The sequence below is a fragment of the Eutrema salsugineum genome, unplaced genomic scaffold (assembly GCF_000478725.1).
Source record: "Eutrema salsugineum unplaced genomic scaffold, Eutsalg1_0 scaffold_6, whole genome shotgun sequence".
Taxonomy (NCBI): domain Eukaryota; kingdom Viridiplantae; phylum Streptophyta; class Magnoliopsida; order Brassicales; family Brassicaceae; genus Eutrema; species Eutrema salsugineum.
Window position 1 is genome coordinate 7,372,232 of NW_006256547.1, and position 137,263 is coordinate 7,509,494.

Below are 137,263 nucleotides of genomic sequence, written 5' to 3' on the forward strand. Positions count from 1 at the left end.
CACTAGTTTCAAGCCTTCCGTGGTCCGTGGATGCTTCTTTTCCATAGAGTTTAGCGCTACTGTTAAGATATTTTACTTTTTAAAAGTTGAAATCTCGTTTCCCCTATCTTACGATCATTGTCTTGTTTTAAATTTCTGTTTTGGGCTTGTCTTAAAGTCATTATCTTGCCCCAAAAAAAAACTTGTTCAAACTAGTTTGCTAGATGATATCTAGCTAGTCTTTGGAATTTTCTCTCAATGCTGCTTTTCATAGGTTCTACTGAGCATTGCTATTTCGAAGCTGTATATGAAGGGAGTTGGATAAAGCTGGAAATGAAAGAAAGAAAAGGAAAAAAAAAAAAAGAAGAAGCAAGTGCTCGACTCATAATTTTATATATACATTAAAGTTATTGGATTAATGTACATAAAATAGTGGGGAAAAAAGAGCTACAAACTTGCTCTCAAGTGTCAAATGAAAGTGATAAATTTGGAAAATAAGGAACAGATAAGCCATAGAAACCAGAGTGATACAACTGGTAAACTGTGGTTGAGCCAGGATCTCGATCAAAGGCAACTAGGTTAGCAAGATAAGTAAGCGAGAGGATGACCTTATTCTTGTCCCTGGAAATGGCCAGAGGCGTGAGAGGCTGCGAGGTGATACCATTAAACCAAGTGGAAGTAGACCGCAAGTCAACGGAGAAGATCTTCTCCCACGTCCACGTGTTGCTGTTGTCTTCTTTAACCCTCCACCAAAAATCTTGCTTGCAATCTCTTTTCAGCTCAGAAATGCAGAGACGGCCATCGAGATTGCATAAGCCAATTTTGTCACCAGAGGCATCACGGGTGATAAAAGGTGGAGTTTCGGTGACCTGAAACATCTCTGTGTGAATGTCGAAAACGATGAGTTTGGTTTGTGTCGAAGGACCTCCTTGTTCATCTCCCGTGAGCCAGTAGAAAGATCCGTTTGCAAACGCTGGCCTCTGATTATACAAGACGTGATGATGATGATGATCAAGAAGAGGTCTAGTGCTCACGAACCTCCACTTCTTGTCCTCTAAATCCAAAACCTCGCATCCTACCTCCTTGTTAGTAGTAGCAGGATATCTATTATATAGCCACACTAACTTATATCTCCCCGTGACACTGTCTTTCCCAAATCCAAACCGAGTAAATGATACCACTGGAGCTGGAACAAGAACTGGATCTTGACCTTGAACTAGCTCCGCCTCCAGGTCTGGATGGTCCGCCTTTATGTCTGGATGGTCTGTACAAAGTCGTTGAATTTCCGCTAAGGGAAGTGCTTCGAAATTTGCAGTGACTGGATTTATAACCTCCACTGCTTTGGTCAAGGCGTAGATGCAGACGAGGCCATCGCAGCTCTCTGAAATCTCGAGAAACCCTTTACTCTTTTCGAATTCAACAAACAGGCGATCTTCCGGAGAAGTTGGCTTCGTCGACGTCTTTAGGGCCAATGTCGCTAAACGAAGGGAGCTGATTTGTGCGCGAGGGTTTACTACTTGACAGACCAAAAGGAGTTTAGGGTCTTTGGTGGTTTTCTGATGAGATGCGTATCTTTTCCCAAAGCCTCTTGACCTAATCAGACATCTCCAGTGTTTGGACAGAGTCTGGAATCTGATTAGCCTAATCACCGGAAGCCTCACCAGAATTTCTTCAACGACATCATTGTTGATCTCAATCTTCACAGACTCTCTTCTTCGTCATTGTTTTTTCAATTTGAACGCTATTGGTCTCCGATGAAACTTCACCGATGTCATGTCTTTTCCTTCCTACTTGATTCTTCTCTTGCTCAATTGAATCTGCAAAACCCAATTTATAAACTCTGTCTTTGCCTTTTTTCCTACAAGCTTCCAGGATTCAATTTTCCTTTTTTTTTTGTATATTGTTTTTTTTTTTCAAACTCAAAAGCGATTCCATTTCCTTTTTTTTTTTAATTATTTTTATAATTAAAAACAGTTTTCGCTTTCGAGGATTCAGGGATTAAGAGGATTTGGGAAAAAAGAACCGACATGTGCTCTTATCTTTTCTGCCACTGGTAAAACCAAAAAACACAGAACGGATTCGCAATGTATGTCATTGGATTGGTCGGCTCTACTCTTCTATTATCAACAACAAGGAAAGGGAGCTATTTGAAAAGGAAAAAAAGAAGCTAATCTTTAATTCAACTTACAAAAGAGCAGAAATCCACAAATAAAACTTGTGGGTTTACATCTTTTTGGTTTTGGTTTTGGCTTTTAGAGGTTATTCCTTAAAAAAAACTCTTAGAAAGACTCAAGCTAGTACTTTCTAGTTTACTTTTTAGTTTTCGAAACAAACCATCTTTCGTCTTAGCTTTAATTCAATCCTCACAAAGTCATAGAGTAACACTGGTCCTCTGGATTCCGAATCCTTTATATTACAACTACATCACTGTTCTATTGCAGTAGAAACTAGGAGTATATCCAGTGAGACTCAAATTTAGGCGCCGTTGCCGGGGACCAATTTGTTACCTTTGATTTTTGGTTTGAAATTCAGACTAAGGCTTTACTAATTTTTCTCTCTTGTTCTCTTGTTTGCGTGTGTTTCAGGTGTATGTCAAACATATCCACAAGGAGCAACTGCACCGATCTTGTTTCTTTGTCGAACACCGAGCTAGCAAGAGTCGAGCGAGAAAACAGACGTCAAAGGCCTATTCAAGCCAACATGGGCGATCAAGGCAACAATGACAACATGGCTGTCGAGCTACAACAGCTTCGACAGCAATTGGAGCAGCTGCAAAAGGCGCAGCAAGACAGGGAGCAGCCACAACCTGCTATTGGAGACAAGGACAGTCCGCATGCTTACTATCACAACAGGGCTGCGATTGCTCCTCCAACCATTCAGAGGCAAGACTTTGAGATCAAACCTCAACTGATCGCATTGGTGAAGCAGCACCTCTTTCATGGGCTTCCTGCTGAGATTCCGATGGACCATATCGAGAATTTTGAGGAGATTTGCAGCACGACTGGATCAAATGGGATACCAGCCGATTTCTTGAAGTGCAAGCTTTTTCCATTCTCACTTGCAGACAAAGCTTTGCGCTGGCTAAAGTCATTACCACCTGGGTCATTGACTACATGGGAAGAGTGCAGATCCGTATTTTTGGACCATTTCTACACTAAGGCTGAAGAACAAGATCTCATCGTTTAAACAGCAACCTGGTGAAGCTTTCTGCGAAGCTTGGGAGAGGTACAAGGAGTACCGAAGAGAGTGCCCTCACCATGGGTTCTCTGATGAGCAGATTCTGTCAACCTTTTATGATGGTGTCAACTGGGATTACAGGAATGCTTTGAATGCAGTTAGCAATGGCGATTTCATGACTAAGTCCAAAAAAGCTGCTTATGAGTTGATTGAGAACTTAGCTGCAAGCTCCAGCAACAAATCCCAAGAGTATGACAGGTCTAGCAAATCAGTTCATAGTGTGGAGTTGAGCAAAATCGATAAGCTTACAGCAAAGGTGAATCTGCTGTTGAGAGAGAACCAGAGATCTGTGCATTTTGCTGATGAGGTTGGTGATGCACCTCTTGCTCAAGAGTTTGTAGATGCAGAGAATAATGATCAGATGGAGGTAAATTTCGTAAATGGACAAGGGTATGTGCAGAATCGCAGTTTCAACAACTTCAGAAGCCACCCGAATTTATCCTATAGAAGCAACAATGTTGAGAACCCTCAGGATCAGGTCTATCCGCAGCAAGGAGTGCAGAATCAGTCAGGATTTTAGAAGAACTTCTCCAGCAACTTCCAAGGAAAGCAGTTCATCACCAATCAGAATCGATTTTAAGGTGGAAATCAGCAGAAGTTGCCTTTCACAAGTCTACAGCCTTCTTCGAGTTCCTCAAATAACTCGCAGGATGAGCTGAAAAACTTGATGCAACAGCTGCTGGTTAATCAGCAAAAGTCTTCCATGGAGATTAATGCCAAAGTGGACACCATGTACAATGATTTGAATGGCAAGTATGAGGCTGTGTGGACTCATGTGAAGAAGCTAGATGTTCAGGTAGCTCAGACTGCAGAAGCTGTGAAGAGATCACCTGGAACTCTCCCTGGAAAAGGTGAAAACCCCAGGAATGAGTTTGTGAATGCTATTGAGCTTAGAAGTGGGAAGACTCTACATGCTGCACCAACAAGCTCTGTCTCAGAAAAGAGGAAGAAAAAGGACGTGGAGCACCTGCTCCAAGAAGAGGAACCAGCTCATGACGTAAAAAAGACGAAGGAGCACTCTTCCTCCATCGGAGCACCTGCTCCAAAATCTGGAGCACCTGCTCCAGACGTAGATTTGACGATGGAGCACCCTGAGTCAACGAGGGAGCACCTGCTCCAGCCACCTGCTCCAGCAAACATTCCTGCAAGAGTTTACACGCCTAAGGTACCTTACCCAGTCCCACCAAAGAAGTCTCACAAGGACTTAGAGGATGCAAAGTGCAGGGAGATGCTGAAATATTTGACTGTAAAACTCCCTCTAGCTGATGATGTTCAGATGATACCAGCCCTTAAAAGATACATGAAGGGGTTAGTGTCTGGAAAAGCTGTTGAGGAAGAGAGTGTCATGATGGTTTCGAAGGAGTGCAGTGCTGTACTTCAGAACAAAGTGCTGAAGAAGAGAAGTGATCCAGGAAGGTTTGTTCTCTCAGTCAGGATTGGGAATGTACTGTTTGCAAGGTCTCTCTGCGATCTGGGTTCAAGTGTGAATCTGATGCCTTACTCTGTAGCCAAGCGATTGGGTTACACCAGATTCAAACCGACGAAAATCTCGCTGGTATTCGCTGATAGATCAACCAAATTCCCTGTTGGTATACTTGAGGATCTGCATGTTCAGATAGGTGATACACTCATTCCAGCAGATTTTGTGGTTCTGGAGCTTGATGAAGAACCCAAGGATCCTTTGATTTTGGGTCGATCCTTCTTATGCACAGCTGGTGCAATCATAGATGTGAAAGAAGGAGTGACAGATCTCCAGCTGGGAGATATGGTGGTGCGATTTGAGATGAATAAACTCTTCAAGAAACCAATGCTGGACGGACAGACATTTGTCATAGATGATGGTTCAGGCATTGCTGAAGAGGTTGCTGAAGAGGTTTTGGCCATCGATCCTCTCGAAGTTGCACTCACCAAAGCTGAAGGAGAACATGGGTATTTGAGTGAAGAATCCGATGGGTTTGCAAAAATGCTGAATGCAAGGAGAGCTCACCTGCAGAAAAAGCCGAGGATGCAAAGGCTGGTGGCGTACATGAGCTTAGAAGGCAAGGAGAGCTCACCTGCAGAAAAAGCCGACGGAGCACCTGCTCTGAATCCTGGAGCACCTGCTCCCGACGGCTTGATTGATGGACCTTGGAGCGAATTGAGAGCTCCGAAGCTTGAGCTCAAACCCCTTCCTGTGGGGCTCAGGTACGCGTTTCTAGGACCCAATTCGACATTCCCTGTGATAGTGAACTCTGAATTGAACAATGTAGAGATTGCCTTGCTTCTTTGTGAAATTAGAAAGTATAGGAAAGCTATAGGATATTCACTAGATGACATTCCAGGGATTTCTCCTGATCTTTGCATGCATATAATACATTTAGAAGATGAATCAATGACTTCTGTAGAACATCAGAGGAGGTTAAATCCGAATCTACAAGATGTTGTAAAGAAAGAGATAATGAAACTTCTAGAAGCTGGTGTGATCTATGCGATTTCAGATAGTAATTGGGTTAGTCTGGTTCATGTAGTTCCTAAGAAAGATGGCATCACTGTGATAAAAAATGATAGGAATGAATTGATACCAACTAGAACTGTTACTGGGCATCGAATGTGCATAGATTACAGGAAATTGAATGCTGCAACTCGCAAAGATCATTTTCCTTTACCATTTATCGATCAGATGCTTGAACGCTCGGCTAACCATCCTTATTACTGTTTCTTAGATGGTTATTCAGGTTTCTTTCAGATCCCAATCCACCCGGATGACCAGGAGAAGACGGCATTCACATGTCCTTATGGCACCTTTGCATATCGCAGAATGCCATTTGGCTTGTGTAATGCTCCAGCAACATTCCAACGCTGTATGATGTCGATTTTCACTGACCTGATTGAAGACATAATGGAAGTTTTCATGGACGATTTTTCTGTCTATGGAAGCTCCTTTTCTGTCTGTTTGTCTAATCTGTGCAGGGTCTTGCAGCGGTGTGAGAAGAAGCATCTGGTGCTTAACTGGGAGAAATGCCATTTCATGGTGAGAGATGGGATCGTGCTGGGACACAAAATCTCAGAGAAAGGGATCGAGGTGGACAGGGCAAAGATCGAGGTGATGATGAGTCTGCAGCCACCAACATCAGTCAAGGGGGTTCGCAGTTTTCTGGGCCATGGAGGTTTTTACAGACGCTTCATCAAAGATTTCTCGAAGATTGCCAGACCCCTGACGCAGCTGCTGTGCAAGGATGTGAAATTCGAGTTTGATGATGCATGTTTGGAGGCATTTCACAGGATAAAAGGAGCTTTGGTCAGCGCTCCTATTGTCCAGCCACCAGATTGGGAACTACCTTTTGAGGTCATGACCGATGCTAGTGATTATGCAGTGGGAGCAGTGCTGGGACAGAGGAAAGAAAAGAGGGTCCACGTCATCTATTATGCTAGCCGAACACTCGACGAGGCTCAGTGCAGATATGCCACAACTGAAAAGGAGCTTCTTGCAGTGGTTTATGCTTTTGAGAATTTCAGGTCCTACTTTGTTGGGTCGAAAGTTGTTGTTCACACAGACCATGCAGCTCTGAAATACCTGTTGACGAAGAAGGATGCCAAGCCAAGGCTCCTTCGATGGATCCTTTTGCTGCAGGAGTTTGATTTGGAGATTAAAGACAAAAAAGGGATTGATAATGGTGTTTCAGACCACTTGTCGAGGCTGAAGATAGATGATGACATTCCACTAAATGACAACCTTCCTGATGAACAAGTTTACGCCATAGATGTTTCTGGGTTCGACGAGCACCTGCTCCCCACCGGAGCACCTGCTCTGACGAGTTTTTGCAACCAAGTTGACATAGATCGGCGTTCTGGTTTCCCATGGTTTGGAGAGATTGCAAATTACCTTGCTGCAGAGCAGAAACCTGCAGGTTTTGTGGGAAACAAAAAGAAGAAGTTTCTGAAGGATGTGAGGCACTACTTTTGGGATGAGCCTTATTTATACAGGCATTGCTCTGATGGAATCTTCAGAAGATGTGTAGCTGATGAGGAGATACCAGGAATGTTGTTTCATTGCCATGGATCCTCTTATGCAGGCCACTTCGCCACTTTCAAGGCTGTGTCGAAAATTCTCCAGGCTGGGTATTGGTGGCCCACTATGTTTCGAGATGCGCAGAGATTCATATCCAGGTGTGACACATGTCAGAGACAAGGGAACATCAGCAGGAGGAATGAGATGCCTCAGAATTTCATCTTGGAAGTAGAGATTTTTGATGTGTGGGGTATAGACTTCATGGGACCTTTTCCATCATCTTATGGGAATGAGTATATTCTGGTGGCAGTTGACTATGTGTCAAAGTGGGTGGAAGCTTTGGCTAGTCCCACAAATGACGCAAAGGTGGTTTTAAAGATGTTCAAATCTGTCATTTTTCCCAGGTTTGGTGTGCCGCGAGTGGTGATTAGCGATGGAGGCTCTCACTTCATCAACAAAGTCTTTTAAAACTTGTTGAAGAAGAATGGTGTAAGGCATAAGGTGGCGACCCCATACCATCCTCAGACGAGTGGGCAAGTTGAGGTTTCCAACAGGGAAATCAAGAACATTCTGCAGAAGACTGTGAGCACCACAAGGAAGGATTGGGCAGTGAAGCTTGATGATGCTCTTTGGGCATACAGAACAGCTTACAAAACACCTTTGGGGACTAAACCATTCCACTTGGTGTATGGAAAAGCATGTTATCTTCTAGTGGAACTTGAGTACAAAGCTGCTTGGGCAGTGAAGCTGCTGAATTTCGATGCAAAGAGTGCTCAGGAGAGGAGAGTAATGCAGTTGCATGAGCTGGAGGAAATTAGGCACCTGACATATGAAAACTCGAAGATTTACAAAGAAAGGACAAAAGCTTTCCATGACAGGAGGATCCTCAACAGAAGCTTTGCACCAAACGATCAGGTATTGCTCTTCAACTCTAGATTGAAATTGTTTCCAGGGAAGCTGAGATCGAGATGGTCTGGACCATTCACCATCAAGGAGGTTCGACCATATGGAGCTGTAGTGTTGCTGGACACTAAAGGAGGCGAGTTTGTTGTGAATGGACAGAGGTTGAAACCATACCTTGCTGGTCCAAATATCGCAGAAGGTGAATCAGTCACCTTAAGCGATCCTCTTCAAGCCTAAAAATCTTTCCAAGTAAAGCTAATGACTTAAAACAAGCGCTTGGTGGGAGGCAACCCACCGGTAAGAGTCTCTAACTTTGTGTCTTTTATTCTTAGCTACTAACTTTGTTTTTAGATTATTTGTTTCAAAAAAAAAAAAAAAAAAAAAAAAAAAAAAAACTTAAAAAAAGTAAAGGAAGTTGTTCAACGTGGAAGAGAAGATGTGAGGAAGAAGAAGGAAGAGCACCCAACTGGAGCACCTGCTCCATCTGCTAGGTTGGTTGCTCAAAGCGTAAAAACTGACGAAAGAGCACCCCCTCTCCAGTCGGAGCACCTGCTCCACAGGGTGCTCACCACGTAAAAAGTGACGAAGGAGCAACCCAAGGGAAACCGGAGCACCTGCTCCGGCACCTGCTCCAGACGAACAAAAGACGAGGGAGCACCCAACTCTGTTCCGGAGCACCTGCTCCGCCAGGGTGCTCTACATGTGCGAACCAGATAAGTTTTCTGGACACTTCTCTAGCTTATTTATACACCAGGGACGGTGTGAAGTAAGTCTGGGGGAAGGTCGTGTCTCTTGTACTTCTTTCTTTTGCTTTCTTTCTTTTAGTTCTTTCTTTGAGTCAGTTTTTAGTTTGTTTCTTTGAGTCATTTCTTTTTATCGAGTCAGTTTGTTATATGAGTCAAAGTCAAAGCTTGTGGGAATTAGGACCAATTCTATGATGATTTCAGACCATTTGTGAATCTTGAACATCTTCTTTTAGTGATTATTACTGCAGAATCATCTAGATCGACTAATGGAAAATCCAAAGACAAGCAGTAGACTAGAGGAGCCCAAAATTCTTGACTAGTCCATTGAACCTGAGCTAATTTCTCAGCTCTTCATTTTTCCTCATCTATCAGGTTAGTGCTCATAGGGCTTGACTCCTCATTCTTACCTGACAAATAAAGACCTGTGTGTTTCTCTCATGTTCTAAGCATTGTTTCAGGCTGTTTCTAAAAAAAAAAATAAAAAAAATGATCAAAAGGCAGAAAAGATTGAAATGATTTTCTTTTAGAAGTAAAGGGTTAGGAAAATTTCCAAGGATCCCATTATTTTACTTCTAAAGTGGAATGATCACACAAGGGATGGAAGCGAGGGGTAGGAAAATTTCCTGTGACCCCATTATTCGCCTACACCTTTGATATATGATGTGGGGACAAACCGGGGATTCGGTGGCAATCACCATCAATACTCGCGTCTTTGAACCTTGTTATATGTGCCAAAAAAAAAAAAAAAAACGAAACAGTTTGAAAAGTGAATAAGTTCGGGGGAGAGTAAAGGTACTTTTGTGTAGTATGGTCAATTTGTTGAGGTATAAGTATGGGAACGAGTCTAGAAGGTCCTTAGCACTGGTTTTATCGATGAGACTCAGCGATGATGGGACATGGATGATGTTATGAAATTGAGGGACTAATCTGGAAAGCTGCAGCGTCTACGGAGAAGTACATGGAGGTTAGATTTTTGATTGATTTCGCAGCAGATTGTCACATGCCTTGGTCAGGTTTACGGTCTTTTGAGTTTTGCGAGTTCCCAGCTTTATCCAGTCATTCTTTTGGAGTTGAATTTGAGTTTGTTTGAGGACAAACAAGGATTCAAGTTCGGGGGAGTTGATGAGTGGAGATTTTGACTCATTCTAACTTGTGTTTACTGATTGTTTTAGGAGTTTTTGGAGTCTTTTCAGGAAGTTTCAGGTGACTTAGAGGCCTTATCAAAGGATTGGAGTGTTTAGGAGGCATTGGAGCAAAAAGAGATGAATTGGAGCAATAAGGAGCTATTTCACACGTTTTTGGAGAAATCATCCGCGGAGCACCTGCTCCCGGTTTGGACCCTTCGTGGAGCACCTGCTCCAGACGGGAGAAAAATAAGGAAAACATCTTTACCTAATCTCAAGCCGCGTGAAAGGAAAAAAAGGAGTCCAAGCCGCCTATCTTTTCTACTACGCTTTCTTTTTACAATTTCCTGAACCATAGAGTTTTTACTTGTAAGCTTTTGGGAGAAGAAATCTGCTACACTTTCAGAAGAATTCTGAACCCTATTATCTCTTCTGCGATTTTAATCTATGAATTTCTTTTCATCTGTTGCTGTGTTTCTTTTCTCCATGTCTGAGTAGATCTCTTAGCTAGATTAAAGCGTTCAAAGGATTTCATGAGTTAGAGGATTAGATGCAAATAGGGCTTGATATCTATTGTCTTCACCATTGTTAGACTTAATGCTTAGGTTGAATTGATCACTCAATCTGCGATTTTAGGTTAATCTATTCATCAAAAGTGTAATAGGTTGCTAGAATAAACATTGGTGAGCGATTTGTCCTTAGCCAACGACAGTTGAAGTTAAGGCAAATCGTGAACAGATCAAACCTGCTAGCTAATGCTTGTCTGCAATTTTCTAGGTTCAAACGACAGTTTAGGATTTAGGTTGTTAGACAAAGTTATCGAGATCACGACAGTGGATCGATAAGCTTTTCTGTTTGAGTTCGAGACTTGTGTTACACTTGTGCCCTGAATAGTCATCTAGTTCTTATCTCTGAAATTCCTGCGAATTGCTTTGGTCTAGTGCTTGTTTTAATTTGAATTTAAATCGTTGTTTGCCATTCTGTTTACTTTTTAGTTTTCGAAACAAACCATCTTTCGTCTTAGCTTTAATTCAATCCTCACAAAGTCATAGAGTAACACTGGTCCTCTGGATTCCGAATCCTTTATATTACAACTACATTACTGTTCTATTGCAGTAGAAACTAGGAGTATATCCAGTGAGAATCAGTAACTTTTAGGGGAAGGCTCATTACCAGAGATAAGTTGATTAGGTGGGGGCTGGATGTATCACCGGATTGTTTGTTATGTGCATCTGATCCTGAAAATTCTGATCATCTTCTCTTTGGTTGTGCCTTCTCTACTGAAATTTGGTCATCTCTCTTCTCCCACCCGAGTCTTTCAGCTCCAACATCTGTGCAAACCTTTGTTAATTTGGATAACAATCACACCATCAATGGGAAGGTCAAGGCGGTTTGTAGACTAGTTTTACAAGCGGTTACCAACAGAACGCGAGATTACATACGCAAGAGATGCGAACCTCAAACTCATTAATCAAGAAAATCCAGATCTTACTTCGAGCTAAACTTGCGGGATCGGACCATCAACCAAATCAAAGGATAAATGGACCACTCTCGGGAAATTCTGAATCATATTTATCTACTTGGTTTAGATTCTTCCAATTCTAGTTCCACCGAATGCTTTTCTTGTCTTAAAATGCTTCACACGAGTTTTAAATTATTATTACTGTTGTAAAATCGCTTTCCAGTCGGTTTGTATGTTGTAATGATGTCCCGTTGGGAAAATGAAATGGAAGCTAAGTTTTTTTTTTTTTTTAAGTAGTGACTAATTGCACATAAAAATCTTGGTTCAAATCAAGTATTCAAGAAGAAGACTCTCCAAAGCCAACGACCGAAACCATATATAATCCTGGATACAACTTCTTGCGTAACATGCACGTTTGCTTCCGTTATCGCTGTAGTTTTTTTAATTCTATACATTTTAATATATTATGGTAAAAAATATTAGAATATGTTTCATGGTTAAGTATCCTATATCAAAAGATTAAATTTTCATATTTTACTTACAATTCAATCTTATACATTATTTTCTTATATCAAATTTAATCCACGTAAATTGTAAGACATAATCAAACCAAACCGAATGTAGTACAACAAAACCAAATGATGGGTTGTTGTCGGCGAATGAAGTACTTAATCTTCATGACTGGATCCAAACAAACCTAAGAATCTGCATGAAGTGCTAAAAAAGTACAGAGAAATCCATAAATTTGTTAAGTCTCATAGTATATCTGCAATTTTCAACGTAAAAAAAAAAATGTTGTTTTAGAACATGTACTAGTAAAAATAAATTCAAAAACCAAAAGTTGTAGAGGAAGCAGTATCTTTTTATAAGAGTCAATAATAACTTTTGTACGAGAGATTATAAACCTACAAATGAAATACAACAATTACATGCATAAGTTAGTAGTAGCTAGCTGACGATATTCTCTATAGAATTAGTCGAATAAACCAACGTGACTTACACTTACTTATCATACGTTATATGGATTATATTATTCATATCCTTCTTCTTTCCTTCATCATTTAAATTGAAATGATTCTCTCGATCGTAGTCTTGTTACTCTATAAATATCCAAGAAATCAATGGTATGATTAACGAATAGGGAGTACCGACGCGGAGAGGAAGAAAAAAGTAGAGTAAAGAGTAGAAAAAATGAGCTGTGAGATAAAAATAAAAGGAAGAAGACATTGAAGAAACTAATGTTGACGTGTGGATTCCATGTGGTTTGTTTTGTGTACTGTTTTTCTCTATATCTGATCTGCCCCCAGACCACACACACATGTAGCCATGTAGGACAGTTTTCAAACCTGTTTATCCTTTCAATCGTATAGTTTCGGATGTTTAGATCTGTATATTTGTTTCAGATTTAGTATTCTAGATCGGAATAGTAATACTTAATGAAATATATCCAGTTAACTCCTTCTCTATAAAATAAGGGAAAATTCCATATTAATACATCAACTTATTTTCTATTACCATTTTAATACACCAATTTTTGATGTGCCCAGAACAATACATGAATTAATTTTTTTTTCCAGTTTAAACCACCAATTATTAACAATGTATCCATTTTTAAACACTATGTTAACAGCAATTAACGGCACTACAAACGACGTCTAACACTGTTAATGAAGTCGTTTAGTGGCTAACTATGGGTTAACTACACGTGCTAAAACCCCTTTTCTAATTAGTAGAAATTCCAAAATACAAACCCTAATATTTATTCTTCCTTCACGAGTCAGAAATATGTTTTTGCAGGGAGAAAACACTACAATAGAGATAAGAAAATAAATAAATCATGAAAAAGAGGCTGAATTGAATGTACGTTTTCTGAATAAATGATAAGATGCAACGACAAAGAGAAGAATGCAACGACAAAGAGAAGAGTTGTTTGTTTGATTTCTCTTGTTTCTCAATTTCAGTAGTTAATTAGATTTGTTGTTGTTGTTGATTTCAGTTTAGTTGTTTGTCAATGAAACGTAACAAGTTTTATTATTTTTATGGCATCCTGCTTATTTAGAATCGTAACAGATAATCACGAACCAAAACCATAAGATTCATGATTTCAAAATCAAAAAGTAGTAACTTGAGTTTAGAAACCAACATCCTTGCCAAGTATTTCAAACCCAAAAAGCAAAAAAAAAAAACAGCCATAAATTTTTCAATTTCAAACCAAACCGAGAAACTACTTACGACCACGAGAAGAGCATTTTTCTGGAGGATTCTTAGCTGTGTTTTGTCCCATAAGACCATGAGAAGAACTTTGTCCTACAACTCGTGCTCTGTCTCCCCAAACTTCGAATACTCTATTAGTGAATGGGCTTACGTACACTCCATGACCCCTGGGAACTGTCTCCTTGCGGGCTTGTACTTTTCCAGGAGGACGACCACGCCCACGCCCACGCCCACGTGAAGATGTGCTTGTTGATGTTTCAGGTGCTGTATATGAAGATGTCTGTGAAGAAGAAACTACAGGTATTGGGATTGAAGCTGGACATGACGACTGTGACTGAGTTTTCTTGCGTCTTTTTTGTGGATTTGAGAGGCTTTCTCCTTCAACCTGAAATGTGGAAGAATCAAACAAAAGAATATACAGCAATCATAACCAAATATTTTATGTTATATGGTGAGGAGTTAACTCACATGTGTTTTCCAAGGTCTACCACGTTTTCGTTTTGGGCCTTGAACCACATAAGATGCATTCTTACATGTTGCTCGATTATGTCTAACTTGTTTACAATTACGACATGTGATTGTTCTGCCTCCACGAGTCACTCTGTTGGGTTTGGAAGGTGATTCATGTGCTGCTTTTATCCTCTTTTTCTTAGGACGTCCTGGCATCTTCCTAAAACCAGGCACTCCAATGGGATCTTTTGCAGTTTTTTCCCAAAATATTTCTCCATTTACTGGCCTTATGTTATCTCTGTAATTTTCTATCCAAACTGAAGTCTTGTAACAATTTTCAATATGACTGCACATAGCCAAATAACTCAATAACCAAGAAATACTCGTTTCAAATTTCTGTACAAACTAATGAAAATTAGACTTACTTTTCTGGATCTTGATGGCAGTCGTTGATAACACGGATTGCGTGTGAACAAGGGATGCCTGTGAGGTCCCACGCCCTACAAACACAATGTTTCAACCGAAGACTGACCTCATAGCTGCAGCCGTACAAAACAACTTCAAACAAGTTATCAGAACTTGTTATGATCGTACAGTGCTTGCTGTCTTCTCGGTTTTCTTCCAAGATATCTCCTATCTTTTTCGGAAATGGTAGTATGCACAGTTTTGCCTTATTAAACCTGCGAGCAATCCGCCCCATAGTTTGTCTTCTAATTGTTTCCAGCATGTTAATCAAAGGCAACTCTCTAGCTTTTTTAATTGTCCTATTGAAGCTCTCTGATAAATTGTTACAAACATCAGCAGATCTAGCAGTTTCGGAGAAGAAAGCAAGGCACCAGGTTTCTGGTGTGGCTGCTAACAAAGCATCATGTGCTTCTCTGTCAAATGCACGCAGCTCGTCCATATGCAAATCATACTCTCCACGTGTTCGACTATAAGACACATTCCAGAAGAATGGTCTGTAGTCATCACTACCATAAGTCTTCTTCCAATTACCATAAACATGTCTTGCACAATTTCTATGCTCTGCGTTTGGGAGAACGTTTGCTAGAGCAATTTGTAAACCCTGAAAAAATACATGCCAATTGTAATTAACAAAACTGTTTTAAATCACTTAATGTAAAAATAAATAAAAATACCTTTTGTCTGTCAGAAATAAAGGAAAATCCATCTCCTAAACCCAAATTTAAGTCAACCTGCAACTTTTTAATAAACCACTCCCACGATTCTTTGTTCTCTCCTCTAACTACAGCCCATGCTATAGGATAAATCCTATTTTCTGCATCTCTGCCAACTGCTGCAAGTATCTCTCCTTTCAGTTCCCACTTCAAAAAAGCACCATCTAAACCAATCAGAGGGCGGCAATATGTTCTCCAGCTTCTCCTGAGGGGTTCAAAGCATACATAAAAGCTTTCAAATACCTGCTTGCCTTCCTTCTCGACAGTGACAATTTCTGTACTAATGTCCTTATTAGATCGCACCAATTCAGCTTCGTAATCCCATAATTTTGCAAATTGTTGTTTTTGTGTTTCTAACACCATATCTAAGGCAATCCTTCTGGCTTTTCTGCACTTGAATATTGAAACTGAGACATTGTACACGTACATCAACTCATCTTTGATATCTGTACTCCTTATGTCAGGTCTTCTTCTTGCCTCTTCTTTAAACAATCTTGCAATGGTACCTTGTTTCAACATCCTAGCTCTTCCCGTAGGCAAATGACAATGGATGTCTTCATATACTTTAACCATCCATTTTCGAATTGGTTTCTCAACAGAACAATAGATCCTCCACTTGCACTTTTCATGGGTGCACACAGCTGCTTGCTTAGTGGACTCCCATCTATTAAGCTTTACATCATATTGTGTCTTCAACACATACTTCAGCAATTGATCTCTGAATTCATCACCATTATTAAATGTTTGCATCAACCACAAATATGGAGGATTATCATAATCAGCACGACTTCGTTGTGGGTTTCCTTTTTTCTTTCTTCTAACTTTTTTTTCTTTGTGAAAATTTGCCCACTCTTCATCAGTATCGATCGGAGAATCAGGATACTCACCAGCTCCAAAAGATACTTCATCTTCACTTTCACTGTCAGATTCCACTTCATCATTTACCATAGTTTGTGTAGCTTCGACCTGTTCAGCTTGTTGGAACAAGTTTGTGAATCGAGGATCACTAGATCCTACATCTAGAATCTGATCTTCACCTTCAGATTGTTGCCCACCTTCATCTGCCTTCTCTTGTTCCTCTCTGTTTTCACTCTCATTATTTTCTTCATCCTCACTATCTTCGTCTCTGTTTTCATCATCACTCTGTTCGTCTCTGTTTTCACCATCCTCACTATCTTCCTCACTGCTTTCTGAACCATCTTCCCGATCTTCAACGTCAGCATCTCCATCAACATACACGTTAAAATCCACATCAGCCCTCTCACCATAAGAAATAAACAAATCAATCTCTCCAACTCCTTTAGTTTCTTCAAACAGCTTTCTAATCTCAGAATCTTTATCTTTGTAGATCGATCTTGACACAGAAATATCTTCAGTGGGTAGTTTGTACCAAACCTGCTCTACCTTACTCTCAATTCCTCTGTCTTTGATGAAGTCCTCAAAAATCGACCAAGTTAGAAGATCTGGATCAATGCTAATATCTCGGACAACAACTCCACCTGAATATGAGAACCTATTCTCTCTATATGACATTAAACCCCCAAAGGTAATGTGCATCTTCAAAACATCATCATGGTTACTGTATAATCAAAAGGGAGAAACTTTTAAAAAAGAAAATCAAAGGTTTGTAAACATAGAACATGACAACAAAAACCACACAACGACAACGAGATTATTATGTGGTGGTCCCTTATTATATTGTTTCTTTCAACATAAAAAATGAGAAAATTCAAGCCACGAAGATAAACTCTATCCCATATTAAAAAAAACAGACAGTTACGGTATATTGAATATAAATACAAATTAAGAGTTCTCATACCTCATTTTCTCGGAAACAAGTTCGTTCCTATCGATAAAAGGAGAGATTTTTTTTTTCACTAGAATTTGCAGACGTAGAGTTCGTAATCCATCGAGGATTAGTGTTTGTCGATGGGAGTTTAGAGTTCTTAATTTGGGGATTTTTAAGTTTGGTTGGGTTTTTCATTGGGTGGGTGTTACATGGGTCGGGTTGGGTCAATTGATCACATATGTAGTTAAATAATTAATCAAGGTTAATTTTAGACTGGAAATTAAACACCGTTTATACTACTCTTAACGTCTGTTACGTGTATATTGTAAATTAGGCATACGATTAATAGTTGATGGTTTAAACTGGGAAAAAAAAATAATTCATGTATTGTTCTGGGCACTTCAAAAATTGGTGTATTAAAATGGTAATAGAAAATAAGTTGATGTATTAATATGGAATTTCCCCATAAAATAATGAAACAATTTCTTTTATTAAGAGAAAACGATGAATTATTAATTTGGGATTAAGTGAAAAATTATTCCAGGTCGGAACCCACATCTTTATGTCGGAGGTAGTACTCACGAATCTCCATTTCTTATCCCATCTAAATCCAAAACCTCGCGAGTCGCATCTTACCTCCTTCTTAATTAGTAGCTTGATATTTATCCACACTAACTTAATACTCCCCGTGACCAAACCGAGTCCAAACCGAGTAAATGATACCACTGGAGCTGGAACATGACTTGGATCTTGATCTTGAACTATCTCCGCCTCCACTTGACAAGAATATTGCCCAACACAGCGTCTGATGCTTACAGGAACGCCTCTACAAAATGATTTAATTTGCATTTACGGTTGGTTTCTCTTCATCGGTTCAAGGTCTAATTACCTAAACATATATTCATGTGGTGATACAATGCTTATGCCTTGCATTAATTAATCTACGCAGGAACTATGGTCCCTGGTACAATTCCTGTTGCCTGATATATTTACTACAGAGAATGTTGACCTAAAGAAGCTGTTCTTTTTTAAAGAACAAACAAAAAGAAGATTTATTTTGTATTCTGACTTTTTTTTCTTTGCTACTTTCCATTTACTGCAAATACTCTTTTTCGATGTTTTCATATTTGTTTGGTGACGTTCATGGTTTAGCAAGAAAAATGGTGATATCAAATACAAAAAATGATATCATAATTAAATGTAAGAAACTTAACCGAAATCAAACGAATCTATGATTGTGGTCATATCAAAATTTCTTCTGTTTTAGTGTAAAGTGTCTTATAAATGCAAATTTATTATTTTTGTTTTTCTATTTTTTTATTAAGAGAATAGGATGGTGATGCAAACAGAGATATTTGAAGGTGCTGCCTGCTGGTGTATTGCCTTCTCCTACCAAAACTTGATTTCCTAATTGTTTTTTTTTTATATATAAAATGTGAAATTTATTTACTAAAAGCTGGAAAGGTTTTTACAAGACTGCCCGGCGAGCAAAACGTTACAAAAGGCCAAAAAAAGAGATAAAAACAACCTAACATAACAAGGGAAAGGAAGAATTTTTTTTTCTTTGTTCTTTGTCCTAATTGTTTGTTTTCTTTAATCAAAAATAATTCGAGAAATTAGCTTTTAGAATATTCAGATTAGGAATTGAGAAATGAAAATAACCGACATAACCAAATTCCCTCTCTTCTATAGAGCAGGGGGTATGAGTCGTCTTCCCAATTTTAGTTTTAAGGAAACAAAAACATATATCAATGCGAGCAAGTAATATGGATTTTATCCAAACAAAAGTAAAAAAGTCAAGAGTACAAAAAATAGCCAAAAAATGTCAATAACGTCTTCAGAAAAAACATTTAAAAAACTAAGCAGTTTCAATGTTTGAGGTAGACTTCAACCCTTATTCCACCCTGTAAAAATGCAAATATGTCTTGCCAAGAACAGATGACATGCGATGCAAGAATGATCAGATCTTTTTATTGATCGATAAATTGTACCTCTTGTTAATGTTTAGCATTTTTTTAAATGTAAATGATGACTTTTACCGAGTTTGACATTCAACAAAACGACATATTATGCATAACAGGCGCGCTATTGACAAAAACATTTTTTTTTTACTTTAGTAAAGCAAAAGATATCAAATTAAAAGAAAATAAACAATTACACACTTATAAGCCACCATCAAATTAGAAGAGCTTATAAGTGTCTCTCTCCAAGAAAGGGTATCTTGACATGCAAGATTTGATGGGCCTTTTCATTGCTTGTGAAATTGTACACACGTGAATTCTCTCCTAGATTTTAAGTATGTTTTGTAATTTCTTGTCTTCTGCGTTATTCTAATTCTCTATTTTTTTAAAATGAAATAAAGTATACTCTATTTAAAACTAATAATATTAAAACACAAGAAACAAACCTTGGTCCATCAATCAGCGAGTGAAATCTGATTTTTCAGTCAGATTGAGAACGATTCGAGAGAAGTAGATGCTGGAATGCAGCCCCACTCATTGATCTCGTACTTCATCACGCCCAAGATGATGTGACAATAGTCTCTCATGGCCATTCCATGTCTTGTAGAAAGAGGAGAACATTTGTTGAATAGAAGAAAAACCGTTTATTTCTGAATAAAATATTTAAGTTGTGTAGAATGAATATAATAATCGACCTAAGCAATATTTATAGAGAATATATCAATTTATCTATTTGTTTTGATTTAAAATTTTGATTGGGCTGAATTTTAGTGGATTTATTTAGGGCTCACTAGCCCAAAAATGTTTAAAAAATACCAAACACAAAAACACAAAAGTGTCACATGGTGAAAATGTCTCTAAATTCTGTTCTTAGGAGTGAATTGAACAATTGTTTCATAAACATGTTGATTTTAACAAATCAGTTCCTAAGAAAAAAAAAATATACAAAATAGCTGGGCTCACCGAAACAATTGGGCTTAGACTGTTTGTTGTACTTTTTTCCTTTGCATATTTTCTAACCAACAAAAAAAAACCAAGAATTCAAAAGATTCTCATCTTACAATCCGTCAAGTATTCAAGAAATCAAGATCAAATTTGACAAGTGCTTTCCAGAGTCGAGTTTCTCTGTGCCAACTTAACAACACAACAACAAACTCGATATGAATTGAAGATGCCAATTTTGGGATTTTTGAAGTTCAATGGTTTTGGATTACTAGTTCAAGATTCAGGTTTTGTAAAAGCCAATTGTAGGTTTTCTGGTTTTTCAAAATAGGTTTTCTGTAAGGTATACTAAATGTTGTCATTTAATTGATACGCTTTTTAACAAAACAAAAAGATGTAATATATTAATTTCAAACAAGCAGTGGCGGATCTAAAACTTAGTTTTATCATGAGGCACAAAATTAAATAATAATACATACTATATATGCTACATAAACATGAGCAGTATTAAAAAAAAATTAAGTAACTACACTAACATTGAAAATTTTATGGTGCACAACTACCCCTCCCAAACACTATTTACCTCCACCACTTCAAACAAGAATATATGTATATATATATATATATAGAAAATAAAATTATAAACATTTTAAAGTTTTAGAAAAAAGTCAGGACAACAAAACCTAATTAGTTAAATGAAGAGAAAACGAGGGTTTTGTCTTAAAGCCCACCGAAAAGATACGAATGAGAAAAATGTGGTCCCCACACCACACCCACATGTGGACACATTTCACCGTTTAATAGTGACACCCAAACCGTAACCATTCTTCTTCTGAATTGTAAACATAAAATTTTAAAAGATCTTTTCATTGATACAAATTACAAAATATGACAGAGGGGGGCCTTAACTACATGTACTTGTCAAGATCATGTATGGCGTATTAAAAAAAAAAAAAAAGAAGAACACAAAACAAAACACAGGGGAGAGAGAGAGAGAGTAGGGCTTTTGAGGTTTGTCTATATACTATACACACACATATACATATGTATTGGAATAGTACTGTCTTCTTCTTCATCATCATCTTTATCATCATCATTATCATCATGCATCATCTTCTTCTTGGTTCTTTCTTTAGCTCCGATTTAGAGCTTTTTGACTATTTTCCTTCTTCTTTTTGTTTGTTTTCTCTTGATCTCATGTATAAAAAAACAGCTAAGAATTCTTTCTTCTTAATTCTTTCAAAAGCTTACAAAAAAAGATAAAAATAAACCCTTAATTTGTTTTTCTTTGCTCCTTTCATGTCTTCTAGCGAATTGTTTTTATAAAAGAAATTCATGTCGTCAATCTCTGTGGATTCTTCTTGTTCTTATTTCCTCCCTTCCTTTTCTTCTGAAACTATAACTTGATTTCGTGCAGTATTTTAAAACTTTTTTATATGGATTATCTGTAGATTATTATTCTCTTCCACACAAAGAAGAAGGTCTAAAGATGTCGTCATCATCATCATATAACACAAGCGTTGTTCCTTCATCATCATCCTCTGCTCAGCCTTTCTTTATCACCGGCTCCGGCGCCGGAGATAACGACTTTGACAGGAAAGACACTTTTATGTCAATGATTCAACAACCTATCTCCTCAGCTCCACCAGCCAAGAAACGAAGAAACCAACCCGGAAACCCAAGCAAGTACCTCTTAAACATGTATTAATTATATGGTTTTCTATAAAACTCACTTAAGCCTTTGAGAGAAAGGAAAAAGAAAACCCTTTTAGGAAATGAACATATTAACAAGAACCCTAATCTTTTTTTTTTGGGCTACACTCGTATCAATATTTCATTAGTATCGACCGGCCATTGATCTACATGAGTATGAGATTTGGTTTTATTTCTACATACATCTTTATAACTGTTTGTATCATTGTCTGGGTTTAGTTCTCATAGATTAACATTTTGGATCTGATTGGTGCATGACTGAATTTAATTGACCAAACAGATCCTGATGCGGAAGTGGTGGCGTTATCTCCAAAAACACTAATGGCTACAAACAGATTCGTATGCGATGTCTGCAACAAAGGGTTTCAAAGAGAACAGAATCTACAGCTTCACCGTAGAGGACACAATCTCCCATGGAAGCTCAAACAGAAGTCAACCAAAGAAGTGAAGAGGAAAGTGTATCTTTGTCCGGAGCCTACGTGCGTTCACCATGACCCGTCACGTGCTCTCGGAGACCTCACCGGAATCAAGAAGCATTACTACCGTAAACACGGTGAAAAGAAGTGGAAATGCGATAAATGTTCTAAGCGTTACGCTGTTCAATCAGATTGGAAAGCTCACTCTAAGACATGTGGTACTAAAGAGTATCGATGTGACTGTGGTACCATCTTCTCTAGGTAACTAATCTCTATCCATTTCATTTAAATAATTTGTCCGTATATGATTGAAGTGATGAAACGTATAATATTTATGTGTGTAGTATCTACAGATATCCCCTCTTATCTAGGTAAAGTATAACAATGGACCATCCTTTCTTGTATTGTACTGAAAATCTATTCTAAGTAAAAAGCTGCATTCAACACTGCATGTAAAACTTGGCTTATTTACTAATTTACATGAAAAATACTAAATATATAATATCATCTGTGACTGAAATCTTATATATTTGGCAATGGAATTTGAACCTCGAGTACACCGCCATAAAAATGTATATAGTGACTATGTACATAGGATCTATCACTGTATCTGTTTGGTTGTTGATGAGTAGTGAATAGAGAAAGACAGTGAGAAAATTTAAAAGATGCTAAATTTGGTCACATGTATGAGTTGGATTTGTTTTTCCATTTTCCAGTTTTGTTTTCTTCTTCTTCACTTTGCAGGTTCCCCTTTTTATGAAACTCCTCTTCTTTTGTGGACCCCGTCTTATCTCTTTCTCTCTCTAGACATATACATACATTGATACACATATAGATTTGGTAAGAGGGCGTTACTAATTTCATTAAGTGTTCTGGTGAACACTTTAATGCTTGTCTAGGGTTTCTTTCTATATTTTTATGGTTTGAGTTAAATACGTTGTTGTAGAATGTGACTGACTTATATTAACATTCATGGGTTATGCATTAAATGAAGAAGGTCTTTCACTAAAGTAGCAATTGACTCAACCTCTACATTCTTCTATCATTCTCTCCTATAATTGGTAGCATAATAACTATAGCGCATTCATTAATAATAACTCACGTCAATATATGTAATTTAACGTTTTTTGAAAAAAGTTTAAAAAATTGGGCTTTTGTTTTGCAGACGTGATAGTTACATTACGCATAGGGCTTTCTGCGATGCATTGATACAAGAGACAGCTAGAAACCCTACCGTGAGCTTCACGTCAATGACAGCTGCTAGCAGCGGCTCTGGCTCTGGTGGATTATATGGGAGACTCGGTGGTAGTAGCGCTCTGTCGCACCACCATCCAAATTCCGGATTTACACCTCTTACGGGTTACAATTTAAACATTGCATCACCTGAAAATAGCAGAGACTTTGTTCCACAATCGTCAAACCCTAATTTCTTAATCCAATGTTCGTCGAGCCAAGGAATGTTGACTGCGCCGCACAACAATGATCAGAGTTTCATAAACCAACACGGTCTGATCCAGTTTGATCCAGTCGACAACATCAACCTCAAAAGTAGCAACACCAATAACAGCTTCTTCAACCTCGGATTTTTTCAAGAAAACACCAAGAACTCGGAGACGAGCCTGCCTTCTCTCTATAGCACCGACGTTCTTGTTCGTCATCGTGAAGAAAACATGAACGCGGGATCTAACGTGTCAGCCACGGCATTGCTTCAAAAAGCTACTCAAATGGGTTCAATGACAAGCAACGATCCTTCTGCTTTGTTTAGGGGGTTAGCTTCTTCGTCTAATTCGTCAAGTGTGGTTGTTAATGACTTTGGAGGAGGGCATATTATGGGCAACGATAATAACGGTAACCTTCAAGGTCTAATGAACTCACTAGCGGCCGTAAATGGCGGTGGCGTTGGAGGATCCGGTGGCAATATCTTCGATGTTCACTTTGGAGACAATGGAAATATGAGCGGCTCGGATAAGTTAACGCTGGATTTTCTTGGAGTTGGAGGAATGTTGAGAAATGTAAATCGCGGTGGTAGTGTTCGAGGCCGTGGTCGTGACGACGTTTCTTTGGATGGTGAAGTAAAGTTTCCGGAGCAAAACCATCCATTTGGAAGAAGTTGATAAAATCTTATTATTGTAGACCTTCTAATTAGGTGATAATTTTGCTATCTTCGTTTGTTGTTTCCTTGATCTACATTTATAATATCTTTAGTGAACTCTTAATTTAGGTTTGGATTTCATTGGAGTTTGTCTTTTGTTAAGGTTGTTATATAAGAAAGAATGTAAGTTTGCTACGTTGTTAATGTTGTACGGAATATATGGTTTCGACTTTCTAAAGTAGAAAGTGTGTTAAATAAAAAAAATGTTTTCAAATGTATAATGGCTTTGATGGCTGTAAAATTATTCCAAAATTTATCTGATTTGAAAATTAAATTATGTATTCAAAACTTTGAAAACTAATTTTTTATTTTCGAAGTTATCAAGATATTCTAAATAAATTAAAATATAATTTTTTTTTTGAATCAAATTACATTATTTTTGAACAATTGTCTTCATTTCACGTGATCAATTAAGAGAAGATAAGATAAATTTTAAATTAAAATTATAAATAAAAATCAAAATTTAGTAAAAATTGAAAATGGTAAACTGCAGAAAACAACTTGTGTTCACGTTACATAATACTTAATCAACTCGATTTACTATCTGATAGATAACATATTATAAGAAAATCAAGCTGAAAGATTTGTTACTATACTATAGAAATTTTATTTTAACTAAATTTAGGATTTGTTTTCGACCAAAAAGCTAATTTTAGGATTTAATTGGTTGTCACCTATCTTAAACATTTTTCAACCTTCCGTTTGAACGTTTCAACATATATACTGCTTTCTATGTACGATTACTTTTTTTACTGCATTCTCTTTTTCCATCGAATTTTTTAATAATTGCTTCGTGAAAACCTATTTTTACTAATTTAAGAATAAACATGAAAAAATAATATACCTGCATTTTTTTAAATCGATTTGAATATACAGCAGTCAGATTAAATCAGTACAACCGTTACCCATAACGTTTAAAAGCAAAAAAACTCGTAAGCCAGTTGTGTTTTATTAAGCTTATAATGCATGTATCAATTTAGTTTTTTTTTCATTTTTTATGAATGTTATTGATCAATATCTTTCAACTTCAAATAACATATAGGAAATAAAACACCCACCTGAAAATATACTTATTCATGCCTTGATAAAAAAACATATATATATATATATATTTACTAATGCCCTGCATCATATTATATAAATGCATACGTACGATGTATAGCTACTAATTTTTTTTATAAACTAGATTACATCCCACGTTGCACATGCAGATATATATGAGCATATTCGAAGATAATAAACTAATAATACGGCAATCGTATCGGATATATTCCAAATACAAAACATAGTCCAAACAGAAGCATCCAATATCTACGTATTATTCAATATCATGTCGTAATTGAATATATATATATATATATATATATATATATTAGATCTATAACTCTTTTCGAAGTATTTTATCCGTCCGTTTTGGTTGGTAATGACAACTCCCATAATTTTGCTAAATATTTTAATATTGATTTCGAGTGAAGCTATGTAAGCGAATGTCAAAGTAAAAAAACGCTTATATTGTATTTACTCTAGATTTCAAATTACTCTAAGTTACACTAAAGACTCATTAATCTGCAGGTAGAGTAATTCTTGTTAATTTTTACTCTAGTTACTGTTGAAAAAGAAACAGATTACACACCCTTTTACTCTAGATTTTACTCGAGTATATTTACTCTACTTTTTGTTCTCTTTCCTCATTTTCACCAATTTATTTTACTCTCATTCATACCAATAAGATTCTTACTTTTTTAAAACCAGACTGATCCAGTAGTTATATAGACAGGGTTCCTCCACAAGACAATTATATTATACAAATTTCAAGGAAAAATGCATTAGTATCTCATTAGATAGATGAAAAAAACATAAATCTTATTTTCTCATAATTCAATAGACGAAAAAAAGTTATTTGAATCTGTTAAAAAAATTTGAAAAATATCAGTCATAAAACAAAAATTAATAATGTGAATTTGTAGATTACACAAAAGAAACTTTTATGTACTCGAACTCTACCACTAAATCACCATTTAATGATTATATATGATAGCGTTTCTAAGAAAGAAAAGACCATACAATGATACAATCCTATATAATGCATAAAATATAATACAGTAATACAAGGCATCCCATATAATATATTTGGATAAGTTTCTCAACTTTTTCAAAGTTTTGAAGACTATGTTTCAAAATAAATTATTCTTCTTAAACCTATAGCTTTTTTAAAACATATTATTTTCAAAAATTATGTTTAAATTTATATGATAATAACACAGTCATTTTAAAATTTTATCATCGAATTTAGTTTTTATAACAGATATACTTTCGTTTTGAGATCATAGCTCATTCTTTATAGGCAGAACCAGTAATGAGGGCAAGCAAACCAAGCAGATGCTTGCAGCCTTCTATAGAATAAGTAAATATTCGGCCACCATCTAAGACAATATTTTATAGCTGATTTGGTTGTCTAAATAATCACTGAAGAGATGCATGGTTTGAAACTTTTTAATTTTTTTTTTAGTTTGTCAATTTTTAAGCCTAAATTTTTTTTGGCTTTGGTCTATATATTTTTCAAGGCCGGCTCTGATTATAGGACATCGCAAATAGAAAATATCACAATAATATTATCTATAAATAAATTTTTAAAAAAATATTTGGCGATCTCTGTTTGATTTGCGCTGTCCTGCCATAATAATAACTATATTGTTCTCTCATATTATAAATTAGTTCTCATATTTATATTATCCTACTAACAGTTAATTAGAAAAAAAATTTTTATTATATAAAATACATTTTCTATTTGCATAAAAATGCATCTGGACAAAAAACCCTACAAAAAAAATGTCGTGTAAATCTTTAAATGAAATTGAACATACAATATATAAATATATAATGCATATTAGTTTATATACTTCACCATTTTAAAATTCATGAAAGACTAATGAAAAACAATCTCACTATAAGACTATTGTAAAAAAAAATTGAGACAAATTGAGTACTAATCTTTTCCTAAAGGAAAAATATAATATTGATCTTGAAATACGTTTAAATTTCTTTAGAAAAGTATGATCCGTATGGAGTTACAACTAACAATCGTGAAAAACAAATACTAGCTTATGTTTCCAGGGAATTTGTTTATTACAAGTAAAGTAAATCGTTTACTTTTCATGTTTGTGAATCGGATAAATTTTATATGAAGGGATTTATTATTGAACTGAATAATATAACTAAAAGGAAAAAAAGGGATGTAAAAAGAAGGGGGGAAAAGCATGTGAATAGCAGAGTTGTCGTTCATGTGAAAGATAGGGAAAACAAAAAAAAAAATGGCCCGTGAGAGATTGTCGAGAAAAGTTTATGAATACTACAAAAATTCTTGAGATTTCTTCTGCTTATTCTTGGTCCACTTCATTATGGGAAAATCTTAAATTGGGCCATACATACACTAATTGATAACTTTTAACATCCATCAAAAATATGGAAAGATTATTTGGGACGATTTTTTCGATAGTCAATCAAACAATGATACGTGACTACCGCATCAATCCGCACAAAACGAGGCAAAAATGATAAGATCTTCCGAACACCATACTTAACCTTCCCAACCGACATAAATAGCTCGGCATATCTAGTGTCTTAGTTCTTGAGCAGAGATGGATGCAATAATTCATATCGTGTGGGGGTATATACTAATAGAAGCATTTAAAAAAAAAAGTCTAACATCGTAGATCTAACTTCCGAATTACAAGAATGTTATGTTCCAATATATATAGGCATGTTGCAGCAAGACAGGTATCGCGATCTACAAATATAAGAGTTACTCCCTCCCAATAATTTGAAAATGAGAGATCTTTTTCCTCTTTAGTGGCCAAAACGCTCCTCTCTAGTCTACCAAGATTCATCAAATATGTTGTTGCTCGAAAAAAATACGGACCACCATGAAGTTACAACCCTCTTAACAAATTCTAAAAATTCATCATGAACCAGAGTAATAAATGTTGTTGTTGAGTAATTTTTATCTATGGATGTTTACCAATTTTGAAGGTGAACTTAAAATTATGTGAAAACATAAACAAAAATTTATCAACCTTGGTTCAAAGTTTAACTGCTACCTGTTGAAGACACAAAAGTTTGTAATATGCTTGGTTTTTAATTTCCGATCATAACAAAAGTTTTTTAATAAAGTAGGGAACCAAAATGGCCAAAGTTTGTCCAAGTGTATTCAACTTTGGATGGGAAGGGATTAACTTGTATTTACTAAATAAGTGAGTTTTTTTCTATATGGATTGATTGACCATTATACTATGAAAATTTTAGGAATTATGAGAAAAATACTTTTGGAACAAAATAGAAGAAAAAAATGAGAGAAGAGCTGTCTGTTTTTGGTGAGACAACGATACCATCTCTCCGACTCGTTGCATGTCGATGGGCCTCTTACTTGCATCACTTGTATGTATGTCCTAAATGGCTACAATATATACATGATATTTTTATTGTTATTCTCTCCATATAAATTATTACGACACTGACATTATAATACTATTATTAATATCACTAATTGTTCCAACAATTATAGATGTTGTCAACAATAATGTATCTTACGTTCACACACACACACCGAAAAAATACACCAAAACAATCTAGAAATGAACTAGAGTTTCATAAAAATACCCCACTTCCCCTCTCCCCAAAAAATAACAAAAAGTTATATTACTATACTGACCTGATTGGATATGAACCGAAAGAAACCAAATGATTTTCAAATTGACCGAAGGAACTTAGATATGAACCGAGTGAGTTTCAAATTTTTTTTTTCATTTTTAGATATTTGGAGATAAACAATAAAACCCTAATTAAAAGAGAATAGAAAAAATCAAACAAAAACTTTAATTTTTGAAAACATTAATGATATATTTGATGAAATCATGAAAACATGTTTCCAAACCAAATTCGAAATCGTACCAAATCGATTTGCATTAGAATTCATTTTATTTCTGATAGTTTCACATTTTATCAAAATATTTCTTAATTTTGTAGATATTTGAAAAACCCAAAACAAAATTCAGAGTTAAACAAAAATCAAATATACGATATTTATTGAAAACATGTTTCCAACCAAAAATCGATTCGCACTGGAATAACTTTTTATTTTATGCTATTTTTTCACCGAATCAATAATGTACACTCGTGAATGTTGAAACAGAATTCTTGATTAAGGACCGTTAGATTTAAATATGATGGGGACAACCCTCTAGGATATGGTAGGAACATGTTACATACAAAACTATATATATATATATATATTATGTGCACATGTGACATGTATGTATACATGTATCGAGATATTTAGAAAGAGGATCACAAGACAAACACTCGTGACATTGCCAGCTAGTGAGGATGACAAATGAAAAGAAATTAAAGAATAAAAAGGCAAATAAAAGAAAATAAAAACAAAAAGACAAATAAACTTAGCAAAGGCTGCTTGTACTCTCCAACTCATTGACTGCCCCATGCAATGATAAGACGATAAATGTGTCAGCCAAAAAAAAAAATCAAAACTTTTTTCATCTACAAAATAAAATAGTCCACAAACAATTATTCACACCACCCAAATTCTTTATATAGCTAAACCCGTAGCATTGTGTATATAGAACGAAGACTTAAAAATTGACTCCACAAATAAATAAATTACTTATTTAGTCTAAAAGTAGCTATAAATTTCTTCATATATATATTCTTTCATGAGTAAAAAAAAAGAAGACAAAATAGAAATCAAATATTTAGAACTCAACAGATAAATAATATAAAATTCTCTGCATTCTGAAACCATAATATAAACTATAAACTCTAAAAGTATTTTTTTTTTGTTCAGGAGGGAATCCATTTATATAAACTATAAAGGCAAAATCTTTTACAAGGAGGGGGAAGAAAAAAGGAGCTGAGTTTAGATAAATTGCAACTAAAATTTTAATTACTTCAAATGGGGGTTTGGTGACGACATGCATACCTGAAAGATATAGCATGTACTATGATGAACTAAAAACCTTTTAAATTTTTCTCCTTAGAAACTTGCATGATGGATTCCATACGGTGGTGAACTTGCCGGACCACCATTAGGATTCACATTCATGCTGTTTCTATCGGCGGAATCCGACGAAGAGCCAACTCTTTCTCTACTGTTCCCATGCTGTTGTTGTTGTTGCTGTTGTTGTTGTTGCTGCTGTTGAAACCCTCCGCTTCCACTCATGCTTCTTACGATCTGTCCAACTCCAAGAAAGTCTCTAGTCATGCTCTGTTTATCAGTGTTTAATCCTTTGTTCACTCCTCCGTACGAACCAAACGGAGAATCTACTCCATTAACGTTGTCTCCCGTTGCACCGGGGTTAGAGAAAGAATTCATCAAATCATGAAGATTACTCTCGTTTTCTCCGTACATTCCACTCCCAAAGCTTCTTAGAATCGATGAGGCATTGTTATTGTTGTTGTTGTTGTTGTTGTTGCTTCCGTTGTTGCTGTTGTTGCTTGAGGTTGAACCCATTTGAGCAGCTTTCTGAAGAAGAGCAGTGGCTGACATGTGAGGTGTTGAATTGGGATTTTGCATTGATGAGCTAAAGAGTGAAGGCACCGCTCCTGAGCTGATTCTATCAGCCGAGCTCATCAGATTGTTAGGGAAGAGACCGGTGCTTCCATCTCCTCCTCCTCCTCCGCCTCCAACAGCATTTTCGCCATCAAATTGGTTGGAAATCATAAGATTACCCGAAGAAACAGCAGCAGCATTAGGGTTGCTTGTGGCAGAAGCAACTCCGTTGTTTCCAGAGAGGAAGCTGAGATTGAAGAGATTGGAGGAAGGAGAGTTATGGTTATCATGTGAGAACTGCATCAGACTCTGTTGAAAATTCATTGGTGATGGCTTGATGTTATTGTTCGCAGCCAAAAATCCTTGTTGATGTTGTTGTTGATGATGATGATGGTCTTGTTGATCATGAAAGCTAGGGTTTTGGTCTTGCATGAAGTAACCTGAAGCATTTGCAGCAATGAGATCAGAAGAAGAGCGTGCGGCGGCTCCTCCTCCTCCTCCGCCGCTTCCAAGCCGGAGAATGTCGCTGGATTGATGATCAAGATTCTGTGGGGCCCCCATGTGGGACAAACCAAGGATCATGCTTGAAGTGTTGTTGTTGGAGTTGTTGGTGTTTTGTCCGTACGGAAAGTGATGACTTGGCAAAGAAGTCAAAGAAGTTGGGTGTCTCGCACTCTCTTGAGCCAACGCGTCACAGAATGCTCTGTGTGTAATGAAACTGTCTCGCCTGTGACAGAAAAAAAAAATTATTTAATTCACAATGGAATCTATTGGATTGTCAGGTATATATGCATAAATTAAATGATGAAAAAAAGACATATTTTGGGAAAAGTGAAAGAAAAAATATTTACAAGTAAGAGAGAAAGAGAGAGACTCATCATGTCACGTAGCTACAAATAGATTCGCGTGTAATTATGGGATCTTGAAAAGTAGATACATGGCTAGAAAGTCACTCTAGTACTCTATTATCATCCTATTATTATTATTATTTCACCTATATGTAAATTTTAACGGCTTACACACTCACATGCATTGATGCATATCCAAATAATGCACGCATATTCATAAATAGGAGTACAATGTTGTGTCACACTTCAACTACGATGATGTAAATGTCTATATGATTATGCGTACGAACAAATTTACAAATCTATCTACACAGTAGACGCCATGTTTAATGAACATAACATTATTTAACTCCGGAAACATATTATGCATTAGATATGCTCGTCATTGCAAACTATAATTAACTGCATGTGTATGTATACGATAATGTGACTATATATAAAATTAAATGGGTATTCAAAATTGAAAAGGTAGGTGGAAAAGTTAAGTTTCACAATAATATATGGAGAGAATGATTGTCAAATGAATATCTGAATCTGTCTTAATTTCAAGATCCTGCAAGTTCAATAAATGCAACTGAGCATTTATTCAATGAAGGACTCATATATAAATGTTTAAGTAACTACTTATGTATTTATTTATACCACCACATTTGTATCTACTTCGTTCCATTTATAGAACTCTTCTAAATGCACGCACACACACAAACACAGCAATGCCATTTGCCAACCAAGACTAGAAAAAAAAAACTTCAATTTTGAAATATTTGCTGGTATATTATTTATCACTCCTATGCAATTTAAAGCCATTTTATGCAAAATGTATATAGTAATGAACCAAAATAGATATGCGGTGTTTGTGGTTATTAGTAAAATTTTACACATAAAAGAACAAACACTGTAACAGCAACCTCTCTAGATATTATATAGTTTAGCAGCACGTGAATTGGCCATAGTATAAGTATAATTTTAAATCTAAAAAAAAATCTTGAAAAAATATATTATTTTATTTTCATGACAGAAAATTGGGCGGTGTTTCCTAGGCAAAAAATATACTAGTAAAATAATAATAAAAGAAATAGAAGAAAAAAAAAATTGAAATTGGTCCTCTTTGATTTTGAGTTTCTGCTAGAAAGCATCTAATGAAATATGGCAGTTTCAGTGTCATATATAGATATAGTAGTTATATGCACACACATTCACGTGTGTTCATGTATCAATTTCGATTTTTTAATATTTTTTTAAAAAAATTAAAGTTGCATTTACTGCACGAAAGAAAGCGATAAGAGCATCGAAGACTTCGAGGCGAAACAGAAAGTGAACCCAAAAAAACCCTAATCCATGAAGAATGGCTCACGGACACATTCACATAAAATTCGCTTAGCTATTAGTATAATTTTAGTTTAAATAGTTTTAAGGATTTCGAGTATTTACCGAGAGAAGAGTGTACCACAGTCACAGCGATATTCTTTGGTACCACAAGTCTTGGAGTGAGCTTTCCAATCGGACTGAACAGCGTAACGCTTAGAACATTTCTCGCATTTCCACTTCTTTTCACCGTGTTTACGGTAATAATGTTTCTTGATTCCGGTGAGGTCTCCGAGAGCACGTGACGGGTCATGGTGGACGCACGTGGGCTCCGGACAAAGATACACTTTCCTTTTCACTTCTTTGGTCGATTTCTGTTTAAGCTTCCATGGAAGGTTGTGTCCTCTTCGGTGAAGTTGTAGATTCTGTTCTCTTTGAAACCCTTTGTTGCATACTTCACATATGAATCTGTTTGTTGCCATTAGTGTCTTTGGCGATAAAGCTATCACTTCTGCATCTGAATCTAATTCAGAGAAAACAAAAATTGAGGGTATAATTATTAATTAATTTAGAGATTTTTTTAATATTGCATGGTATATAATTGATTGAATTCTGAATATTGGAAAATCAAGAACTAGGGTTTTGCTAATTTGCTTCTTTCAAGATTTGGAAATTGAGTAAAGGGAGAAAAAGATGAGAAAGGGATCTCTCTTTTTCACCAATCAACGTTTTAAAAATTGATCACATGATTTTATTAGATTAAGATGATAAGATTTCAAGTAAGGGGTAATTAACTTACTTGGAGTTCTCGGTTGGTTTCTCTTCTTTTTCTGCGGTGGAACTTCAAGAGGTTGCTGAGGCTGCGGTGGTTGCTGGTGAGGAGGAGGAGGAGCGGTGGCGGAGGAATTAGGAGGAAGGAGGTGAGATTGATCATCTTGTCGAACTCCAAAGAAGGAAGCAGCCGAGGATGAAGAAGCAGCCATGGATTCTTCTGTGTTCTGTGTGATGGTGAGAGAGAGAGAAGAAGAAGAAGAAAAAAAAAAGAGAAATGAAATGAAACTAGAGAGAAGAAACTCTTAACATTAAATTCTTTTTTGACTTCCACTGATATCTTATCTCAATAAAGCCCTAAAAATGGGATATTCCAGATTTTAATTAATTGATATTTAATTTTTATAGAGAATTTTAAAAACATAGAAATTTATGTGAGGTAATAGAAGAGAGAAGATGAAAGCGACAAGTGAAAACGAGTGCTATACTAGTAAAAAAAAACAATTCTCACCCAATCCAATAGCCTAGAGTGTTAAAAGTTCATATTCGGTTTTTTAAAAAATGGTAAGATAATCAAATTACATAAATATAGCTTGGTTAATTTTAGTATAGTTTTTTATATGCATGACATTATATTTGATACATAGGATACTACAAAATCTAATACATTTTTTAATAAAAAACAAAATATTTTTTGGGTTGTCCACAAAAAAAATATTGTTTTGTTTGTTTTGGATTTAAATAAAACTATTTAAACAATTTTGGTGTCGACTGTAGATACTAACACCTATACAGAGCAATTGCTGATTTTTCTATTATTTTCTTCTGAATATGTAAATGAATTTTAGTAAAAAAGAAAGTATAGAACTACAGAGGTCGGTGGACCCAATCCATTTGCCACAAAACGACAGTGGATGGTGCGTGAGACAACCCTCAACAGCTCCTCTCTCTCGTTAACATATGTGAAAAATAAATTTAAAGAAATTTGTTTTTGGATCTAAAAAGGTTTATAAAACAGATTACTACAGAGTAACTATGATACTAAAATAATGAAGATATTTGACATTAACATAAAATATCAATACGAGATTGCCCCTTACAATAAAATTTATCATCGCATATCTAAACTTATATAATAATAGAAGGGGGGGAAATCTCTATAAAAATATTTCGCTTTTAATATCTGTTAAAAAATGAAAATGTTGGAATTGTGTGCGTACGTCAGATTAAACTAACTTTCAACATTCGACCATATATTATGTCGTAAACCAATTTATAAATTCTAGAATAGATCCACAAAGAGAGAATTTTGAATTTGAAACTGAGTTAGTTATTTAATCTATCTAACATACTATAGACATGCTTAAATATATCTACTTCTTAATTAGCGGTTATAAGAACTAATTGACTATTTTGTATATAATTAGAGAGAATTCACTAAGTTATAAAAAGTATGTTTAGTCTTTCGAAAAATATAAAACAAAATGAATATAATTAAATAAGAGACTACATTGATGCGATCTTTTTATATCTAAATTTAATAATTTTTTGGAAATACTTTTCAAAGGTTAATCCACAAAGCATCTAATATTTTTCTTATATTCTTAACAAAATACGATTATTTGTCACAATCGTCATCATCATCTCATATGGGTCTCTTTTTTGTTTTAAAAAGTTCCTATCAAATCATATTACATATATATAAATATATTATTACATATATATATATATATATATATATATATATATGAATGTATGTCTGTCTGGGTGTCATGGAAGGTTGAACGTGAAAAGAGATATTCCAAAGATAAAAAGGACAAAAGGAAGAATGATTGTATATATTTTTCATGTATGTGGTAAAGTAAAAACAAAATAGGATACTCCAATTTTTAACTAAATTTCGTCTCTTCCCATATTTAAGCAATTAATTAGATATAAAAGAAATCTATAAAAATTCCCCAAACGATAGCCCCTCCATCTTTTATTTATTCATTTATTTAAACTATCAAAAACACTAGATTAACAGAGAATTTCTATGAATTTTTTCTGTTTATGTCTATTAATCTAAAAATGAACATTTTTAAAAATATATAGTATTCTTCAATTTTAAAAATAAAGTAAATATTATTACTGAAATAACTATTATATTTTTAATATGTTTATATACAATATAACGAAGATTGACTACCATAAATCTTTAAGAAAAATATTTTTAAATACTGTCTATTCTTCAAAGAAGGAGATCAACAAAATCAACCCATTTCTATATGGGTCGCTAACGTGATCATGAGTTATATATCAAACTTGTTTTAAATATCACCATAATCCAAACATATGCTGTTTTTGTTTTATTTGCACAATCATTTGTGCTATGTTAAGAGTTTTCAGTAAAAGGAATAATAATTGCCATTCCCGATAACAATGACACTTGAACCGTAACCTTTCCTCTCACATACATATTCGAATAGCAATTCTTTCAAATCAACAGTAAGTATATATTAATATATTTAAACAAGACAAGATTTAAAGATAATGAACTTCACCTCTTTTAGCTCTTCGAGTCGGAGGTAAGATTTTGAAGCGTTCCTATCAGTTTTTTACCTCTAAGTATGAAGTAGAGGGCCATTTATACACATATTTATACACACACAGTAAGCATGTACATAAATGAGTGAGAGCAAATTTAAGGAGAGTTAATACACTTTTGCCAAAACATTAATTACGTTAATTATTGCTTTCAAAGTTTTTAAATCATTACCAAAACTGAAAATGGACTAAAGTTGTTAGAGTAATTACCAATGTATTAAAATTAATTTTAGAAAAACAACAACTATTGTTTCTATAAATATTTACCATTTTAACCTCTACAGATGAGGACATAAGAAAATATGAAATGACAAAACAAATCCTTGAATTTTGATTCCAATCAATTTTTTATTTTTAAATTTCACACTCAAGTTTGTTTTGTTGATAAAATTACCTTTTTGTCGCTGAAATATAAATTCTGATAACAAATTACCAATTCTAAGAAGATATAGCCAATGTAGTTAGCTTTCAAATGCAATAGTAATCAAATCAAACGAATATATATATATATATATATATATATCAAGTTGGATGTCCACTTTTTTTTTCCTAATCACCTTATACCATCAGTCCTAAATCTATTTATTGTCCCATTACTTTGATTCTAATGGCATATGAAATTTAACACCAATGTGTATTTTTTCCAAGAATAAGAGAATATTTGACATTTTCATCATAATTTATTTTCAGTGTCTATGAAATTTTTTCTTAAACAGTTAAACTTTCGAACAAAATTTTTTTTAAGAAATTAATTTGGAGTTCTATGTAAGCAAAAAAACATTAGGGGTGGTAAAATGATTTAGATCAAAGTTAAATAGTTTTTTAGAATTTTTCTAGAAAAACCAAAAAACATAGGTATTTATGTCAATGTATAATTTTTTTAAGTTTATACATAATTACTGTTAACAGTTGTTATGAACTATTAAAGATAATATATTGCCGCGTGTAAGTCATGGAGAGTCTATAAATCTTTCATACATTTATTTAAGAAAAGTTTTGTCTGCGTGTAAATCATGCCAAGTCTTTAAATCTTTCATATCTATCTCTGTAAATATTCATCCACGTGTAAGTCATGGTGAGTCTATATTTTTTTTTATATCCAGTCATAATGAATTTATAAATTTTTCATATCTATTTTGAGTTACAATAACGAACGTTACAATAATGAATTGAGATTTTTGGTAAACAAATTGACATTTATAATAAATTATGTTAAATTGTGAATTATTTTGGAGGAGTGGTTAATTAGACCAAGTAATACAGTAAAAATTCTCTAAATTAATAATGTTAGGACTTTCAAATTTTATTAATTTAACGAATTATTTATTTATAAAAATATTAATTTGGTTTGGGACCAAAATTTTATTAATTAATCGAGTTTATTAATTTATTAAATATTAAATTAATTGTAGAAAAATGATGGTACATGAAACTATACTTAAGATTAACTGTCTCTATTATTAAAAAAATACATTTTCAGTAGCTCATCTTAAATAACTCTATAATTAGTGTGTTTGATGTAAAACAATTTAATGATAAGTGATTTAATGAAAGATGATTTATAATATTGTTTAAGTCATGGTAACTCTATAAATCTTTCATACTATCTTGAATACATTTGGTCACGAACTTTATAATCTTCTAATTATTATTATTTGAGAAGGACACTTAAAAAAAAAACTTTTATGTCATGTGTTATTAACAACTTTGCCATGCTAATGTGTCAATCTAAGAGAGATTCTCAAAGATTTTTTGAAATTAGACTCAATTTACTAAATTAATTACATCATATATCATTAACATTAATTTAGTTAAAGATTAGTTTATATCAAATATATATTTAATACTCAAACATTTAATTTGTAAAGATATTCTCTCTCTTTCTATTTCGTATCAACATATTTATAAAAATTTAATACATAATATTACTTATGTTACTAAACATTATTTTTTTATCTCATTTTTTTAATCTTAATTTTGTTAAAAAATAATCATATTAATAATTTAATAATAATAAAATCTAAATTTTTTTGGTTCATATTATAATTTACATGGTTTTATATCAAAGCAAAGTATCTTAGTCTGATATTAGACCGGTTAGATAGAACATATTAATTTAATTTAGTATATTTAATGTGTACTTTTATTTATATAAAAATACTACTAAAATCAATTATAAATCAATAATTATCTAGTATTTATGAAATTGTATTATAAAATAAATATAACTTTGATCATTATTTATAATTATATAATCATCATATATAACTGTATTTATATATATTATATTTACATATTCGGATAAAAGAATTATGGTTAATATTTATCTTGCACATAGTGGAAGTAATCAACTAGTTAATAATAAATTGAGATTTTCACTCTACAAAATGACATTTACAGTAAAGTTTATTCCAGATTGTTAATTATTCTGGACGAGTGGTTAATCACACCAAAATAATGACAATAATTAAACTATATATATATAATACCCTGATACATAGAAATATATATTGGTCCACGAAAATATGCTTTAACTATCTCTATTACATAGAAATATATTGGTCCACATAAATTTTTTATAGACATAGGGATCTACAAATTGAGGTGATCATGGTGTTAAAAATTGATACAACGGTCAGATCTAGATGAGTGTAGATCGCCTCTGAGATCACACTTATCTTGTTCTTCAATGAGATATTGTCTTTTGTAAGTGGGGTGATATTTATGAAAAAAAAAAACAAAAAACTTAAGAGTAGTTTTGAGCATCTATATAAATCAAAGTACACACATCTTCCCGAGAATCCTTAAAGATCAATGACCTATTAAGAAGTGACTTTTAGTGTTTTGCGAAAGTGAATACAAGTATGGAAGAGAAAGCTTTTGTGGTGATTTGCAAAACAAATAAAAATCAAATTTTGTTCTTTTTGATGTAGCGAATCTGACAATCAAATGAAAATAAAAACCAGAGATCAATACAAATGGGCGTGGGGTTAAAAAATGAGGCTGGTTGAGACATCACAGTACTATACTTTAAGATAAGATTTTGAATTATATATATAATCTAAACCAATATTTCAAGTATAAGCAAGAGTCTCTTACACCAACAAGGTCTTAATAACCTGAAATTTTGAATCGTATTAATTACCATTGTTATGTGCATTATGGGTTACATAATTATAATTTTGTACATAAGTCTTGTTTCTTCTTTTGTAGTTGTTAAATGTACATACGTCTTGTTTCTTAGTCTACGTTGTTTGAATTAAAATAATCTCATATTCCGTAAAATAATAAAAATTGTGTCATGTGTACAAACGCCATATAGACATGAAGTTCGACCTAAGCCCGTTATAGCGGTAGTCCGATCAGTACCAACAAATTCGTATGACTTGCCGTGTTGTAAAAATGAATGATATATTTCACTGAGTACAAAAATACCAAAATACTTACAGCCATTTTGGAAAATAGAAGCAAATAAGCAACTAAACGAGATAAACCACGGGACTGTCCCGTGAAAAGGTAAAGAATGTCAACCCGATTCTTTCATTTTTATTCATCGTGCGAAAACTGAATAAATCTAGTGATTCAATGAAAACATAACTAGGCAAAGGCAAGGCAATAAACATTAAATAAACTTGAGCTTGAGAGTTTTATATCACGTTAGTGTTCATAGTTGCTCTTTTAAAACAGGGAGATAAAATTAAACATACAAGATTTTGGTCATGTTAACAGGAAAAAAAGTTTAACTGAAATGTAAGAAGAGAATGTTGTTGTTGTATTGATCGCACGAAACAAAATCTGTTATTCTGTTGCAAAAGCATTTATATAAATGTCTATGAGAAGTTGTTATTTCTATAGTTATATGTTTCATCCATGACAAACATGCAGGAAATATCTTACCAAAAAAGCTTGTTCACTTTCATTTATCAAAAAAGATTCTTCACTTCCAGATTAATAGGACGCTTCGATGATATTTGGATATTTAGTGGTGCTACATTAAAAACAAAAATGTGTATAACATTCCGATCGTCTTCATATCACGTGGAAATCTACTTTTTCGACTTATTATTATTGCTCTCCCTCTATCTGATTTACGTTTCACAATATGCTCTGTATGAAATTCATAAGATTTGTCAACTGATTTTGCAGCCCACAAATTAATTCATATAACTTACCATCACGTAAACGTGTATAGTAAACTATAACAATTTCCATAGATTGTTTATTTTAGAATTTCTTATTTTATAACTTTGTTTGCATGCACCACCACTGTACTTTGTCAAAATACAAGGTATTAGAATGTTCAGGTTTCTTTCTGCCAATTCATCATCACTTGCATGAAAAGATTTGACAGTCTGATCAATCAAAAAGAAAGAAAAAGATTTGACAGTAATTATACGTCCAACAAACGTCAATTAAATCTAGAGATCAGAATTTGAACTCGTAAATATCGAATGTGGCTAGAAAAGGTTGTTAGAAATTTGAAGTATTAAATCATTTATCTTCGCGTCAAATCTAGAGAAAAGGGACACAGTGAACAAGACATTATGTGCTCTTTAAGAACGATCGATCATTTTACAAAACTTGCCTTCCTTTTTACTTCCTCTTCGTGTAAAAAAATCTCAAAACAGTTTTCTATATACATTTGTAACACACACACACACACTTTACTCTCGGGAATCTCCTGGTGGCTCGCTCTCATCTTCATCCATGGAATCATATCGCCGAAGTGAAGCAAGACTGCAAAAAAAAAACAAATCATTAATTCCCTTAACAATCGCAAATTGCTAATAAAGATCGAAAAAAATGACAAAAGAAGATGGATTTAAATCAAAACCTGCAATTCTGCGGGACTTTCCAGGAGAAACCAGAGGATTGCTTAAGATGAAGTGGTAAAGCCATGAAGTCCCTCCAATCTTGAAGCATGATTCTAAGATCATGAAGCTTACTATCCATACCGAAACAGCAATTCGCGTGCATTGTACGAACAAGATTCAAATCCTTGCTCGGCTCACATAGACCACCGAAATACGCAGTGTTCAAGAACCTAATCTTAAGCCCGATTTGGGAAAGGAAAGGTTCAGTCTTGATGAAGTTAAGAACGTCCTGGTCGTGATATCCCGCGTATCTGATCCGTGAAGCGTACCAGTACTTGTAGAAGAGTACAGTTCGGTTATTGGATCTCACAAAGCTAAACCCTCCATTTGGTCTATTCTGTAGATCGTTCGACCTTCCTAAGTAATGGTCACAAGCGATTTGGAAATCGGCAGACCTGTAAAACCGCGGAAAAGGGTTCCTGAACCACATCACATCAGCATCCTGAAGAACACGTTAAGAAAATAGGATCACTCGAGAGAACCTAACAACATTCTTGCGTAATCATCAAGAAGCAGGAAGAAGTTCTTTTACCGTGAAAACGAAATTGTAACCCATTTCAAGAACAGACCGGAGGAAATCGATTCTTCTCCACATCATTTTCAAGTAAGAACGAGTCATGAAGTAAGCCTCGCCGGAGAAATCAACACCCTCTGTTTCAAGACTGAAACAATGCTTATGCAGTTCTCTGCAACGGGAATAGGCTTTAGCATCCAGAGCAATTATCACCAGGTGGTTTAAAAGCATGCTTGTTCCTTCACCGATTCCAAAACTCTCGAAGAAGAGATCGATAACAGATCCAGGAGCTGCCCAAGCTTCATTCAAAGTTGTTAATATGACTGTACCATCTCTCGTTGCAGCTCTACGCAGAACATCTTCTAGCTTAGGTTCTTCAATTTCCTGGTATGGACTATGACAAATCATTAGAATGTAGGACACAGTAAAGTCAAGAAAACCTTGTGAAATCTAGAAATTCGACTCAAATGCGACAACTATCACCAGAAAAATCTAGGTTTAGTTTCTAAATTTGGTGCCATTTCAATATGTTTCATAGCACGAATCATCGGAATCTTTCTACGCTCCTTGTATCATATATCATCGATTGTGATCAAAATTAGCCAAATGTTCATGAATCAACCAATCAAATCCCTAACCCTAAACCGAGAATCGCACTCTACATTCGTCGAATATCAAATTCATGAAAGAAAAAAAAAACACACCGACTGGTAACAATACGATAAAAGAAAACGAACCAGAGACTTGAAGGAATCGAGAGACGGGAAAATGCGAGAGATTATCGAAGAAGAAGAGCCAGGGACGACGTGGAGGGATTCAGCGGATCTGTAGAGGACGAAGCAGGAGATGGAAATGGCGACAAGGAAAACAACGACTCGGCGTAAAGGACCGGAGCACGGCGGCATGACGACGGAAGCTGCGGCGGAGACGGAGGAAAGATTACCGACGCGGGACGAAACGTTGAGCCTCGCCGTCTTGAACCTCGAGCCAACACGATTCGATAGATTCATCCACACCGACCATCGTCGGCACGGAGAAAGTAAAAAAAATGGTAAGTTTTCAAGATTTTTATTTCGAAAATATTAATTTTCTTTTTCACTATTTCACCAAGAAACGGTCACAATAATTCCGAAAATTAAATAATGACAATAATTCAGGAAATTAAATCCGTATAAATTATTTTTCTCTTCCGTGGGATTTCCATACTCAACGCTGCGTTTAAGGATTTATCCTCCAGATCAAAACGCCGCGTTTTTTAGGATTCATTAACTGTATTTTTTTTTAGGATGTAAGTTTTGGCTCTGTTTTCGGCTACGACTCATTCATTATTATTTTTTCTTTAAAACGTCTCAGTTTGATATTTATCTAAATTTATTTTCAAGATTTCCATAAACTTTCAATCTCGGATAACAAGAAATCCTACTTTCACATAAAAAAATATATGATATTTTAGTGCAACTAATCTAAGAAACAAATATTTTTATTTAATAATTTCAGCTGCCGATGAGAGAAATTGAAAGATTAAGGTTGAGATCAAGCTTTGGTTTGCATTCTTTGAAGACGAAAGGTGCAGAACAAGTGGAGACCGCTTCACTCGTTTCGCTCACTGACGATGCATTGCTTCTCCAGTGATGATTATTCAATGAAAGAGACAACGACAAATCTTCTTCTTCTTCGTGTTCTTGCCAAGTATTTTCCCAATTCTTCGTCTCCTTCACTGTTTTCTATTGACAGAAAAAAAAGACGAAAACCAAACCGTAAATGCCAATAATACGATGGGCTCATGAAAGTCTGAGCTCTAACGAGCTTAAGTCTCAAAGACAAATAGTAATTAAACCGGACTCTCGTTTTTATTTAACCCCAGTTTCAATCTAACCGGTTAAGACTCAAAAGGCAAACCTTTAATCAATGTCACTTTTTATGGTCTCATGAGCCCAAGTTCCAAAGACAAAGTAAATTAACCGGAAGTTTAAAATTGACCCTGGTTTCAATCAGACCAGTTAAATAATACTTGTGACGAAAATTCGTAAATGAAATAAACATACCTCGAGGAAATGATGCGATTGAAACGTCGTCGTTTCCTTCGTCTTCTCCATGTTCATGATGTGAAGAAAGTCATCATCATCATCATCACCAAACTCTGAAGTCTGCTCCTTTCTCCTTCCTCCTCTGCACCAAAGTAAATAATAAATAAAATTAAAAAAGGACAATTCAAATGCAGACAAAAAAGTATATATGATAGCTTTTCTGAAACAAAATTAAAAACATGTCAGAAATTATATAAAAAATAAAATAAATGAATTACCTAAGAGGAGAATGTGAAGAAAGAGGAAAAGAGTGAAACCCCAAAAGACAATCATTCCTTGTGTGTAAAGACAAGTTGTCATGAAGATAATCTTCTTCAGTGTCTTGTCTTCTTCTTATTGAAGATGAAGAGCTTTCCTCTGTCCCAAAAAAAAAAACAAAAGAATTTAAGTAATGACCATAATGAATATTCTCTTGATCTATAAAAATAGAGGTACCCATTTTCTTGTTTTAAAATATTTTATAGCAAAATATATGTATTTATGACAATTGTCTCATGAATCATGACACTAGACCAATAGTACATACTACAAACAGATACAGTAAAACAATTAAATTCCATCCATTATTATAGTTTTGATGTTAACAGTTCAAATTAAAAAATCAACGGTCCCATTCTTTCTAAAATCATCATTTCAGAATTTGTTTTTTTTTTACTGAAAATTTACACAAGAAAAAGAAAAACTCTCGCTACCTGGTTTACCCAAAGTGAGTTTAGAACCTCTATACATCTGTTATATGTGATCAAAAAAGCAAAAGAGAAAGGTGCTTTAATATTCAAGATATTATGGTTAAAAATATAAGGATAAGAAAGGAAAAAAGTAATTTTTGGTAAATTTATTACCTGGAGATGGCTCTTGACATGTGAAATGGTGAGTCCCTTCACATCCATCATCTTAAGAACAAGCTTTGGAGTGGCTCCTGTATCATCAAAAACACACACAAAAAACAAATTAAATTAATGATGACTATTCATGAAAAAAAATATGAGAAAATTATGACACTTCCTTCAAATTTTCAGAAAACAAAAAAATCCAAACTTTAAGATATAAGAATGAAACAAATAAGCAAAAGTGTGAAGCTTTATTCAAAAACTTGAGGAAGATGATTCTTTCGGATGATGGGGATAATAAAAGAGAATTTCAAACTTTTTTTAGAAATTTCCAAAATCCAAACTTATATAAATGAAGCAAAGTAGCGAAAGTGTGACGCTTGGTTTATAAACTTGACTAAGATCATTCGTTATGATGATGAATATCAGTAAGAAAATTTCAAACTTTTTTAGAAATATCCCGAAAAAAAAAATCCAAACTTTTAAGGAAGAAACGAAGTAGCAAAAGTGTTGGTTCATAAACTTGACTAGAATGATTTCATTGAAAAGAAATGATGAGAAAAGTTAACTCTTTTTGGAAATATCGAAAAAAAATCATAACTTTAAGACATATGGATAAAACAAAGAAACAAAATCCCAAAAGACTGAAGAGAAAAAGTATAAAACTTACGGTGTTGGCCACCGAGCATATCGACGGCGTTAACGAAACAACGGTGAAGATCCGGCGTCCATCTGAGCCGAGGAATCGGAGACCGTACGTATGGCCTAACTCCACCGCCTCCGTTACCATTATACCCAACGCCGTTAAAGTTTCCGTTACCATTTCTCCCACCACATTTACCCATTTCTTAAAATCAGTAACAAGAACCCTAGTAGGCTAGTAAGTAGAGAACCCTTTCGATTTTGAAATAACGAAACAAGATTTTATTTTTCCTTAAACCCAAGAAAGTTTGGCTTTTCTTCAGACGTAAAACCTTTTTCCTCTGTAAAGAAGAAAGAGAAACGAAAGAAGCCTCAAGGAGAGGATTTGTGGGTATGGGTTGGATTAAAAGAGCAAGTTATTTTTGTTTTCTGATTTGGTTTTGGCTCTTTCTAAAAGATGTCTGTCTCTTTTTTCATCTATTCTCTTTGTCTCTTTTTGGATGCACTCATACATATCTCTCCCTATACATATATCTGCAAAAAGCCAAAAATAATACCAATTAAAACTTTAGAAAAGGTTCACTCATTTTTGTTTGCCGGATATTCCATCGTAGCTGTGTTTAATTAGGATTTAATGTATATTGATTTTTTTATAGTAAGGTTTTAGAAATGTTTGATTAGGATAAATAGAAATGAGCTAAATATCAATTCGAGTTTCAGTTATAATCAGATATAATTGTTTCTTATAGTTTTGGGTTTTTTTTGGTTCAGTGTTCCAAAAATATATATTACCAAATTGTAGTAAATAATGAGGTTTCAACTTAAAAAATCTACACTGGAAAGAATTAAACCCATAGATAGACAAAGTTGTAATTCTTTTGTTTATGAATTGTTCATGACATAGGGACGATTTGACAATACGTAAATCACGTAAAGTCAATTTTTGGTCACTTATTTCGACAATTAGACTATTAAATAAGAAGGATAACGATATAAAAATAAGTAAATAACCAGCTGGAATGTTGTTACTTTATAAATTTGTTTATTCAAAAAATGAGGTCACATGTGATTTTGACCTACAAGGATATAATCTACAAATGGTAATCATACGAAAATCCATTTGACTTTTGTTACGTTACAGTCTAGAGTCTTGACCCCATTCATTATTACATCTGAAATATTTAAATAGTTTAATTTATAAAGAATCATTGCATATTTACATACCAGAAATCTATACACGGCTATATAAAAGTTGCATTAAAAAGCATAATCTATTTTAGATCCGATATTCATTCTTCTCACAAATGATTAAATAACATACTGTGTTAGAAATACCATATCTGTTGTAAAAAAAAAAAAAATACCATAGCTTTGTCATTTAATATAACCAAATAACTAATATTTTATGTTATTTACGTTATAGAGATTTGGGGTTTAACCCATATGAAGAAGTTTCCTCTACACATCTGACCTTACTTGCTCTTTTTCACCATAGGTTGTTTAGACCAAAAAATTAAAATAGCCAACTGCTAAGCTTTGACCATAGCATTATTATTGTTCCTAGTTTCTCTTTTCGTTTTCTTAGGGTTTCGTGTTTAACTTTCCGATTTCAATAAATCAGAAATTTACAATGGTCCTTCGTAATATCTTTTGGACCACCGTTTTGACTTCATTCCCCTATTTCCCTTATGTTTTCTTCCATTTCCCATTCATTTTTCTTCTCATTCTTTTTCTTTTTCTATTCCCTATTAAGTAACAACAATAACGCTTGGATTTAAAAATCTACTAATAATAGTGATGCTGTTTATATTATTATTTATTATTCCCAAATTATAAACGTACCCCCATACTCTGGTCTCTTGCATTTTGTTCTCTTCTTATTTTCATTGTTGCTTTGCGCACATCGAAATCGAAGACGAATCAAGATTCAAGACCATCATATCCCTCCCTATGTGTAGCCCACAATAATTACTGATCTATGTTAATGTTTTGCCTTATATATTATATATATATCCTTTTTAATTAATGGACCTTGGTTCAGTAGTCTCTTCAAGTCTAAAACCAGCTTTCGATAATATTTTATGCAGTGAGCCAGAAAATTTCTTCATTAGGAGTAAATAGAAGTATACATGACTTTATAAGTAAGAGCATTAAGATTAAACTTTATTAAATTACACCAGTTTTTTAAATTTTGCTGGGGCGAATGACCCCAACTCATAACATGTGCCTCCGCCACTGTAAATCATCTCTTCAAACAAATTTAAAAAGGGGTTTCATATTTTAATCTCTTAAACTCATATGCTAAATCAAATTATGTTTTACGCATACGATTTTCAAGTAGTATTACATATTATAGTTGATTTATGAGAACTAACACGTTGTATAAGGTATTGCAAAAGCCAGATGAATATTCAATTAAGTGAATAAAATTTCATAACAAATAAATTTAAACAAAGTCGTCGTCTTTGTTATATACACATAAATAAGACCTTACCCAACGAAAAAACATATATCTGACATAATCAAATATATAAATCTACACACAAAGTGAGGCCATTGACCTTTAATGTAGACTACTATGCTTTTCCCTTTCTTCTTATTCATGCACATTCTCTATATTATTATAAACACGTGGAATTCTGCATATATACCAAAATTCGCTTTAATGATTAAGGAGAATTTTAAACAATGTATGGTTGAAGAAAGTGTAATGGTTGATTAGACGGTAATTAAAATATAATACTCAACCACCAGCTTTTTCAAATACACACGAGTTACGTATATTATCTATATATTGACCAGAAACATATTGTAGACAGCGATCCAGGCTATATGATCATTGATAAAAATAATCAAACAGAGACATTCCAAAATGTTTTATTATCTTTTTTATCATGATTTTTTAATAATTTTTTGTATTACTGAATACAATATCTTATTACGATCGTTGATCCAAAATTTGACTAACATAACAATTCTCAGCCAAAAACACCACATCTAAATCATGAACGCTTGGTTAAAAGTGGTTGATTTGTAGCCTAATATTTCTATAAAACATTTAACATCTAAAAACTATACAGGATTTTTGAATTACATTTCATAAACTAAGATTTAAAAATTAAGTATCATATGGTTACCCAGCTTGCATTGCATTATTGCATAGACTTAGACTGTTGAACTAAATCTCTGAATTTTTTTTCATGCAAAATTTTAAACGTTCCTTCGCCTTGGAATATATAAAAATTTACTACAAACACACACACAATCAAGATACTGTGATATAACCTATTAATTTTGTATTGCAAATCGGCCATCATCTTTCGCAATGATGAAACTTGCTATTTTTAACACAAATCTGTTGATAGAAAAAAAAAACGTTTTAACCGAGAGTTCAAGTGGAAAAATTGTTAGTACAATATACTGCTCGGTGATAAATAAAAAAGGAACAAATGGAAGGAAAATGCAAATAATTAATACACATTAAATGAGTCTGTGGCAGTAGACAAATAGCTCCAAGAGAAATTGAATGTGTAATTGACTGTAGAGGTCCATGATTCATGGCTTTTACCGCAATCAAAACATTCAATAATTCTCTTTGTTTGTTTTTTTCTTATCATAAGGACTTTTTAGAAATATATATATGTAAGATAATGTAACCCAACTGGATTTTGGATTCCAAACTGATGAAATTATTATTTTCTTTTTCTGGTTATTTGGATGTGCAAATCTGAGCAAACTATACATAGATTAGACAACTGTTAATTTTTTTTCTTTCTATTGGGTCAATTTTCGCATCACCGATTGATTGAAATTCTATCATAGCACATGCAAGAACAAGGCAAATTCTAAGAAAATTAAAAAATAATATAAAAGGTGTAAACCATAAAACACCTAGAGAGAACGGAGAAGAATTAGCCTTTCACACTAATAGAATAACACAAGAACAAAAGTGAAAGAGAGTGGTTTAAAAGTGTGATTTGGGGATGGATGGGCCACAACTAATATATAATCACAAGGCAAAGAATATAATATACATGGAAAGATTTAGAGATGCATGGTTATGTGAAAAGGTTTAGAGTAGTGAGTGCATAATTATTGGATGTAGGACCAAACAACTCTTTGACTTTTCATCCTTAAGGATTGGAATTAGGTTTGATATGTTTTCTAGCGTAACCTCTTTTTTCATTTTTGAAACAAAAGTAAAAAAAAAACTCTTTTATTCTTATTCCATGTTTTCGGCCTTCTTATCATATCTTGGAGATAACTACAAAGTAGTTTACCCTTTTTTCATGCTTTCAAAACGTGTGTATGTACATATATTCGATATTCGTATATAAGCTGGCCTGTAAAATAAGTGAACATATTATGTGAATCATTAGGGTCTAATAAGGTGATATATGTGTATGTGGACGGAATAGGTTGAAATATTCATTCGGGCTGAATGATTTAACTAAATGAAATGTGGAATCTATTGAAATAATTTAAAACGGTGGAATGGATGGAATAAATCAAACATACGTAAGGAGCATTGGATAGAATCTAAGTATGCGTTTAAATTTTTGGTTGAAAATTGAAAACAACTGAGAATATGTCAAGACTCCGTTAACATGAACGTTTTTCAACCGCTACTATCGTTAACATATATAGATTTTTAGTAGTGGTTTGGTTAAAAAAAAATTACAACATAATCGGAAATTTGATGTTTGTACAACAAATTACGTTATATGGTTCTTACGTTTTAAATGATTAGATTCTGTAAAGTATAAACATATGTGCAATTTACAAGGGGAAAATTGTCATAAAAAGCATCAACTTTCAAATTATGGCCAATCAAAGCATGAACTTCATAGTTGCCATTATAAATCATCAATTTTACTTGACTTTTCTTTTAAATCTTGAACTTGTGTTGACCAAGCCATTTGAGGCATGTTGTTAAATGCACTAACAGTCACAGTAAACGGAGTCTTTCATCTGCTAATAACTATCTTTTAACCTTAAATGACGTTATTCACTGTTTGGTAAAAAATCCCTAATTCGATTTTACAATCTCTAAAGCTATTTCTCTCTCAATTTCACGAAATTGAAATCGATTTCACAAACCCTCTCTTAGTTTACTCGATTTCTTATTTCTCCCAACTCGATTTCTCTTCTAATTTGTCTTCTTTTCTGTGCCAGATGAATTCCAGGACTGAGAATTTTGCTTGCGAAGTCGTGAGTCGAGGGTTTACTTCGAATTATCATTGTGGATTAAATGTAACCATCTTTACATCTAAAACACAAGAGAATTCTGGAAGGCTTTTTATCAATCGAAATCGAAAGAAGATGAGAGAATCGAATTGGGGATATATCGATTTAGGGATTGTAAAGTCAATTTGGGATTTTTTTATCAAACAGCAAATGACGTCGTTTTAAAGTTGATGATTTAACGGATGAAAGACTCCGTTTACTGTGACTGTTAGTGCACTTAACGACATGCCTCAAATGGCTTGATCAACACAAGTTCAAGATTTAAAAGAAAAATCAATTAAAGTTGATGATTTAAAATGGCAACTACGAAGTTCATGCTTTGATTGGCCATAATTTAAAAGTTGATGCTTTTCATGACAATTTTCCCAATTTACAAGTGATTAGTTAAGCTTTTTTATTTATTTGAAAAGAGAATCATATGTCTAATTTTCTTTCTTTCTCAAAAATTAAATATAGAAAACCAACAAAGACATGAGTTTGGACCTTATTTATTGGGGAAAAACTTCAAAGTTAACAAGATGAAGAAGAAAAAAGTGAGAATCTTGAACATACACACATCTGAAAATGTAGCAACAAATTTTTTCATCACTAACAAGAAGAAAATACTGAAAAGCAGAGCCCCACCTTCTTCACAGTTCCAGAGAATCCCTGTCCAAATATTTCAGAGTATGAATTAGAACTTGGAAGAATGAAAATACAAAGAACCAGGTGAAACAAAATCATTGACATGTTGAAAATCTTAGACCAACATTTAAAGGGTCTGTCTATAGAGCAGAGAAATACCCATTGCTGTCAAATCATTGTGGGAAAGATAATGAACAATATAAAAAAGGAACACGATATGTAAGAGTACTCAAGGGCAAGTGAGAAGAAGGAGAGAGACATCAAGAGAATCTTTCTGTAGATGTTGTGACATATATATAGTCCACCAGATCAACAAGTGTATCTCTTGCAGAATATTTAAAGCAGAAGATGTTCAGACACAGAGTTAAGTCTGTAATAATTTCATAAAGCTTCAAAAGGATTTCTAAGTAACTGTACCAATTTGGTAGCCATGATATCTGAGACACAATTTTACAAGTTCATGAAACATATCAGGCATAAGACATGTAAGAGGTTCTCTAAGCATAGGAAAGTGAGAAACATAAATCATTGACAAAAGATACTAATAATCTAGCGAAATGAGTTGTGTATGTTGATCAGCATAACACTCTTGGTTTAGTACCCAAATATTTCAGTAATTAGTGCTACTGAGTACTTAAAAGACTTATTAATATTGTATGAAGAGGAAATAACATAACATTTTACAAAACTACTGAAAACAAAAATCCATATATGCTTATCCAAACTTCAGATATCATGGAGATGGTTTACAACAAGAATGAAAAGAAGTAAAAAATCCATATATTTCTCTAACAGGATTGGTTCACAACAAGAATGATAGTGATTGTGGTGTAATACACATTTTAGAAATCGAATTCAATAGTGATCAATGTTCACGAGAGAGGGAAGTGCTGAGAAGTGTAATATATTGGACAATCAGTAATACAGAGAAGGAAAATGGATCACAAAACCAAAACCAAGACAATGCATCAGAAATCTAAGTGGCAAACAATCTAATTTATTCGCAATGAAACCCTAAATCGAATTTGAAGAACACGAAGATCGTATCTGTTAAAAGCCAATTCAATCAAATCACCCAAAAAAACCGAAATAATACCCAGTTTCCGATTAATAAAAACCTTGAATCAAATCAATCGAACGCTATAGACTAACCGGAAAGCTGGAATCGGCCAATCGGAGATCGAATCAAGGGCTAAGCATTAGCGGTTTTAGGGATAAGAGGAACACCATTCCCTTGTACTTTATTCTGTTTAGCCTTGGCTTCTTCCTCACGGATCTTCTGCATCGCGAGCATTCTCTCCATGACGAGCTCGTATTCGCACTTCTCGTAGACGTGACGCTCGTCCTCGCACTTCCATGGAAGGAAAAACTCAGCCTGACGACATTTGTTGAGCGGAATTAGGAGATGAGCACACTGATCTCTGTAACCAAGCGGTACTTTAGCTGCAACCATCTCTTCCTGCGTTGCGATCATCTTTTTCGATGAACCTGGAACCTCCATTCTCCAAAACACAGTCGCGATCCCCAAACCTCAATACACTTTTTTTGTTTTCACTTCGCGTCTCCGATTTGCTTGACCCCGAAATGGTCAGATTCTTGGTTCCGGGTCATTTGCGCTTGTAAAAGACGGGCCTATTTGATTTTCAAAGCCCAAACTCAATGGCCTTTTTACTTATTAAGCCCAATATCATTCCTGCTTATTGTATAATTTAACGCTATCAATTAGAGTTCATGTGTTATTAACGTATTAGTTATTCTCCATGATTTAATCAAGAAAATAATTCTTTTGGGAAGTTTTCCAATTTGATACTCCGACCTGCTCTGTATATGGCAAATGCGACTTAAACTTAAGAAAGGAAAGAAAAAGTACATATAACTGTTCTTGTAATATTTGGACAATATCACAGTTACACATGAAAAGAAACAAACTTTGTATAGAATGAAAGGAGAGAGAGAACACATTCTTTACTAAGAAGCCTTCTTCTGCTTATACTTAGCCGCGGAGAAGAAGTAAACAGCCATGTTGACAAGGCTAAGACCAGCCAAAAGCCAGAAGAAGTAATCGAGATGACCTGAATTCAGATTATCCGAGATCCAACCTTGTTGACCATTCATGGTCGTGAAATAAGCCACGAGCGTGAGGATCAAAGAGCTCAAGTAATTCCCAAGAGCATTGGTCAAAAGAGCCAACGCACTGCACAAGCTTCTCATCGCATCCGGAGACTGATCGTAGAAGAACTCGAGCTGACCAATGAAATAAAACACTTCCGCTGCACCGAGAATGAAATACTGCGGGATTTGCCACAAGACAGATATCGGAACCGGTGCTCCTGACTCGACTAATCCAAGATCGTTGGCTACATGGAGTCGAATGATCTCGACAGTGGCTGCAGCCGCCATTGAGAGAACAGAGACGAAGAGACCGATTCCCATTCGTTGTATCTCGGTGAAACCTTTGTCTACTCCAGTGAAACGTCTAGCTAATGGAACGATGAACCTATCGTAGAGCGGAACCCATATGATGACACTAGCAGTGTCAAATGTCCCAAGCGCCGCTGGAGGAAGCTGGAAAGATCCGATTTTGCAGTTCATGGCTCGGCCTTGTTGAACAAACATTGTGGACATTTGTGCGTATACAGCTGAGAAAATGATACCGGAAGCCCATATTGGGAACATTCGGATCAGAATCTTGAGTTCTTCGACTTGCGTAACAGTGCATAGTCTCCACGAGTTGGAATAATCCCCGGATTTTGATTCTTCCTCTGAGATAACAGCCGCTTTGTCAAGATACCTGCGCCATGTCGAGAACCGTGTTAAACCAAGCAAAGCTTTATATATTCCAAGTAAGAAAATGATGCGGATTTTAAAGAGATTTTACTGGCAATCATTGGTATGTACGATCTTTCTACTTCCAGCAATAGCAGAGTTCTTGTCTTGGGTTTCATAAAGAAGTGTGGCGTCTTCAGGGACCTTGAGGCTCGATTTACGGAATGAAGCAACCACGACTTGAGAAATCCGAGTTATTGGGCTGCCTCCAGGTTTCTGAAACCTATAAAGCGGCGTGCCAAAGAAGAAACTTGCGATGGCGAGTCCCATGAACACGGTTGGTATACCAAACCCTAAACCCCACCCGCGGTTCTCTTGAATCCAGACTAGAAGACTAGATGACACAAGTGCACCGATATTGATGGAGAAGTAAAACCAGTTGAAGAAGGAAGCTTTTCTAACTCGTTCACCTGAGTCCGTGTCATCAAACTGATCTGCACCAAAGGATGAGACGCATGGTTTGATACCTCCAGTGCCCAAGGCGATCAGGTAAAGCCCGCTAAAGAACATCGCGTACTGAGCTGGCGTTGCTGATGGACAAAAGTCCCCAATGCATTCTGCTGGCTTCAATGCCGGAACTGAAGCTGAAAGCGTTAGCGCCGACATCCCCTAAACGAAAACAAAAACCAATCACTAAACAGAGCAAACAAATCCAAAACAATGAACTTTAAATCGATTGTATGGGAAGACCCAACAAGACATACTGTAAAACCATACAGCTACAATCAGTCTTATGGTAGTTATACTAGACAATAGCTAAAGTCTTGACACATTATGTCTTGGCTTATCACAAATTCAACTACAAAGTCATGAGTCCTGCGAAACCCGTTGTTGTAAAGAGAGGGATTTGTGATAGTGCTTACGATGAAATAAATCCCGGAGAAACAAGCGATGGTCCAGTATCGTCCCCAGTAAGCATCGGCTAAGACAGCTCCAATGAGAGGAGTGAGATAACAAGTCCCTTGCCATGTTGTGACGTTTGTAGCAGCGGAAACGTTTCCTTGGTGTAGTTTAGTGGTAAGGTAAGTGATTAGATTCCCAGCAATACCATAGTAAGCTAGCCTCTCGCAGCATTCATTGCCTACACATCAATTAAGATCATCAGTAACAAAAGTTGTATGCAATTGAAATCAAAAGGTAAAGCCAAATTCAAACAAAACAGTCTTTGTACCGAGAATGAATGGACAAGCTTTCCAGTTCCCAGTTTTCTCCTTTAATGGTGGGTTTCCATGAAGGTCCACGGAACCATCTTGTGCATACAATTTCGCTTCCTGGTTAAACAAAATCCAGAAACGTCTTCAGCCAAAGAGCAATGCAGTGAATGAAATTGAGTTTCGTTAATCAGAGATTCACAAACACATAGATAACTAACCAAGAACAATCTAGCAAAATTGAAGCAACTTGATAAGAGTATATATGCCCAGAACCCAGAATCATGTATAAATTGAAGTCATTAAACTATAATCAGTAAGTTTATGGGGAAAACAGATACAACGAAGGCGATCAACAACTCTGACGCAAACAGTTATTACCCAGAAAACCACTCAATAAACCCAGAAGAACATGCAAAAGATCAACTCAAGCTCAATCCAAGATTTTCGAATTCAGCAAAAAATTGGGAGAAATGAAAAGTGTAAGATACAAAATCAAAACTCGATAGCCCAAATTGATTAACGGAATTCGCGCCATGAAAAACCCTGCGAAATTGATCAAACCTGTGATATTAAACCTTCTTCGATGAGAGGTCTTTCTTCTTCAATGGAACCCATCGTTTTCGCTTCGAGCTAACCAATATAGATTCTTTTCGCTGAATCTTTACTTTTATTTATGAGAAGACGTGACGGATTATTATTTTACTTTTCCCGGCGAGATTTTTATTTTTAATTGGAAAATAATAAGCGAACTAATAAAGCAACAATCTGATCTTTTACGATTACGATTTCTCTATTATTTGTTGACGCAAGATAAAATTGTGGATCGACTTATCCATGTCTCAAGTTGTATCACTCTAACCAAGATAAAATAATTGTTTTTCTTTTAAACGGTTACAAACTAAAAAAAATCTATTAAAATAAATTGGCTAATTTATTGTTTTTACCAATTTTGGGTGCTCCTATATCAATGTATGTACTATCTACAACTCAAATACTTAATTTGATTTTTGTTACATGATGACCAAACAAAAAAAAAGGAAAGAATTTTATCACATAATATGTCCCAAATTTTATTTTAGATGGTCCATACTCAAAAGTGGTTATACACAAAAAAAATTAAGCATAAGTTAAATTAGTTTCTTATAAGGTTCATAAAAAATTAAGCATAAGTTAAGTTACGCACATGTCACGATAAGAGACGCGGACCCACGCTGGGATAGGGTGTCATATGACACAAGTTAAATTTATCAAGTATTGGTTTTGCTAAGAATATTCAAAAATTCTGTAGCTTATTTGGTTCATCAAACATTTGTTGACACTTTTTATCTAAGTTCGAAACTTGGAGACAACAATTTTTTTTTTTGCACCCTTGGATTTTTGGATTCCTTCACAAAAAATCTCATACTAATTGGAGTTGGATATTACTTATATATTAGACCATATTAGTCTAAATTTCTAATGTAGGACTTTGGATTGATTTCCAACAATTTTCCTCTCAAACCAAAGACCACATAACTCTTGATCTTCCACCTACATCGATAGGTAGTATTCATCTTGTACATCTTACTCGCAAAGTTATTTTAAGGGCTTTCTCCTTCCACAACGAATATGCAGCCCAATCCACTTCTTCTGGTATTTTTCTTAACTTGAACTCTGATACCATTTATTGGGTTTTTCCAAGGCCATGTCCAACTTCCTATTTGTATGATGTTATCCGCTTTGGGTTAAGTGGCAAAACCCACACAGAATTAATTTTAGGTTTTTTCCCAAAAAGCCTCATACTAATTGGAGTTGGACATTACTTATATATTAGAACATATTGGTCTAAACTTCAACTTTGGATTGATTTCCAACACTAAATATACTCTGTAGTAGAAACTTCCACAGTGATGATTGCCATACAGTTACTGTTATCACAGCTCTTCTTCTTAGCTGCCTATTTTCTTTGGATAGTTTTGGTGAATTAGAGAGCTTTCGGTGCTTTAATTGGGTTTCAAAGGTTGTTTCTGTTTCGACTCATGAATACAATTTTGCTGGACTTTAAGGCTACATGACTCAGCTAAAAAGATATTGCTAATGTGTTCCTTATATTAGAACAATAGGAAAATGGTTTCTTTTGTTAGTAGATAACATATATTAAATACAACTTCATATGTTCTGGCTCTACTAGCCATGACAATTGGTTCCTCATTCGGATAATTTGTATTTACTTACATATTTGTTTGAGTTTTAAGCGCTTACGTGGACTATCTGCTTCATGTGTTAGTTCTGTAAGAATGAATCAAAATATACAAGTTGGCCAAGGAAATCTAAAAGTTACTCTTTTCAGAAGGAGTGGAAATGACTTGACATCGATTGATCTGATGTTGGTTTTGGGATAACTTCTAAGCTTACTGTATAACAATCATTGGAAGCGATGGAACTGATTAGGATCTACACGGGTAGATCAAGAAGAGATTACAGTTTGAATTGAAAGTGACTGATAGATATTGGTTAGTCGGTTATTGTGAAAGTATCGTTAAGACTTAATAATGTACTCCAAGATCTCGCTAATTATTGCCGACCTTAAATGTTTTAGAAATTAGACATACGTAAGTTGTAAATATACATTAAAAGTAAGAATACATACTTTTTGTTTAACTCAATTGAAGAAAAAAAAATTTTCATTTCGTGGACGTGGTTGGGTAAAAAAGAGTGATGATAATAATGATATGGGCTAGCTTTTTAGAAACAAATAAGCCGGTTCAACAATAAGGTAAGAACTAAATTGTTTACAAATTTTTTTTTTTTTTTGGTAAACTAAATTGTTTACAAATTAATACTCCCTCTCCGAATGCGATTCCTGATGGTTCAGTTTTTTTTTTTTGTAGTGTAATTTTATAATTTTATCAGGAAACTAAAATGTCATCAATCGCAAATATTTTGAACCGCTATTCCTTACCTCTATTTTTTGTCCCTCTGATCGCACCTCAGTTTGATATGCCCCGATTGTCGAAAAAGCCCTCGTCACCATCCCCCGAATCTACCATGACCAAAATATTATCGTTGAATTCTCATTCGCAGATTGTTTTTAATCTGTTTTCAAATTTCTTCAAATATTGAAAGTAAAAACAAATGGACATCAGAAGAATAAAGATTGAAATTTTCCACGTACTCAGTATTCGTGTCGCGTGGGGACTTTTAATCCGATCTTTTTTACATTAAAAATAGAACAGTCATTTTCTAGAAACTTGTATGCTTACAAATTGAAATGACATAATTAAAAAATAATAATAAATAAACATTTGTTATCTTCCACTCTCTTGTCTAGTTGTCTACTGAGTAAAGGGAGAGTCGACCTTACAAGATCAAGAAAACTACACATTCGTCGGAAAAAATATTTCCTTCGTAAGAAAACAAAGAAACCTACTCTAATGATTCTAGAGCTTTTCCGTTCGCCGGAAATCTCAAGCTCAAGAGTTTGAACCTTTAAACCCTATCTCCTCCCGGCTCCCGTTTGTTCACTAACCTTACACCCTCCTCCTCTCCGCCGCCGCCTCCGTCGTCCTACGTATTTTCTCCGACGAAGCCAAGAGTTTTCTCCTCGTCCTCCACCATCACCACCGCGTCAGTGTTTTAACAGCGTTTCGGCCGTTCAACGGCTTCCTCCGCCGTCAAATTCGCCGACGTGATTTCTTTTTATGATCTCCGTTACCCGTGACGTCACCGAGTCGACGGTGGGATGTGGAGGTATTCGGCGACGTGCGTGGCGTGCAAATGGAGACAAACTCAGAAGGAACCGTTACCGTCCATTTCGACAATCTCCGTGACGCCAAAAGCGCGGTTCGAGAGTTTTGCGGTAGATACACGCAGCAAAAAGCCAGACTCGGAGGTAGTAGCGGCGTAAGCATAAACGTTTGGAGCCCACTATCTTCTTCATCGGCGCGTGTGTTTTGTTTCGACAGACCTATGTGGGCTCAGTTTGTTGTTCCGGCTACTATATCGCTGTTCCCGGCGGTTGTAAGTTGTATCCAAGGAACGTTGGACTTAAGAAAAAGTTCAGGTCATTTAGGCAACCGCAGCTACAGTTTCAACCGCCACCAATTGATTCTAGCTCCTCCTTTGAGAAAGTCTGCAACTACTCTCAATGAAGGATAAAAATAAGAATGTGAGCCCTAATGATGAAGTTGTCGTTGTTGAAGCTTCTATGCGTTCGTTGTGTATCATCAATGATTATTATGATAATAAGATCCGCGAACGGAATGGAAAACAAAGATCAAGAACGTGGCTAAGTGTGGGAAGAAAAGAGTGATGAAGAACATGCATGGAGCTAAGTCAGTTTCTTATCTGTGAAGAAACCATGGATTGATGCAAACTGCAGAGTGATAAGATATGATTTAGTCTGTCAAATATTTAGTTTCCTTTTGTACATATTCGGATCCCTAACTTCTCGTAATTGATTTGTACATCTTGTATTATATATTGAGAGCTGAATAGAAGTGATGGCTCAAGGGAAAATATTCTCACTTTCATGGTATCAGAGCCTTCTAGATCTGTACCTCTTCCCTTCTCTCTTGCTTTCGCTCAAACTCTTTTCTCTTTTCTGTCTCTTAATTTTCCATTTCTTAACTCTCTGTCTCAATGGCTGCTAATCCAGCCTCTCTTGAACATGCCTATGGTGTCACTAACATCAAGTCGCACATTTCCATCACTCTCGACATGGACGACCACAACTACGATGCTTGGAGGGACTTGTTCCTCACTCACTGCCTCACCTTCGACGTTCTCGGCCACCTTGACGGCACAAGTCTTCCCGCGGACGACAACGATGCACCATGGAAGAAAAGAGATGGTCTTGTCAAGCTTTGGATCTACGGCACTCTCTCAAAGGATCTTTTCCGGAGTGTGTTCAAAACTGGTGGATCCGCTAAAGACATCTGGGTCCGCATTGAAAACCTGTTCCGTGATAACAAAGAAGCCCGAGCAATCCAGTTGGACAATGATCTCCGCAACAAAGTGATTGGGGATCGATCTGTTCATGACTACTGCCAAGAACTCAAATCCATCTCAGATCTGCTTGAAAACGTTGATGCTCCTGTCTCGGAGAGAACGCTCGTCACCTACGTCTTGAATGGTCTCAACGCTAAATTTGACAACATCATCAATGTTATCAAACACCGTCAGCCCTTCCCGTCGTTCGACGAAGCCAGATCCATGCTGATGCTCGAGGAGAATCGCTTGAAGAAAGGTGTTTCACCACACCCCAACAACAACGACAATTCTTCTTCCAACACTGTCCTCGCTGTTTCAGGGCCCACTCCACCTCAGCAATCCGCTCCTCGCTCAGACACTCCACAACGATTTAACAATCGTGGCAACCGCAAAAGCAACAAGTTCCGTGGTCGCAACTCCTTTCAGCCACGAAACCCATTCCAGCAATGGACTTCACCTTTCTGGCCTGGATTTCTTCCACCGTGGCAACAACAACAGCTCCAAGCTTGGACTCAGATGCCACAACCAACACACAACAGTACTGGAATTTTGGGTCAAAGACCTTCCCATGCTACCCCTCATCAGGCACATCTTGCTGGGTTTGATCAGTATGCACCCACCGTTGATTTTGCTCAGGCTTTCAACACAATGACTCTCACAGATCCAACTGACAACCAGTGGTACATGGACACCGGTGCTACAGCGCATCTCACGGCCAACCCAGGTATTCTTAAGTCTTCTTTTAATTCTGGCATTGGAAAATCAGTCGTTGTTGGTAACGGGTCTCAAATTCCAATCACCTCTTCTGGTTCTCTCTCTATCGCTTCTAAAACTCGATCTCTGTCTCTTAAAAATATTCTTGTTACCCCTTCCATAATCAAAAATCTCATTTCTGTCCGTCAATTTACTAGAGATAACTCTTGTTCTATTGAATTTGACCCATTCGGTTTTACTGTGAAGGATCTTCAAACTCGGAGAATAATACTCCGCAGTGACAGTACCGGTGATCTCTATCCCGTTTTTCCTTCCACCAATAAAGCTTCTCCGCAACACTCAGCTTTCATCTCTGTTCCTTCCCATGTTTGGCATCAGCGTTTAGCTCATCCAAGCAATGACACTTTGAATTCTTTAATTTTACACTCTGTTTTTCCCTGTAATAAACACAGCATCTCGTCATGTAATGCTTGTGAACTTGGAAAACAAATAAAACTTCCTTTCTTTGCTTCAAATAAATCTGTTGATGCTCCTTTCGATTTAGTCCACTCTGATGTTTGGTCATCGCCAATTCCAAGTCTAAGTGGCATTCGATACTATGTGTTATTCCTAGATCACCACTCCCATTTTCTATGGGTTTATCCCCTTCGTCACAAAAGCGATGTGTTTTCCAAATATTTGCACTTTGCAAACTATGTTAAAACACAATTCCATAGAGACATAAAATCGTTCCAATGTGACAACGGTGGTGAATACAATAACACTCAGTTCCGCGATTTCTTCGCATCTCAAGGCACAACAGTTCGTTTTTCATGCCCTCATACATCCCAACAAAATGGGAAATCTGAACGTATGATTCGCACGTTAAACAATGCCATTCGATCTCTTCTCTTTCAAGCTAATCTTCCTCCTTCTTTCTGGGTTGAAGCTTTACATACAGCTGTTCACATTCTAAATATCTTACCGTCCTCTGCCATTGACAACAAAACTCCTTACGAAATTCTCTTTCACAAATCTCCATCTTATTCTCATCTTCGTGTATTTGGTTGTCTTTGTTACCCAAATATTAACCATAATCACCTCTCAAAACTCTCTCCTAGATCTGTTCCTTGTCTTTTTCTGGGTTATCCTCTTCAACACTCTGGCTATCGCTGTTTCGATCTCAAAACTAAAAAAATCATAATGTCTCGACATGTTTCATTTGATGAATCTATCTTTCCTTATCTCACAAATGAAACTCCTAAAAACACAAATTATGATTTCTTAGAAGATGATACAGCTCCATCTCCTCTCTTTCGACAAATCCTTCAATCCTCACCAATCTCTCATTCTCCTATAACACCTGCAACAAGTGACGTTGCTCCTCCACCCCCTGCAACTGTCCCTTCTGTAGCAGGCCCTGTTCCCAGTCACCCCATGACCACCCGATCTAGACATGGGATTCGAAAACCCAAACAAATTCTCTCCCTCCATACTCAAGCTCCATCACCTCTTCCCAAAAGTCACATTGACGCTCTTCAAGATCCAAATTGGAATCCCGCAGCGCATGAAGAGTACAATGCCTTAATTAAAACTAGAACTTGGAGTCTTGTGCCTCGACCTCGTGATACTAACATCATTCGTTCTATGTGGCTGTTTAAACATAAGTACAATGCAGATGGTTCTCTTGCCAGGTACAAAGCACGGCTTGTTGCTAATGGAAAATCACAGGAACCGGGAATTGACTTTGAGGAGACGTTCAGCCCCGTAGTGAAACCAGCGACAATCAGAACAGTCTTGAGTGTTGGTGTTGCTAGAGAGTGGCCAATTCACCAGTTAGACGTTAAGAATGCGTTTTTACACGGCTTCCTTGATGAGACGATATACATGTTCCAGCCTCCAGGTTTTGTGGATCCTTCTCGACCTGATCATGTCTGCAAACTCGAAAAATCCCTCTACGGTTTAAAACAGGCACCACGCGCGTGGAATGCTCGTTTTACCAGTTTTATTACCTCTAAAGGGTTCACTCCAAGCAAGTGTGACGCATCTCTATTCGTCTACAAGCACAACAACAATCTCGCCTATCTTCTGCTTTACGTTGACGATATCGTCCTCACCGCATCCTCGTCGACACTCCTCAACTCTTTAATCACCTCTCTTAAAGCTGAGTTTGAGATGACAGACATGGGGAGGCTTCAATACTTCCTTGGAATAGCAGCACAATTCAACGACACCGGATTATTCCTCACACAATCAAAATACGCAGAGGAGTTGCTAAAACGTGCAGGAATGGAGGACTGCAAACCCTGCAGTACACCCGCCGACCTTAGCTCCAAACTCAGTCAAACTGATGGTGATCCTATTCCAAATCCAACAGAGTACAGAAGTTTAGCAGGGGCACTACAATATCTTACTTTTACCAGGCCAGACATCACTTATGCAGTCCAACAAGTTTGCCTTTATATGCACGACCCAAGAGAATCTCACTTTAAAGCCTTGAAGCGCATTCTACGGTATATTCAGGGCACAAAACAACAAGGTCTCCAGATCTTAAAGAAACAGTCGATGAAGCTCACCGCATATTCCGACGCCGATTGGGCAGGATGCCCAGATACCCGACGTTCAACCTCAGGATATGCAATTTTCTTGGGCGACAATCTCATCTCATGGTCTTCAAAAAGACAGCCCACAGTCTCCAGATCAAGTGCAGAGGCCGAGTATAAAGCTGTAGCAAATGCAGTTGCAGAAACTTGCTGGCTACGAAACCTCCTTCTAGAGCTTCACAATCCTCTCACTCAAGCCTCGCTAGTGTACTGTGATAACATCAGTGCGGTGTATCTTTCCTCCAATCCGGTTCAACACCAACGAACAAAACATGTTGAAATTGATATCCACTTCGTTCGTGAAAGAATCACCATGGGTCAAGTGCGAGTCTTTCACATACCGTCAGTTCTCCAACTTGCAGATATATTCACCAAGAGTCTCCCATCCTCTCTGTTTCATGATTTCAAAACCAGTTTAGGCGTGTCATCTCCCACGCTGCAACTGAGGGAGGGTGATAAGATATGATTTAGTCTGTCAAATATTTAGTTTCCTTTTGTACATATTCGGATCCCTAACTTCTCGTAATTGATTTGTACATCTTGTATTATATATTGAGAGCTGAATAGAAGTGATGGCTCAAGGGAAAATATTCTCACTTTCACAGAGAATATCCGCGTACCCACTTTGATGATCAAGACAAGAACATACCAAACGAGCACACGTTTGGCTTTATCATCTAATTATAAAGTTTGGAGGCTTTTTTTCCTTTTCTTTACTAAAGACTAGGATGGTTAAATTAATACTAAATGAGCCTTTTAATCTTACAATAAAAAAAAACTAATATGATTTTAAAGCTCGAAGCTTTTTCAAACTCTAGGGTTGTTAAATATTTAGATCTTTCTAATTTTTGATTAAAATATTCACATGGATTCGCGTGCTAAGTTGCCGTCTATATATTGAAAGAGTTATAAACTTATAATTCTAGATAAAAGTCTATTTACGTGTATGTTCCATCAAGCGCTTTTTGATTATCTTCTTGTTTGATATTACATTAATTGACTAACATGTTCATATTTCAGATTCCTGTAGGTTTAATTTTTGTTATGAGATTCAATCTATGGGGCCGAAAAGTCGTTAATATATGCTATATCTGCAACATCTATGAAGAATCCCGAGATCATCATAAAACAATGAAGGGAATAAGGAAAAACAAATTAATTAGGGTTTTTGTTTGTTTTTTGCTGTTGAAAGCTTCTCAAAGAATGAAGAAGATGGAATTCTTAGTTGTTCTTTTTATACACGAGATCAAGAGGAAGCAACCAAGAAGAAGAAGAAACATAGTCAGAAAGAGAGCTGAAGAAAGAATCAAGAAGAAGAAGAAGATGATGCATGATTATGTAGATGATGAAGAAGAAAGAAGACACTAAATAAATAATAAAGAAAGATGTCAAGAACAAGTACAAAATACAAGGATTTGTTCATGTGTAAAAAAAAAAAAGTTATCACATTATATATTTATTCTCTTGTTTAAAGTTTTTTGGGGTTTTAGCATAGTTGTAAAATTTTGGCCATTTAATAAAATAAAGAAAAAGAAAGAGAAAAAGAAAGGCTGAATTTTGAAATTATAAAAAAAACCAACGGCTATCTAGTGGACTATATAAGTAACACGTCATACTATCAAATCATTCTCTCCACATTTTCTACAATTTGTTCTAAATTCTCATCAGATCTTGAAATTCGAGACATGAATTCCACCCAAGATAGATTGATGTTACTAGCAGTTCAAAGACATGGATATCGTTGGCGTAAGGTTTCGGCTTGCATGGCTCATTCCATAAGGCTTTCTCCTAAGAAGTGCAAACGCAGATTCTTTGATTTGACAAAGGATAAGGTAAGTTCCTATTTTTGAATTGATTTCTTTTACATGATTATATGATCACGATTGTAAGTTGATACGAGAGTAGGGTTACCTAGCTAGCGTAGGGTTATATTTTTCGCATGATGAATGATGATTGTTTGATTCTAGGGTTTCTTTCTTTTCTTTTATTTATTTTATAGAGTTGGATAGTCAAAGATGATGAGTTTCTAAAAGTTGCTGTGAATGAGTACGGAGAACACAAGATGTGGGGCCAAATTGGAAAAGATATGGTACGTAAACCTGACGTTTGCTTCGCACGTCATATTTTGCTATCGAGTTGAAGTTTTAAAGATTATTTTATTAATTTTTTTTGGGAGATATAAATAGTTTAGAGACACTTGTGTTATTCAGCTCCATTAGTGAATTCATATGAGATTCATATCCATACCGAGTCCGACTCAGTGAACTAAGAACTAGTGGCCGATCAAATCTCAGTCGTCCTTGATCGCTGTGATGTTCCTTTTAAGAGATGCCTCTCAGCCGTATCGGAGACGTTTTCGCGGCGAAGACTATTTCTTCCGCTGGTGTAAATGAATCAACCAAATCCCTTGCACGAGGCGCTTTGTCGTCGGAACTCCGAGATCACGGAGACGATTCTCCGGCACCACCGTCGATCTGCGTGGTGCAAATGGAGAGGGAGACTGCCTCACCTGATCGCCATCCTCCGCCGCATGAGAGATTTCTACATGGAGATCTCTTTTCATTTCGACGGGTTCAAATTCTGCAGCCGCAGAAGAAGAAATGAGTTTTGGAAAAAAAACAATTAAAACATTAAAAAAGAGAACCACTCACCTTCCTCCACGTGGCGTAAGAGACTGTCTCCTGCACCCCTTCAGTAAGAATCGATCCGCCGAATTTTTTGGATTTTAGATTTAATTTAAATCGATTTTGCATATGAAACTGTGCTATTTTTGGGTTAGGAGACCCTGATGGAGGTGGTCTAAGGATTGGTATCGCCATTTTTTTTTTACTTCGTCTTAGTTTATACACGTTTTTGTTTTGATTTCCCATCAAACAATTTATTGATTTTAGGGTTTCTTTCTTGAAATTTCTTCTTTTAGAACAACAATGCTGTGCCGAATGTGGTTGAAGAAGCGATCGCAGAACCAGTTGTTGCAAACCAAGAGGTATTATGATTACTTTTATATATATATATTTATTATTTTTGGTTTTCATCATTGGATTTCGTATATGAAAAATAGGTTGCGGAGGAGGAAGATAAAAAAAAATGCAACTGTTTTGGGAAGTGGATCTAAATTACCAAAGGTATTAAGGATACGAGCATATCCTTGATTGCTTACATTACGGTTCTAATTATGTCAAGTAGATATCACCATTTACTTATATTGTAATATCTTAGCAATAGCTCTCTGTATATATATTCAGCATTCTCCATTGTAATCGATATTAATCTATATATACATTCTTACTATTTCATATGGTATCAGAGCAGTAGATCAACACACACCAAAATTTTTCTTTCTTCTCTACCTCGTCTTTTCCTCTTAAATCCTTTTCACCATGGGTTCTCAATCTACAAACCCAGTTGTCACTGAAATCATTCAACCAAATAACCAGACCTTACTCACCATCAACATGTCAAATGTTTCCAAACTCACCTCCACAAATTACCTTATGTGGAGCCTCCAGATCCATGCCCTGCTCGATGGTTATGCCCTCGCTGGACACCTTGATGGATCTACCGCCGCACCAGCAGCCACCATCACCACCGGTTCTGTTCCCACGGTCAACCCTGAGTACACTCTGTGGAACCGTCAAGACCGCCTTATTTATAGCGCCCTTATTGGTGTTATCTCGGCTCCTCTGCAACCACTTGTCTCTCGTGCAACAACCTCTCAAGACATCTGGAGCACTTTAGCCTCCACGTACGCCAAACCGAGCCGTGGTCACAAGAAACAACTCTCTCTGCAACTGCGAAACTGGAAAAAGGAGAACAAGACCATCGATGTGTATCTTCAAGGCATCACGACTCGCTTAGATCAGTTGGCGATGCTGGGTAGGGTCACCGATCATGAAGACCAAATTGAGATGATTCTTGCTGGACTTCCCGACGAATACAAACCTATTGTCGATCAGATCGAAGGCAGAGATGTCGCACCATCCGTTACGGAGCTCCATGAGCGCCTGCTCAACCATGAGGCGAAGCTACTCTCTGAAAGTGCAATGCTTCAGCCCACACCACCAGTCACCGCCAACGTTGCACAACAACGCTACAACAACAACAATCCCACCAACTACCAGAATTAAAATAAGCAAAAAAACAACAGCAACAACACTCCAAATCAGTGGCATCAAAACCAACTGTCTCCGGCTCCCTTGGCAAAACAACAACAAGGTTCCTTCTAAAGGGCCACGTCCATATCTGGGTAGGTGCCAGATTTGTGGCGAACAAGGCCACAGTGCGAAACGATGCACTCATCTTCTCACCTTTCAATCACAGATGCAACAACAACAACAAACCATGCCATTCAATCCTTGGAATCCGAGAGCTAACTTGGCCATGGCCTCTCCATACACAGCTAATCAATGGTTGATGGACAGTGGTGCCATCCACCACATCACCTCTGATCTCAATAACCTGTCTCTCCACCAGCAATATCAAGGAAGTGACGACGTCATCATAGCTGATGGCTCCACCGTGCCAATAACTCACACTGGTTCAACTTTTCTCACCACTACAACTCGCTCTTTAGATTTGAATCGAGTTCTTTATGTGCCTGAGATACAAAAGAATCTAATTTCTGTATATCGTTTGTGCAATGCTAACGACGTCTCGGTGGAATTTTTCCCCAATTCCTTTCAGGTGAAGGAGCTGAGCACGGGGGTCCCATTAATCTGCGGTAAAACTAGAAATGAGTTATATGAGTGGCCGATACAAGCACCTAAAGCCTTTCATGTTCGTCCAAATACCAAGGCTACTCTCTCTGCGTGGCACTCTCGTTTGGGCCATCCCTCCTCATCTATTTTAAACACTGTTGTTTCCACCTTTGCTCTTCCTGTTTCCTCACAAAAACTATTGTCCTGCAGCGATTGCTTAATCAATAAAAGTCACAAACTTCCTTTCTCCAAATCAACTATTATTTCCAAAAGACCTCTTGAATACCTCTACTCTGATGTCTGGAGTTCACCCATTCTATCTTCAGACAATTTCAAATACTATCTCCTCATTATTGACCACTACACTCGCTATACCTGGCTATATCCTCTCAAACAGAAGTCCCATGTGAAAGATACCTTTATTGCCTTCAAAAATCTAGTTGAAAATCGGTTTCAAACTCGGATTGGGACGCTTTATACGGACAACGGTGGCGAATATATTGCTCTACGCACATATCTCTCAACTCATGGGATCTATCATCTTACATCACCACCACATACACCAGAACACAATGGGCTGTCTGAGAGGAAGCATCGCCATGTCATGGAGACAGGCCTCACTTTGCTATCCCGAGCATCCGTTCCCAAGAAATACTGGCCGTATGCGTTTGCTGTTGCCGTGTACTTAATCAATCGCCTGCCAACTCCAGTCCTATCTATGCAGTCGCCATATCAAATGCTGTTTGGAAGTACTCTCAACTATGACAAACTGAGGGTATTTGGCTGTGCTTGCTTTCCTTGGTTGAGACCATATAATCGGCACAAACTTGAAGATGAATCTTTACAATGTGTCTTCTTTGGGTATTCAACAACACAAAGTGCCTACTTGTGTTATCATATACCCTCTCGACGCCTCCATGTGTCTCGCCATGTTCAATTTGATGAGGATACCTTCCCATTCTCTCAGACGCGAACGAATGTGACAGCCACAGATTCAGTTGCAAATGCCGATGTTGTGTACTGGTCCACTCATGACTTGATCCCTACTAGAACTCCTGTTTTGCCGCAAGGGAACCCCAACTCAGCTCCTCACCAGACACCGTCGCCTCATACCGTGCCGCCGGCAACCTCTTTACCCACACAGGTATCGCACACTTCATCTCTGTCTCCGTCTGTTTCCTCCTCCTCTGGGCCCACTGCCCCAAACGAAAATGGGCTGCAACCCACAGCCCAGCTATCCCCAAATCCATCTAATATCCAAACACAAACACAAGATTCCCCACAAAATAACTCAGCAAACACGATCCCAATCCCAAAATCAAATACCATCTTCATGGTCTTCTGCAACATCTTCACCAGAAAACCAAGCTCCCCACCAAAATAATCATCCCATGAATACTCGATCCAAAACAGGGATCAGAAAACCCAACTCAAAATATCTTTTAGCCATTGATGTTGCTTCAGGTTTCGAGCCGCGCACTGCTTTACAGGCACTTCAAGATGAACAATGGAGGCAAGCGTGTATCTCTGAGATGAATGCACAAACCGGCAACCACAGCTGGGACATTGTCCCCAGACCACCACCTCATATCACTGTTGTCGGTTGCAGATGGATTTTCACGAAAAAGTATAATCCCGATGGTTCTGTAAGCAGGTACAAAGCCCGTCTTGTTGCCAAAGGCTACAATCAAAGACCCGGACTTGACTACGCCGAAACTTTTAGCCCCGTTGTCAAGTCAACAACAATCAGGGTTGTCCTTGGTGTTGCGATCGAATACGACTGGGTGGTTCGTCAGTTAGACGTGAATAACGCATTTCTGCAAGGAACCCTCCAAGATGAAGTTTACATGGAACAACCGCCAGGCTTTGTCGACAATGATCAACCACACCATGTATGTCGTCTTCGGAAAGTAATTTATGGCCTTAAACAGGCGCCCAGAGCATGGTACATTGAACTTAAAACCTTCTTACTTACAGCTGGTTTCACTAACTCTGTCTCGGACACATCTCTGTTTATTTTGAAGAATGGACGATCTCTTGTATACATGCTTATCTATGTTGAGGACATTCTAGTCACCGGGAATGATCACACACTCATTCAGCAAACTCTTGATGCTTTGGCAAGCAGATTTTCGGTCAAAGACCATGAAGACCTGCATTACTTCTTAGGAGTTGAGGCTAAACGCGGGTCAGCTGGCTTACACCTTTGTCAGCAGAAATACACCATCGACCTGTTGTCAAAAACAAAAATGCTCGAGTTCAAACCAGTTACTACTCCGATGGCCACTTCCCCAAAGCTGTCACTTCAATCGGGCACCAGACTATCAGATCCCACAGAGTATCGCGGCATTGTTGGAAGCTTGCAGTATCTGGCGTTTACGCGACCAGCAATATCTTTTGCGGTGAACAAATTGTCGCAGTTCATGCATGCTCCCACTTCTGAGCACTGGAATGCAGTCAAGAGGGTTCTTAGATATTTGGCAGGCACAATGGACTATGGGATCATACTTCGCAAAGGCAACATGGCCTCCCTTCATGCTTTCTCGGATGCTGACTGGGCTGGTGACAAAGATGATTTTGTTTCTACAAATGGTTATCTAGTATATCTTGGTCACAACCCAATTTCTTGGTCCTCGAAGAAACAAAAGAGTGTTGCAAGATCATCCACAGAAGCAGAGTACCGGTCAGTGGCCAATACATCTTCTGAAGTTAAATGGATTTGTTCTCTCTTAGATGAACTCGGCATACGTCTACCTACAGCACCTGTCATATATTGTGACAATGTAGGCGCTACATATCTCTGCGCAAACCCTGTTTTTCACTCAAGAATGAAACATGTGGCTTTGGATTATCACTTCATCAGACATCAGGTTCAGTCAGGATCTTTGCGAGTGGCTCATGTCTCCACAAAGGATCAGTTAGCGGATGTATTAACTAAGCCTCTCTCCAGAATACCGTTTACTACCTTCATTGGCAAGATTGGAGTCTCAAAATCCCCTCCATCTTGAGGGGGATATTAAGGATACGAGCATATCCTTGATTGCTTACATTACACTTCTAATTATGTCAAGTAGATATCACCATTTACTTCTATTGTAATACCTTAGCAATAGCTCTCTGTATGTATATTCAGCCTTCTCCATTGTAATCGATATTAATATATATACATTCTTACTATTTCATAAAAGGTACTTTGTAACTTAGTAAACTTTGTTAATGTAAAACTTTTTTTTTATTATGTTTAACAAAAATTACAATCTGGATATGCAGGGAATGATGAGGATGAAAGTCGATTTGAACGAATGACTTCTCGTGGAGACGTGGACTTTTTATTTTATTTTATTTTTGGGTGCTTTTTGGCTTTTAATGTCATCTTTTTGGCCTTTTCGAGTGTGTGATCTTTCTTGTTTTTGCTATTTTGGTACTTTAGTTTTGAGTCTTCTTTATTTTTGGATTTATTATTTGTTTTTCTGTTGGACGGAGAAAAAAAACCATATTACAAAATCGAAAACTCGCCGAAGAAAAAAGAAATAATAATAAAAAAAAAATTTCCTCCGAACACTAATTCGATTCAATAATGGAGAAATTGAGGATGAAGCCCTAGTGGATATCGAAGTCAGGAGATGGGTTTTTCTGGAAGAAGAAGCTAGAGTGTAAGGAGAGATTGAGACTAATGTAGAAATCTTCTTCTCTCTCTCTACCGCCAAACCAATCTCTCCCTCTGTCTCTCTCCCTAATCTTTCTCTCTCAATCAAATTAAAATTCGCGATTCTGATTTCTCAATCGAGAAAACAACTAAAACATGGATTTGGGTACTTGATTTTGATCCGTAAAGATTGAGTTTTTGAAAACTTGTTTCGTTAGCTTTATTGAGGGAGAGACAAAGAACAACATCGGACAGGAGAAAGATCAGTGTGTATAGAAGTATTGGGAATCGAACTTCAGTTTGGAGAAAAAGATGGAAGGAGGAGGAGAAGAAGTGAGCATCAAAGAGCTAGCTTCGAATCTCACTGCTTACAAAGAGCAGCTCGAACAGGTTCGAACGATTTCTTCTCTGTTTTTTTTTTTTTGTGTGGTTCAAATTCCCTCGGACTTTGGTGATGCTTGAGAAATTGGCAAAGAACAATTGTATTTCGCGATATGTATATTTGAGCACATAAGGGTTCTGTATGATTGTTCTCGAGTTAGTGTTCGTAAGGATGCTTATTTAGGGATTCGTTGATTGAAGAAGTGTAGTTAAGTGTCTTCTTCTTCTCCTCTTTTTATTTTTTATTAAATTTTGGGAATCAATCAGAATTGAGTTTCGAGTTCGGACGAAAAGGGTACATCATTTTGCTTTCATTCATGTATAAACTTGAAGATCTGTATAGATTCTTGGCTTTAATCAAACCCATACATCATTTTTCTTTCATTCATGAGTTTCTTGAAATCTGATTAGCCCTTTTTTTTTAATGAACTCAAAGGGACGGTTTAGTGTAGTGGATAAGATCATTTTGGGTAAATTCAATCTTTTTCCCATCATGAGTTGGCTACAAAGACATACATCTCTTTGCATTTATTGTCTTAGTAAGCACTTTGGTTCTTTTCTCTCACACCACTTCATATTTTCAACGAAACAATCAAGGTTTTTGTCTAGCTTGCTTTCATCTCAGACCCACATGGCCTTCAGGACCAAGATCTTTAGATACAGTGGAGTTATGTTTTAGTGTCATGTAACTCCAGCAGTGGAGTTTGGGTCAGCCAAAGGCAGTTGTTGGATTAAACATGAAAGTAGGAATATTAGCGAGGGATTCATCATTTGTATCTTGGTTATTGTGCAAGTGTGCTAATATGGGTCATGATGGCCAGCTTGCTTCTGTCTCCTGATTTCTCGCGTTTGATCCCTGAAGTTATACTTCTGAAAATCTTACTAAATATGTTTTGTATGAAATTGTTTGAAATCCCAATTCTCTGACACACTTGTTTTGCACCACATTGGTGACTGCATTGACAGAGGAACTACTTGCAACCGCAAAGCAAAATGAGATTTCACTATCAGATGGTGGAGTTAGTCTTCTGGATCACCCGATTTACTAGAGGGTGCTTGGGGGAAAATGGTATGTCTATTTCTGTCATCTTATCTCTTCTCCTTGTCATTTTTTCTGCTATGTCTTTGTTTTTTTTTTGGGTCCTATGAGGTCGTGTTTATGTAAGTCCCGCTTGTTTTCAGAAAATTGCAAAGCGTAAGAAGACACATGCGTTCAAGTCAAAAGCGAGGCAGGAGCAACTCGAGGTTGTACAGAACAAGAAACAGAATGCTTGGCAACAGTTTCAGACGACTAAAGCCAAAACAAAAAAGGTTTTAGTAAATATTGCAAATTTGATGGCTTTATTTTTACCCCTCGCTCTATGGTTTTGAGACAGGTTTTTGGATGTGTGTTTGTTTGAAGCAGGTAGGGTTCTTTACAGGAAGGAAGAAAGAGAGTATATTCAAATCACCAGAGGATCCATTTGGAAAAGTGGGTGTGACTGGAAGTGGTAAAGGTTTGACAGATTTCCAAAAGCGAGAGAAGCATCTTCATCTCAAGTCTGGTAATGGTGAAGGCACTGATGAATGAGAGATATTTCTAAGGATTTTTAAGGTACTAGCTTGAGTCTTTCTAAGAGTTTGTTTTAAGGAATAACCTCTAAAAGCCAAAACCAAAACCAAAAAGATGTAAACCCACAAGTTTTATTTGTGGATTTCTGCTCTTTTGTAAGTTGAATTAAAGATTAGCTTCTTTTTTTCCTTTTCAAATAGCTCCCTTTCCTTGTTGTTGATAATAGAAGAGTAGAGCCGACCAATCCAATGACATACATTGCGAATCCGTTCTGTGTTTTTTGGTTTTACCAGTGGCAGAAAAGATAAGAGCACATGTCGGTTCTTTTTTCCCAAATCCTCTTAATCCCTGAATCCTCGAAAGCGAAAACTGTTTTTAATTATAAAAATAATTAAAAAAAAAAAGGAAATGGAATCGCTTTTGAGTTTGAAAAAAAAAAACAATATACAAAAAAAAAAGGAAAATTGAATCCTGGAAGCTTGTAGGAAAAAAGGCAAAGACAGAGTTTATAAATTGGGTTTTGCAGATTCAATTGAGCAAGAGAAGAATCAAGTAGGAAGGAAAAGACATGACATCGGTGAAGTTTCATCGGAGACCAATAGCGTTCAAATTGAAAAAACAATGACGAAGAAGAGAGTCTGTGAAGATTGAGATCAACAATGATGTCGTTGAAGAAATTCTGGTGAGGCTTCCGGTGATTAGGCTAATCAGATTCCAGACTCTGTCCAAACACTGGAGATGTCTGATTAGGTCAAGAGGCTTTGGGAAAAGATACGCATCTCATCAGAAAACCACCAAAGACCCTAAACTCCTTTTGGTCTGTCAAGTAGTAAACCCTCGCGCACAAATCAGCTCCCTTCGTTTAGCGACATTGGCCCTAAAGACGTCGACGAAGCCAACTTCTCCGGAAGATCGCCTGTTTGTTGAATTCGAAAAGAGTAAAGGGTTTCTCGAGATTTCAGAGAGCTGCGATGGCCTCGTCTGCATCTACGCCTTGACCAAAGCAGTGGAGGTTATAAATCCAGTCACTGCAAATTTCGAAGCACTTCCCTTAGCGGAAATTCAACGACTTTGTACAGACCATCCAGACATAAAGGCGGACCATCCAGACCTGGAGGCGGAGCTAGTTCAAGGTCAAGATCCAGTTCTTGTTCCAGCTCCAGTGGTATCATTTACTCGGTTTGGATTTGGGAAAGACAGTGTCACGGGGAGATATAAGTTAGTGTGGCTATATAATAGATATCCTGCTACTACTAACAAGGAGGTAGGATGCGAGGTTTTGGATTTAGAGGACAAGAAGTGGAGGTTCGTGAGCACTAGACCTCTTCTTGATCATCATCATCATCACGTCTTGTATAATCAGAGGCCAGCGTTTGCAAACGGATCTTTCTACTGGCTCACGGGAGATGAACAAGGAGGTCCTTCGACACAAACCAAACTCATCGTTTTCGACATTCACACAGAGATGTTTCAGGTCACCGAAACTCCACCTTTTATCACCCGTGATGCCTCTGGTGACAAAATTGGCTTATGCAATCTCGATGGCCGTCTCTGCATTTCTGAGCTGAAAAGAGATTGCAAGCAAGATTTTTGGTGGAGGGTTAAAGAAGACAACAGCAACACGTGGACGTGGGAGAAGATCTTCTCCGTTGACTTGCGGTCTACTTCCACTTGGTTTAATGGTATCACCTCGCAGCCTCTCACGCCTCTGGCCATTTCCAGGGACAAGAATAAGGTCATCCTCTCGCTTACTTATCTTGCTAACCTCGTTGCCTTTGATCGAGATCCTGGCTCAACCACAGTTTACCAGTTGTATCACTCTGGTTTCTATGGCTTATCTGTTCCTTATTTTCCAAATTTATCACTTTCATTTGACACTTGAGAGCAAGTTTGTATATAGCTTCGAAATAGCAATGCTCAGTAGAATCTATACGATATATGAAAGTAGCATTGACAAGATTCCAAGGACTAGCTCATCTGATCATTTATTGAGTTAACTTATTATTCATCTTCTTCAAAGTCTTGGTTCTTATGTTTTAGGATTTATGTACTGATCTCATGTGCTCCATCATATGTGTGTGTTTTTCAACTGGTGTTTTTGTATTTAATTAGTTTTTTTTTTCTTCCAAACATTTTGTTCTGTTCAACTATAGTTGTGGCCAGATTGCAGGTTGAACAAGTTTAAGCCCGATGTGCTACATCTGTAGTCAAATAAGTGAAGATGGTAAATCAATGGAGAAGCAAGCAGAGTTCTGATAGAATAAGTGGGAAACATTTCCACCCTGAAAAACGCTAACTTGTCACCATATCTCGTCTCTACCTTTCTTGACCCCCCAAGTTCTATATCATAAAAAGCAAATTTTCTTCCAAACTCTCTCTCTTTAACGACTCAACTTCAAGGTCTTTGGTAGATGCAACGTTTTCAGTGCAAGGTCGCGGAAGAAGATGTATTCTTCCTCTTGACACTCGACTATATATATCAGTGTCGTAGTTTATCTTAAGATTTAGCTTCGGTCACTAATTTTGCTAACAGCTTAACATGGCCACAAAGATGCTGGTGTGTTGGGACATGGCCACAGCAGAGCTTAGTTTAGTTGCGTTTCCACACCAAATCTCTACAATTATTGTTTACTCTGAGATTATTAAAACTTAAAAATTAAATCAAAGTTTAGATATGCAATATAAATCAAAGTTCCCTCATAGGAACTATAGTATCAATCAAAATGATACATTTGTTATAGTTATCTTACGGTCATTGTTGTGTGTTTTAAAGCTCTGTTTTGGGTTTGTTCGAGAATATGCATAAGAAATCTTACGGCCCATTAGTATGAAATAAGTCTTCATCATGAAACTAATAATGGTTCTACAACTTCAGAAGTTTTAAATTATGCCCCAAATAATAATAATCTTGAAAGTTGAAACATTATTCGAACACACGGAAGTTTCCAACGCCAAAAACAAATGGCCATAACTTTCAACTGATAACACAAAGACCTGGAACTTTCAATTTATAACACAAAGGGCCACAATGTTTGGTACTTAAACAAAATCTTTTTGAAAGAACAATCAAGAAACCTCCAAGACATTGGTATCAGAAGAAGAAGAAGAAGAGATCAAACCTTCTTGTGAGTGTATTTCACAGAGAAAAAGACAAAAACCGGTATGTTAACACATCCAAGACATACCAAAAGCCAGAAGAAGTAGTCAAGATGGCCTTTGTTAATGTTGTCTGAAGGAATCCAACCACCATCATCTTTGCCACTCAAATACGCCACAACCGTAATAATCACCGAGCTCAAGTAGTTTCCAAGTGTAGTAGTGAGAAGAGCCCAAGCACTACACAAGCTTCTCATCGACTCCGGAGACTGCTCATAGAAAAACTGAATCCGACCAACGAAGAAGAAAACACCAGCAGTGCCCATAAGGAAGTACTGAGGAATCTGCAAGAAGATTGTCAATGGAACAGTGTCTCCACTTTCCACCAGATCAAGATCTCGAGCTAAACGTAACCGCATTGTCTCGACGATAGCTGCAACGGTCAAGCTCAAGACAGAGACGAGAAGTCCAATCCCCATTCGTTGTAGATCAGTGAATCCTTTTGGTAATCCTGTGAATCTTCTCACAAAGGGAACGATGAGCCTATCGTAGATTGGGACGGATATGAGGACACTTGCTGTGTCGAACATACCGAGAGTAGCGGGAGGGATTTCGAATGAGACAATGGTTCGTTTCATGGACCGTCCTTGTTGAACAAAAAGAGTGTAAATCTGTGAATGGAGGACTGAGAAGACGATGCCTGAAGCCCAAATGGGGAACAAACGTAACAGAATCTTGACTTCTTCGACTTGAGTCACTGTACAGAGCTTCCACGGGTCGTGAATAGTTCCGGATTTGGCGTCATCTTCTGAGATGATTGCTGCTTTGTCAAGACACCTGCACATTGATATGAAAACACAAATTTATTTAACCAATGAAGAACAGTCCAATGCTGCTTTCAAAATGAGAAATCAAGAGAGCAAAGATTTTCTTGTAACCGTCCGTGTGCTGAATCTTCCGCATTGCAGCTACTGAAGAGTTCTTATCCGTTGTTTCGAACAGAACTTTCTGGTCTTCTTCAAGGACCTTGAGATTCGATTTACGGTATGAGGCTACAAGAACTTGGCAAGCTCTAGTTATGGGACTGCCTCTTGGTCTCTGAAATCTATAAAGAGGAGTTCCAAAGAAGAAACTTAAAGTAGCAAGTCCCATGAACACAGTTGGTATCATAAACCCCAATTCCCAACCACAATTCTCTTGAACCCACACTAGCAAAGTAGATGAGACAAATGCACCAATGTTGATTGAGAAGTAGAACCAGTTAAAGAAAGAAGCTTTTCTGACTCGTTCACTTGGATCGGTTTGGTCAAACTGATCAGCACCAAAAGATGAGACACATGGTTTGATTCCTCCAGTGCCAAGAGCGATAAGGTAAAGCCCGGAAAACAAAACCACTTGCTGAGCCATTGTTGCTGGTGGACAGATGGAACCTATACATTCCGCTGGCTTCAGACCAGGAACTGAAGCTGAGAGTGTCAGTGCAACCATTCCCTTAAAAACAGATTCAAAGTTCAGAATATCAAGCAAAAGAACAGAACCTAAATAAAAACAGAAGCTTTGAAACCAAATTCACCAAACCATGGAGAGTCTATCAGTGATAGGCTATCAACTCTCAACCAATGCCCTCACTAACTACCCATAAACCAGCATACTTAACTATAATCTACTACAGTTAGTCCAATGGTACCTAAAGCATTAGCAGATGAACCTCTTCAAGTAGGCCTATGTGTCTTGGCTTATATTCACTTCAGTTCTTGTAAACTCATTATTGAAAGCAAAGTTTTTTTTCCGATGAAAATGCTTACGGTAAAATAAATTGCGGAGAAACAAGCAATTGTCCAATATCTTCCCCAATAAGCATCAGCTATTAGAGCTCCAATAAGAGGAGTGATATAACATGTTCCTTGCCAAGTCATGACGTGTCTAGCCGCAGAAACATTAGTCTCGTGTAACTCGTTTGTGAAGTAAGTGATTAGATTCTTGGCAATGCCATAATAAGCCAACCGTTCGCAGCATTCGTTGGCTTCACCAAAGCATACCGATGTTTTGGAAGTTAAAGACAGGACAAGAGGAATCATAAGTATTACAGTTGAAACAAATAAAGTGATTTTACCAAAAATAAATGGGCAAGCTTTCCAGTTTCCTGTCTTTTGCTTCAAAGGTGGGTTTCCATTAATGTCTATTGATCCATCTTCAGCATACAAATTCACTTCCTCCTAATAAAATAGTTCAGACATATTTATTCAGAGGCTTGCTTCACAAACTAATGTTAAAGCTTAATCAAACTTCCTTGTGTTCAAACAAAGATTTAGACCCTCAAAAGACTAAGAAGTAAGAACAATTGCAATTGAAGATATATTATCAATTCGAGCAAATTTCGAATGAAGAAAGCATATCTAATATCAGAAAGTGGTAACAGTTCAAGTGGAAATTAAAGAACCGGTCATAATTTAAAACATAAGACTCATGAGGTCGAACCTGTAAAAGAGATTCTTCAACTTCAAGGAGTGACCGTTCTTCATCAATGGAACCCATCTTTTTACTTTTCCCTGAACAATGAACATGAAAAAATCTTCACGCAAGCTCATTTAAGCCTATCGACGAAGAATCAATTAGAAAAAATATTTCCGCACTGAGACCAAGTTGTTGATGTGAGTGGACACTCTTTACCAGCCACCACAGAACAGAACCACATTCTTTAGTTTTTAAAACCAAACCAAATAAACCAAATTCGTTGCTATAAGCGAGTTGCACCAGTATGACTGGATCTGTTTGGGCTTAAATATTAATGGGTTTCTTAATTGTCCTTGTTGGGCCACTCTTAAACCTCCAAATCGCTGAATCTGAAAATATTTTGCAAATAAAATAAACTCGTGGTACGAAATTACGAATTACTTAAATTTTTGTTTGGAAGATTGTGTATTAATTACGCGAGAGTTCGTAAGAAAATAAATGGCCTTTTCAAAATTTCGTGGTGCACTTGCATTGCATGCCATTAATTAAGCAAAGTCAGATCAAATCTTGGAAAAGGTAAGAGTACCGGTAACCCGTAATTGTCGGTTTAAGCTTATTACATCCATTGGCGTCTCCTTTTGCCGGTTCCCTTTGACTGACGCGTTGAGAAATGAGAATGAGAGTGATTGATGATGGGTCAACTTTTTCTGTTTTTTTTTTTTTTTTGTTTGGTCTGCCAGCTATATTTAATAGTTAATTCTACATTAATCTACGTTAATTTTTAGAAATTAAATCAAAGTTTGAAATAAATCTTAATGACACAAGCTAATCTAGAAAACAATATTAATTAACCTAAGTCAACCTAATTAATGAGTAATGACACAAGATAGCTTTCAGTTTTCAACATAATTAATTAACCTAAGCCAGCCTAGTCTAAGCCAGTGGGAGGATTGATTAATCGCCTAACTTTGGTTGTTTGAGTCAGTCTTAGATGTAATGTTTTATTTGACCTTTTTATACTATTCTTTTCAGATATGTACACGAAAGTATAATATTGAATCTCATTCAAAGCCAATGGCCTATTTGTATTGGTACCATTTTTAATTTATTATATTGTCTAATTTGGTTCTCAGCTTATATACATACAGTCTAAATTGTATTGACAACAACAACAACAAAAAAGCTAGATTTATAGGGGTTTTTAAGGTAGATACTTCCATTCTATTAATTTTCGAAAGAATTATCATATAATATATTCCTATTTAATGGCGGATACAAAAATCTTTAAACTAAAAATATATAAATTCATGCGAGTATACAAACATCCCATATAAGAACGCTAACCCCCTAAAAATAAAAATAAACTGTAGAAAGAACAACATTTTCTCATTAATTAATAAAAGTAAATAGATCCCAAAATTAAGATTAGTTAGATATTGTGGTTTCTAAAAAAAAAAATTACGTGGGAAATGTTCAGAAAAAGCATCAAAATCATTCCAATTCAAAAAATTTCTAGCATGGCGTTGACTTTTAATGAAAAAGAGAAGAGAGAATTTAAAGACCGCTGGTTATATTTCAACTCGTTCAAAAGATAGTCAAATCAAAATCAATAATTGATCCTCTAGTGATTGATCATTTTTAAGCGTGTATAAACGAAGAATCTACTCTTTTTAAATAGTCTTTTCACATTGATAGTTAATTTTTGGACATGATAAGAGTTGTACTAATATATAATAATAAAGAAAATGTTTATATGTAAACGAATTCTACCTTGTTTAAACAAAGAAGAAAAAGAGAGAGAGAAAAGGGTAATAACTAGTGATGCCAAACACTGGAGAATTTTCTTTAAGATGTTAAATAATCACCATAACCAATTAATACAATGGTAGCAAATCCTTTATATAAACAATAAAATATTTATAGGGTGATGGTAGAAATCTCAAGATGGTAGAACAAAGTATTATTTGTTTTTATAGAAATTTCAATTCAGTGCTTTTTTGTTTTGTTTTGAAAATATTTAGTTTTTAAAAGTACACGTTTGGTCTTAATAGAATTTAGGTGGGAAAAAAAAGAATGATTCGTTAGTCTTAGTATTACAATAACAGCCATAAGGAAAAGTCATCGGTAGGAGAAAAGTTAAAACGAAGCCCATAAACAAAGACCAGCGATGCTTCCTTTCACGTAGCGAAGAGAACCTTTCTCTTCATTATAAATACCATTAGCTCATTTTCTTCTAATTCCACACATTTCTTCAACTACAAACAATAATTATTACATATTCTTCCCCTCTACGTTCCTTTCTGTTCAATTCAAACCCATAAATCAAAGCTCGAAGAATTCAAGTGAATCGAAAAAAAGATGGTTTTGTCTAAGACAGCTTCTGAATCCGATGTTTCAATCCATTCAACTTTTGCTTCTCGTTACGTCCGCAACTCTCTCCCACGGTAAGAAAAAATACAAAATTAACATTGAAGTATTAAATGTAACTAATAGTAACATTTCACCTCATGAGTTTTTAATTAATACTTTTAACATACTTAATTATAGATTCGAGATGCCTGAGAACTCGATACCAAAGGAAGCAGCGTACCAAATCATCAACGACGAGCTAATGCTCGATGGTAACCCAAGGCTAAACCTAGCCTCCTTTGTGACCACGTGGATGGAGCCAGAGTGTGACAAGCTCATGATGGAGTCCATCAACAAGAACTACGTCGACATGGACGAGTACCCTGTCACCACCGAGCTTCAGAACCGTTGCGTCAATATGATTGCGCGTCTCTTTAACGCGCCGCTCGGTGACGGCGAGGCTGCGGTTGGTGTCGGCACGGTGGGATCGTCGGAGGCTATTATGTTGGCCGGGTTGGCTTTTAAGAGACAGTGGCAGAATAAGCGTAAGGCCCAAGGGCTTCCTTATGATAAGCCCAATATCGTAACCGGAGCTAATGTTCAGGTAAACCAAACAAAAAACTAAACCGGTTTAACAGAAATCTAAATCGTAATTTGAAATAGTCAAAATAAAAATAGATTTATAAATTTAGTTTCATGTTTTCTCAATTTTTAGAGTTAAACTAAAAACTTGAAACGTTAGACCAAAGAATTGGAATGTTAACCCAAAAGATGGTAATTCCGGTTTATGTCTATGTTTTACTCAATTTCCGGTTTAATACAGGTTTGCTGGGAGAAATTCGCAAGGTATTTCGAGGTGGAGCTTAAGGAAGTGAAGCTAAGAGAAGGATATTATGTGATGGACCCTGAAATAGCGGTGGATATGGTAGACGAAAACACAATCTGTGTTGCAGCAATCCTCGGTTCGACGTTAACCGGTGAATTCGAAGACGTTAAGCTCCTCAACGACCTTCTAGTCGAGAAAAACAAGCAAACCGGGTAATTATAACTAGACACTACTAATTACTCGTTTTTACTTGGTTCGATCCCGGTTTAACGGTTTTGAAAACGCAATTTCGCAGATGGGATACGCCAATCCACGTGGACGCAGCGAGTGGTGGATTTATTGCACCGTTTTTGTATCCGGAGCTGGAGTGGGATTTCCGGCTACCGTTGGTTAAGAGCATAAATGTGAGTGGTCACAAATACGGTTTGGTTTACGCTGGAATCGGTTGGGTTGTGTGGAGAACCAAATCCGATTTGCCTGATGAACTTATCTTCCATATCAATTATCTTGGCGCCGATCAACCCACCTTCACTCTCAACTTCTCCAAAGGTAACATTGTATTACATTACCACTTCTATATTTTTTTAGAACCATATATTATATTGTATGCGCATATATTAATGATTTGTTAGTGCTTGTAAATATAAACCAGGTTCAAGTCAAGTCATTGCTCAGTACTACCAGCTAATTCGTCTTGGATTTGAGGTAATTAGTAATTCAACAATGACCAAATTACCATTTATAAAAACATTTTTTTTAAAAACGACTAATTTCATAACGTTTTTTTTATTTTTGTTTAGGGATATCGCAACGTGATGGATAATTGCCGCGAAAACATGATGGTGTTAAGAGAAGGACTAGAGAAAATGGGACGTTTCAACATCGTCTCAAAAGAAAACGGCGTTCCGTTAGTAGCGTTTTCTCTAAAAGACAGTAGCCGTCACAACGAGTTTGAAGTGGCGGAAACGCTTCGGCGTTTCGGATGGATCGTTCCGGCCTACACGATGCCTGCGGATGCGGAACACATTACAGTTCTTCGAGTCGTGATTCGAGAAGACTTCTCTCGAACCTTGGCCGAGAGGTTGGTGGCAGACTTTGAGAAGGTTCTTCACGAGCTAGACACGCTTCCGGCGAGGATTCACGCCAAGATAGCTAACGGAAAAGTTAACGGTGTTAAGAAGACGGAAGAGGAGACGACGAGGGATGTTACGGCGTATTGGAAGAAGTGTGTGGAGACGAAGAAGACCAACAAGAACAAGATTTGCTGATAAAATTTGCTACTGAATTATTAATATTTTATCCCTTTTTTTTTGTCAAAATATTTTATCCCTTATTAAGTTCCTTTTAAACCATTTTCTTTCATGCTGCTGGGATTATTTTTGGTTTCATTTTTTTAATAATGATTTGATGTTATGATTTGTAATTTTGGTGTATTTGAATAAAATAAAATAAAAAAATTATTTTTATTTCTATGGTGGTATAAAAACGAGATATGTTGTTTCCCTAAATTACTTCATTTTCTGATTAATAACACGAGAAAATGATATAACTACACTATTATATGATTCTGCAATTTTGTAGATACACAACTTCATAGAATCACGATATATTATCGATATCATCAAAGTTTTTAGAAATGGTAAAAAAATCCCTCAAAAGCTCTAAATTTTAAATGACAACAAAGTATAAAACATTTAGCAAAATCCTAGCTGCATCACTCTGTTTTTGCTCCATTTGTCTGAGATGATCTTGTGTTTCACTTTTGAAGTTTCTATGAATCAAGACTCTGGAAAAACTCTAATTCTTGAAGAAGTTTCGCAAGCTTAGTTCTGTTGTCTTCTCTTCGTACCCGCTAGCAATCATTCTCTTCTGCAGCTTATCTTTTTGTCTGATCAAAAGAAAAAAAAATAAGTAAAAGAGAATCAGTGTCTGAACAAGAACAAAGAACAATTAGGTTTCCAAGTGCTTAGTTATACAAATAGCAAACCTCAAATCAGTTATGTTGCCAAGAGCTAGTTATCTACTATCTATAATTTAGTTACTTAAGATTCTCTCATCTCAAGGGTTAAAACTTACTTTTGTATTTCAGCAATTTTTTTTTCTGATTTTTTTAACTTCCGCGTTTGTGTTAATGGCTTCTTCATCCACTTAAAAACCTTCAGTTTCTCGTTCACAGTCTAAAAAACAGATCCAGGAAGAGCTGCTTGTTCTACTCCTCCTTTTAACACAACCTATTTGTGCAAAGTTCCACAATATTTTGAGAAGAAAAATAACATAAAAGACAGAGAGAAACATAAGAAATCTCTAATGAAATATCACCTCCAAGGATGACAGATTTGCAAGAGTCCTGATCTCGAACTCATGCGATCGTATAATCTCTGCTGTTAACTCGTCTTCACACAGAGCACACGCATGTAAGCTGAGAAAGAAAGAAAGAAAAAGATCATAGAGGAATAAGGAAGAGAAAGACAAAAACTTAGTCGTATCCTCAAAATCACACACTGACCTTTCCTTTAGATGTTTCTCTAGCAACTCTGCTCTTCTTTGCTCTAAAAGACTTCACAGTCGCCAGAACAACGTCCATTCCGGTTTCGTCCTTTTCGTTTCTCCAGTTCTGCGATCATAAAGAGTATTAGAAACAGAATAAAAAGGATAACAGATCAAAAAAGGTGTATTTAGTAACAGAGACCTCTATGGGAGATGGATAGTCACAAATCATGATAGACGCTTTCCGTTCACAGTCATTAGACCAAGGCAAACGTTGCCAAAGCTCTTCGGTAACAAAAGGCATAAAAGGGTGAAGCAATCTCAAACCAGTCTCTAGACAAACCCAGAGAGCATGTTGTGCATGAGCCCTCTCTTGAGCAAATCCCGGTTTTGTGAAATAATTAAGGCTTGATTGCTTCGATGTACACATCACAGAATCGGTATTGCCATCAAGCATAAACCGCGTTGGATGCATCTGAGAACTCATGAGCATTCAAGGAATCAACCGTTTTTGATACTGCCTTGTTTAGCAAGGAAAGGATCCATTTGCAGATGAATGGCATGGTTTCAGGGCAAAGAGTTAGCAGAGGAGTATAACCATCGCCAAGCTTCATCATCACAAATCCGACAGCGTTCCAGAGCTTATTACATCATTGTCGGTAGCCAAAAACTCTGAGGATGTCCATATTTACTAAATCAGACTAGAAAAGAAACAAAAGTAAGAGCACATCATAAGATTTCATACATTGAAGGAGAAATGTGATATTTAGTTTAGTACCTGAGCTGTGTAAGATACAAGGGCAAACCGAAGAGCATCCGATCCACATTCAGGGATCCCATCTGGAAAATCCTTGGCGTGTCCTTCTTTGGCAGCCACAAGCTTCTTTGGATCCAAGTTACTCGAGTCTAACCTCTTGAAAAGACCCGCAAGAGTTTGGCCTTCAATAACTTCGAGCGGGTCAATGCCATTTCCAATAGACTTTGACACATTGCGTCCATGTGCATCACGTATCATAGCATGCAAATAAACCTATGGGCTATGGCAGAGACAATCATATGATGATATTTGTTAACAGTTGGTAAACTAGAAGAAGAAAATTCTAAAAATTGTTAATGACTTAAACACAACATATAAGGAACATTTTTTTTCTTGCTAAAACGTGTAAGGAATAAGATAATAATTGTAAAACGCATTCTAGTGAAGGTGAATAATGTCTGTATAGAGAATTGATTCAATTAATCAAAATTACCAAAGGCTGCCGTCAAAAAAATCAATCAAACATGGGCCAAAATATATATTCAAAGTATTAGCGGTATAGACGAATCCTTTTCGGCTAAATGCCCAACTTGACGGGCGGCAATCGTCACCGTTCGATTAACATCATAATTGATCTCAGACCATGCAAAGACACTAGAAAACGACAAAATTGTTAATTGCTATAATCTATATTTTAAAATACATTTAGCTAAAAAGTAGACTGTAATTCATATCATACCTTAGAAATATAGAAAGCAGCCAATCTCAATATTTTGCTAAGTATGAGAAAGAACGAAAAAAGTAATGCTTACTCTTCAATAAAATCATATTTACAAGTTTATCTTTGTGCATTTTGATTTTTGACAGACACTTTTTTATTTGATTAATTATTAGAGGCGACCAGTTAAAGATGTGGGTCCTCCGAATAATACCGGCGCAATCTTTCGTCTTTTCTATATGGGCCCCCACAAGCGTGCCTACATTTGGGCCCACTTAAAAAAATCGTACTCCGGGGACATGTCTAGAAAACTAATCGAGGAAAAGTAAATTAAAGAGAATAAAATACCATCAACAAAAAACAAAAAATTGAGGAAAAATACAAATGGACATGACGACGAAGAAAAAAAAAAAAATACATGGATATATTTCCGGAAAAAGATATAAGAAACATGTAGATGTTGTCGTAAGAAAACATACGGATTTAAATGTGACATTGTGACTATTCACTTGATCACACTAAAACACTCGCAATATATGACAATTCATTTGTATGGTTTGACATACACGACCATATTTTATTTTCAGACCAACCATACTTATACGACAGTGATTACATCGCTTCAACTATTGCAACCATTCCGAACAATTTCATAATCCTATCAAATCAAATCAGATCAAATAATTTCAAATAAAAATCATAAACTAAATAAATTGAAAATAAAGGTATGTAATAATGGAAGAAGGTAAACGTGAAAGGACGTGACATGACCCCACCATTGTGAAGAATGAAGGAAAAAAACCCAAAAAAGCATCCAAAAGAAGTACCGGTTGTTCACCAAATCAGAAGCAAAATAGAGAATGAGGACATAAACTGATGGATTTAAAAAAAACAAACAGAATTCTCCTATACGTCCATAAAACAAACAATTCTTATATACATGACTTTTTTGGTTGGAGTAGCTAGAGAAAAGAAAAAAAAAACGAAAGGAAGTAGATATTTCATGACTCATTGGTTGTGGTTTGAAACTTTGAAATGGAGGACAATGCTTAAATGAACTGTGAGATACACCACTTCTTAAAAATGTTACATTATTTTGTCTAAGCAATCCAATTACGAAAACAATGCTGTAAAATTTACATGTAAAATACATCACTTCTTAAATTCGTTTTAATATATGATGAACTGCTTTTAATGTTGTGAATGGAGGGAGTCTCATTTTATTTAATTCTGATCACCAGTATTTTATCATTGAACTAACCAATAACACATCATCGTCATCATAGTAAAACAGTGAACGTGCTTACTGTCTTGTACCTTTTTAAAATAATTTTTCAGTTGTCATAATGTAAAATGTGATCCTAGATCATAAATTTATAATGATGATCGAGAATCTGCAACAACCAAGTCTAACTCGCATAGATAGTCGATTCATTGAGTTGATGATGATTACGAATATATGCATATAATTATAATATCTGGTTGGTGTGGTTAAAAAAACTTATATCTAATGTAAAAGCATTTTAATCACGGAATCAACCATATCAATTACGTTTTAAAATGGCCGACAGTGTTTAGTATCCACAATTCCACATATGATGCTTTCTGATTCTAGTATATATTGACCGAGTCAAGTTATAAGATTATTTACTAAATTTGCTTAAAGCTGGACAGTAAGAAAAGAACATATAACAGCATGATGTGAAATCATAACCTATAGCCATTATTAGGTCCCCCATCTAACCAACTCTAACAAAAATTCAAACACTTGTATTTTTTTCTACATAGGAACATATCTAAAATTAATTCTGAAATAATTACATGTCGATACATTTTATTAAATTCACGGAACTAAATGACATAAATATTCAACAAACAAAATTTAGTGTAGTTATGAACCGCTAGAATGAAAGTTTAAGCTGCACAATTACGGAATAACGAAAGCCCATAATAATAATAATTAAAAATCATATTATTAATCACAAGATGCAAAACACAGCTTATCATACTATTTTTTTTTTTTTTGTTAAAAACTTATCATACTATTCGATCACATGATGAGTTACCAATCAAATCATAATTTTTATATATAGATTGAAGTTATAATTTGTACACATTCATATCACAAGGAGCAAAAGGCACTATCCAACAATTGTTCTTTTGCTTTATTTCTTTGCCGTTGACTGTTTCGAGTACAAATACTTCTTCATCTTCCAAAATTCTCCACTGCTTTTTAACTTTAGTTTTCTCAATTTTATTGTTTTATTTGAATTTACTTTCACTTTAGACACACAATCCACCAAGATAAATAGGCAGACATATAAGTTTTTGTTATACAGACAAAACACTCAGCAAATCATTCAAAAAACAAAGACACAAAAAATGAGTGAGCTTCTTTACTCTCTCCCCACTTGGGATCTCCATAACCTTGGATCACTCTTCAAGCCTGACTTCAATCTTGGTATGTGCATGTCCATACATATATATATGATATCATCAATCATTGGTCAAACTAAAAATGTTCTCGTTTCTCTTGGCTGTTGGTTGAGTATGGCTGGTTTTTGTGATGTTTGATTATTTTCAACTATGCCTTCTCCCATTTTGGCTTTGTTGCTGCTGCTTCTCTACCTTCCTTTTATATTTCTCTGTTTTCTGCCTGATGCTTAGGCTCCCTTTAATTACTTGGAAAACTATTTTGTTTATTTAAGCAAGCTCTTTAACCAAAAAAAAAGTTATAATATCTCTCCCTCATATATATATATATATATGTATATGTATGCAGACAAACAAATATACGCATGTGTAATGAAATATATCTTTGTATCGACGTGCATGTATTTATTTACAAGTTATTCAAGATTTCTTGAGAAAAATTGTTTTATGTATGATGCGTAAATTCTTGATTGTTAAATTATACAACGGAAATAAAAATATAAAAATGCAATGTCTGTTAATTGCAGATGCATGTGGATTCATGAATGGACCGCCGGAACAGATTTACCGGTCACCGGAGATGGATTTTTCAGACGTCTCCACAGGTTACCTCGAAGACGCTCTAATCGAGTCCTGTGAGAGAAGCAAAAGGAGACGTCTTTTGTTCGACGATCCGTCAAAATCTCTTAACGATAGCTGCTCGCAGGTTTGAGTTTGTTAATTTCATTAATCATATCTAAATAATTAATTAATTGAGTTATTTCCTCATGATAGATGCATTTTCTCTTCGATTATCATTTCCAAATGATTTGGTAACAACATAAATATATATATATATATATAATTGAAATACGTTGATCGTTGACAATGCAGAACGATTGGGGCCTGCATGAGAGTTATAGCTGTTTGAATAGTCAGTTTATCACTCCACATGTTTACACAGGTGAGACTTACTTTTATTCTAATTTTCAAATAATTTTAAAGACAGTATTATTCATTTTTAATTCAAATGGTACCAACGTGAAAAACAGAACGTTAACAAATAGTTACCATTAAAAAAATAAACTTTAATTTAACGGGATGATGTTTTGAAAAAATGGATGACTAATTAGTCCTAAAAATTGAAATAACAATACATTTTTCCTTTTATATTAGGCAAAAAATAAACAATATTCAAAACAAAATAGTTCCCTCGGGTCCAAGTGACATTTTTGTAAAGTTAGTTTGCTGGCTTTTTTAGTCAATACGTAAGTTTATTTTATTTGTTCCTTTACTAAAATTTAGTCTTATTTAAAATAACCTTCTAAAGAAAGTTTATTTGATCAATTATAATGTACAGATGAACGTAAGAGTGTGATAAGTAGCAATGATGAGCCGATATCGACCGTTTACGAGTCTCCTGACACTTCTGTTTCTTCTGACAAAATCTATGTCCGAGAAAAATCTCCAAACGAACCATCTTCGTCTAATTGTGGTAATAAGAACAAAAGACTAATCACGAGAGTGGTCTACCCATTTGGATTGGTGAAACCAGGTGCTCGAGAAGAAGATGTAACCCTAAATGACATAAATAAGAAGATTCTAATGCCTTCGGCTCGGCCTGTTCGACATCCGGTAGGAGACTTTGCCTCTCGACCGTGCATCTCGACCCATGGACCAGGCCTCTCCGGCAAAGCCGTGGTGGCTCTGACTAGGATCCAAACACAAGGGAGGGGTACAATTACTATAATCAGAACAAAGGGGTGAGTTATGTAGTGCTGGTAATTAGTTGGGGGTTGTTTTACATGTGTAATATAATTGAGGTTTATTAGAAAGCCAAAGTAATCATTGGCGATGAGAGAAACTTTCAACTTTTGTATATAAAGTTAGGGGAGGTAAATTTTGAAAAAATGTTGTACAATACCCGATGGATTATCCTAATGAGAATAATTATATTATATCCTCATAAATTTCTTGATATTGGATTTTAAGCTTTTTACTTTTTATCTTTATTTTTCAACAAGCAAGGCATTTTTTTATTTATCAAGAGAATATTCACAAGCTAAATAGATAAAGTGTGATGGGTAAACAAGAGTAAAGAAGAAAAATACAAGAATAAAGAAAACAAAGAACACATAAATAAAGCAGAAGGAAGAGAAGTAATTTTAAAATGTGAGCAAAATAAGAAGTGTGAAAGGTAAAAAGATAAAGAGAAGGAAATGTCTTAGATTGTTATTTTTTATAGTCAATTTGCTTATACAATCCTAGATTTTTATTTAAAGAAGTAATATTCTATCTGTGTTTCACTGTTTGTACAAAAAAGAATATTACAAGAGTTCAAAAGAGAATGCAAAAAAAACAAAAAAAAAACTCTAGACATATATTAATTGACAAAAAATCAGAATTCTAAAATCTAAGAAGGTTAGTTATTGAATGTTGAAATAAAATTTCATTTAGTACTTTCTAAAAAGAAATAAAAGTTCATTAGTGTTGACAAAAGATATAAAAAGTTCATTAGTCCTAAATAGAGTAATAGAATAGGCAACAGCAAGCTCCATCTCGTTCAGGCACATTGGCAATAATATCAGCTTAAAATCTCAGATGTACAATGACGTTATGCTTATGTCAAGAGTTACGTATGTCGACATGAGCTATACTGAGCTGTACGGCAGAAACAGAAGTGGTAAGTGGTCATATACAACCTTATTGTCTAATACATGTTGCTGATCGTCGTATTTGGTTAAAATCCGTGATATTTCTACTAGTGTAACAAGTTTGTATATAAATAGTTAAATACTAAAGCTGTTTTTATTAAAATTCGATTATCTTGAATGGAACGCAAAGCTAATTCCTATAGTAGTACATTGTACATATATGAAAAGCTAGTTAATTTTACTATTTGAAACGTTTATATTGGCTAAACATCATTAAAATCAAATAAAGATAATAATTGAATCATTGTCTTTCAACTCTAGGATATATTATTAAACAACTGGATTACTATGAGTTAGACGGTTAATTATAATTTTATTTTTAAATGCGAAAAACCAAGAGAGCTTTTGATCTTAATGGAGTTGGGGTCCAATTTTTTGTCTTTTTGACAAGCAACTTATTAAAGAAGAAAACTGACCCTAGCCAGAGGGGTGAAAACAAAAAGAAGAGAGGAGACAAAAAATGTCCAAGGTAAACATTGGTAAACCAATATAATAAGAATTTTGTTTTCAAATTGACGAATATTGTTTTGGTTAAAATAAATAAAATAACAAGTTACTCCCCAAAGTGTGATTGATAGAGATGAAAAAAAAAAGCTTGATCTGTCGAGTAAATTAACTCGGAAATATAAGAAGAGCATAAAGAAGATCGTTATTGGATTTGTTTTCACAACTTTGAAATGGTTCTCAAAATAGCTTTGTTGTTTTGCCTTTTATTCATTTGACATCGCACAAGAATTTAAGTAAAAGCTTAACATTCTCGTTTTGATTATGTTACAAACAAACTCGCTTGCTCACACATCGTTCCTGAAAACGATCGTACTCGGAGAATCGATCCTCACAATGATTCCTTCATCTTCATCATCGCTTGATTCTTCCGCCATCGTTTCTCGCCTCGAGCTGCTTTCTGCAGATGCAGCTAACGGAGGAAGCTGAGACACAAATTTCCGGCTTTCAACCTGCTTAGTGGTTGCCATTGAGCCTTCCGATTTTGCTGAAAAAAGACCTTGAGCTGAGGTTGATGGGAGTTTCTTGTACGATAAGTTATCTTGTGCCTTGTTATTGTTCAGCCCACCGAAACTTACACTCCTTTTGTACAGATTTTCCTGATTGCGAGAATATCCAAAAAGTGAAAAGCTTTGGGTGAGTCCACAAGTTCATCGATAACAATCTTTTTAAAGAATCTCAATTTTTGTACCGTGCTGCCGAAAATGCTAAGTTGCATCGCTCGTTCAGACAAGTTTAATGTCTTTCCATTCATCTCTTCTTCTTGCTCGGCTTTGTATATATTCTCAGGCCATCTCATGAGACCTCTGTGTTCTTTGCTAGCTGATCTCTTGAGCTGGTGGTCAGAGCTTGTGGCACGTGGTGATGCTAACGTCGATGGTTTTCGTTGTAGAGTCCTATGAGCTCCAAATGCACCGTGGTTGAAGATGATTACTCTTGCTCTTGTCTCCACACTGTATCGTGCTGCTTGTCGTGAGAAACTCACTCTCAGGATACCTGTGATTCAAAAAAAAAAAAAAAAATACACAGTTTTTTGGTTGATTCCAGTTTAATAGAAGGGTTTGATTCTTCTGTGTACTGTTCAAATTAATTACCCGAAGCTTCTGATGAATTACGGAAGCTTTGATTCTCGTTAGAATGCAATAATGCAGCAGGAGATGCTATAAGAAGCTCTTCTTGGATACCAACTGCTTTTATGAATCCTTCTAATAACAAACCGACGCTGTTGTGATCGATTTCAATTGATTCTCCAGATACATATGTTGTCTGTTTCGAGCTTTCAGCGGAAACAAGGGCCCTTAATTCATGCATTGGCACTTTTTCAAATGTTTGAGGACGCAATAGCTTTAGAAGCACCAATGCACTTTCCTATTAAAAAAACAAAACACGAAAGAAGTTAGATGCAATATACAATCAAGAAAAGATAGTTTTTTTCGAATAGAGACCTACCTTCCAAAGGAAATCTTCAATGGTGGAATCCGATTGTACATAAGATAGTATTCTCTCACTATTGATAAAAAAGCAAAGAACCACAGAATCTGTAATCACGTCGCACATATATGGCTTCCCAGTGAGGACTTCGTAGAGTCCCAGTGTACTACCATGAGAAAATGTTGGATGCAGCGAGTGATTGTTGCTTAAGCCTTTGCTTTTCCACTGCAGGTGTTGAAAATTACTATCATTATAAATTCTAGACCTCCAGAAATGAAGAAATATAATGGATCTTTAGATATTATGACTTTAAAAGTAAAACTAGATTTTGCGTTACCTTAACAATGCCATCGAAAATTAGCCAGACTCCAGTTGGTTTTGAACCTTCTTTATAAAGCGTCACACCACGCAGCTTCATTGTTTCTTTTTTCGAGTGTTTTAGAGGTTCACATATTGCAGACGGAAGGGCACCAGATAAAGGATGCGAGGTGATCAGGTCGCTTAATTTTGGAAGTTTTACTATTGGAGGGTTTCTCAAAAGCTTCTTCAAGCCAGTCTGCAGAGGGAGAGAAGGGTAACATTAGACAAAAGAGAGAAGACCATGTGTTGAAGGAATTGGATGTTTTAATTTGGTACCTGAACAGCATCATGAAGATGAGCGATTTCTTTTTCCTCCAGCAAGCCAATCTTCTCAAGGTTTTGAATGTAATCGAGTAAATGACTCAGCACTGAATAAGTTACTTGTTTTGTTTTCACAACACGGAGAACCTGCAAACCAAGTTGATCAAAGATTATGTGTGGTTCATCGCGAGAAAGATAAACCACCCAAAACAAGTGGCACGGCTCTCAACCTGAGGAAGTGAAGATCGGACTTTTTCCAAGAACTCTTTCGCCTCCTCTCCTTCGGTCTCACTTTCCTTGATTACAGTAGAACCGATATTACTCTCCCCTGTATAGAAAAGAAAGACAAGTAAGAGACAAAAGTGGGATTGGATGAAAGTATTTTTCTTACTAAGTTGAAGTACTTGCAGCAAAACTCTGATAGATCAACAATTTTTCCTTCTAGTCAATGTTTCCAAAGTGTGAACCAGAATCTGAGTTAAACATACCAAGAAAATCATACAATTGCTGCCGTGCAATTGTATGTGCGCGAAGAAATGCAGCGGAAATGTAGCAAGCAGATTCCAGTCTATCGACAGCAAAGTATATGACCAACTTCCCAGGGATAATCTTAGAATGAAGAAAGTTGTAGTAGCCCGGGAACTTAACATGCGATTTTAGACCTCTCCAGTCACATAAAGGCTCCGTCGAAATATGATCCAACGCCTCATCCACTGACCGCATCAAAATATTAGCAGTACTTTCAGATATTCTTCCTTCATCAAGCATCTCCCAGTAAGCTGCCTGAACACCTGATGCAAGCAAGAGGCTCGAACTAAGGGTCAATAGTCTGCCTAATAAGATAGCGTAATAGGTGGGAGAGGACATGATAATTACCATTTAAGAAACGTATACGTATGTCCTTTAAACTCGTATGGTCAAGATTTCCAGGCTTAGAGCCACTATGAGGATGAACTTGTTCCCCTTCTGAATCTTTTAAGCTCGAAATATAACTCTCAACTGTAGGCCAGTCAGCAGGTCCTAACTCTTCATCGTCTCCTAGATCTTCAAACGCTTGTAAGGCCTTATTCAGCATTTCATACTTTGTATAATCCAATATTCGTATCTGTCAACAAGAAAAGTGGAGAATTTTGAATAAATAATGGGGGTTGAGCATTTCGAGATAAGAAATGCAGAACTTTTTGGGCCAGTCTTGGGACTAGCTAGCTAGTAGCTATTACTGGCTGACGCATACACCTAACTATGCCCGCTCAAGGACTCAAACGCCAGGAAGACAGGGGCATAACCACAGTTTCCCTGGTCCCCAAATGAGAGTATTAATGAATTTGATTGCTAAAGTTGGAAATGAACTCTGTGAAAAGATCTTGACCTTTGAGGCTGGTAAACCGTCCATGCGAAGAAGGCGCAGAGCAAATTGGGTAGTGGATCCATTAACTATCAGAGTCAGGAACACGATTCCACCAGTGAAGAAAATAAACTGCAAAACAACTGAGAATATCAAGAGAGAGAAATGATCCTCTTCCATAATTTATTTAGGCTCTCAATAACACCTTGCAGACTATTTCCAGAACGTACCATTGTTCCTGTCTCGGTGCTGAGAAATGAATTTCCGCTTGATTGCTGAATCAAATGATCGAGAAGGTAAGTCAACACTGAATCAATGCAGCTGAATAAAGATGTGCATTAATTTAACGGAGAGAAGAACAAGATTGCCAATGCTCTTAAAAACTAACCTTCACGGATAAAGAAAGTGAGAGCGCCACTGCACCCCTCAAACCAGACCATACGAGTATAATGGCTTCTTTCCAATCCAAGCCATAGCCAACACGACATAAAAATGAATACAGAACTCCAACAACAACACAACGCGATAGTTGGATGTATAAGTATAGTAGAAAAAGATATCCCCATGAACTCCCTGTAAAAAGACATGGGTCATCGAGAATTCATAAAACCACAATATAGGAGAAAGGTAAGTTCAATGATTTTGTGTGCCATATGCGGGTAAAGTTCCAGAGAATAAAGACATATCCAGCACAGTATATTTCTAAAAGCTACGTAATAATCAATTGACTGGTGAAAGAACACATATTTCAGTCCCGGATTCTTGGCACATTATCAATTACTCAAACCAATAGTGCCAGTTTTTTTTTTTAACTTATTCACGCTAAGGAACAATTGACCCGTCGAGAACCAAGTACCATTTTAAACAGAGATATGTTCACGGTTATAGCAAGCTGTGATAACAGTTGGAAAAGTGCAATGATCTGGGAGTCAGCTTCAATAAACAACTGGCTGTAGAAAATTTAGACGGAAACTATGTTCATATATAATCTGAATAAAATCCACTTTTCGCTAGAAAAAAATATGCTGCTAACTTTTTCAAAATTTAATGGCACCTTGGTACGCAATCTTATCGCTGTCGAGAATGCCTTCAGCAATGACAACACCACTACAAAAAATACAATGAGAAGCAACTCAAATTAGTAGCACCGGTTAAAGAGTAGACTGCAGTAACAGAACCCATGAGCTTATTTCTTAGAGTGTTGGCATGGCCCAAGCATGAGATACGTCCATATGATTATAACCTTACCTGAGGATAAAAATCAAAGTATTTGCAATATATGCGACCATTTCCCTGCAGAAACCAGTGAAATCTGTCTTACAACTTTTTTATAGAGTTAAGCTATACAGAACAATTAATCCCACAAGTTTTAGAAATACCAGAAGTGATGCAAACTTCTTTGACTGTCCCCTTTAAATGCTGTTCTTGCAAATGCAGCATAAAACCTGTTACAGTTATTATATAACAAGTGGCTTCTTACATGATCACAAAAGAAAAAAAAATATCAGATAACCCGAACATACATGCCCAAAGTCATCACCGTCAAAACACCAGAAGCCCCAGCCCACTCTTGAGCCTGTCACGCAATAGCTAACTCATTTATTCTACAAAAATAAAATCTTGGCGCAAGATTTCAAGGTAAGGTCTACTGAAAGACGTACAGTGTAATATGCGAAGTAGCTCACTGCAATCGTAAGAGTAATCTCAATTACTGTGTCGTTGAATATGAACTTGAGCCAAAGAACCGAGGCAATGCCAAAAGCGATACCAATGCCAACACTAAACAGACAGAATCATACGTTGTGAGTTTATGATGCTCAGAACACAACAACTCGATATCATTAAAAGAAGAAAAGATCAGGACATACGCTCCAAGTGCGACTCTAATCAGAAATGTGATTATAGAAGACCAGCCAGAACTATGACCCATAACCATCTTTAAGAATAACTGGAAAACCACAATAGCCGTCCTGAAAATTTTTTAAAATCATGATGTGTGAGCATAAATGTCATAAATTACCAGACTATGACAGAAGATTAGCAAAGGTAGACATGATTACCCATCATTCATCAGGGATTCCCCTTCAATGACTGTGCTTAGCTTCTTACTAGCACCAAGCTCTTTAAGCAAAGCAACAACAGCAACAGGATCAGTAGCACTTAAAAGTCCCCCAAGCAACAACGACGTTTTCCAGTCCCAGTCATACGGAAACGTGAGCTGCAGATAGCATTATACATTGTAATATTCATTACCTTATCATAAATTTGTCAACGGCCACTTAATGCTAAGCTACCACAAACCTTAACAAGCGATGCCAGACAAAAGGTTGAAATGAGAACTCCAGGCCCAGCAAGTAGCACCATTTGTCCCAGACATCTCTAAGGGATCATGCCAATAACAATTCCATCACAAGAACCAACGCAATTAGCATCTACTTCTCTTCACCTGATAGGCTTAACTAGGAGCTAGAGCCAGAGGAGCTCGATTACAGAAACTATTGAAAAGCAAAAAACAAACCTTGATCTGGTGAACTTCCATCGAGAAGGCACTCTCGAAAAGAAGAGCCGGAAGAAAAACGGCCAAAAGAAGTTCAGGGTTGATTTCGTTCCCTGCACAGTAACATTGAGATCGTTGTTTCTATTGTTTCTAAAGCCAACAAAAGCTCACGAGTGGAAGAGAAGAGACAAACGAAATTAAGAACTTACATATACGAATTCCATGGCCGAGCTTCCCAAGGTTATGATGGGTTCCATATTCTGAAAATATTAAAAAAGAAACAACTGTCTTATGAATTGAGCACGATAAACAGTAAACTAATGTATAGTTCCCCTCATCAGTAATCAATGAAGTTTCCTTTTCTTCCAAGACAAATTTCAAACGATCAAAAAATTTCGTGAAAATTTAGAGAAGTGGGGTTTAAAAAACCAAAGGAATCATCGAAATCGAACCGAGAGATCCAAGAGCAATCCCGATAACGAGTAGAGCGACGGTGTAAGGAACCCTAGTCCCGCGAAGCAAATGCCTGGAAGCTATACCGAGCACCAGAGACATCCCGACGAAGAGAACGGCGTCAACGGGGCTAGATTCTCCTTCCGGCGAACCGGTCTCGTCCTCCAGAAGTCTATACGGCATCACCGCTTCGATTACAGTCGCCATTTTCTTCGAATATTGAAGATGATGATGATGATGATGATGATGACGATGAAGAAGAAGAAGAAGAAGAAGAAGAAGAAGAAGGAGAAGAAGAAGAAGAAGAAGCTCCTTGAGTCGATTCAGGCAGCTGGGAGGCAATAAATATGTATATAAATACACATTTATATATGTAACAAAATATCTATAATCATGTGTTCACTGGACCCAAATCGCTTATGATAATGATGATCATGTGATTAATCATGTTAAAGCACTGCCTATAATTTACTTAAATAAATATTTATTTGCTTTTCCGAATAACTCCAAAGACAAAACAACATTATCATCAAGACTTTCTGCGGTATATTATAGGCCGCTCAAAAATACTAGAAAGATAAATTACGGTCACTATTTTATACTGTATTTCAGTATTTGAATTACTATGGACTTTAATTACACGTAAATTTTATTTTTCTTAAATTATTTCGGGTCTTTAAATATAGAAAATAGTCTGTTTCATATAGACGACCAAAAAAGGTATGTATATATACATATATATATATTAGTCATTTTTGTTGGTTTATTAAAATTTGGGTGCAAAAGCACTCCTCACACATGTTGAGAGACGTTATAATACACGAATTATATCGAACCACCTCTTTATATATATATTTTAAAAAAATAATGATCTGATCAAAACAATATTTTTAGCCAAAAAATTATATTTTGTATCAGGAGTTAAAGTTTAGTTTGTATTATGTTTATAATTTCTATAGGAGTGGATGTGCTATTACCATGACGAAAAGGGGGTAAACACACGCAAATCGTTTTTTTATCAAGGGAGTCTATGTGTCTACATTTTCAATTTCAAATTTTCAAATTTCAACCTTTAAAATGTGTAACATTTCATACTATAATTTTTGTTCACTTTAACTGTAATATATGTTATCAGATCCACTTTAACTGTAATTTTTGTATATCAGTTACAAATTTCATTACTTGTACGGAGCGAAATTCGCCTTGTCTAGCATAAAAATTTGTGTGATAGATACCTGTAGGAAAATAAGTCAATGCAAATCTTATTTCAAACGATCGTGATGATATTTGTGACAAGAAATTGATTGGTAAGAAAAGGCCCTTTATTATTATTATTATTATTTTATTATATATAAAATTAATATATAAACCTAGTAAGTCAAATCCAAATCGAAGACTATAACAACTAAGTAAGTTGTTAAGTATCCATCAGGTGACATCTGTTAAACAATAAAAATATTTTCCGATGTCTAAGATAGGAGTTGTAAATTAGATTAAGTCAATGGATCCGATCTAGTAGGTCCAAAAGTATTATGCATCTATACTCGTCATCTTTTGGCACAGTTATACCAATAAAACATATAATACAACAGAAGATCACAAAAAAATACAGTTTTCCATGTTACTTGTTTGGATCGTTAAGAAAACTACAAAAATGTCACACACCGGAATTATCAGGGCACAATTTTGAATGTTTTAAGATAAGTATAGTATTACAAAAAAATATATATTGGCACGATTAGTTCTGTTTTATAGCTCCATAAATAATACCATAGGGCCTAGCTATACAAATAATTATTTTCATTATGATAATTAATTTCTGATAAAAAAGAAATTTAAACATAGCCGTACCGTATTCAAAGAAAATAATAGTCACGGTAAAAAGGATTTATGGGCATTGAAAAGGTCTTAATAAAAACGTGATCGTTTTCTAGACCTTTTATAAAAGTTTTAATCTCTGGGCCTCAAACTCATATTAAGTCGGATAAACCTGTTAGTTATCTTTTTTTTTTCAATCGAACGAACATATATTTCATATAACTTTAATCCAAAAAATATATATATAAACTGGAGAAATAACAAAGTAGATTACAGAGTATGAAACAACAATATGGAAGATAAAAAATGAAAAAAAAAATAGAAGTTAATAGGACCAAGTTTTGCTAATGCTAATGTTTGACCTACTTGATTAAAACAACCTTATAACTTGAGTGAAGTATCATCCTTTGTAACTTTCCTGCCCACAACTTTTATATCCTTAAATATATATTTTCCACTTCGACGTTCACTGATAAGCCATTTAGATTGGCGTGAAGAACCTTGCAATCTCAATTCAAACTTAATAATTTTTTTAATCAATAAAAGAAATTAAATGAATGCTCGTCTTTTTCTCTTTAGGAAAGAGCTACGTTCGGACAACAAAAATCTATTAATTGTTTCTCTCCGCGGGTGTCTTTCTGATAATAGACGATGTAATGATCTAAATCTCCTAAAAGAATTTAGAAATACAAACAAAAGTTGAATTATATTGTTGATAGAGTAAGAAGTCAAGTGGCAAAATACAGGTGATAACTCATTCAGGATGTTTTGGCACTAGCTATACAAAATACGGTGACCGTTTTTCCTATAATTATTATAAAGGGGTTATTGGGGAGGTGATTTGTGTATAGTTCATGGATTTCAAAAGTTAAGAGATTTTAAGAATTTCTGTTTTTTTTTGTGTATTCTAATAAATCTGTTCACCCAAATTTATCGATTCTTTATAATAACTGTTGTGGTTTTTTTTTTTTTTAAGAAAATTGGTTTAGGTTATTGGTTTTTAAAATGTCATCTCATGGAAAAGATGAGTTGCACAGTTAGATTAGGTTATTGGTTACAATGTCTTTATTCTTTGTTGCCACACACCCAAGTTTTAACAAATAATCAAATATACAGGCTATGGAATTGGAAAACAACACATTCCTCTTGAAATTAAAGCTTATACTTTATACGACGACATTGTAAAAGCTAAGCTTGGCATAACGTCTTTACTACAAACAAGAGGCATTTTTAATTGTCTTGTTTTGTTTTTATTGGCATTTAATTACAGAAGAAGGGAATCAACCTCCCAACAGAAATAAATTAGAAAAATGATGTAATGACATTGTAATAAGAAAATCGATTATAGAAGTTTTATTGCTTAAGGTTATCTTCCAACTATCTGCCATTCAGAAGTTTATTTCCAAAACGCAAAACATTTTCATTTATTTTCTAATTGACAGGCATATTATGCAAAACCTAATTTAATTTATATATAAATTTTTTTTATTTTCCTAATCGATTAAAAATTGATAAACAAATTCAGAGAAAAACAGCAAAATATAAAATATAAAAATAAACGGAGAGCTCAAAACAAAGTAAAATATGTACTTTTTTTTTTTGGAAAACTAGTAAAATATGTAGTTTAGTAAATTCAAAAACGTTAATGTAAAATATGTCGCAAAATTTACAGCCTTATAGGAATAAATTTAATTTTTATTTATTTACAGTCTTACAGGAATAAAGCCAGTAAAAAAATAGATAATTAAAAAATATTTGTCGTCTTTCCCATTTGCGTTCGTCCCAAATATAAAGCAAAATCAGATCTCACGATTTTTTCCCTTCAACAGAAACACCATGAAAATACCGACGACGCTGCTCCTCTTGGTCGGAGCTCTCATCTTCTCCGGCGCCGGGAATGTCAGATCCGATGCCTCCGACCACCGTTACAAGGAAGGTGACTCCGTTCCGCTCTACGCCAACAAGGTCGGCCCGTTTCACAATCCCAGGTATAGAAAGATATCTATTCTACTTGCGTTGTCTGTAGGTTTTCAATATTTTTTACAGATCTGAGATTGTCATGGATGAGAGATTAATCGTTGACTTTACATGCGATTCCTGTAAAAGCTGCGATGTTATTGCGATTTCCATTGATGTAGACCTTGAAATTCGATTGGAGCTGTAAAATGTGTAACGTTGAATCTCATAAAATATTTTCGATAGATCTCTGTTGATTTGTGGCTCTATCTTAGATTTCATTGTGACTCACTGACTGATTTTACTTGTGTGTTTATGATCGCAGTGAGACGTATCGGTATTTCGATCTGCCTTTCTGTGTTCCAGGTATGGCCACGCTTTTGTGTGTATCCAGGTCTTAGTGAATTTCTGTTTTCTGGGCAATCCAATTTACGCTTCGTTCACTGTGAATCTCTCACGAAGCTTAAATTGGAATTTCATTGTTTACACTTAAAATCCGAAAATTTTCAATTGTTTACTGATAAATTGGAATCGGCAGCTTGAGAAATAAAATCGAGGTCTTATGAAGGTTTACATTTTGTTCAGATTTGTTTACTTTGGTCATATGCATTCTGATCCATTGGTTTTTGTTTTGCAGAGGGTGTGAAAGATAAGAAGGAAGCTCTTGGTGAGGTTTTGAATGGGGATCGACTTGTTAGTGCTCCATACAAGCTTAACTTCAGAGATGAAAAAGACTCGGAGATATACTGCAAGAAGAAGCTTAGCAGAGAAGAAGTTGAACAGTTTCGAAGGGCTGTCGAAAAGGACTACTACTTCCAGATGTACTATGATGATTTGCCTATCTGGGGATTCATTGGAAAGGTTGACAAAGAGAGCAAATCAGATCCGAGCGAGTTCAAATATTTCTTGTACAAGCACATCCAGTTTGAGATTTTGTACAACAAAGACCGTGTGATCGAAATCAATGCTAGAATGGATCCTCATTCGCTTGTGGATCTCACTGAGGACAAGGAAGTCGATGCAGAGTTTATGTACACTGTGAAGTGGAAAGAAACCGAGACTCCTTTTGACAAGAGAATGGAGAAGTACGCCATGTCTTCTTCTCTTCCACATCACTTGGAAATCCACTGGTTCTCCATCATAAACTCATGCGTCACTGTCCTTCTCTTGACTGGTTTCCTTGCAACCATCTTGATGCGGGTCCTCAAGAATGATTTCATGAAGTAAGTTTTGAATGCTGACTCTCTACTCGTTATGCTTAACAATGTACATTTCTTTTTCCGATCATAAACTTTTCCCCCACCTTTAAAGGTATGCTCAAGACGAGGAAGCTGCTGATGATCAAGAGGAAACTGGATGGAAATATATTCATGGGGATGTGTTCCGGTTCCCAAAGCACAAATCTCTCTTTGCTGCATCTCTCGGTAGCGGTACCCAATTGTTCACTCTGTAAGTCATGTCTCAGTTCCTGACATGCTTCTCTCGTGCATATCTGTATTTCTTTGTTGCCGATTACTAACGTAATTTCGCTCATATGCCATCAGCACCATATTCATCTTCATGCTTTCACTTGTTGGAGTGTTTTATCCATACAACCGAGGAGCACTCTTCACTGCTTTGGTCGTTATCTACGCTCTCACATCTGGAATCGCCGGATACACCGCTTCCTCTTTCTACTGTCAACTCGAAGGAAAGAACTGGGTATGTAAACCATAATCCCCTTCCCTCAAAATAACTCTTTTTAACAGCAAGCAAGAAAACTTCTCATTTCTTTTTCTCAGGTGAGAAACTTGTTGCTCACCGGTTGTCTCTTCTGTGGCCCACTATTCCTCACCTTCTGCTTCCTAAACACAGTCGCAATCGCCTACAGTGCAACCGCCGCTCTTCCCTTTGGAACCATTGTTGTGATCGTCCTTATATGGACACTAGTGACTTCGCCTTTGCTTGTATTGGGTGGTATCGCCGGTAAAAACAGCAAAGCGGAGTTCCAAGCTCCTGTCCGCACCACTAAGTATCCTCGGGAGATCCCGCCACTCCCATGGTACAGGAGTGCTGTTCCTCAGATGGCCATGGCTGGTTTTCTTCCTTTCAGTGCCATCTACATCGAGCTTTACTACATTTTCGCTAGTGTCTGGGGTCACCGGATCTACACCATCTACAGCATCCTCTTCATCGTCTTCATCATTCTCATCATCGTGACTGCTTTTATAACCGTCGCTTTGACTTACTTCCAACTCGCTGCTGAAGATCACGAATGGTGGTGGAGGTACGTTTTTCCCCGCCAAATCTTGTTTTTCTTTCGGTTTATGGCTCAGTTTAATTTCCCTTCGGTTTGTAATTGGTTTTTATAATCTTTGCTGCAGATCATTCCTATGCGGTGGATCGACTGGTCTGTTCATCTACGCGTACTGCTTATACTACTACTACGCAAGATCAGACATGTCCGGTTTCATGCAAACCTCCTTCTTCTTCGGTTACATGGCTTGCATTTGTTACGGTTTCTTCCTCATGCTCGGAACCGTTGGCTTCCGTGCCGCTCTTCTCTTTGTCCGCCACATTTACCGGTCGATCAAATGCGAGTAAGGTATGGTTGCTGCCAATCACTTTCCTCACAAAGCTCCCCGTATGATTTTTGGTAGAACGAAGAAGATGAAAAAGAAGATCCGTCCTTTTAGGTAGATAAAAGACTTGTTTTAAAGCCAGAAACCAAATATCAAGTGGCTTATAAGGTTTGATTTTCTTAGGGCTATTTGCTTAAGTTTCTTTTTCCCTTCTTCTTAAAATGTTTCTGTGACACTTTGTGTTGTTTAGTTGAGTCTCTTTTCTCTGCTTCTACTATAGTGTTTTCTCTCGCTCTCTCTTTTTCTTTTTGTGGTAATTAATTAACTATAATGTACGTTTTTTCTCATATATTCTAAAGACGAAAATACCGAGGATCCTTCTATTTTATCACTCCGGTGTAGGTTGTTCACTTGTTTCTCGTTGATTTGGGACGAAATCATTTTGGGCTTAAGAACAATAATCTGAACTCGTGTCAGAGCTAGAAGACTAAGAAAAGACAAGCGTGCTTGTTCATAGGTTTGAATAATATAATAAATCGACAAAAGAAAAGAATAATCTAATAAATCATCATTTATCCACCTCATTTTAAATTTTATTTTACTAGGGGCTGATTCGCGCTTCGCGCGGAATTTTGTATTGTATTTATTGATATATTTAAGAAAAAATTCTACAATATTAATTTTGTTCATTAGATTTTGTATTTTAATTTTTTATATATACTTATTGTATTTTATAATTTATATAAAAAATTTAAAAAGTAATCAAATAATATATCAATTAAAACTTTAAATCAATTTTAGTTTATAGATATCTTTATATTTATGCGTGTTTATGATTTTGGAACATATACAATTCTTAATTGTTGCATTCAGAAAAAAAATATATGTAAGAGACAATTAATTATTTAAAAATATCTCAATTCCCTAACATATTTTCAAAATATATTCATAATCTTCTTTTTTTCTACACCCATTTCCCTCTCCATCTCCCTCTTCCTCTCCTTCTCCATCTCCCTCTCCCTCTCCCTCTCCCTTTCCCTCTCACTATCCTTTTCCCTCTCACTCTCTTTTTCCCTCTCTTGTTCTCTCTCATCAATGCAACATGTTGAATTATACACAACATATTGGACCGGTTGAAATTTCTATCTTTTTCAGGTTTTTCTTTTTTCTAGCCACTCTCAATGTCACATTTCTAACCTGAGCTCTGTATAATTTTTAAGAGAAACTTCACCCATTTTATGTTTCAAAGATTAGGTTGAACATGTTAACATTTTGTGATACCACAATTTGTTTCACAAATATGCATTTTCACTCTCTATATTATTATTTAAGTAGTCATTTTAAAAAATAAATTTTATTTTGTAAATTATTACATGATATTCTATTACAAATAACAAAAATAATTAAAATAGAAAATGATATAATTGTCACTTGAGCTTTTTGAAACTCGTGCAAATATTCCTAACCCGTCTATATAATTTTGATTTTATAATTAATTATTTTAATTTTCTTCAAATTTATGTCTTTTGTTATATTCTAGTGTTTTGTATCGGTTTTAAAACGAATTTGGATATTTTTAGATATTAAAAATTTTGGATCCGAGAATTTGTTTTTGGATTTGACAAAAGTGGATCCAAATCAGGCTATCTTAAAATTTTATGTTTTACTATACATATCTATTGAATCATATAAATAAAATAAATAATTTAAAATAATAATGACTAAATGCATCAATATAAAAACTATTATTTATAAAGAATGTTTATTCATATTCTTGTTATATTAATGGATGATAGTTACTATAAGAATTAAAGTATAATAACACAAAATATAATAAATTATAAATTAATAAATGAATTGATGATGTATCAAAATTTTAGAGTTTGAGAAAATGATGTGGCATCATGAGAAGAGAGAACATTTTACTTTATATATATAGATTTCTGAATCACATCTTTGAGATCGATGGTTGTAATAATGATTCTGCTTTGACGGGCCAAAGCCTAAAGGTGCTTTTCACTATTGGTTAATATGGACACAACACACAAAACATGGGTCTCAATATTTTTCAAATCCACAATATATTGATGTAATAATACCATCTCTATAAAAAAAAATCAATTTTCAAAATAATAAACTGGCTTTATAAAAACTAAAAATAAAGTGGTTTGCATGCCGTTTTAAAAAATCTATGCCACGTTGGCAGAGAGAGAGAGAAAGAGAGTTTACTGTTTAGTAAGAAAAATTAAAATGCAGATGAATGTTTTTTGACAAGGATTTAACAGGAAACAGAAACAGAGTGTACTAACCAATCATTTGAACACAGTAACAAAACAAGAAAAAGAAACGCGTGCCATCCACGACATCCTTGGTCCCTCTTTTAACTTTTTTACTTGATTAAGTAAAAATATCACAAATTTATAAATAAAAACAGAAAATGCTTTTTGCCCCAACAAAATAAATAAAAACAGAAAATGCTTAATGTATATTTCCTCACATCACATGCATAAATTTCCACGTGTTTCTTCTTCTTCTGCTTAAACGATAATATCTGTAACGATCCGGTAAAAAATTACTAATCAAACTTAATAATCGCTCTCGTTGCATCTATATTTGTTCTTATTATGTTTTACATTTGGTCCTTTGATTGTTTATAGATTTGGAATGTAATTTGTGGCATTGGATAAGAATTCGTTCGGGTCATTAGATTTGACCGCTTATCTACATGGTATACAGCATTTTCTTTGGTTTCTTAGCATAATTGCACATCATATCATCTTGATGTCTCCATTCTCAAAGATAGTATCCAATTATTATCAACCTATGATTTCAAACAACATTGACTCTTCCAATAGTTTTTTAATCATTTGAACTTCATGTCATGCTTGGTTGACCATTGACTTTTACACATTTGGGTAAAATGATTCCCCCACCACTACATCTACATTGTAAATTAATTGCAAGTATATCTGAGTTGATTGGGTTTAGCGGTAGTGTCAAATTCTTGAAATCTCATTCTCAAATTAGTTTGGCTGGTACTTCCATAAATTCCTTGTGACAAAACTCCATATACAAATTTTTGCACATTTCAGAATCTGGATTTATTATATACTGTATATAATCAGATTTCATGTTTCGGAGACACTATCAGAATTGAAGATTATATTATACGTTAATGATGTAATTTGGACCACCTAGACATGTTTTTAGATTTCTCATATTTTTTCTAAAGAACAATGTAGTATATCGTTCAATTTTCTGCATCCACTACAGTCTTCGTTCAATTACCCTTCTTTATAAAAATCCAAAAAAAAGAAGCATATTGTTCAATTATTTGTTATAGGTTGACGTGTATATACGCCTCTTAAGATATGATCAGTACACGATATTTTTAAAGAGAATTTAGTACTTTTGGTCGTGTGTGTATAAAATATTATTAATACAGTATATATGATGTCTTCTTTTCATTTACATATTTATACTAGTAGGCTCGACTCTGATATTTAACTAATTATAAATAGTTGGAAAGAAGTAAAGGGGAGTTCTATGTGGACTTTTTGTTCTAAAAAAAATGAAAAAACCCAAACTTTGTTGAAGCCGGTTCTTATTTCAGACTAACAAGCACTGATTTTTGTGACATGTGTGACAGGTGGCGCGATGGTATTGGTCTAAAAAAAAAGAAGAGTCTGAGCACAACAATGTATTAATATAATATTAATTAGAAAAACAAGCATGGGTTCTCCTATAAACATACTCTAATACAAGTAAATGATTCTTAGTCCTTTTAAAAGAGGAAAAAGTTTATGTTCATTCTTTACGAGGACAAGTAATCCTTGGTAGTATAGAAATTTAAATTCCTAAAAGATGACTCATAATATATCGAAATATACCTAATTAGTTAGCCAGGGCGGTGAAATAAACTAATGTCCAACAAAATTCATTTAAAACAAAAGACATACATAGGCATTAGTGGTATAGACTGAAAAGTGAGAAATGAGTAAAGAAGTATTTAAACAATATTGGGGGCAAAGGAATCATAACCTCTCATGCCACTAAACCACGAGCTAATTGATGTTGTTCCTTTTGTGGGCCTTTTCACTATTACTCTCCACAATTCGGTCCTTTTTCTATACATTAAACAGAATTAATCAATAATATATAATATATAGTCACAAAAGTGTTAAATATATAATAGACAAATCACACTATAGGTGATAAGATTTGCACTATATTAATTGTAATGGGAAAAATTATAAGAATAATTATACCTTGGTAGAAACTAGAAACTATTGATCTTAGAGAAATAGTTTGTCGTGCAATGGAACGGAATTGTAACTAGAGTAATAACCAATCGAAGTACTTAGAAATATAACTATTTATCAATGAGCTAGCAAATTTACACATATATAGTTTCGGGATGAAAATACATATATTTTGTTCTCTTGGAGAATTCAATAATCTAGTAAATTTACATCAAATACAAGAAAGCTCTATCACTATCTCAGTGTAGTAAATAACATGTATATTTTTTCATATGAATCCAATGGATGTCTCCGAAGAGACAGATGATATTGATATCATCTAACAAAACAATGACTCAGATTTAGTTTGCTACTTATTTTTGCCTCTTTGTATAACACTATTCTTTAGTCATTTGTTAGTGTGGATTACACTATATTTCGATATTTCAGATGCGTAGCAATATAATATCCCATACTCCATTTTTTATAAACAGAATACAATACTCTTGAAGAAAATATATATAACGATATATATTTTCTTGTGACCATTTGTTATCAACTATCCTTTACATTTGTTGTTATACAAATGTGAGTATCAATATCCAACTCATATTATGCTTGGATTTTAAAATTCCACTCATAAACTTGTTGGGAGATGGAAATGTAATGATGAAAAGGATAGTGTGTGACTTGGAACGTTATGTAAAGGCTACATTTATGGCTTGTAATACGATACTAAACTTAAAAAGAGCCTATACGAATGAGAAAATAAGTGAGCAACATAATGGTTACACCATAAAGTTTGTTATTGTAATTTGTAAAGTCCCATCTCTCTGCACATTCCCCCACGCCTCTGCCTCGACAGTGAATCTTGGATCAAACAATTACAAATCCTACCGAAAACAAAAAACACATTTCATACGCGATGCATATTATGATGAAGTTGGGTCCCATTTATTTTGACCATATACACCTCACCAAGTCACCACATGAATAGAGTAAACTAGCCTTTCGTTCGAAATAATTCAACATTACAAAGTTAATTTATTTATAGGCTATATAATCTGCAATAGAATCGTTTTATTATTAATGTGTCACCTTGTTAAAGTGCGTTTTTACTAGTTTTTAATATTTGTTCTTGAGTCATCTAAAAAATTTGGCTTACGAGATTGGTTGGAAAACATCACATGTAAAAAAACGTTATTCGATAAAGAGGTTAGTAACTCTCAGAATTGATATAAAAATTATAAGCATCAATGACAAAACAATTATTTAAAAATAAAAAGCAGCTTTTTCTTTTCTTCGAAAAGCCCTTTTCCCTCCTCTTCCTCTGCTTTAGCATCACCTTAGAAAAGAAAAGTCTTTATCATCTAACATTCTTCACTTACTTACTTCTCCTTCTCCATTCAAACTCCCGAAACCTTCCCCTCCAATGACTAATTCACCAAACCGGGTTCGGATCCAAACTCGGATCCAAATCCAAATCTCCTTCGTCTTCCTCCTTACCCATTTTTCTCTATCTTCTTCCTCTGACCAATCCTCAATCAAAACCGATGCATTATCTCTCCTCTCTTTCAAATCAATGATCCAAGACGATCCAAACAAAATCCTCTCAAATTGGACCCCTCGAAAATCCCCTTGCCAATTTTCCGGCGTCACTTGTCTCGCCGGAAGAGTCTCCGAGATTAATCTCTCCGGAAGTGGTCTATCCGGAATCGTTTCCTTCGATGCGTTTACTTCTCTTGATTCTCTCTCTGTTCTTAAACTCTCTGAGAACTTCTTCGTTCTAAACTCAACCTCTCTTCTTCTTCTTCCCTTGAGCCTAACCCATCTCGAACTCTCTTCCTCTGGTTTAATCGGAATCCTCCCTGAAATTTTTTTCCCTAAATACTCAAATCTCATCTCCATCACTCTCTCTTACAACAACTTCACCGGAAACTTACCAAAAGATGTTTTCTTAGGCGGCAAGAAACTCCAAACCCTTGATCTCTCTTACAACAACATAACCGGTTCAATCTCCGGTTTAACCATTCCTCTCTCCTCTTGCCTATCCTTGTCGTTCCTCGACTTCTCCGGGAACAGTATCTCCGGCTATATCCCTGATTCGCTTATAAACTGCACCAACCTCAAAAGCTTGAACCTTTCCTACAACAACTTCGATGGGCAGATTCCGAAATCGTTCGGTGAGCTAAAAAGTTTGCAAAGTTTGGATCTTTCGCATAACCGACTCACCGGTTGGATCCCGCCGGAGATCGGAGACGCTTGCGGGTCATTACAAAATCTCCGGGTTTCTTACAACAACATCACTGGTGTGATCCCTGATTCGCTGTCTTCGTGTTCTTGGCTACAGATTCTTGACCTCTCCAACAACAACATCTCCGGTCCGTTCCCGGACAAAATCCTCCGGAGTTTCGGATCTCTTCAAATACTGCTTCTCAGCAACAATCTCATATCCGGTGAGTTTCCCTCTTCGCTCTCTGCTTGCAAAAGCCTGAGAATCGCTGATTTCAGCTCGAACCGATTCTCCGGCGTGATTCCACCGGATTTATGTCCCGGAGCTGCTTCGTTAGAGGAGCTAAGGATTCCAGATAATCTCGTAACCGGACAGATTCCGCCGGAGATATCTCAGTGCTCGGAGCTTCGAACGATTGATCTCAGTCTCAATTATCTCAACGGAACAATCCCACCAGAGATCGGAAATCTCCAGAAACTCGAGCAATTCATCGCGTGGTACAACAATATCTCCGGGAAAATCCCGCCGGAGATCGGAAAACTACAAAACCTCAAGGATCTGATACTCAACAACAATCAACTCACCGGAGAAATCCCACCGGAATTCTTCAATTGCAGCAACATCGAGTGGATCTCCTTCACAAGCAACAGATTAACCGGAGAAGTCCCTCGAGAATTCGGAATCCTTTCCCGGTTAGCCGTTCTTCAGCTCGGAAACAACAATTTCACCGGAGAAATCCCTTCAGAGCTCGGCAAATGCACGACACTGGTCTGGCTCGATCTCAACACAAACCACTTAACCGGAGAAATCCCTCCCCGGTTAGGTCGTCAACCCGGTTCAAAAGCTCTTTCCGGTTTACTCTCCGGAAACACAATGGCCTTCGTTAGAAACGTCGGAAACTCGTGTAAAGGCGTCGGAGGATTGGTGGAATTCGCCGGAATCAGACCAGAGAGGCTTCTTCAGATTCCATCTCTTAAAAGCTGTGATTTCACGAGAATGTATTCAGGTCCGATTCTGAGTCTCTTCACAAGATACCAAACCATTGAGTATCTTGATCTCTCTTATAACCAGCTTCGAGGCAAGATTCCTGACGAGATCGGAGAAATGATCGCTCTTCAAGTTCTCGAGCTTTCACATAACCAACTCTCCGGCGAGATTCCGTTCACGATCGGTCAGCTCAAGAATCTCGGCGTCTTCGACGCGTCTGATAACCGGTTACAGGGTCAAATCCCTGAATCTTTCTCGAACTTGTCCTTCTTGGTTCAGATTGATCTGTCTAATAACGAGTTAACCGGTCCGATTCCGCAGAGAGGTCAGCTTAGTACGCTTCCGGCGAGCCAGTATGCGGATAATCCAGGACTTTGCGGTGTTCCTTTACCGGAATGTAAAAACGGTAACAATCAGCTCCCTGCAGGAACAGAGGAAGTGAAACGTGCTAAGCACGGAACAAGAGCAGCTTCTTGGGCTAATAGCATTGTCTTGGGAGTGTTGATCTCTGCTGCGTCGATTTGTATCTTGATCGTTTGGGCCATTGCGGTTCGCGCGAGGAAGAGAGACGCGGAAGATGCGAAGATGCTACACAGTCTGCAAGCTGTGAACTCTGCCACAACTTGGAAGATCGAGAAGGAGAAAGAGCCGTTGAGTATTAACGTAGCGACGTTTCAGCGACAGCTGAGGAAGCTCAAGTTTTCGCAGCTTATCGAGGCCACGAACGGATTCTCAGCCGCGAGTATGATCGGACACGGTGGATTCGGCGAGGTTTTCAAGGCCACGCTTAAAGACGGATCTTCCGTGGCGATCAAGAAACTGATCAGGCTTAGCTGTCAAGGAGATCGAGAGTTTATGGCGGAAATGGAAACCCTAGGGAAGATCAAACATCGAAACCTCGTACCCCTCTTAGGATACTGTAAAATCGGGGAAGAGAGGCTGCTCGTGTACGAGTTCATGCAATACGGGAGCCTCGAGGAAGTGCTTCACGGGCCAAGAACGGGCGAGAAACGGAGGGTTTTGAGCTGGGAAGAGCGGAAAAAGATTGCGAAAGGAGCTGCGAAAGGGCTTTGTTTCTTGCATCATAATTGTATCCCTCATATAATCCACCGAGACATGAAGTCGAGCAACGTACTTCTTGATCACGAAATGGAAGCTAGGGTTTCGGATTTTGGAATGGCGAGGCTGATCAGTGCGTTAGATACGCATCTGAGTGTGAGTACCTTGGCGGGCACGCCAGGTTACGTGCCGCCGGAATATTACCAGAGTTTTAGGTGTACGTCGAAAGGTGACGTGTACTCGATCGGGGTTGTGATGCTTGAGATTTTGAGCGGGAAAAGACCGACGGATAAAGATGAGTTTGGTGATACGAATTTGGTTGGTTGGTCGAAGATGAAGGCTAGAGAAGGGAAGCATATGGATGTGATCGATGAAGACCTTTTGAGTGAGAAAGAAGGTTCGGAGTCTCTGAGTGAGAGAGAAGGTTTCGGAGGGGTGATGGTGAAAGAGATGTTGAGATATTTGGAAATAGCGTTACGGTGCGTTGATGATTTCCCGTCGAAACGACCAAATATGTTACAAGTGGTTGCTTTGTTGAGAGAACTTCGTGGGAGTGAAAATAACAGTCACAGTAACAGCTCGTAGAGATACGTATCTCATGTTTTTCTTCTTCGTCTTTTTGAATTTGTTTTCTTTTTCCGTGAGACCTAATGTAAGTGTGGATCAATGATAAAAAGAAAAAAGTTATGTATAATGTATCAAACCTTTAACCAGAGTTTCAGTTGGTGAAAGTGAAAACCTTCTTCTGCTTTTCTTATTAAACGCTCGAAACTAAACAACATGTGAACCACGTAAATTGTTCCAATTGTCAAATTATATATACTTGTAATCTATTACAGTATATGTATGTATAAATGATATCTGTCAAAACAAAATAAAATAAACATTAAAAAAATATATATATAAGTTATGCTTAGCTGAAATATCTTCGAAAAATATATATTTGGGCCATATATGGAGAATTAAAAAATATAAAAAGAAATGAAGAAGAATAAGCATTTAGAAGCTTAAAAAGAAAACAAAAAGTATAAGCATTAGGCCCATGAATGACTTTTTCCTTCAGGCCTCTGAGGATCTAACATTCTAGTAAGACGACATTTGTGGGCTGTGGGCAGAATCAGAGAACACAAAAGAACGTTTAAGAAACTATACATTTGAGTAAAAATTTAATCTGAGATTTGCTGCGAGCATTCACCAACAATTATGAACATGTCGAGTGAACTAATTAAGAGAGTTGGATCTCAGAACTTCAATATTTAAATAATACGTAAATCACAAGTTAAAATAACAAAGATTTTAGCACTTTCTTGCATAAAAAAAAAGATTCCAACACTTTCTTGCATAATAGATGATTACATAAGAATGTCAAAGTAGTTTGTAACTGAGAGTTATATTACTCTTAGCTGCGCCGAATTCAAGTTCGGATCTGCTAATAATAAAAGTCGGAACATTTTTTTTTGTTGCCAAGAACATATATATATATATATATATTAAGTTACGATTACTCAAAATTCAATTATCACAGATATTTGAAATCTAACATGGATTATTTATATACATTTATTTGGATATGAATGAAATCATACAGACACTTTTTGAGGGTATAAGTTATAACATCCGTGCAACGTCCTACCATTGAGAGAATGTATAATGCATACTTTCAGTATATCTATAGACTATAATTGTATTTGTATAATATACACTATTGACTATAAGTATAAATCCGATTATCTTAGTCGTAATTCACGTGTGACAAGACATATCGATATGGAGGGATGAGTGGGTCCCATAATCTAAGGGTAATTCAGTAAACTAACAAAACAGAGTAAAGGATGTTGCAGGCGCGGGGTATATTTGTCTCTGCGAACTACACTGCATACGACTCAAATAGTTTTCTTTTCTCTGTAACATCAAAAAGGTAAATAAATAATTTGTCTCACTTTACAGTAAATATAACTTTTCTCGTCCTTTTTACAAACTTTTCCCGCAAAAAAACACACCTCGCTGTAATTGATAAATAAAAAACATATATATAGAGGTTAATATCAGATATCGAATCCTAAAAAAGAATATTGATGTTTTTGTTTTGTTTTTATATGTCACAATTTTGAATTTTGTTTCTTAAAGGTAACAATGCCACAATGCATGTTTCCTTTCCTGTGTCTGACACTTTGTTTACAGCCTTATCTCTTTTCTGTGGAAAACAAACTTTGGTCTTATTACTAAACTTATATAATTTCGTACATTAGCATTAAGGGTAATTGTAAAAAGAAGCCTTAAGTTCTTTGGAAAATAAATGCCAGTACAGTTGAATAGTCACTCGTATAAAAAGGTGAAGAAATAAATGAAAGCATGCTACACTTTCTTTATTATTACATATTCGTAATTACTATAGATGGCTAGAAGTAGCATATATCGATTTAAATATTCATAGAAATTTTTAGTTTGGTTTGAATGCAGATGATTTTCTGTATTGCATGTTGCATGTTGCATGTCTTAGTTGAAAAGATTACAAAATTATTGAATTATTAGAGAAAACAATGGAAAGTGGCTAAATGGAAAATACCAAAGAACAAATTGCGACATGGGCAAACATTATCTAAGTACACATATTGACATAAAGGAAGATGAACAATTTCTGAAGTTTAATTATATCTGGGATTATTAAATAAGAAAGGAAAATGCCAAAATAAAATTTACTAGAGCAAATATAAGAACAAAACTGAAAAAGACAAGAAAAAAAATGCCTCAGGTTTCAGTGCAAAACACAGATATGGCAAGAGAGGGTCCACCTACATAATTGAGTGAGACTTAATATTATCTTACACATATTTAAGCAAATAAAGACAAACCTCATTGGCTTCATTTCACAATAGTTAACTAAATATACAACATTTTTGGCCAGCGCATGTTCAACATCTATATTGTTAATTTTTTACGTCTAAACAAGACGAATTTGATAAAAAAGCCAAGCCAAACCAAATCAGAATTCTATTTGAACAAAATAGATACGAGTAATTCCAATTCGCGTTCAAAAAAAAAGTAATTCCAATTCAAATTTAATTTTCTAAGAAATTCTATTTTTAAAAACCAGATGTTATGACTTCCTAACGAAAAGCAAAATCTCCGGCTCTAAATATAACAAAAGAAATTGAAACTTTTGTTTTTTCTTATTAAAAAACAAAAATAATTTGGAGTAAGGTGGTAAGTTAACAATTTTTGAATACCCATAGATAAAGATGTGTCGATTCATACATCCCATCAAGGAAAAGAAGGGTATATTTGTCATGACATCAAAGCTAACATATGGTTGTTCCTTTGTGGGAAGTATGAGGCAATCCCATGTGATTAGATCATTGGAGATTTTCATGCTAAGCCACTTCCAAATCAAACAACTAAGTACATTAAAATAAATTTTAATTAAATATTAATATTAGATTTTGTATTCTAAAATCCAACAACTAAATAATTTATATTAGCTTTGCTTTTTTAATGTTTTAGACAAAAGTAGATTTGGTATAGATTATAGATAGAATATCATGTTTTGATTTGGTATAGATTATAGATAGAATATCATGTTTCGACCAAAAAAAATGTTTTGATTGTATCGAATTTTATGGCTTATAAAATGATTGTTTATGAGTTGTAGACGTGTATTTACATATTTTTTTATACGTGTATTTCATTGGCATATTTCGTAAAAACAAGCCCCTTATAAAAATGATCCACTCTAATTTTGCTCTTCTCCAATATGCTTTACATGTTCATCATATATTCACCAAAACCACAACACTTACGATTGAGACCATAACAATTTGTTTGACATGGGGAAATCATTTTCTAATCAAGTCTCTCGAATTCCAATATATTAACGCCAAAATCAGATTTTTTTTGTCAGGACGTTAAAATCAATGGTTTATATATACTCCGAAATTCTTTTCACATTCGATAACCCTTTTTTCAACTACTGAAATCGATACTAGAAAAGAATGGTGGCTACTATTCAAGACATTCCTTTAGGTTGAGAAAGATAAGCATTTAAAAGTTTAGGGAAGAGAAGCAAATATGCACATGCTATGGCATCCTATATAAGAGATAAAAAGCTAAACCCTTTTTGTGTTGCACGTTCCATTGTTCTTCCTTTTCATTTAAATTCAACTAAGTGAAGACCCGCATATACACACGGGAGTTTGTATATATATATTTTAATTTGTGTTTTGTATAAATTCATATATTTGTTCAGTGTCTTTTAAGAGTTAATTTATTATTTATAGGGAAAAAAGACTGTAGCAAATACAATCTATTTCGCGACTGGGTATTGGCCCTTCCATGTAAATATACAGTGATTTTGATATCATCTGGTGAATCTTTCGCTTAGAGAATTAAATGTTACATGATGTAAAATAAAAGATTCAAGTGTTATAATAATAATTAATAAATCCCCACTTGTATCTCTTCAGCTGAAAAAAGAAGAAAACAATTGATGGTCATAAATAAGAGTAGCAGAGCAAGGAAAGAAGAAAGAGAAGAAGATTTCAACCGTTTTCGGTCGCTTAGCTATGTGTGTCGTTTTAATAGTTGAACATATAAACTATGATTTGAAGTCAAAACTAAGAGTAACAACTTATAGTCCGTAAAAAGAACGAACATTGGACATGGGCACAGGGGGGTTTGGGAAGAACTGGTTCATGCATTGCATGCATGTTCGTGCAACAAAGAATTTAAGTTTCACTGCCACAACTTGACTATGCCGTCTAAAGTCTACCAACTCAATCACATTCCATAACCCAAGCTCGAAATTGAACATCTAACTATTGTGATTAGTCATATATGAGAAGACATGAAATGTAGGATAAGATCAAAATAAAATCCTATTGTTTAACTCTCATTATTCCAACTATCACTACATCAAAAAAAGGTAATGAGTTCTGGTATTTAATGCCTCACCTTGATAGCCAGTTAGCGAGGAAGCCTTCTTTACCGGAAGTCTTCCTTTAAAATCAGAAGTCAGAAGCTCGACCAACATATCATATTTCTACTCATTTATGAGTTGAAACAGACATAAGTTTGTGTGGTCTGTACGTCTTGGTCTCAATGATTTCAAAATTTAAAGAGAATCAGTAGCATTTCTAGACAAGATTTTGAAAATTCATGTTATACAAATAAATATAGTAAATCTGGGAGGCACGATATTTCATATGTTTTATATTGTTAGTATTTTATAAGATGATAATGCACTATGATATTTAGCAACCAAATGAACATACCTTATGGAGATTCTCCTCTACTATGATATTTAGCAACCAAATGAACATACCTTATGGAGATTCTCCTAACTCTAGGAATATCGAGTATTACTCATTATACTCATTTTCTTTAAATTATTTTCTAATTTGGTAAGAATTATTCAGTTCAAGATTTTGTTATAGAAAATTATCATGCATTCATGTTTCATTTTCATCCCATAAATTCATGACTCCAAGACCATATTATTCATAGGCTGTTAAAAACACCTGAAAGCGAAACATTTAAATGGAGATAAAGACCACAAAACATAATGAATATAAACTCAGACCCTAAACAGTATTTCCAAAGGCAGAAAATGTAACATATCCTCATGTTCTTTCCTAAAACCCTGAAAATAGCATTACAACTCTACTATGTATTTACCCCATTGATTTTTTATCTACATAAATTAAAATCTCTAGAGATGTATAATGTTTAGCCTTCACAAACTACATTGTTTTACCCATCCATGATCATATCTTCGCCACAAACCTAATCCCAAAGAATATGATATCCAGTCTATCCAGATGCACTAAGCTTGTCTTGTTTCACTGTCTACGAGAAGCCTCAATTTTTAGCTAAATTCGTCAACAATACCTTTTATTGATCCCAAATACAAAAGATAATACATTTTTACGAAGTTGTGATATTAAGTATACGTCCAACCCATTATTAATGATGTTCGAGAGATAAAACAGATGATAATTAAACTAATGAACCAAGGAAGCTAACCTCATCGATCTCATTGGCCTTTTTATGCGTCTGGCATTTCATGAATCTTAATCCTCTCATTAGCATGATTTTTCTCTATTGGCACATCGTTGATGTCACTCAAATAAACCACATAATCCAGTTTTTTATTAACCAACAACATAAAATTTAAGCAGATTGCAGCCTAAAACCAAAAATACAATTGGAAAAAAAATCAAAAATAAGAAAAATAAATAAATTACAGAATAGTAACAACAACTTTTGGGCTTCAAAATCAATTACGGATTAGCTTCTACTAAAACAAAAGAATACGTTGACAATTTAGTCAACAAAGGTAGATGGAAGCCTTAAACGATTGATATTCTTTAACAATTTTAAAACACTATTAACAGTGTCTGGATGTTCAGAAGTAGGAAAATCTACAAAATACCCATAATACAGAATCGTATAAGCAACCAAACTCTTGAACCTATAGCATAAGACATGACGCAATGTGAGGTAGGCAAACCTGGTGATAATAGATTTTCATGGGTGTGAAACACAACATTTTTAGAGGAAAAAGCTCCATATCTTATCACTATCATTTGATTTAATTTTGATCATTACCTATAACAGATGGATAAGAAAAGAACCCTTGAAAATGAGAATCAAATAAACGAAGAGAATAAAATGACAGTGGTGATCAACGTAATATAAAATTATTAAGTTGTATTTTTTTGAACTTAGATCCTTAATTTTGTAGCAATTAATAAAGATAAAGATAATAGTCTGGAAAAGGGGCTGAACCTCAAGGTAGAAGAAGAGGTAGAAAATGTGAATTGATTGTTTTTATTTTTTTAGAAGATACAAATTTGTTTTTTTTTTAAGGCTGATGTGGCAAAAAGATGGATACTTAGGTGTCAAAATTGTGAGACACAACTCACTCTTTATATAATAGATTTATAGTTTCACACCAACTTAGTATTATAGATGATCCAATCAAATTAATCTGTTGTAGTTTAAAGCAATTGTAATTTATAATCTCAAAGTACGCTAGTTAATGACATGCATCGTGTTAAAAGTGCATATATATAACATTATAACATGCACTCCAGGTCTCCATCGTTTGATACACATGGTTAGACAGACATTATTACATACATTGTTTCAAATTCACGAGTTTGTGACAAAATACCATCATCATACATATACATATACCTACATGCATTATTTTACACACATGTGTTTGGCCATTGGTATAGAGAAAGCCTAATATGCTCTCTCTCTCTCTCTACCTTTCTTTCTGTGACAAACATAGCTGCAGATTCTGCAAACCTCTCTGCGTGTTGACACAAATGATGAAAACGAGAGAGAGAGAGAGAAATAGTCGCTTTCAATGCAATTGAGTGCACTTTAAATGCAAATAGAAAAAGAAAAACGCCATGATTTTCAGTGCCATATAGTTGAAACGGAGTAACGGGCAGGCATTTGTCACTCTCTTATTTACTTAACCCACTTCTTTAGTTCTCTCAGACAGACATTCATGTCATTTCTTATTTATTTCTTCAAGTCCCCATTAATAAAGTCTATATATCCCTAATTTTTGCATCGAAATTGGTCCCGAAAGATGTACAAAAACCAAACCCACCTCGGATTTTAGATTTTTGTAGTGCTTCTTCACTCTCATACGCAAAAGATTGTCTTATTTTAATATTTTAATCGTATTTAATTTATATTTTTTTGGGTATATCATTTTCCAATCGAACTCTGTCTCTTTCATGCATCGACATTCATTTATTATGTATGTTCATACATCATAGACCTGTCCAATCTAAAAAATGTTTGGTTGGAAATATGAATCATCATTATAATGTAATAATTAATATCAGAAATATCAAACGTATCTATTATATCATCTCAACCGGTTTTGAAACATCTCTTATTTTTGTGTGGCTTTCCGTTCATATATCTTTCATTGTATTTTTTTTTGACAAAAATATCTTTCATTGTTGAATATAAACTTTCGAATTTCAATGTATATGCGGTGAATATACCGATATAAATCATCTCTTCTAAACATATATAAAAGAAGAAAAAAAGACCATTTCTTCTAAACGTAATGTGGTACTCGCAAAGTTTATAGTATTGAACTAATCGCTTAGATAACCACGCTAACTTGACGAGTGACTTCTTATTTATATACTCCTAAGTGTTTTTAACTGACTGTTTTATTTAGATTAATATGTCTAGATATCTTACTTCGAATCTCCCGCCTAATTCTACAAAATCTGGTGTGGGCTAATTTGAGTATTTTTCCCAGTGTTATATATGTAATTACGTATACGGATGATTTATTAGCTAAAGGCAATTTCTTATAAAATGGTTTTTTTCCTTATTTGTAGTAAATAAAGTCAGAAGTATATGTACAGTTTTTTAGAAAACAATAAATGAGTAGCTAGAAAATTTGCTATAATTTGTAATAACAACAACTGAAAATGGGTCGGACCTTTTTATCATGATTATAGATCAACACTTTTTGTCCGAATCTAACGAAAGATGAAACGATGTTTGCTTATGTACCTCGTTATAAGTGTAACGGTCACGGACCAAAACGACATCATAATAGTACATTTCCCATCACTCCATATGTTAACTCGTCCCAAGCAATTATAGCTTTACCCACTTTATGTTGGATTTTAATGAAATCTTTTTCAAACCTAACCATTATTGGCTACATGTAGATTTTGGTTTATCTGTTACATGGATTGTTTTAATCGGTAAAATGTATGAATTCTTATTAAAAAAAAAAATTTCAGTTCATGCCTGACGAAAAATATTGTAGACAAAACAAACACACGCAGAATTCTCAAGGTTCTATAATTTCAAGTGTCAAAAATTTTCTATGTGGATCAAGTACTATCATCTACGGATCTTTACTATTAAGTTTATCATAGCTCGCGACAAAAAAAAGTCTATCATAGCTCTTCGCCTCTTCCTATACCAATATCAACGTCCAAATTCCAAAATGGTTTAACAATCTGATTCTTTTCATGTTCTGAAGATTATATCAAAGATACTATCTGTGGTTTTCTAGTTATAAGAAAAAAAAATAAAAAGAAATATATAATTTTTAGCAAAGATGACATTGTAAACTTTAAGGGCAAATGAAACGCAATAATAATTTCTTTTTCAGCGATTTAAAGTGGAATGTGGCTGAAATAACAGTCAATGTTTTATAATAATTTAAACTGCAACAATACAGTAGATTGTCTGATTATATGAAAAATATTTTTTTCCCCCAATTTGAACTGAAATATAGTGGAAATAATAATACCCTGTACGGTTCTTAGAAATACTGAGGAACACTGATTTTCTTAACAACGTTGTAGATTTGAATCTAGAATATTATACACTATAGTCAGCACATAGATTCTTAATAATGTTGGACGAAAGATTTACAGGAGATTTAAATATAACTGAAAAAATAACAATTACAATAATTAACCATCACATGGCAATAAAAGAAGAGAGAGATATAAGACAAACCAAGATATTAATTAATACACAAAAAATATAAAAATGTTTAGTTTATCTCTTAGCTATGATCCCTCTCCGTCAGTATTCGCAGACGACATGTAACTCACCACAAGAGATGTCTCGTCCGACGCGGGAATCGCAACCGCTTGAAACTGTCCTCTACAAGTTTGACAAGTGACTTGCATAATCGTTGTGCTTACTTTCTTCATAGATAGTTCCTTTAAATGCTTCGCTCTCTCAAGCTCAGCTTGTGCTTGTTGCCTTATCTTCTTAGCGTTCAAAAACTCATTTTCCGCTATCTCTCGCTGCCTCTTCGCTTCTCTTTTAGCTTCCTCCGCGTAAGCTTTCTCCTTCATCGCTATCTTCATGATCTGTTCACCCGCCATTATTTCTTTTATACGATCAAAGTTGTTGTAATGGTGATATGATGATGATGATGGAGCAATGGAGAGGTTTAAGTTTGTGGTATCATGGTTATGATGATGATGATGATGATGATGTTGAGATGGTTCTTTAACTTGGTGTTGTTGGTTTTCTTGATTAGGGTTTTGATTCGGTGTTAATGGAAGAAGCTGGAGTTCGAGGTTGAGATTTGATGAGTTGGCCGTGAGAATCGTTAAAGATGAGTTTCTCATATGAATTGGACGCCCTTCTAGAGGTAGAGGAGTCGCAACCGCAACCGCACCACCACAACTCGTTTCGCTAGACGGAGTGCTTGCGGTTGAGGCGGTTCTAGAGGAGCAGGCCGGGACAGTGACGGCGGTTTGTGGCGGCGGCGGCGGTTCACGGTGAACCTTTCGTACGGAGCAGTTATCTTGATGTTCAATAAAACTCTCCACCCTATAAATAAAAAGGAAACCTATCAGTTAAATTATTTTATATGGAATAGGGGTTATGAAATGTCAAAGTATATATTATACTGGTAAACTTATAATTTAATATTAAGGTTTCTCTATCTATGAAAAAGCTTAAGCACTTATATACTATATATTAACATGACTTTAGGTCCACTAAAAGCCTGAAAAAATGTCATTTCTTTAGAGACTGTGGTCACATCTATCATTAATCTAATTAATTTTGTTTCATTTTGTCTTAAAAATTAAAACCAAACAAAATAGTGAAAGAGAAATCTCAGAAAACTCTGATGCCTACATATCAACACACAGAATTAGTAAAATTCTTGAGGGATGGTCAAATCAAATAGTACTAAAACTATCAATCTTGGTTTTGGGTCGCAAGAGCAATTTTCTATTTTAGACCATTGTTTTTTCTTTTTGTATTTATTTGATCTCCTAACTATACAAAACAAACATAGCCAAATTACTTGTATATTAAGCAATTTTTTTTAGCATATCAAATCCGTCCAAAAGTTTGCATCTTTCATGAATAATACCAATAATTGATAAAGTCGGTCCAAATTTCAAAAAAAAAAAAGTTGGAATCTTTCTGATTAAAAATCGAATTACAGTGAGAGGAACAAGAAGTTAAACCTGGAGAAGACGCGACCACAGTCACAAGAATGGCCTCTAGTGCCACAAGTTTTGAGATGAGCCTTGTAATCTGATTGAACAGCATAACCTTTAGAGCATCTCTCACAAACCCATTGCTTATGGTTACTGTGTTTTCTTCTGAAATGCTTTTTGATTCCCACAAGATCTCCAAGAGCATGACAAGGATCGTGGTGAAGACAAGTAGGTTCAGGGCAAACATAGACTCGTTTCTTCACCTCTATGTTGCTGTCTCTCTTCAGAAGCTTCCATGGAACCTTGTGACGTCTTCGATGCATCTGGAGATTTTGGTCTCTTTGAAACCCTTGGTTACAGATCTCACATATGTATCTGTCTGATTCAAGAAGGGTTCTTGGTGATAGAGACACAACTACTGCATCTGGATCTAAATAATACAGGCAAAACACATTACTTAGATTTCCAGAAACAATAAGTTGAGTCTTTTTCAGTGTTTTTTTAGAAACAATGAGATTTTTTGATGGGGTTTAAGAAATAACAAGAGAAACCCATTAGTACACCCATAAACTTGAAAAAAAAAAATCGAAACTTTTAATATCAAACCCATGAAAAAACAAGTCTTTAATTTGATTAAACATTAACCAAAAAGGTGTGGTTTTTAATGGGGTTTAGGAGAAAACCAGTGAAACTCTATAATAGGCCATAAGTTGATATTGGTCAGAAGGAAAAAAGAAAGAAAGACCGAAGCTTTAGAATTAAATTTTTGTAGTGGGTCTTTATTATTACCTGGTGTACCTGCAGGTCTTCTTTTCCTTTTCTGAGTGGATGTGTTTGTGGCGGTGACCCCATTTTCTGAAGAAGAGAGGAAAGGATCAGAAGAAGAAGAAGAAACCACACAACATGTGTTAGTGTTCTTGTTGGAAGCAGCAACGTCCAACATCATTTCTGCTCCTTGATCGTTTCTTATCAATTGCTAGCTACTTTTCTTTCTCTCTCTTTTTTTACTTTATTGTGTTTGGATTCTAGAGATTGATTTGATGAAACAACAAGACCAAGAGACAAATAAAAAAAAAAAGAAGAAGAGGAAATTTTGAAGATAGTGGGAGGTTCAGCTTTACAAAGAAGAGGATTCGGACTAATAAAAAGAGAGAGAGAGAGAGATAGGGTGAGAAAAGGTCTAATAAGCTTTCTGCAACAAAAGCTTTTCAAAACTTTTGAAAGTTCTCATATGTTATATGATGAAAGCTTTTTCTTGAGTCTCTCTCTTTCTCTCTCTAGCTCTCTCCTTGCTATTTTGAATCATTAGCCTTTCTCTCTCATACAGTTGGGAGCTTAGAGCAAGTGAGGGGGTCTTTGATGATGCCTATACTGCCTCTGCTTATAAAGCTCATTGCACTGTTCCATCATTACATACAATCTATATATACACTCTCGGAGAGAGATAGAGAGAGAGGAAGGTTTTTATTTAGATTTAGATTTACATTTAGATTTTTCTTTTTGTTATTTTGTATTTATTTTTTAGACATTTGTTTCTTAGAGTATGTTGGATATATGGATGTTTGGCTTGGACCCATATCTTGTCTGATTGATGAATTTGTCTGATTTTCTTGAACCTTCACGTACTATTTTTTATTATGTGCAAGAACATTTTTAATATAGTTGTGATTATCTACACGAGTTTTATCTCAAAAAATGAAAGAAAATGTTATATCATACTTTCCATTAGGAGGTTTTGGATAGATCCAAATTCGAATTTAGGATTATCAAATTATAATGCAGGTTATAGATTTGAAATATCAGAAAGTTCTGTTATGTTTGCAAATTATGAGACAAAATTAAATATTCATATGGTGCTCACTCTTAGATGATGCAAGAATAATTAAATAACTAGGTTAACATATTTATAGCGTGATTAACTTTTTGACTGTCACTCTCAAGTCCCATAAATATTAGTGTGATTATAGATCACTAATACATCTTGCATTCCATTATTGTTAAAGCAATCCAATAATATATAAGACAGTTTTAGAAATTTTGCCATTGTTAACTACATATGAATGTTATGTCATCATGTTTCGAAGGTTGGTCCACATCTACATGACTACATGTTAAGATTCTTTTCGAATTACACTTGGGAACAAAGGAGAGGAAAAAAGGTATATGGTTCTTGTGAATAATCCAAGGATATAGTTGCATAATTGCATTAAATACCAAATTCTATAAGTTTTCAATAATGCAGACAACAAACTATTATTTTTTCTATTTGGCTTATATAATGGATGTACTAGCGCCCATATAGTTAAGAGGGGAAAATAAAAGTAAAAATTAAAGTTGTGTAAATCAAAATACTGTACACGTAGATTCATAATTCTATATTGTATACGGAGTTTAAACTGTACATTAAGAAATTCATATTCGATCCCAATCAAAGGAAAATTAAAAGACTGATCCCGCACGTGACCTTACGTATTACTCACGTGACCCTTTTTCATCCACCTTCCTCTGTCGTTTCCTTTTAGGCTTTTGCCTTTCTTTAGTCATTCCTTAAGGAAGGTTTCATTAACAGATCTAAAAATGAGGGGGGGGGGGGGAAGTTTTTTACAATGAAAAATTTTCAATGAAAACTTCGTCAAATTATATATCGATAAATCCTTCAAGAATTTAATACTTTTACTAGTTTATTAGTGTTGAAACTTACATGAAACCTACAGAAATTAGTCATTGTTATGAACTTATGATCTAAATTTCTGAATCATCATAGAAATATTACCTCATTAACTAGCTCGCGTCTGTTAGATAAGGTTACAAGTTTTTCTCCTATTAAATAATCTAACACTCCAAAACAACTTTGGTTATTTTAAAACACATTTTGTTATAGTAAAATAGGTTGGATTTAAACCCAAGTTAAAGACGATTAAAATTATAAAATGTGTAAATATGCTTTTTCTGTTTCAATTGTAATTGTCATATGTATTCCTTAGTTTGATGGATATTTTTTCTTCCATTTATTCATTTCTACATTCACTCGTTGTTTTTCTATTTTCCTTTTCTCGAACAATTTCGCTGACTGCTGCTGATAAAAAAAAAAGGAAACGATGCTTCAATAGTTCCAAATCGACCGAAAGGCAAAACAAAACCAATAAAACGAGAGAGTTACGGTGACAGCTTTTCTATAAAGAAAATTAAGAAACAGAATGAGATCGTGATTGTAATCATTTCCTAAGATGACCTCCCAAATCTCACTTAACCACTTACTTCACTCTAACGACCGCCATCGATTTGATTTTTTTTCCCTAATACAAACTGCATAATACACAACTATAATACGAAAACTGTGTTAAATGAAATACAATCAGTCTTATTTTTCTGGAACTCGAAATTGGAATTTGAAAAAAGAGAAATGGGTTGGAGGAATATAAAGTGTGTCGTGTTTTTTGTTTCTATTTGCTGTCCTCAAAGACTAATATAATGGAATATTTTGTTGTTTTTACAAATGAGAGTTCTCAAAAACCATTATACAAGTTAATGAAGTTAGAGATCGATTTTGGTGACGAAATAAAAAATTATCATTTAGGCGAAACTAACTTATTGTTAATACATTAGTTATATATATAAACAAATAAAATATTAATAACCATAATAAACTCAAAAGATAATATGACAAGGAATAAAATAAGAATATTAAATATGAATATGGGATTTGAGTTGGAAAGAGGGATCAAGTCACATGCTCCAAATTTACAAAGCAAAGAAATGCCATCATCTCCCCCAACTCCTCCCTCTGATTCTCTTTATCTTTTCTATTTATCTTCAATTTTCTATATAAAACAGTTTAATTAATTATCTGGAGAAAGAAAATCCCCAATTCATCATTACTTATTTTATTCGGATATTTTGGTCTCATGCCTTCATCCTCAAGTTTGGCATACATCCATAAATTCTAAAATGCTGCAAATCAAATCTCAAGAGTCTATTATACGAGTTATAAGTGTGTATATAAGTATTAAACTGGTCACACCATATTTAATTGAATTATGATATGAAAAAACAAATGTATTTTTTGTGTGTGTGTGTGCAAGAATAAAAGAGGTTTGTTAAAATGTGATTATAGGCCGGGAAGAGTGTTGGGCCATGACTATCATTCCACTGGACGTATTGTGAAATTAAAAATGATCATTTAGTGAACTTTCCGGCCTCGGGCCCTCGGCCTCTATGATAAATGGTTCGTATTCGTTTATGGGCCTGCTTGAATTATGCAACGGCAAGGATGTATCCAAACTCTGAAGTCAATGGAATTTTTTTAGCAACAATATTGGTCTATAGAAAAAACATTTTTCGCATGCATAATGCTTAAAAGTTAAAACATATTAGGACACAAACCACAAATCATAGCGACTGTTTTATATTTGAAAAATACTCTCCATAAATTTATTACAAAATTGAAAATAAAATCAGCAAATAAATTTACAAAATTGTTACAAAAAATTGAAAATAAAATCAGTAAATAGATTTATGTTACTCTTTGTTTCTTAGTTTTTTTAGGCACATAGAATGGGTTGCCTTTAGAGGTTTTGGTTTAAACATAATCACATTCCCCCCTAATGTCTTCGCTCTTTAAGAAAATGTTTAACAAATATACATATATTTTGTTATTAATTTATAAGTAGTACAATGCAAAGGATAAGGAGGAGTGAGCTTTGATTTTGTCTTCTTCTTCTCTCACATGGCATTTGCCTAATCTTTATGCCCTACAAAATTACAAATAACCAAAACTAATTACTTTTCACAATAAATAAAATATATATGTTGGTTTTTAGAAGATTTTGTTTTTGTATATTTAAAAATATCATATTTAGGTTTCTCGCTAATTTACAAAAAAAAAGTTCATATTTACGTATATCTTTTTACCGTCTCTTTCCTCTCTCATCCTTCATATTCTCTCAATTAGGTTTTTGTTTTCTTTTTTTCTCTCTCTTCTTTCTCTTTCCCAATCTCTCTCAGATTTCTCTCTCCTCTCTCTTTCAGGAGGTCAAAAAATTCCTTAAAAAGTCGTTTAGACAAACCCATATAAGATTTTTCTCTCATCAATCTATGCCTCTCTCTCTCTCTTATTTTTATTGAAATTAAAATGAGTCTTTTTGTACTGTACCGACTTTTCATTTCCGTTCTCCACAAGTTGTTAAGATATTCATGATAATTGACTTATGATCTGATTATTTCGTTGCCGTGAAAGATCGATGCTTTATGTCTTATTTCCTTAGATCTGGTTCTGGGTTTGTCAGATCTGTAGACCCTTAGTGGAGCTGCATGTGTGTTTCGAAAACAAATGTCCAAATAATATTTGATTTCGTTTAGGATTCATGCTTTAAAAACCTTAACTTTCCTTTCTGGGTTTCAAAGATCTATGCTTTTCGTTTGACTCTGTTACTAGATCTGAAGAAATGGAAATAGAACTTGTGGTGATTTCAGAGAGAATTTCAATAAATCCGAGATTGAGAATCGGATTCTCTCGTCATTTAACCACAATTTTAGAAACTGTTTGGCTGAAGATTCGATTGCTTAATTGTTCTTAGATCTTACATTTCTCTTATTATTTGGATCAAATTTGGTTTTAATATACTTAAATTTGTGTGTTTTTTGAATGGCATTGTTTTGTAGTTTCTCAATTTTGCAATGGATGATGATGGATTTCGCAACTGGGGATACTATGAACCAGCGGCTGCTACATTTAAAGGTAGTCTTGGTTTGCAGCTAATGTCTACTATTGACCGGAACACTAAACCGTTCTTACCCGGTCGTGAACCAAATCTAATGATCGGTTCGAATGGTTCATATCACCCGCGAGAACACGAGAGCTCAATCCCCATGAACTATAGCTGGATGAACCAACCAAAGGACAACAAGTTCTTCAACATGTTACCACCAAACTACAACAATGTCCTCTCCGAAACCTCCACTTCGAATTCGATGTAGATGATGCATCAACCGGTTCTTAACTCATCCCGGTTTAAGGAAAACTCGATTCCTCCTCCTCCTCCTCCTCTTGAAGATAAGCTTAATAAGAAGAGGAAGACAAAGAGCTGCAACACAACAACTACACTAAAGGCTAAGAAGCTTCAGAAACCGAAACTGGAGAGCGACACTACTAACAATGTTCAGCATCAGCAACAACAACAACGTGTGAAACCGGTTAAGAAAAGAGTGTTGATGTTGTGATCAACGGTGTGAGCATGGACATTTCCGGTTTACCTGTACCGGTTTGCACTTGTACTGGAACACCTCAACAATGTTACCGATGGGGATGCGGTGGATGGCAATTGGCTTGCTGCACGACGAACATTTCGATGTATCCTTTACCGATGAGTACTAAGCGACGCGGGCAAGGATCTCGGGTAGGAAGATGAGTCAAGGCGCATTTAAAAAGGTTCTTAAGAAATTAGCAAGTAAAGGTTATAGCTTTGGTAATTCGATTGATTTGAAGAGTCCTTGGGCTAGACATGGAACCAATAAGTTCGTCACGATCAGATAGTTTTGAGTGGAAAGTTCAGATCTTTCTCATTGATCGTGTATAGATACCCCAAACAAAAAAAAACCTGTGACCTTCTGTTTTTTTTCTCTTCTTCTTCTTCTTCTTCAATGTAACTTCTTCGTTTTAGGGTTTGATCATATTTTAATTCATACATTTTGATGGACTCTTAATTTTTTTTTTTGTTTGTTTGAAGAGTTCGTCGAAAAAATGTCTAGAAAAATTTGGCTTTCTTGTTTTTCTTCTTCTGCAACCTATTTGATTCATCTTTAGGTCTGAAATGTTGTCTGGTTTTTTATTTATTTACTGACTTGTAAGTTGTAACCGATGTTATTTACAATTTATTTTATAAATTTCTGATTACGAAGAGAAGAAATTTACATTTGTTTCCGTATATAAATCATTGTCATAAACAAACTAATTCGACTTCTAAGTTCCAACCATAAGAGTGTAAATACGTAATCTAAAAAAAAAAAATTGGCGAGTGTGCATATATACACAAATGAGCAGATATGGATTTTGGACACCAAAGTGACTAGATACTAATGACATAATCAGAAGCTAATTAAATCTAATGGCTGTTATCATCTCTCCCTCGATAAGCAATTTCTAGAATCTTCGATCTCTTACTAGCGACCATAAACGTCATCGCCTTCTACTGGCGTTACTCTCGCCGTGTCCGGTCTAACTCCGAGGAGTTGTTAATAAGCTTACCTAGCACTAAAACGTCAGATTCGGAGTTTCGTTGAAGAAGAGAATCGATATTCTGTAGGGAAATGCGAAGTAGGCACGAACGAACACGTTTAACTGACCGGTTCTGCTAAACCGGGATTTTGTTTTCCCAAAACAGATAAGATCGAACGGTAGTTGCCTGCAAGGAACAAGCCATGGATCAGCAACAAGCTTTTCAGAGCCACCGTCTAGCTGGTGTGCATCCCACGTGCAGAGAGATCGCGTGTATGAAGTGTTTTAAAATCGAGGGGTTGCTTTGTATGTATTTGTGGATGAATTGAACATTTTTGGTATCGATTGAGAGATCGTTGTGGCTTGTCGCTTCGATAATCTCTTATGTTAATTACTTAATTTATCATCCCTCGCCGCGATTAGACTGATTCTGTCATTTATTGCTCTGGTCGCGCGTCTCCATACCTTCATTTTACCGGAGTTTTTTTCGTGAAAGTTTTTAAAATTTAAAAGTTTCTCATAACGGTTTTTGTTTTTGTTTTTTTAAATGAGAGAGTTCGATGACTTCAAAAGTCTAAAACAGACAATTGAAGAGGACAGCTCAGAATTCGGTTTCTTGACTTTAGGTTTTTTTTTTTCCTGTTCTGTGTTGTTTTATAAGTGTAATTAATTTACAGTTATGAATTTCTTTCGCTACCTTTCATTCGTATTGTCAGCCCAATACTAATTTTTAAGCCCATTTAGTGATAAATGTAAAATCAGTAACAACATATCACACTATCAGAGATCAAAAGTACTCACGCAGTTCTACCTATAGAGTTGCTAGTGTCTGCATGTGTATATCTAAGCTGCTATAATTTCTGAACATTTTTTAAACCAAAGCTTAGATTTGGTCTTTAATATGCTCGAATGAAGCCATGGTTTTGGACCTGTTGACTATAGTATCCCAGTCCAAAATCAATGGTTGATAATAGTTTTGATAGTTTAAAAAGTTGCAGATCCTATTCCTAAATCAGAAATATATAACACCCTTGTCATGCTCATTAACAAGGGTGTTGTATATATATATAAAACTTCACGGTTACTATAACTCAAATAATAAAGTGTGTTACCGTATCAAAACGATCATTAAAATTATAAAATTGATGTTGGCTGAATTGGTGTGAAAAAAGAAAAACGAGAATGTTAGGTGTTTGAATAATTAAATTCATTTTAAGTTTAAAATAATACTCCCCATCACTTTTTCTACATATAATTACACGGCTACTTAAATTACTCCACTTATATATTTACTGTATGTATATGGTTATTTACATGCACTGAAGTTGTGTATTTATAGTAAGATTGCTTTTCTATGTCCATACAGAAAACGGCTTGTTGAGTAAAGTAAAGTGGTCGACCTCATGCTTTCTCCTTAACGGCCGGCTTTAGCTAGTTATTTTGTTTCTTTTTCTTGCAATTTTTATATAAATTTGTAATTTAACGGAATACAAGCGATAGCTTTCTCTACATCACCAATCTTCTTCAAACCCTAAAAGGGAAAGAAGAAAGAAGAAAAAAAAAAAGTATGACATGAAACAAAGCGAAAGATTGTTCGGATTTTCAAAGAAAGATAGCATCTCCTTTTGCTAAAAGCAAGAAAGTGTATATAATATATAGTAGTTCTTTAAATCATCTTTTTAGACCCTGTATCAAATAAAATAGTAATACAACTCAATAAATATTGAAAACAACATCAGTTTCGATATGCAAAAAACAACATTAGTTTCGATATATTAATTACCCTTTGGTGAATATATTGTGAATGTCACTTGACAAGTATTTTCAATGTCATCTTGTAATTTTATAAACATCTTGGGCATGCATAATGATTGTAACGATCGAAAATAAACCATATGTTTAGTAATTGTTGATAAGATTTCTAGATGATGATATTTTTTTAAAAAATATTACCTTTTATACACTCCATTTACAGATTTCATGTATTGGAGTTTGGCACCAATTGCTATTTTTTTTATAAATAAAAAAATCTAAGAAAAGTTTTGTTACCCATACACCATTTGGATTATATGAAAATGGACCTAACAGAAAAGCAAATAAAAATAGTGGGAGGTTAAGGAATCTTTTTCTGCCTCACATCTTTTTTCACTGTGGGGTTAAAAATCCCTCCTTTTCATGCGAAACCGACTTTTATTTAATTACCTCCTCACATTTTTTTTTAACCCTTTTAAAACACACAAACTCACTCACATTCACATTCCTTTCTCATCTCCTTCATCTTCACGAAGCTCATGGACTTCCATTCCTCAGTGAGTTTTTATTGTTTCTCCTAATAAAAGCTTTCTTTACTTCCTAATTTTTAGAGAAACACTTTGATTTAATTCATTTTACGAAATTCAACACCTTATTATCGAAAACTGCAAAAAGAAAACAAAAAAAAAAGCATCTGGTCTAAACTTCTCTTCTGTTATTTGATTTCATTAGGGCAAAACAGAGAGTGTGGAGGAGACAGTGATGATGGATTACGATGAAGAAAACAATCAATTCGACGTAGAATTTTGTCCAGTTGAGCATCCGATTGAACCGGAAGAAGAAGACCGTCCGGTTAAATGTCCCGTACCAATCACATCTTCTCTCATCCGCGTAAGTTTTTGGTTTACAAATCAACAAATTTACACACTAATCTCGTTTAAAAATCAAATGTTTTAAAATCAATTTCGATCGTGAAGAATTCAACGGGGAAACCAAAACCGGATTGGGTCAAACACAGAGCCAGCTGCGAAACTCCGGTTAATCCACCGCCACGTCATGTCCGTAACGTACGAAAAAGACACAACTCGGTCTTCGAAGGGAACAACAACTTCTTCACGAGATCTATGATGTCTTCATCGACTCTTCGATCTCTTGATGACGAAACCACAGCTCGGAGATCTAATGTCACAATCTACCGAGTTCGTCAGCAAGTTCACGAGTTCGAGCCGTGAAAAAATCAAAAACTCTGTGTTCAGATATTAATCGATCGGTTCTTTTGGAGATGTTTTCAAGACGGTGGCGAATCTCTCGGAGAGTGCTTTTTCGCCGGCGATTTGATTTTAGTTTCTTTTCAGTGTAACGGAGTAACGAAAGCTCGTTTATGTAGTTTCGGTATAGTTTTTATATTATCATCCGGTGATAACCGGACGGTCAGATTCGGTTAACAATTTATAAAATGGTATAACTTTTTTATTTCGTGTGTGTGATGATGAGTAGGCCTAGTGATGATGTGTGCGTGGTCGAATGTTAGGCCTACTTAACTCAAGCCTTTGTTCAGGCTTACCCCTAAGCCCATACATCTTTTAAATGTCGTCGTTTTACATGAAGAGGAAGCAGAAGAAACAACATCCTCCTCTAATCCAAAAGACTTACAAATAAGCAAGCATAAGAGCTTATTAAAATAGAAGATATAATAAGAGATAAGTTAACTTATAAGAGTTTTATCTAAATACAAGTACAAGTAAAAAGTGGATGGACAAAACATCAATATCAAATATTCTTAAATTGATATTATAAAAAGAAGACTGAGAATTGCTCAAACTAAGCATATTAATACTGTTTTACTTGCAAGAAAATCCTAGACACATGGGCTTGTTAACACTTTCACTAGACTTGTTAGCATTGCATTCTACTTTTTTTTTTTTTTTTTTGTAAAACTGTTAAGACTTGCATTCTACTTGTTCCAAAGATGCTCTAACAAATTCCTCATGGATGATTTAAACCCTATGTTTTTCCTGAGAAAATTGAAAATAGTTGTAAAATCTCATTTGAATTCAGACCGATACTTTTGAATATTAAATCACTTATACATGAATTAACAAAGCACACCTTTTGGAAAAAAAGTGAGAGTGAAATTTTTGCTTTCGTCTAGTAAGACTTAGAAACGTGGAAAGTTGTTCTTTGTAGTGGAAAGTTGTTCTTATAGTTAGACAAATTACTGAGTTGGTATAAAATTTTATTAGTGAGAATATTAAGAGAAAATAATGGGGATATTAACAACCAATTTAGCGTTCAGTTTTAAAAGCACTAGAAAAAACACAGATTCAGCTTTCACATCTCAAAACAAATACGTATATATATACACAAATACGTACACACAACAAAAGAATTACAAATACGTACACACAACAAAAGAACATACACACTTTCACACGACCATTTCACAAAATGTAGCATTTCTCACTGAAGATAAGAAAAAAACTTGTAACCTCTAAAGAATAACAGATTCAGTTTTATTTTATACTCTTGTCTCTCCATATCTCCTAAAAAGTCAAGTCACCTTCTGTATTCACAAGTCTGCATCTTCTTCACATCATTATTAAGATTACTTCACAACGCCTGCACGGCTGCACCACATATCCAACTTCTAACATCAATCTCTGCATTAAAAAAGCTGAAAAATCTACCATAAGGGCAAGTTAATGCTAATCATTTGATTCTTTAAAGTTTTGATTCTTTTCTCTTACCGGTGCAAAAGGAGAGTCAAAGTCAGCCTTGGAGAGGCGAGTCTGGCTCAGAGCTATAAATCGATGTGTAGCTAGTAGAAACTGTATCTTCCTTATGTATAGCCACAAAGTTTAAGGGAGTAGAAGTGAGTCTCCTGACTTCTTTGAAATATCCGTTTTGGCGATGATGACCAGAGTAAGATCTTGGGGTCAGAAGAAGGTCAGGAGTTGTTGTCCCAACCGAGCTTCTGCGAGGCGTAGGAGGTACTGAACCATTGCCATTGCTAATGCTATAACCGTTGGGCTTCCTGAAGCTGCTGCTTCTTCTTGGACTCGGTTTTGATCCGTAAATGGATTCCCTTTGGGTTAGTAGGAGATCCTGCCTCTTCTTTTGATCCTGCAAAGAGACATAGAACTTGCTTTTTTTAACGAGAGAGATTTTTTCAATATATCAAGAGTTGTAAGACAGCCTTTTTTTTACAAACCCGGTATCTTTTCTTTTCCTCTTCCTGTTGTTTCCTTGTCAGTTTATAGTCTTCTAGTATGTTAACCAAGCGAACCTGTAGAAAGTAGTCACAAGAAATCAGAGAAAAGACTTTAATATGTGTTGATATCTCTCTGCTTTTACTTTTTTTTTAAAGTGTTAACTTACACCATCGTATAGAAATGACTTCTGCGTTTGGTCTTCCCAAGCTACCGTTTTCTTGATAAGATTGTCAACCATGACTGCAGAAAACAAGAAACAAAGGAATAAGATCGATTACTTAGTCGACTTAACCTTCGAAAACTAGTAAAATGCTAGAGGTGGAAAGTACTGGGGATCTTATTGATTGTAACCCGGGCTCGTTCTGCACGCTTGAGATTTACATGTCCACCTCTTCCAGCGCTATACCGGTTCTCATCCTGAAACCAACAAAGGAATCTTTAGAATACATCCTTCAAAGATGCCATTTTTTCTTTCGTGGGTTTCATGCTTTAAGCTTCTCAATACCAGGTTATATTCTTCCAACCAATTTTCCTCTTCACATGCTGAGAGCCAACGGTCAATCCTGTCCATGATATCTTTACGGCTCTGTGCTTCGTCTTTAATGTTGTTTATCTGCACTTCGATATTTGCAAGAAGCTCTGAAGGGTCCACTAATCCTGAAGAAAAACAGGGAAGCTTGGTTTAAACAAATGGATTTGGCAAGTAAACAACCTATTCAAGAGCACAAGTTCAATCACATTTACCAGAATCTATCAATGCACTTGATTTCTCAGCTGAAGTGCTTGTATCAGGTTGAATGTGAGTTATTCTACAGAGATCCTCTAGCTCAGACCTTCGTTTCATCACAAGCTCCTTCATTTTGCTAGCTTTTAGCTTACTGAGACAGTCCACTTCATCAGACACCTGTATTACAGGCAAAAAAA

At 35.5% G+C, this 137,263-nt stretch overlaps 18 protein-coding genes, 1 non-coding gene and 1 pseudogene across 21 annotated transcripts in view; 8 read left to right on the forward strand and 12 right to left on the reverse strand.

Moving 5' to 3' along the window:
- Nucleotides 1-356: 356 nt before the first annotated feature.
- Nucleotides 357-1,769, reverse strand: LOC18013360 (putative F-box protein At2g02030). The gene is given in 1 exon segment (XM_024151426.1): nucleotides 357-1,769. A coding segment is annotated over 1 exon segment (1,314 nt). The 5' UTR covers nucleotides 1,755-1,769; the 3' UTR covers nucleotides 357-440.
- Nucleotides 1,770-3,136: 1,367 nt separating this feature from the next.
- Nucleotides 3,137-3,243, reverse strand: LOC112083650. The gene has a single exon (XR_002897786.1). It is a non-coding gene; the product is annotated as a small nucleolar RNA R71 (small nucleolar RNA).
- Nucleotides 3,244-20,926: 17,683 nt separating this feature from the next.
- LOC18013480 (protein indeterminate-domain 4, chloroplastic) lies at nucleotides 20,927-24,433 on the forward strand. Of its 2 annotated transcripts, XM_006395750.2 has the most exons (4): nucleotides 20,927-20,984; nucleotides 21,425-21,655; nucleotides 21,967-22,363; nucleotides 23,268-24,432. In XM_006395750.2, the coding sequence occupies exons 2-4, from the start codon at nucleotides 21,463-21,465 to the stop codon at nucleotides 24,214-24,216; spliced, it is 1,539 nt and encodes a 512-aa protein (XP_006395812.1). In that variant the 5' UTR covers nucleotides 20,927-20,984; nucleotides 21,425-21,462; the 3' UTR covers nucleotides 24,217-24,432. The 2 variants fall into 2 exon arrangements, with proteins under 2 accessions (XP_006395812.1, XP_006395813.1); XM_006395751.2 differs by lacking the exon at nucleotides 20,927-20,984 and having other exon boundaries at nucleotides 21,534-21,674; nucleotides 23,268-24,433.
- A 5,627-nt stretch (nucleotides 24,434-30,060) lies between these two features.
- On the reverse strand, nucleotides 30,061-36,309 carry LOC18013481 (protein indeterminate-domain 5, chloroplastic). Its single transcript, XM_006395752.2, has 4 exons — nucleotides 36,284-36,309; nucleotides 33,769-33,967; nucleotides 33,096-33,492; nucleotides 30,061-31,543 (listed from the first exon to the last, which is right to left on the reverse strand). Exons 2-4 carry the CDS (start codon nucleotides 33,950-33,952, stop codon nucleotides 30,301-30,303), a joined length of 1,824 nt encoding a protein of 607 aa, XP_006395814.1. The 5' UTR covers nucleotides 33,953-33,967; nucleotides 36,284-36,309; the 3' UTR covers nucleotides 30,061-30,300.
- Nucleotides 36,310-40,817: 4,508 nt separating this feature from the next.
- Nucleotides 40,818-42,738, reverse strand: LOC18013499 (uncharacterized protein At4g15970). The gene is made up of 4 exons (XM_006395753.2): nucleotides 42,452-42,738; nucleotides 41,733-42,098; nucleotides 41,161-41,642; nucleotides 40,818-41,063 (listed from the first exon to the last, which is right to left on the reverse strand). Exons 1-4 carry the CDS (start codon nucleotides 42,722-42,724, stop codon nucleotides 40,991-40,993), a joined length of 1,194 nt encoding a protein of 397 aa, XP_006395815.1. The 5' UTR covers nucleotides 42,725-42,738; the 3' UTR covers nucleotides 40,818-40,990.
- Nucleotides 42,739-43,138: 400 nt separating this feature from the next.
- LOC18013444 (putative Myb family transcription factor At1g14600) lies at nucleotides 43,139-45,576 on the reverse strand. The gene is made up of 6 exons (XM_006395754.2): nucleotides 45,302-45,576; nucleotides 44,644-44,720; nucleotides 44,494-44,530; nucleotides 44,020-44,158; nucleotides 43,760-43,883; nucleotides 43,139-43,438 (listed from the first exon to the last, which is right to left on the reverse strand). Exons 1-6 carry the CDS (start codon nucleotides 45,474-45,476, stop codon nucleotides 43,208-43,210), a joined length of 783 nt encoding a protein of 260 aa, XP_006395816.1. The 5' UTR covers nucleotides 45,477-45,576; the 3' UTR covers nucleotides 43,139-43,207.
- A 5,412-nt stretch (nucleotides 45,577-50,988) lies between these two features.
- LOC18013445 (NADH dehydrogenase [ubiquinone] 1 beta subcomplex subunit 7) lies at nucleotides 50,989-52,744 on the reverse strand. The gene is made up of 2 exons (XM_006395755.2): nucleotides 52,297-52,744; nucleotides 50,989-51,168 (listed from the first exon to the last, which is right to left on the reverse strand). The coding sequence occupies exon 1, from the start codon at nucleotides 52,643-52,645 to the stop codon at nucleotides 52,337-52,339; it is 309 nt and encodes a 102-aa protein (XP_006395817.1). The 5' UTR covers nucleotides 52,646-52,744; the 3' UTR covers nucleotides 50,989-51,168; nucleotides 52,297-52,336.
- A 252-nt stretch (nucleotides 52,745-52,996) lies between these two features.
- LOC18013326 (protein NRT1/ PTR FAMILY 8.3) lies at nucleotides 52,997-55,832 on the reverse strand. Its single transcript, XM_006395756.2, has 5 exons — nucleotides 55,686-55,832; nucleotides 55,142-55,241; nucleotides 54,834-55,051; nucleotides 54,023-54,579; nucleotides 52,997-53,935 (listed from the first exon to the last, which is right to left on the reverse strand). The coding sequence occupies exons 1-5, from the start codon at nucleotides 55,737-55,739 to the stop codon at nucleotides 53,113-53,115; spliced, it is 1,752 nt and encodes a 583-aa protein (XP_006395818.1). The 5' UTR covers nucleotides 55,740-55,832; the 3' UTR covers nucleotides 52,997-53,112.
- An 18,388-nt stretch (nucleotides 55,833-74,220) lies between these two features.
- LOC18013319 (putative F-box protein At2g02030) lies at nucleotides 74,221-75,640 on the forward strand. Its single transcript, XM_024151830.1, is given in 1 exon segment — nucleotides 74,221-75,640. A coding segment is annotated over 1 exon segment (1,314 nt). The 5' UTR covers nucleotides 74,221-74,235; the 3' UTR covers nucleotides 75,550-75,640.
- A 1,009-nt stretch (nucleotides 75,641-76,649) lies between these two features.
- Nucleotides 76,650-79,434, reverse strand: LOC18013320 (protein NRT1/ PTR FAMILY 8.4). 2 transcript variants are annotated; one of them, XM_024151194.1, is made up of 7 exons: nucleotides 79,242-79,434; nucleotides 78,877-78,979; nucleotides 78,569-78,786; nucleotides 77,769-78,254; nucleotides 77,702-77,711; nucleotides 77,527-77,600; nucleotides 76,650-77,434 (listed from the first exon to the last, which is right to left on the reverse strand). In XM_024151194.1, the coding sequence occupies exons 1-7, from the start codon at nucleotides 79,296-79,298 to the stop codon at nucleotides 76,781-76,783; spliced, it is 1,602 nt and encodes a 533-aa protein (XP_024006962.1). In that variant the 5' UTR covers nucleotides 79,299-79,434; the 3' UTR covers nucleotides 76,650-76,780. The 2 variants fall into 2 exon arrangements, with proteins under 2 accessions (XP_024006962.1, XP_024006961.1); XM_024151193.1 differs by having other exon boundaries at nucleotides 76,650-77,600; nucleotides 77,695-78,254.
- Nucleotides 79,435-81,456: 2,022 nt separating this feature from the next.
- Nucleotides 81,457-83,815, forward strand: LOC18013287 (glutamate decarboxylase 4). The gene is made up of 6 exons (XM_006395760.2): nucleotides 81,457-81,661; nucleotides 81,765-82,170; nucleotides 82,390-82,604; nucleotides 82,688-82,941; nucleotides 83,045-83,097; nucleotides 83,193-83,815. Exons 1-6 carry the CDS (start codon nucleotides 81,576-81,578, stop codon nucleotides 83,658-83,660), a joined length of 1,482 nt encoding a protein of 493 aa, XP_006395822.1. The 5' UTR covers nucleotides 81,457-81,575; the 3' UTR covers nucleotides 83,661-83,815.
- A 374-nt stretch (nucleotides 83,816-84,189) lies between these two features.
- On the reverse strand, nucleotides 84,190-86,488 carry LOC112083420 (annotated as a pseudogene).
- Nucleotides 86,489-88,697: 2,209 nt separating this feature from the next.
- Nucleotides 88,698-90,687, forward strand: LOC18013288. Its single transcript, XM_006395761.2, has 4 exons — nucleotides 88,698-88,815; nucleotides 89,315-89,493; nucleotides 89,661-89,730; nucleotides 90,127-90,687. The coding sequence occupies exons 1-4, from the start codon at nucleotides 88,737-88,739 to the stop codon at nucleotides 90,531-90,533; spliced, it is 735 nt and encodes a 244-aa protein (XP_006395823.2). The 5' UTR covers nucleotides 88,698-88,736; the 3' UTR covers nucleotides 90,534-90,687.
- A 1,432-nt stretch (nucleotides 90,688-92,119) lies between these two features.
- LOC18013038 (sodium/hydrogen exchanger 7) lies at nucleotides 92,120-98,669 on the reverse strand. Its single transcript, XM_006395762.2, has 23 exons — nucleotides 98,331-98,669; nucleotides 98,088-98,138; nucleotides 97,900-97,991; nucleotides 97,683-97,760; nucleotides 97,442-97,599; nucleotides 97,250-97,351; nucleotides 97,043-97,160; nucleotides 96,905-96,957; nucleotides 96,761-96,826; nucleotides 96,630-96,674; nucleotides 96,436-96,488; nucleotides 95,770-95,954; nucleotides 95,612-95,656; nucleotides 95,406-95,513; nucleotides 94,913-95,141; nucleotides 94,525-94,827; nucleotides 94,267-94,364; nucleotides 94,052-94,183; nucleotides 93,753-93,971; nucleotides 93,434-93,640; nucleotides 93,079-93,352; nucleotides 92,676-92,980; nucleotides 92,120-92,583 (listed from the first exon to the last, which is right to left on the reverse strand). The coding sequence occupies exons 1-23, from the start codon at nucleotides 98,536-98,538 to the stop codon at nucleotides 92,272-92,274; spliced, it is 3,441 nt and encodes a 1,146-aa protein (XP_006395824.1). The 5' UTR covers nucleotides 98,539-98,669; the 3' UTR covers nucleotides 92,120-92,271.
- A 3,286-nt stretch (nucleotides 98,670-101,955) lies between these two features.
- LOC18013039 (transmembrane 9 superfamily member 3) lies at nucleotides 101,956-105,054 on the forward strand. The gene is made up of 7 exons (XM_006395763.2): nucleotides 101,956-102,137; nucleotides 102,431-102,471; nucleotides 102,743-103,328; nucleotides 103,417-103,554; nucleotides 103,650-103,806; nucleotides 103,887-104,371; nucleotides 104,469-105,054. The coding sequence occupies exons 1-7, from the start codon at nucleotides 101,986-101,988 to the stop codon at nucleotides 104,686-104,688; spliced, it is 1,779 nt and encodes a 592-aa protein (XP_006395825.1). The 5' UTR covers nucleotides 101,956-101,985; the 3' UTR covers nucleotides 104,689-105,054.
- Nucleotides 105,055-110,262: 5,208 nt separating this feature from the next.
- Nucleotides 110,263-113,873, forward strand: LOC18012830 (serine/threonine-protein kinase BRI1-like 2). Its single transcript, XM_006395764.2, has one exon. The coding sequence runs from the start codon at nucleotides 110,340-110,342 to the stop codon at nucleotides 113,769-113,771; it is 3,432 nt and encodes a 1,143-aa protein (XP_006395826.1). The 5' UTR covers nucleotides 110,263-110,339; the 3' UTR covers nucleotides 113,772-113,873.
- An 8,754-nt stretch (nucleotides 113,874-122,627) lies between these two features.
- Nucleotides 122,628-125,438, reverse strand: LOC18012831 (protein SHOOT GRAVITROPISM 5). Its single transcript, XM_006395765.2, has 3 exons — nucleotides 124,952-125,438; nucleotides 124,190-124,592; nucleotides 122,628-123,539 (listed from the first exon to the last, which is right to left on the reverse strand). The coding sequence occupies exons 1-3, from the start codon at nucleotides 125,106-125,108 to the stop codon at nucleotides 122,762-122,764; spliced, it is 1,338 nt and encodes a 445-aa protein (XP_006395827.1). The 5' UTR covers nucleotides 125,109-125,438; the 3' UTR covers nucleotides 122,628-122,761.
- Nucleotides 125,439-129,172: 3,734 nt separating this feature from the next.
- LOC18012525 (protein BASIC PENTACYSTEINE1) lies at nucleotides 129,173-131,008 on the forward strand. The gene is given in 3 exon segments (XM_024151871.1): nucleotides 129,173-130,360; nucleotides 130,363-130,543; nucleotides 130,546-131,008. Coding segments are annotated over 3 exon segments (852 nt in total). The 5' UTR covers nucleotides 129,173-129,838; the 3' UTR covers nucleotides 130,695-131,008.
- A 2,620-nt stretch (nucleotides 131,009-133,628) lies between these two features.
- LOC18012526 lies at nucleotides 133,629-134,581 on the forward strand. Its single transcript, XM_006395767.2, has 3 exons — nucleotides 133,629-133,684; nucleotides 133,860-134,018; nucleotides 134,105-134,581. The coding sequence occupies exons 1-3, from the start codon at nucleotides 133,667-133,669 to the stop codon at nucleotides 134,357-134,359; spliced, it is 432 nt and encodes a 143-aa protein (XP_006395829.1). The 5' UTR covers nucleotides 133,629-133,666; the 3' UTR covers nucleotides 134,360-134,581.
- Nucleotides 134,582-135,456: 875 nt separating this feature from the next.
- The window catches only part of LOC18012304 (65-kDa microtubule-associated protein 6), a 3,983-nt gene continuing 2,176 nt past the window's right edge, over nucleotides 135,457-137,263 (reverse strand). Inside the window, exons 7-13 of the mRNA XM_006395770.2 lie at nucleotides 137,084-137,257; nucleotides 136,845-136,996; nucleotides 136,669-136,756; nucleotides 136,506-136,579; nucleotides 136,339-136,413; nucleotides 135,875-136,250; nucleotides 135,457-135,801 (exon numbers count right to left, since the gene is read on the reverse strand). Coding sequence (XP_006395832.2) covers nucleotides 135,897-136,250; nucleotides 136,339-136,413; nucleotides 136,506-136,579; nucleotides 136,669-136,756; nucleotides 136,845-136,996; nucleotides 137,084-137,257 — 917 coding nt within the window. The 3' untranslated portion in view covers nucleotides 135,457-135,801; nucleotides 135,875-135,896. The remainder of the gene's footprint in view (nucleotides 135,802-135,874; nucleotides 136,251-136,338; nucleotides 136,414-136,505; nucleotides 136,580-136,668; nucleotides 136,757-136,844; nucleotides 136,997-137,083; nucleotides 137,258-137,263) is intronic.

Coding starts and splice junctions, on each gene's coding strand:
- LOC18013499 (XM_006395753.2), bottom strand. CDS start 42,724: ATGAATCTATCGAATCGTGTTGGCTCGAGGTTCAAGACGGCGAGGCTC. Junction 42,099..42,451: donor TCGATTCCTTCAAGTCTCTG/GTTCGTTTTCTT, acceptor AGTCCATACCAG/GAAATTGAAGAACCTAAGCT. Junction 41,064..41,160: donor AAAGTCCCGCAGAATTGCAG/GTTTTGATTTAA, acceptor TTTTTTTTGCAG/TCTTGCTTCACTTCGGCGAT.
- LOC18013320 (XM_024151193.1), bottom strand. CDS start 79,298: ATGGGTTCCATTGATGAAGAACGGTCACTCCTTGAAGTTGAAGAATCT. Junction 78,787..78,876: donor AGCTTGCCCATTTATTTTTG/GTAAAATCACTT, acceptor GCTTTGGTGAAG/CCAACGAATGCTGCGAACGG. Junction 77,601..77,694: donor CAGCACACGGACGGTTACAA/GAAAATCTTTGC, acceptor ATCAATGTGCAG/GTGTCTTGACAAAGCAGCAA.
- LOC18013288 (XM_006395761.2), top strand. CDS start 88,737: ATGAGTGAGCTTCTTTACTCTCTCCCCACTTGGGATCTCCATAACCTT. Junction 88,816..89,314: donor CAAGCCTGACTTCAATCTTG/GTATGTGCATGT, acceptor TGTTAATTGCAG/ATGCATGTGGATTCATGAAT. Junction 89,494..89,660: donor TTAACGATAGCTGCTCGCAG/GTTTGAGTTTGT, acceptor TTGACAATGCAG/AACGATTGGGGCCTGCATGA.
- LOC18012831 (XM_006395765.2), bottom strand. CDS start 125,108: ATGATGTTGGACGTTGCTGCTTCCAACAAGAACACTAACACATGTTGT. Junction 124,593..124,951: donor AAGACCTGCAGGTACACCAG/GTAATAATAAAG, acceptor TGTATTATTTAG/ATCCAGATGCAGTAGTTGTG. Junction 123,540..124,189: donor TGTGGTCGCGTCTTCTCCAG/GTTTAACTTCTT, acceptor TTTTATTTATAG/GGTGGAGAGTTTTATTGAAC.
- LOC18013480 (XM_006395750.2), top strand. CDS start 21,463: ATGTCGTCATCATCATCATATAACACAAGCGTTGTTCCTTCATCATCA. Junction 21,656..21,966: donor AAACCAACCCGGAAACCCAA/GCAAGTACCTCT, acceptor TTGACCAAACAG/ATCCTGATGCGGAAGTGGTG. Junction 22,364..23,267: donor TGTGGTACCATCTTCTCTAG/GTAACTAATCTC, acceptor TTTGTTTTGCAG/ACGTGATAGTTACATTACGC.
- LOC18013039 (XM_006395763.2), top strand. CDS start 101,986: ATGAAAATACCGACGACGCTGCTCCTCTTGGTCGGAGCTCTCATCTTC. Junction 103,555..103,649: donor GGTACCCAATTGTTCACTCT/GTAAGTCATGTC, acceptor ATATGCCATCAG/CACCATATTCATCTTCATGC. Junction 103,807..103,886: donor AACTCGAAGGAAAGAACTGG/GTATGTAAACCA, acceptor TCTTTTTCTCAG/GTGAGAAACTTGTTGCTCAC.
- LOC18013481 (XM_006395752.2), bottom strand. CDS start 33,952: ATGGCTGCTTCTTCATCCTCGGCTGCTTCCTTCTTTGGAGTTCGACAA. Junction 33,493..33,768: donor AAACCAACCGAGAACTCCAA/GTAAGTTAATTA, acceptor TCTCTGAATTAG/ATTCAGATGCAGAAGTGATA. Junction 31,544..33,095: donor TGTGGTACACTCTTCTCTCG/GTAAATACTCGA, acceptor TTTCTGTCACAG/GCGAGACAGTTTCATTACAC.
- LOC18013445 (XM_006395755.2), bottom strand. CDS start 52,645: ATGGAGGTTCCAGGTTCATCGAAAAAGATGATCGCAACGCAGGAAGAG.
- LOC18012526 (XM_006395767.2), top strand. Junction 134,019..134,104: donor TCACATCTTCTCTCATCCGC/GTAAGTTTTTGG, acceptor TCGATCGTGAAG/AATTCAACGGGGAAACCAAA.
- LOC18013038 (XM_006395762.2), bottom strand. CDS start 98,538: ATGGCGACTGTAATCGAAGCGGTGATGCCGTATAGACTTCTGGAGGAC. Junction 97,600..97,682: donor GTCTGGCATCGCTTGTTAAG/GTTTGTGGTAGC, acceptor TGCTATCTGCAG/CTCACGTTTCCGTATGACTG. Junction 92,584..92,675: donor TTAGCATTTTCGGCAGCACG/GTACAAAAATTG, acceptor TCTCGCAATCAG/GAAAATCTGTACAAAAGGAG.
- LOC18013326 (XM_006395756.2), bottom strand. CDS start 55,739: ATGGGTTCCATTGAAGAAGAAAGACCTCTCATCGAAGAAGGTTTAATA. Junction 55,242..55,685: donor AAGAAGGTTTAATATCACAG/GTTTGATCAATT, acceptor TTGTTTAACCAG/GAAGCGAAATTGTATGCACA. Junction 55,052..55,141: donor AGCTTGTCCATTCATTCTCG/GTACAAAGACTG, acceptor ATTGATGTGTAG/GCAATGAATGCTGCGAGAGG.
- LOC18013287 (XM_006395760.2), top strand. CDS start 81,576: ATGGTTTTGTCTAAGACAGCTTCTGAATCCGATGTTTCAATCCATTCA. Junction 82,171..82,389: donor TAACCGGAGCTAATGTTCAG/GTAAACCAAACA, acceptor GGTTTAATACAG/GTTTGCTGGGAGAAATTCGC. Junction 83,098..83,192: donor TAATTCGTCTTGGATTTGAG/GTAATTAGTAAT, acceptor ATTTTTGTTTAG/GGATATCGCAACGTGATGGA.
- LOC18013444 (XM_006395754.2), bottom strand. CDS start 45,476: ATGGGTAAATGTGGTGGGAGAAATGGTAACGGAAACTTTAACGGCGTT. Junction 44,159..44,493: donor ACTCACTTTGGGTAAACCAG/GTAGCGAGAGTT, acceptor TTTTTGGGACAG/AGGAAAGCTCTTCATCTTCA. Junction 43,884..44,019: donor TCTTCACATTCTCCTCTTAG/GTAATTCATTTA, acceptor ACTTTGGTGCAG/AGGAGGAAGGAGAAAGGAGC.
- LOC18012830 (XM_006395764.2), top strand. CDS start 110,340: ATGACTAATTCACCAAACCGGGTTCGGATCCAAACTCGGATCCAAATC.